Source organism: Anomaloglossus baeobatrachus, chromosome 6 (genome assembly GCF_048569485.1).
Source record: "Anomaloglossus baeobatrachus isolate aAnoBae1 chromosome 6, aAnoBae1.hap1, whole genome shotgun sequence".
NCBI lineage: Eukaryota > Metazoa > Chordata > Amphibia > Anura > Aromobatidae > Anomaloglossus > Anomaloglossus baeobatrachus.
The window spans coordinates 412,608,054-412,752,232 of record NC_134358.1 but is presented as its reverse complement, the minus strand read 5'-3'; the positions used below and the strand labels follow the sequence as shown (position 1 = coordinate 412,752,232).

At 49.3% G+C, this 144,179-nt stretch overlaps 2 protein-coding genes across 2 annotated transcripts; one reads left to right on the top strand and one right to left on the bottom strand.

Moving 5' to 3' along the window:
* Positions 1 to 46,603: 46,603 nt before the first annotated feature.
* MRPL32 (mitochondrial ribosomal protein L32) lies at positions 46,604 to 74,159 on the bottom strand. Its single transcript, XM_075316600.1, has 3 exons — positions 73,996 to 74,159; positions 68,375 to 68,550; positions 46,604 to 47,403 (listed from the first exon to the last, which is right to left on the bottom strand). Exons 1-3 carry the CDS (start codon positions 74,105 to 74,107, stop codon positions 47,152 to 47,154), a joined length of 540 nt encoding a protein of 179 aa, XP_075172715.1. The 5' UTR covers positions 74,108 to 74,159; the 3' UTR covers positions 46,604 to 47,151.
* A 278-nt stretch (positions 74,160 to 74,437) lies between these two features.
* On the top strand, positions 74,438 to 132,333 carry PSMA2 (proteasome 20S subunit alpha 2). The gene is made up of 8 exons (XM_075316599.1): positions 74,438 to 74,545; positions 77,634 to 77,710; positions 88,655 to 88,787; positions 88,894 to 89,016; positions 117,148 to 117,229; positions 122,385 to 122,458; positions 131,922 to 131,979; positions 132,061 to 132,333. The coding sequence occupies exons 1-8, from the start codon at positions 74,505 to 74,507 to the stop codon at positions 132,175 to 132,177; spliced, it is 705 nt and encodes a 234-aa protein (XP_075172714.1). The 5' UTR covers positions 74,438 to 74,504; the 3' UTR covers positions 132,178 to 132,333.
* Positions 132,334 to 144,179: the final 11,846 nt, after the last annotated feature.

The following is a 144,179-nucleotide window of genomic DNA, read 5'->3' as shown; positions in this document are numbered from 1 at the left end:
GTGTGCGATCCTTTAGATCATGTGTTCTGTGACGTATGCATTGGGCACCCTTTTTTTTTTTATTTATTGACTTGCCAAGCGTGTGTAATGTGTAGGGATGCGTTTTAACTATGTCATCTGCCATTCAGCTCTGCTACATGGCCGCTGACAGCAGACACAGACAGCCATGTAGCAGAGCTGAATGGCAGATGACAGCAGACACAGACAGAGCCGCACTGTCAGAATGAACTCGGGTGAACTTCACCCGACTTCATTGTCATGCTGCGGCTCTGTCTGTGTCGCACCCTGATTAGCGGTCACCCCTGAAGGACTCACCGGTGACCGCTAAACTCCTGAGTAACTGAATTGAGCAGCCCTCTCTCATACTCACCGATCCCCGGCGTCCGGCGCTGCACGGCATTCACACTGCTCCGGCGGCTTTTACTATTTTGAAAAAGCCGGCCGCCCATTAAACAATCTCGTATTCCCTGCTTTCCCCGCCCACTGGCGCCTATGATTGGTTACAGTGAGACACGCCCCCACGCTGAGTGACAGGTGTCACACTGCACCCAATCACAGCAGCCGGTGGGCGTGTCTATACTGTGTAGTGAAATAAATAATTAAATAATTTTAAAAAACGGCGTGCGGTCCCCCCCAATTTTAAAACCAGCCAGATAAAGCCATACGACTGAAGGCTGGTATTCTCAGGATGGGGAGCTCCACGTTATGGGGAGCCCCCCAGCCTAACAATATCAGCCAACAGCCGCCCAGAATTGCCGCATACATTATATGCGACAGTTCTGGGACTGTACCCGGCTCTTCCCGATTTGCCCTGGTGCGTTGGCAAATCGGGGTAATAAGGAGTTATTGGCAGCCCATAGCTGCCAATAAGTCCTAGATTAATCATGTCAGGCGTCTATGAGACACCTTCCATGATTAATCTGTAAATTACAGTAAATAAACACACACACGCCCGAAAAAATCCTTTATTATAAATAAAAAACACAAACATATACCCTGGTTAACCACTTTAATCAGCCCAAAAAATCCCTCCATGTCCGGCGGAATCCAGGATGCTCCAGCGTCGCTTCCAGCGCTGCTGCATGGAGGTGACAGGAGCTGCAGAATACACAGCCGCTCCGGTCACTTCCACACAGCAACTGAAGACAGCCGCGCGATCGGCTGAGCTGTCAGTGAGGTTACCCGCTGTCACTGGATCCAGCGGTGGCCGCGGGTAACCTCAGTGACAGCTCAGCTGATCGCGCAACTCACCGCCGCTCCTCTCACCTCCACGCAGCAACTGAGGTGAGTAGCGCGATCAGCTGAGCTGTCACTGAGGTTGGGTGTGTGTGTTTATTTACTGTAATTTACAGATTAATCATGGAGGGTGTCTCATAGACGCCTGACATGATTAATCTAGGACTTATTGTCAGCTATGGGCTGCCAATAACTCCTTATTACCCCGATTTGCCAACGCACCAGGGCAAATCGGGAAGAGCCGGGTACAGTCCCAGAACTGTCGCATATAATGTATGCGGCAATTCTGGGCGGCTGTTGGCTGATATTGTTAGGCTGGGGGGCTCCCCATAACGTGGAGCTCCCCATCCTGAGAATATCAGCCTTCAGCCGTATGGCTTTATCTGGCTGGTTTTAAAATTGGGGGGGACCGCACGCCGTTTTTTTTAATTATTTAATTATTTATTTCACTACACAGTATAGACACGCCCACCGGCTGCTGTGATTGGGTGCAGTGTGACACCTGTCACTCAGCGTGGGGGCGTGTCTCACTGTAACCAATCATAGGCGCCGGTGGGCGGGGATAGCAGGGAATACGAGATTGTTTAATGGGCGGCCGGCTTTTTCAAAACAGTAAAAGCCGCCGGAGCAGTGTGAACGCCGTGCAGCGCCAGGGATCGGGGATCGGTGAGTATATGAGAGAGGGGGATAGACTGACATGGACAGAGAGTGAGGGACAGAGATAGTGACCGACTGACAGAGATTAGTGAATGACAGACATTGTGAGGCGCTTCAGAACGCAGCTTTTCAGCTGCGCTCTGAAGCGGACCTTTTTTAAGCTGCGGTGCAGAGCGCACACCTGCGCACATAGCATCAGACACCAAAATCGTATGAGGGATGTCACACGTTACAATTCACTAGGTTCGTGCAACAAAACGCTCAATTCTAGACAAAGATACGATGTTTTTGCGATCAACGGTTTTGCGTTCAATCCTGATCGCACGTAGATGTCACACGCAGATACCTCACAAACGATGACGGATGTGCATCACTTACAACTTGACCCCAACGACGGATTGTGAGATATATTGAAGCGTGTGTAGCGGGCTTTATATACAGGATGTGAGAATGCTGTATATAGGAGCCCAGTGGTGGTGGCCGCAGCTTATAGTACAAAAAAGTGGTGACAGGTTCCCTTTAAAGACTTGCTTGATGGGTCTAATTTAATTCAATTGTCAGAGATGGAAATAAATTTCTCACTTCCACCGCACTGTTTTTACCAATAACTTCAAATAAGACATTTCTTAAATTCTTTACCTAAACCTGAATGTAAAGGTTAGTCTGGTCCTCTCTATAATTTTGTATCAGAAATTACCTATAACTATTAAAAGTCTATCTCTAATTTATAATTTTTTGAATTCTCCCTTGTCTAATATAAAATGTAAGGATATTTCTAAATGGGAACATGAACTGGCCCTTTCTCTTCCTCTATCATGCTGGCAGTAGGCTGCAAAATGGACACATAGGTCCGTGGCTTGCTTGAAGCATGTGGAACAAATTAAGAAAATACATGTGGGCTGGTATATGTACCCGGTACGAGTAGTCAAATTTGTCCCCAATTATTCTCCTCTTTGTTGGAAGAGTTGTCTTGGTTGAGGGACCCTCTGTAATGTTTGGTGGTCATGTCTAAAGGTGAAAATTTTTTGGAACCAGGTGTTAGATATGATCAGTCTTATCTTGGGGATCCGTGTAAAAACAAAGTCCGCATTATCAATTTTACACATAGGTTTGGATAATCTCCCAGTGGATCTGAAATGGTCTATTTCACATGCTCTGATAGCTGCAAGACAATGCTTGGTGGCCAAATGGGAAGATTCAGAGGTTCCCTCAATTGAAGATGTAACTAAATTAAATACTCAATTTCAATATGAAGTGGTCTTATCCTCTACTTTTTATAAAAAGTCTTGGAAAATGAAGCAATGGAACCTCAGGGCCTCTTCCCCATTGGCACATAAGCTGGTTATTTAGTAAATCTGTATTTGTGTTATCCTTTTACGCCTGTTTCATATACCAGATGCCTCCCTCATAATCCCATCCGGTTTTTCTGCATCCTATGTTGGATGTTATTGAATGTGTTTCCCTCAAAGGCTTACAAGCTAGCCCTGTATTTCACATCCCCTCCCCCCACCTTTCCGCCTTTTTTCTTCTTTTAGGTTTCTCTTTTTTCCTGTGTTACTTTTCGCTGACTTTTGTATTTTCTTAGTTGTTGTGTTATGTGTTTGAATTCATGTAATGTAAATTTGTATACATAATAAAAAATTATTGGGTAAAAAAAAAGAAGGCCAGACTGGGAGGAGCTGCACAGAGACCGCTATGAGTATGTTGATGCCCAAAAGCCATTCGAGTCACAGGCATGACATGTTGTTAATTCAATGACACTGACATGCATAACAGATTTGTTTTCTAAGCTTTTATCTTTTTTTTAAAGCCTGCAAAATGCCATGGCTAATGAAAAGATGTTTCGCCGGCAAGATCAAAATCAAAATGGCAGCCTCTAGAAACTAATCTTGAGTAGATGGAAATCAGCATGTGTCACAATGCAGCCCTTGAGCAGAGTTATGCCTGCTTTACACGCTTCAATAAATCTTTCAATCCGTCGTCGGGGTCAAGTTGTAAGTGACGCACATCCTGCATCGTTCGTGACGTATTTGCGTGTGACACCTACGTGCAATCAAGATTGAACGAAAATACGGTGATCGCATACACGTCGTTTATTCCTCATACATTGGACATTTTGTTGTACGAACCTAGTCAATTGAAACGTGTGACATCCCTCATACGATTTTGATGTCTGATGCTATGTGCGCAGGTGTGCGCTCTGCACCGCAGCTTAAAAAAGGTCCGCTTCAGAGCGCAGCTGAAAAGCTGCGTTCTGAAGCGCCTCACAATGTCTGTCATTCACTAATCTCTGTCAGTCCGTCACTATCTCTGTCCCTCTCTCTCTGTCCATGTCAGTCTATCCCTACCCCCTCTCTCATACTCACCGATCTCCGATCCCCGGCCCGGCTCTGCACGGCATTCACACTGCTCCGGCGGCTTTTGCTGTTTTGAAAAAGCCGGCCGCCCATTAAACAATCTCGTATTCCCTGCTTTCCCCGCCCACCGGCGCCTATGATTGGTTACAGTGAGACACGCCCCCACGCTGAGTGACAGGTGTCACACTGCACCCAATCACAGCAACCGGTGGGCGTGTCTATTCTGTGCAGTGAAATAAATAATTAAATAATTAAAAAAAACGGCGTGCGGTCCCCCCCAATTTTAAAACCAGCCAGATAAAGCCATACGGCTGAAGGCTGGTATTCTCAGGATGGGGAGCTCCACGTTATGGGGAGCCCCCCCAGCCTAACAATATCAGCCAACAGCCGCCCAGAATTGCCGCATACATTATATGCGAAAGTTCTGGGACTGTACCTGGCTCTTCCCGATTTGCCCTGGTGCGTTGGCAAATCGGGGTAATAAGGAGTTATTGGCAGCCCATAGCTGCCAATAAGTCCTAGATTAATCATGTCAGGCGTCTATGAGACACCTTCCATGATTAATCTGTAAATTACAGTAAATAAACACACACACGCCCGAAAAAATCCTTTATTATAAATAAAAAACACAAACATATACCCTGGTTAACCACTTTAATCAGCCCAAAAAAGCCCTCCATGTCCGGCGTAATCCAGGATGGACCAGCGTCGCTTCCAGCGCAGCTGCATGGAGGTGACCGGAGCTGCAGAATACACTGCCGCTCCGGTCACCTCCACACAGCAAATGAAGACAGCCGGCGATCAGCTGAGCTGTCACTGAGGTTACCCCCTGTCACTGGATCCAGCGGTGGATGCAGCGGTGGCCGCGGGTAACCTCAGTGACAGCTCAGCTGATCGCGCTACTCACCTCAGTTGCTGCGTGGAGGTGAGAGGAGCAGGAAGCGACGCTGCATCATCCTGGATTACGCCGAACAAGGAGGGCTTTTTGGGGCTGATTAAAGTGGTGAACCAGGGTATATGTTTGTGTTTTTTATTTATAATAAAGGATTTTTTCGGGTGTGTGTTTATTTACTGTAATTTACAGATTAATCATGGAAGGTATCTCGGGGAGATGCCTGACATGATTAATCTAGGACTTATTGGCAGCTATGGGCTTCCAATAACTCCTTATTACCCCGAGTTGCCAACGCACCAGGGCAAATCGGGAAGAGCCGGGTACAGTCCCAGAACTGTCGCATATAATGTATGCGGCAATTCTGGGCGGCTGCTGGCTGATATTGTTAGGCTGGGGGACTCCCCATAACGTGGAGCTCCCCATCCTGAGAATACCAGCCTTCAGTCGTATGGCTTTATCTGGCTGGTTTTAAAATTGGGGTGGACCGCACGCCGGTTTTTTTAATTATTTAATTATTTATTTCACTACACAGTATAGACACGCTCACCGGCTGCTGTGATTGGGTGCAGTGTGACACCTGTCACTCAGCGTGGGGGCGTGTCTCACTGTAACCAATCATAGGCGCCGGTGGGCGGGGAAAGCAGGGAATACGAGATTGTTTAATGGGCGGCCGGCTTTTTCAAAACAGTAAAAGCCGCCGGAGCAGTGTGAATGCCGTGCAGCGCCGGGGATCGGTGAGTATGAGAGAGGGCTGCTCAATTCAGTTACTCAGGAGTTTAGCGGTCACCGGTGAGTCCTTCACAGGTGACAGACAGAGCCGCAGCATGACAATGAAGTCGGGTGAGGTTCACCCGAGTTCATTCTGACAGTGCGGCTCTGTCTGTGTCTGCTGTCATCTGCCATTCAGCTCTGCTACATGGCTGTCTGTGTCTGCTGTCAGCGGCCATGTAGCAGAGCTGAATGGCAGATGACATAGTAAAAACGCATCCCTACACATTACACACGCTTGGCAAGTCAATAAATAAAAAAAAAAAAGGGTGCCCAATGCATACGTCACAGAACACATGATCTAAAGGATCGCACACAAAATTGATCAATTTAACAGACTACTAACGCTCGTGTGACAGCAAATGAACGACCTACGTGCAATCTCATTCAATCGCATATGCGACCTGGGCGTGTCACATCGCATACGAGATCGCACACCTAATTGTAAGGTGTAAAGCTGGCTTTAGAGATGCTGATAGACAGAACCAGTGGAGTACCGCTATGTGGCCCGTGAGTCAGGGGGCTCAGAGCTAGCGGCGGCACTGGACCCCCCTCGCCCATGGGCCCTTGCCGGTTATCGCACAAAGCAATGTTGAGAGAGGGAGCGGAGCACTCTGCTCCATCCTTCATCATTCTCGCCCTCTGCCTGTGCTCGACATCTAAGCACAGTGGAGAGCGGTGATGTCTCTACTGTGTGTCGCTGTGCTGTGACATGCTGAGCACAGTACGCTCTGACTGTAGCAGTGGGGAATGAGGAGAGGTGAGTAGTTTAATTTTTTTTTTTAATTAGTAGGTACATGGTGGCCAGAGGCCTATGGGAGTGCAATAAATGATATGGGGGCTGCATAATACAATATGAAAGACTATGGGGGATACCTTATACATGGACTATGGGGGTGCGTTATAATACATGGCTGACTATGGGGGTGCATTAAATGGTAAGGGGGCTACATAATACAATATGAAGGATTATGGGGATACCTTATACATGGACTATAGGGGACTATATAATACAATATGAAGGACTATGGGGGCTGCATTATAATACATGCAGAGCAATGGGGTACATTATAATACATGCAGAGCTATGGGGGCTGCATTATATTATATGGAGGACTAATAGGGTTACCTTATCGATGGATTATGGGGGTGCATTATAATATATGAAGAACTATGGGGGCTGCATTATGATATATGTAGGACTATGGGCGATGCATTATAATATATGGAGGGCTATGGGGGTGCATTTTAATACATGGAGGACTATGGGGGGGCTGCATTATAATATAAGCAGGACTATGGAGGCTGTATTGTAGTATATAGAGGACTAAGGGGAGTGCATTATACAGTTATACATGGAGGACTATTGGGGTGCATTATAATACATGCCGGACTATAGGGACTGCATTATAATATATGGAGGACTATGGGGAGTGCTTATACAGTAATACACGGAGGACTATGGGGTGCATTATACTACATGGAGAAATATGGGTGCTTTAAAATACATGCAAGACTATGGGAGCTGCATTACAATATGTGGAGGACTATGGTGGTTACCTTATACATGGACTATGGGGGTGCATTATAAAACATGGAGGACTATGAGGGGTGCATTATAATACATGGAGGGCTATGGGGGCTGCATTATAATACATGCAGGACTATGGGTGCAGTATACTATATGCAGGACTATGGGGTGCATTATAATACATGGAGGACAATACGAGGTGCATTATAATATATGGAAGACTATGAGGTGAATTATAATACATTGAGGACTATAGGAGGTGCATTATAATATATGGAGGACTATGGGGAGTATATTATAATAATTGGAGGACTATGAGTACTACCTTATAAATGGAGAACTATGGGAAGTGCATTAAAATACATGGAGGACTATGGGAAGTGCATTATAATACATGGATGAATATGGGGGTGCATTCTAATATATGAAGGGTAATGTGGAACCCATTATACAATATGGAAGGCTATGTGGGGGCCAATATAGTATTTGGAGAGCTATGAGGGAGCCTTTATACTTTATAGAGGGCCATTATACTGTATGCAAGTAATTATGTCGTGTGAAGGTTTGTATGGGGTCCATCATACTGTGCGGAGGGCTGTGTGAGGGTCATTATTCTATTTGAAGTGTTAGAAGGGGACATTATACTGTATGTAGGCACATTATAATGCATTGAGAGCCGTTTGGGGATCATACAGTGTTTGGGTCTCCACCATTCATTGCCGAGGTAGTTGAAGGGGGGGGGGGGGCTACAGTGGAGGGTACTGTGAGAAGACAATCACTGTGAAAGATCATACAGTGTTTGAGGGGCACTTTTGTTGGCATCATACTTTATGGCTGCAATGAAAAGGGAATTTAGGGGCTTCCATAGGAGGAAAATTACTTTGAAAGGACTGAAAAGCTGTAAGATATGTTGTTATGTGACCAAGCCAAATATTAATTTTATTATTATTATTATTATTATTATTATTATTATTAATAATAATAATAATAATAATAATAATAATAATAATTTGGGGGGGGGCAAATTAGAAACTCTGTTATGGGGCCACCTGATTTCTATGTACACCCCTGGACAGAACACAAACAGGAACTGACAACTACCTATACACATGCAAAGGTGTGGAGGGAGGAGCTGCCTAATATAGCAGACCGGGGATAGGCCAGGAAAGCACAGAGACCGCTATGAGTATGTTGATGCCCACAAGCCATGCGAATCTACAGGCATGACATATTGTTTATTCAATGACACTGACATGCATAAAAGATCTGTTTTCTAAGCTTTTGTCTCCTTTTTAAAGCCTGCAAAATACCATGGCTAATTAAAGCATGTTTCAGCATCAAGGTCAAAATCAAAATGGCAGCCTCCAGAAAATAATCTTGATTAGATGGAACACTGCAAGCGTCACAATGCAGCCCTTCAGCAGTCAGGAGCCATGACTTCATAAAGGGCCCCTAACTGTTTCTCTGGGAGCTGCCATGACAGTTGTTTATTCTGCCATGCATAACAGTTTTGTTTTTAAGCTATCCTCCCTTTTATGGACTTCAAATGGCCACCGTTTATGAGAGCAAGTGTCCCACTCCAGGTTAAAATTAAAATGGTAGTTTCCGGAAAAAAGCTTGTATAGATGGAACATTGAATGTGTCATAATGCAGCCTTTCGGCAGTCAGGAGCAATGAGTTCATAAAGGGCCCCTGACTTGTTCTCTGGGAGCTGCCATGATAGTTATTCAGTGAGACTGCCATGCATAGCAGTTCTGTTTTGTAAGTTAATGTCTACTAACACGCCCACACCGGTGCCTGGGGGTTACTCGTTACCGGGCCGGCTCTGTTCTGCTCGGAGGATTTCACGGCGACAGGGCCCGATTTCGTGACCCCGGCGGTGTTGTTTTAAATAGTGGTGTGATTATTTACAGTGGACGATAGTTTGTGACGCCACCTGTGGTATGAGGCAACATGGATGCCGCCGCTGCTATTCAGTTTCCCCTGGGGACCGATGGTGATGCAGCTGAGTTGGTATAGCTTTCTATAGGTAGAGTTGAGTCCCCAGGGCTGAATAGTATAATGCCTCTGTAGCATGGTCGTTACAGGGTACTGTATAATATCCTTTTCCAGGGCAGGAGGTGGTAAGTTTACACACACATCACATCACCAGGAAGGGGTTAGTAGGTTTTCAGCATGTAGCTCAGGTTTGCATGACTCATCCTGTCTCCTAATGAGTGGGAAGCAGGTGGCTTCACACAGACAGGTCACCATGATGACGTCCTGGTAGGGTGGGGGCCTGAGCTAGGAGTGAGCTGCAGAACAGGCAGGAAATCTAATCAGAACCGTCTGGAATGTGAGAGGAGACAGACCTCCACAGGAGTAGCTCCTGTAGAGGGGAACCAGCCAGACTAGGGCTAGTAACACCTGGAGGAAGGGAACGGGGACAGGTACTGGGGATCATGGAGAATGTCCTGGTAGTGCCCAAGAGGGACCTGATTCTGTCAGGGGGCACTGCCAGAGTAGGGAGAAAGAGAGGCAGAGAGGCGATGAGTCCCCAAGAAGCTTCATGCCACGGGGACGGCACCCAAACGCACACGACAGAGGGACCCTCAGATAACCTTACCGGACTCTGCCTCCGACCTGCCCGAGACCCACTGGAGGTTAAACGGCGAGGACCGGTGTGATGTTGGAAAATACCGGTGAATAAAAAGGAACTGGAACCCACACTCAGTGACTCTTGTGAGTAAATGCCGCCGCCCTGTGCCCCGGTGCTCCCGTGGACTGCCGCCCTCAGTTCTCACCAACCTCCTGGGGCTTCCCCGCTCCACCCGTGGGGAGCGATTCCATCTTAGCTGCCCGTAACACCTGCCCCGGAGAGAGACTGTGCAGCGGTGGCTAAACACCTGGCCGCATACAATGGATGGTGCTGCGTGCAACCCCTGTTCCTGTCCCATACCGTTCCTGGAGGAGAGAAGGGTTGCAGGGAGAGGGGGTCCACGGCAGAGGAGACCGAGACCCCAGTCACTGCTGCAATCGGTGACATGCTCCCAGGAGCCCCATTACCCTCTTCCTGTTACCCCCCTCTTGTGGACTGTCGAACTCTTTAATGAAACCCGCCGGGGTCACGGAAGCCAGTTCGGGCCACTCAAAGCTCGACCCTGAACACCACCGGCCCGGTGACCGTGCGAGCCCTGCAAGCCCCGGCGTTTCAATAGTGTTGTGGAGTAATAGCGGGATGCAGGGCTGGAGGCGCAGGGAATAACTGGACAACACAGGAATGCAGTCACAAGGTCCTTACTCACAGTTCAGAGTTCCAGTTTGCCACGACTTGTCAGAGGCTTTCCTCGGAGTGCTAAGTCCTGCTGTGATGGGCCCCAGCCGATCCTCGGATAGTTCAGAGGCACAACCCGGTACACCCTTCAGTGTCCTTTCCTGGTCGTCTTCCTGCGTTGACCTCTTCCGCCTGTCCTGCGCCTGCACACACAGAGCTCCGATCTGGTGTCCATGGACCCTGTCGGGTGGCTTGAAGCTCTATTCCTTGGCCCTATGTGGTCACTTTTTCACTGGATGTGGCTCTAGTACTTGCAGTAGCCTTAGCCTCAGGTTTTCTAGCTGAGTCTTTAAGTTCTCCACTAGTTGAGGGGCCGGTCCCCTATGCGGCCAAGTCCCTCCACACCAGTATGCCAGTGTGGAAAAGAGTCCACAAGTGTATGGCACACTTCCCGTGGCCCTAGGACCCCTTCTTTCCTATGATCCTGAGATGAGCTGATCTAGCCCTCGTCCCCAGGACAACTTTCCTCCGCGTCCTCTTCCAACTGGCTGCTGACGTTCTACAGTCTGCTCCCACTAACTAGACTCCACCCCCAGGCTGACTTCGGACTGTGCGTTCCTATGGCGACATCAAAGGTTCAACTTGCCCTAACCACGGTCTAGTGGAGTGTTGCTAAATAAGAGTGTCTGTGTTTGTGTATACCGATTTGTGACCTCCTCACCTGGGAATGGAATACCACACCTCTGGCTGAGGTGCAGTACCTCTGTGGTGACGAGAGCCTCAGGGGCGCCACACTACCTCTTGTGGTACGCAAATGGCTACAATTCATGAGAGCAAGTTAGCCACATCAGGTCAAAATTAAAATGGTGCCACTGGGGTAAAAAAAAAAACTTTCTTAGATGGAACACTGCACGTGTAACAATGCAGCCATTCAGCAGTCCGTGACCATGACTTCATATAGGGCCCCTGGCTATTTCTCTGGCAGCTGCCATAACAGTTACATAGTTTATTCAATAGAATTGCTGTAACTCTGGTGTCCCTGCAGTAGGGATGCCGACATACTAACCGCCTCGGCTGGCCTGTACCCTCTCCCTCCTCTGAACAACCGTCCACGTGTGTTCCTCCTGCTCCTGGGGCCTGCACACTCCGCACGGGTTGCCAGGAGTGCACTTAGGGCGCAGGCGCTCCCTACTCTTAAAGGGCCAGCACACTATTGGCGCAGTATTTAAACTGTCCTCCCACTAGTGGAGGGTCCCTGTGTAATGTGGTCAGTTAGTTCTTGTTTAGCTAGCTAGTTGTCTGGTCCCATTTCCCTGTGTCCATTACCTGTCTCTGTGCCCGCCTTCTCTGACCAGTCTGTGCCTGCCATACCCTTCGTACCTGCTTGCACCAGCTGTCCTGTCTGCATCAGTCATCCTGGCTGTACCTGCCTGTTCTAGAGGCTCTGCCTGTCCATACCTGAGCCCATCCCTGCCCTCGGGTCAGCTGACTCAGTTGCGGACACTACCCTGGGAGTGGCACCTGGCGTCTACCGACAGTCAATCTCATCCTCACCATCTGAGGCTCTGTTGTATACTCGGTAGGCATTTAGATAAGCCCCTCCAATGGCAGCGTAAGCCGGATCCCCCCCGTGGTCTTGTGGGTCTACTCCCGCTTTCACCCGTGAGTGTAGCAATTGCTATAAATAGTTTCTGTTTTGTAAGTTATTGTCTCCTTCTAAAAGACTTAAAAAAGCCATGGGTATTGAAAGCATGTTACCCAGTCCAGGTTAAAATTAAGATGGCAGCCTCCAGAAAAAAAATCTTACTAAGTTGCAACACTGCACGTGTCACAATGCAAAATTGCAGCATCCGGAAAAAAAATACTTAAGACACAACATTATTTGTGTCACCAGAAAACCCTTCAGCAGTCAGGATCCATGTCTTTATAAAAGGCCCCTGACTGTTACTCCGGGAGCTGCCATTACAGGTACATTGCTTATTTGATGACTGCCATGCCTGACTGTTTCATCAATAACACTGTCATGCATAACAGTTCTGATCTGCAAGATATGGTCTACAACATGGATCTCCAACCTGTAGCTCGGGAGCCACATGTGGCTCACGTACTCATGATACGTGACTCGTGGCTGTCAGCCAGCTTGGTGAATAAGCACCTGGTCCAACAAACAGTTATAAAGAGGTCTTCAGATGATGACTTTTGTGAGTAGCTCCACAAAGAAGAGCAGATCTGGATAGGGGTAGGCTAAGATCCTCTGGAAGTATCTGAAATATGAACAAACCCTATAAAATGAGTAAAGACCCATCTGCACTTATGAAATGTACTTATAAACAAATATATAACCGCACAGAAAAAAAAGTGAATATAATTCAATAAAATAGTCAGTTGTAGAGCCTAGTAATGACCAGTAAGGTGGTGCTCAAGTACTAAAATAGTTATACATTAGCATACCTCCCAACTTTTAAAGAAGGAAAAGAGGGACAAAGTTTGCGGCGCGCATAGCGCGCCGCGGCAAATTTTTAGGCCACGCCCCCTAACCACACCCATTTCACAGTCACGCCCATATCCACTCCCCATCCACACCCATTCAGCACAAACACGCAGGCAGCCGGCGGGCCTCCAGCACGGACACGCAGGCAGCCAGCGGGCCTCCAGCACGGACACGCAGGCAGCCGGCGGGCCTCCAGCACGGACACGCAGGCAGCCGGCGGGCCTCCAGCACGGACACGCAGGCAGCCAGCGGGCCTCCAGCACGGACACGCAGGCAGCCGGCGGGCCTCCAGCACGGACACGCAGGCAGCCGGCGGGCCTCCAGCACGGACACGCAGGCAGCCGGCGGGCCTCCAGCACGGACACGCAGGCAGCCGGCGGGCCTCCAGCACGGACACGCAGGCAGCCGGCGGGCCTCCAGCACGGACACGCAGGCAGCCGGCGGGCCTCCAGCACGGACACGCAGGCAGCCGGCGGGCCTCCAGCACGGACACGCAGGCAGCCGGCGGGCCTCCAGCACGGACACGCAGGCAGCCGGCGGGCCTCCAGCACGGACACACAGGCAGCCACAGTGAGGCGGCCGGTCGCCTTCACAGACAGGCGGCGGGCCGCCCGCACAGAGAGGCGGCCGGCCGCCCGCACAATGAGGCGGCGGGCCGCCCGCACAGACAGGCGGCGGGGGGCGCCCGCACAGACAGGCGGCAGGGGGGCGCCCGCACAGACAGGCGGCAGCGGGGCGCCCGCACAGACAGGCGGCAGGGGGGCGCCCGCACAGACAGGCGGCGGGGGGCGCCCGCACAGACAGGCGGCGGGGGGCGCCCGCACAGACAGGTGGCGGGCCGACCGCACAGACAGGCGGCCGGCCGACCGCACAGACAGGCTCCGGCCGGGGGTGAGGGGGGAGGGAGGGAAATCAGCGCTGGGGAGATTAGTTTACTGTACCAGCAGCAGCACAGGCAGCGCTCCTCTCTATGCCACGTCTACTAGGATGGTAGGAGGGAAAAGCAGGGAGGCGGAGAGAGAGTGGGTGGGCGGAGCCCGGGAGCCGGCCGTCCCGCCCGTGGCAACGGGACAAACAACGTAAAGCGTGAAAGTCCCGCTGTATCCGGGACGGTTGGGAGGTATGCAGCATGTTAGAATGTGTACATAAGATCCCGCTGGTGGTGGCCGCAGCTTATAGGCCCCAAATCTGGTGACAGGTTCCCTTTAAAGTGAACCTATCAGGTGCAATATGCACTCAGAGCCAGGAGCAGTTCTGGGTGTATATTGCTAATCCCTGCCTAACCGTCCCTGTATACACTAGCATAGATAAAGAGATCAAGAACAAATATTTTTAAAGATCTTATATCTTATGCTAATGAGCGCGGGGACTAGTCACAAGGGCGTTACTTCACTTGGCTAGTCGGCTCGCATAGCATGTTAGCATGTTATTACGCCCCTGTGTGAGTACTAACACGCTATGTGAGCCGACTAGCCAAGTGAAGTAACGCCCTTGGGACTAGTCCCCGCGCTAATTAGCATAAGATATAAGCTCTTTAAAAATACTTTTTCTATAGATGCCTTTATCTATGCTAGTGTATACAGGGACAGTTAGGGAGGGATTAGCAATATACACCCAGAACTGCTCCTGGCTCTGAGTGCAGATTGCACCTGATAGGTTCCCTTTAAAGGGAAACTGTCACCAGAAATTTAGCAAAAAAAATAAAAGATTCCCCTCTGCAGCTCCTGGGATGAATTCTGGAAAGGTTCCTGTTGTTATTGTGCCCCCTTTGAGACCTAAAATAATACTTTATGAAGTCTTACCTTTTTGTATGCAAATCTGTTTTTATGGTCACGGGGGCGGGCTGCCTGGCGTCCGTTATTCCCCCTCCTGCCGTTGTACGCCGTCCCCCATTGCTCATTTCCATACATGAGGACGCCTTCCTCATGTAACTGTCCTCCTTAAGTTTTGTGCATGCCCAGTGCCACTCTCGCGGGAGTAAGCACTGTGCAAAGTGTGAACGCTTTTGAGGTGATTGCGCAGGCGCGAGATTATGGGCGGCGCTGTGATTGTCATCAGCAGCGTTATCCAAGTACCCACCCATAATCTTGTACCCACGCTTCTCACTCTGCCTCCACTGTTATGCGCAAGCACTGTCCATATGAACCATGTTACCTATTACCGTGGGCGCGAGATTATGGGCGGCGCTGTGATTGTCATCAGCAGCGTCATCCAAGTACCCGCCCATAATCTCGTGCCCGCGCTTCTCACTCTGCCTCCACCGTTATGCGCAAGCACTGGCCATATGAACCACGTTACCTATTACCATGGGCGCGAGATTATGGGCGGCGCTGTGATTGTCATCAGCAGCGTCATCCAAGTACCTGCCCATAATCTCGTGCCCGCGCTTCTCACTCTGCCTCCACCGTTATGCGCAAGCACTGGCCATATGAACCACGTTACCTATTACCATGGGCGCGAGATTATGGGCGGCGCTGTGATTGTCATCAGCAAAGTCATCCAAGTACCCGCCCATAATCTCGTGCAAGCAGTAATAGGTAACATGGTTCATATGGCCAGCACTTGCGCATAACGGTGGAGTCAGAGGGAAAAGTGCGGGCACGAGATTATGGGCGGGTACTTGGTTAACGCTGCTGATGACAATCACAGCGCCGCCCATAATCTCGTGCCTGCGCAATCACCTGAAAAAGCGTTCACATGCGCAAAACTTCGGGAGGACAGTTACATGAGGAAGGCGTCCTTGTGTATGTAAATGAGCAATGGGGGACTGCGTAAAGCGGCAGGAGGGGGAATAACGGACGCCAGACAGCCCGCCCCCGTGACCATAAAAACACATTTGCATACAAAAGGTAAGACTTCATAAAGTATTTTTGTAGGTCTCAAAGGGGGCACAATAACAACAGGAACCCTTCTAAAAGCAGCCCAGGAGCTGCAGAGGGGAATCTTTTATTTTTATTGTGAAATTTCTGCTGACATGTTCCCTTTAACTGGTAGGGGAGCCAGGATAAAGCAGAGCTGAAGCTGTTGGGAAGCTAGGACCCAGCAGCTCTGCTCCACAGGCAGGAGACCACTGATCGGTAATAGAAGCCTGCAGATGTCACTCTGCATAGGTTATTGTCACTGCTATCTGCAGGAGATAAGTGCTGATTGCACGGTCTCCTCTGCTTCCTGACTCCCCGCGTGTCTGCAGCAGTGAGAAGCCGCACACGGGGAGTCAGAGAACAGCTGCAGACAAACGCAGGCTCCGGGACTGGGGGGGTCGGCTCTGGTGCAGGGGGGGGGCTCTGCTGCAGGGGGGGGGGTCGCTCTGCTGCAGGGGGTGATTCATACCTCAGCAGCAGTCACAGGAGTAGGTGCGCGCTCGGCTCTGTAATGAATAGTAGAAGGGAGAAACAGCGAGGCGGGGCTACAGTGGGTGGGTGGAGCCGGGACAAACAGCCTCACGGGCGGGACCCGGGATCAAAGGCTCAGAAGAGGGACTGTCCCGCTGTATCCGGGACGGTTGGGAGGTATGCATTAGAAATGTGGGCGCTAAACTTAAGCTATCCAACCATTAAACTAGTACATAAACACAATAGCCACAATATGCATGCACATTGAATACCTTGTTGGTGGTACAACGGTGTTGAAATAGGTTAGTCGTAGCGGTATTTAATGTGCTTGCATATTGTGGCTATTCTGTTTATGTATTATGGGGGAAATCTTAGTTCAGCGCCCAAATTTCGAGTGTACGACTGTATTTTGGTACTTGGGCACCATCTACTGGTTATTCTTAGGCACGACAAGTGACTATTTCATGCCAATCCAAGGGTGTAATATATTGCATACAATGTCCTAGTGGAAAGAAATATATAAGAAATTGAGTTGTTTGCGTTTCATTAAGCTAATAATAATCACCACAGCTGGCTATATAAGGGTTAATGGCAGGAAATTGGGCTATCCCTGAGAAAGGATGCCGTATTGCTTCTGAAACTCTGAAAAGTGTGTTGGATTCAGCCCAGCCTGTCACTGAAGTGCTGTATATACCTCATAGCCTACAGCACATTACAACCCAGTGAAGCTTATTGATAGACATTATATTCACTATACCAACCGTGGAGAAGTCTGCAAAGTGGACATATATATTACCGTTTCCGGTACACTGAAGTACACTGTGTGCACAATTATTAGGCAAATGAGTATTTTGATCACATGATAATTTTTATACATGTTGTCCTACTCCAAGGCTTGAGAGCCAACTACCAATTAAGTAAATCAGGTGATGTGCATCTCTGTAATGAGGAGGGGTGTGGTGTAATGACAGCAACACCCAATATAAGGTGTGCTTAATTATTAGGGAACTTCCTTTCCTTTGGCAAAATGGGTCAGAAGAGAGATTTGACGGGCTCTGAAAAGTCCAAAATTGTGAGATGTCTTGCAGAGGGATGCAGCAGTCCAGAAATTGCCAAACTTAGAAGTGTGATCACAGAACAATCAAGCGATTCATGGCAAATAGCCAACAGGGTCGCAAGAAACGTGATGGGCAAAAAAGGCACAAAATAACTGCCCATGAATTGAGGAAAATCAAGCGTGAAGCTCCCAAGATGCCATTTGCCACCAGTTTGGCCATATTTCAGAGCTGCAACGTTACTGGAGTATCAAAAAGCACAAGGTGTGCCATACTCAGGGACATGACCAAGGTAAGGAAGGCTGAAAAACTACCACCTTTGAACAAGGAACATAATATAAATTGTCAAGACTGATTTTTAAAGGTTTTATGGACTGATGAAATGAGAGTGACTCTTGATGGGCCAGATGGATGGGCCAGAGGCTGGATCAGTAAAGGGCAGAGTTCCACTCCGACTCCAGCAAGGTGGAGGTGGGGTACTGGTATGGGCTGGTATCATCAAAGATGAACTTGTGGGATCTTTTCGGGTTGAGGATGAGTGAAGCTCAACTCCCAGACCTACTGCCAATTTCTGGAAGACAACTTTTTCAAGCAGTGGTACAGGAAGAAGTCGATATCGTTCAAGAAAAACATGATTTTCATGCAGGACAATGCTCTATCACATGCATCCAACTACTCCACAGCGTGGCTGGCCAGTAAAGGTCTAAAAGATGAAAAAATAATGACATGGTTCCCTTGTTCACCTGATCTGAACCCCATAGAGAACCTGTTGTCCCTCATAAAATGTTAGATCTACAGGGAGGGAAAACAGTACACCTCTCGGAACAGTGTCTGGGAGGCTGTGGTGGCTGCTGCACGCAATGTTGATCGTAAACAGATCAAGCAACTGACAGAATCTATGGACGGTAGGCTGTTGAGTGTTATCATAAAGAAAGGTGGCTATATTGGTCACTAATTTTTTGGGGTTTTGTTTTTGCATGTCAGAAATGTTTGTTTCTAAATTTTGTGCAGTTATATTGGTTTACCTGGTGAAAAACAAGTGAGATGGGAATATATTTGGTTTTTATTAAGTTGCCTAATAATTCTGCACAGTAATAGTTATCGGCACAAACTGATATCCTCCTAAGATAGCCAAATCTATAAAAAAAACACTCCAACTTCCAAAAATATTAAGCTTTGATATTTATGAGTCTTTTGGGTTGATTGAGAACATAGTTGTTGATCAATAATAAAAAAAATCCTCTAAAATACAACTTGCCTAATAATTCTGCACACAGTGTATGCTGCAAGAGATATATCGAGAACGCTGACCGACCAGCTGGTTCTCCGCTCACATAACCCTCTCTCTACTGAGCCATCTAAAAAGGAAGATCCTCAACTGAAAGCAGGAAATCGATCTGCACCTCATATTGAAGATTGTCTGTTTGACTATAGGAATTTACACTACATTTAACATTGTTTCAACAAGTGTTTTACACTATTTATCACAGCTATTGCACCAAGTGCACCAATTGCAGCTATTGCACAAAGTGATTTATATATATATATATATATATAATATGTGTGTGTGTGTGTGTGTGTGTGTGTGTTAACACCTTTTTTTGTGTATTGAAGATTGTCTGCCCACTGAGTACATACAAGTGCATGTTTATCTATTTCCAATTTAAAGAAACCTTATATGCTAATACATGTTATATTTTTCAATGGATCATTAATATATTTATCGCATTTATGAGTTTACTGTTCCTATTAATACGTGTTTTACAGTTGTTTTTGCTACAATATAGGGACAGATAGCTACTAGCACTTTGGCTTACCATACCAATATATAGGTCAAAAACAAAATGACAGCCTCTGAAAAATATTGTTTAGATAAAACACCACATGTGTAAAAATGAAGCCATTCAGTGGTCAGATTCTTTATTCAATGACACTACCATGCATAGCAGTTTTGCTTTTTAAGTTATCCTTCGTCTTGTTGGCTGCAAATGGCCATGGTTGATGAAGCAAATCCCCCCAGGTTAAAATAAAAATGTCAGCTTAGAAAAAAAAGCTTTCTTAGACGGAATACTGCACGTGTAACAATGCAGATGTCAGTAGCCATGACTTCATAAAGGGCCCCTGATTGTTTCTCTGAGAGCTGCTGTAAGTAGGTGGATATGTTGAATTCTCTCCTCAAGATACCAATTACTTTATTGTCATGTATGTAAAGTGAACTGTGATTTCTAATGTTATGCACTTTGCTATGATGAAGCCGATTTCTGCCCCACAACAGACAGTAGGGACAGATAGTTAAGTGTTAGGACTAGCCCACAAGGAGAGGAACTAGTGTACAGGGAAAGGCACAGTTTCTCTTAGAACATCAGACAGTGTTTAAGCCTGTGACAGTAACAGATCTAGGATCTGGTCAGTGGCAGTGTGGCATGAAGTGGGTGTCCTGTGGCAAGAGAGAAAGGAGACCGGGACAGAGATAGCGTGATTGTGAGGTACAGATTGAAGAGTTAATTACAGAGACACACAGAGAAGGATAGTGCCAGTTCAGAATACTGAGCAGAGAGCAGAGTGACAAAGTTAGAAATATCTGGAGGATAGGTCTAGCTGCAAGGCCGTGAGTAGCTTACAGCTCTAAATCTAAAGGTATCTGGCCGAGACGGAGTACAATGTGAGATGAACGAGTGCTCTGGGCAGGAGTTCCCTAGAGCGTCAAAAAGCTTGACGCTTGAGTACAGCCATATTGATGAACTCTATCCTTTGCAAGGAGAATCAGATGCAGAACCATGGGAGTCTAAAGGTGCTTTGTGCTGATGAAGCGTATGAGAATTTGTTTACCAGCTATCTTGTATATATATAGTTGTCATAGTAAATCAACTATGTTAATTTTAAAGACCTGGTTGTCTCCTTTTCTGAACAGGTTAACATCTGTTCCTGGCCAGCAGAAGCTAATGGCAGCATGCAGCCTGCACAGATGTTTCGCCCATACCTCCCAAGTTCACATATCCAGCCAAGACTGTATCTTTCATGTAACGGGTGTAAGAGAACTACATCTCACCCACGATTAATGACCTTGCATCATGCTACACTTGTTGTAGTTAGCAGGATCGAGCCTTGCCTCTGGAAGATCTGAATGATGCAGGGAATGTTTGGGTAACAAGAAAATTGGTGAAAATTGTGCATCTCCAAAAGAGAATTCCGCCCATTGGGGGAATTAGAGAAGTAGAAAGGTGTGAAGATCTGTCCAGCCCTCCAGAGGTTACGCCTACTGGAGGGAATGTCATGCCTGGAAGGATCAGTCGATGGTAAGAAGTGCCAGACCACAGAGAATGAATTGGAGAAGGAAGACCCACTCATTGCAGAGTGGCAGTGAATGGGTGGAGACTTGGAAAAAATGTGATATTCAGCCGGAAGAGACCCCACTCAAAGCAAGACAGAGCTATGAAACAGGGCACTGAGGGGGTGAGTGGACTGGTGCAATTTGTTGAGAGTGAGCAGAGCTGCAGGATGGTGGATTGAAATTTACCGGAGTATCAGGCTGAGTCTGCCCCTGCTCCTCAGGAAGTGGAAGGAAATGTGGCTGCTCAGAGATGACCAGGCCCTTGTGGAAGGAGTGGGACTTGGTGTAGGCATGGTAAGGCCCTAGACTAGGATGCGCACAAGTGCGGTGGATGATGGCCTCGATGGTGGAGCAGGTGAGGCCGGGTGGCTTAGTGGAGCGGGTCAGTTGGTTCCCTGAAGAAGACCGTAAGGCAGCGGCTTGTCGCATAACCTAGCCTGGTCCATGGCCCATACAAGGGTAAGTGGCTGAAGGCTCTTCAGGCTCAGTTACTGGTGAGTTTCCCACCAACTACACTGCTAGTCCCAACCACGGTGGAGGCCCCAACCACAACAGAGAATCCAACCCTAGTGAGGCCTAGGTCTTGGAAATGAAGCCCCTTATCACGAAGGCAGAATGGGTTGCGGATGTAATCTAGAGAAGGAAAATGAGGGAAGAGTGAGTGCAAGCACACCTGAGTAGCCCCAGGAGCTGGGAAGATGGCCAAGTGTTCACCCAACACATTGTGTGGTACTTTGTCCAAGCAAATGGCTATGGTTTTCTGATGTAGGAGAGTATCGGGGACCATGTGTACATTAATGCTGGCGCCCTCTGACGAGTACCCAGTCTTCAGGCTGGTTAGTGGGTCCAGTTCATCAAGGAAGTTGGACTATGAGGTTGGTATCTGTGTCACCCTGGCGCCGCCAGGTGGACACTGAGGTAAACTGCACCCCACATAACACCTTCCCACACAAGGGTTCCATCAGCCACAAAATACTAGTCCCCCTCCCACCCCCAGGGTAAGAAGGACACACCAGTGGGCAGGACCAGTCGGCTTGGGAGCGCCCACCTAGGGGTCTTGAGGATCCGGGGGCGGGAACAAGTTAGTCTGACTTTGGAGTTTGAAGTTGAAAGGTGTGACAGTGTCAGACTGTCAGGAGGAAAGCTGAGCCTAGTGAGGGGTGGACAGCATAGTGGCCCTGGTCTACTGGCTAGGTGGCAAGCAGTGGACCATGTCCAAAGGCGACGGGATTACGGTTGCAAGAGATCCAGAGTGGACCGGGACAGGGTTGGAGCCCGCTGGTACCGACAGCGGAGATCCTGTCCGGAAACCATGCACAGGCGGGGTACCTGGACCCTAGTTAGAAGACGGTTGCAAGCCCCTTCTCTAGTTCACCAGGCCGGGAACAGGTTTCAGGCCTAGCTCCAGAAGTTTAGCCCAGATAGAGCGACCGGCAGCTCACCGCAGGGGATAGGGTATCCGAAATCACCCACTGAAATCCCAAGGGTCAGTGTTCGCGGGCAACAGCTCCTCAGGTACACAAAACACGGGAGCGGATTTCTCCCGTTCCACACGGGTTAAATCAACACAAGAAAATTACAGAGGGCCGGAGGAAGGGACTTCGGTACACCAGCCCGGGTGTGGGACACGAATACACCCGGACGCGGCAGCCGGCCACTGACACCTTGGTTTATCAACGGACTTGTGTGCAGTTATTCACCACAGTGAGTACACCAATACTCCCCGGTCCGACCCGGCGCGCTACCTCCGGCCTACATCATTCCCCGTGTTTTGGACACTGAGCCCCGGGGCAACCATCCCTACCCACAGAGGGGTTAACATCCAGCTGCCAACCCATCGCCCCAGGGTGCTACCTAACAGCAACGGTGGTGCTATATCTCACCACACACCGTGGGTGGCGTCACGAAGTACTTGCAACAATCCCGTACATATACGTCCCTTTTTTTTGAGGGTCCACGTGACCCCCGGGTCCGGAAATCCCTCGAGCCACTGCGGATCCGGATCCGAGCAGCCCGGCTGCTACTGACGTGGGGGCAAGAAATCTGTGGAGAGAAAAGCGCATATAGGGTCTTACCCCAGTATATAAGGGGTGGGAGGAGGGTGAAACTACTCACCAGATGTCGTTGTGAGAGTCACAACAACTGTATTCGCATGTAGAATCTGATCCAAGGCTGCAGCCACCCAATTGGCAGATAACAGAGAGCAAAAGAGAAGGGTGTTTGATACTGCGCCAAAGGATCACAGGAACAGATGTTTAGATTAATGCATCTTTATTTCATCCAGGTCTACGCGTTTCCGGAGCCACTGCCCCCTTCCTCAGGACCGTCAGGAAAGACAAAACATCAAATCTGTCTTTTTTCTAAGACTTCAGTCTTTATATTTACATAAATACATAATTCTCCCCATACAGCAAATGATAGGAAGATTTGTAACACAACATAAGAGAAGTACAAAGTTCAGTGCTTGGAGAGTTTCCAGTACCAGTAAGGTTTACAGTAGGATTTCGGAGTGTGGGGCACAGGGGGAATAAAATAATGAGGTAGATAAATTAAAAAAAAAAAAAAAAAAATCCATCATACAGAAATTAAACACAGGATGACTTCAGAAATTATGTAATACTGCTCAGAAAGACAACACTTAAAGCTCATTGAAGAAGCCAATTTTTCCCCAGACACGTGTAAAGTTTTTTGGGTTTTTTTTCCCCACCCGCTCCGCTTTTCAGTGGTCTTATCCTAGAAAGGCCACCAGAAAACCCATTTGAAATACTGGAACAGGTGGTAACGTCAGAGTTACTTTGGAGTAAAATCTACATTCAAATCTTCAAAGAGAAAAAAAAAAAAATATATATATATATGAATAGCAGATATTCCACAAATATGTATCCTCTGTTATTTTGTATACAGAAAATGAGGAATGGTCTCAGTTTTTAATGCAACTTTCAGTATGGAGGTAATTAGTTTTATAGGAGGTGGTGGGGGATTTGATGTTTTGTCTTTCCTGACGGTCCTGAGGAAGGGGGCAGTGGCTCCGGAAACGCGTAGACCTGGATGAAATAAAGATGCATTAATCTAAACATCTGTTCCTGTGATCCTTTGGCGCAGTATCAAACACCCTTCTCTTTTGCTCTCTGTTAACTAACGTGGGGGCGGCACACCTCGAAACCTGGCATCACGAACAGGATTGTAACCCATCCACCTACCTGGTGGAAGTGTGCCTTTTTTTGGACTGTGAGCGGAGATCCGTTTGAGAATTTTTCGACAGCCGCCATTTTTGGGTGCGAAAAACAACAAGCCCGGCGTCTTCTTCCCCGAAAAGGGCGCGAAGTTGAAACTCCGCCCCCTGGGAATGCGGGCGGAAGTTGGTGACTCCCCAGACAGTAAGCGCAAAGGACAGTGTGTCCCGCGAGACTGCTGTCGAAAAACCAAGGGGAGGACCAAAAAAGCAGCATGTGATTCAAGAAGATAAAAGGCAGTGACACCAGGACTTTGCCAAATCCCGTTCCTGGAAGAGCAAGTGGCAGGATGTCTCAGGGGTCCGACAACCAGCAAGTGGAGAGGCCCATTCCCGGGACCGCCGACTGGATTGAAGTGCAGACGGAGAGGATGTGTCGGAGGATCCAGGCCCAGGCGCATTTTCTGATGACGCAGTGGACCACCGAGATGAAGGGCTTGGCTGCCGCCGTCCGGGCACGTGAGATAGAGATGGCCTTGGAGGAGCGGGTAAGCAGTGACCCACGCCCCTATGTTCCCCAGGAACCAGCCGAACCGGCTGAGGGGCCCGGCCTGCTCCCGTCCACCACGTCGCCTCCCTCGCCACCCGTGTCCGCTGCCGGTGCCCCGATCGGCCCGCTACCTCCAACACAGGCAGCGGAACCCGTCATAGCTACCAAAGAGGCCCCAGCCATGGGAACCTCAGGCCCTGTCAGCATCCCCGCTCTGACACCCATCCCGGCTCCGCGCCGGACCGCAGTCAGGAAGACATCCCCTCCGACCCTGATCCCAGCCGCAGAGCTGATGACGTCATTCCTGGCCCCGGCAGTCCGCCCAGCCACAGGTGAGATGGCGACGGCTCCGGCAATCCACCCGGCCACGATGGAGATGACGGCCCCGGCAGTCCGCCCGACCGCACCGGAGGTAGTGCCCACCCAAGAGTCATCCGCGGCAACCGTACAAGTCATTCCCCAGTGCCCAGTCCCGGCTATGGAGCAGCCGGGATGTACCTGCAGGGAAGCAGAGAAGGCCAAAGAGAGATGGAGCCCTTGGCAAAGTGAGGAGCTGGTTGTTGCCGGCACCAAGGGCATCCGTATGGGCCAGGTCCCTGAGCAGGAAGTGGAGCATGGAACCCGTTCCCCGTACTGGGAGCGACAGAAGCGCCAGTTGAAGCAGGAGACGCGTGCCTACCAGGAGAAGGACAATCTTCGGCAGGCTACCTTCCGGGTGCGGGGCCCGACTCACCGAGGGCAAGTGTGCCACTTCAACCCCCAAAAGGGATGGGGGTTCATCTATGGACCGGGACTGGATTCCGAGATTTTCGTGTCCCGGAGGGATGTGGCCCCTCATCTACCTACAGGTCACCTGGACCATGTGTTGGAGGCCGGGGACCTAGTCAGTTATACCCGGCACTGTGGGGAGCGAGGGTGGTTTGCCCTCGATGTGAAAAAATGGGTAGTGGTAAATGAAAAACCCTGCCTAGCTTCCCACAGCTTCCTGTATGAAGACCAGGAGTGAAAGGTAGCAGTTCCCGGCTACCCGTTCAGAGTTGCAGTTTAACCCTGTTTTACTGTTAAATAATCATGGACCATGACCTCAGGACTGGCGAGGTCAACCTAAAACTTTCTGGGTCTTGTAAATACCCCCACCTAACTTCTTGTTATTCCTCATCACGTACGTTGCCTCTGGAGAGGTAGATTGGAGGAAGGGCCTGCGGTAGAGTAGGCCGAGGCCAAGAGACCGGTGTCTAGCCTCCAGGCCAAGGGTCCCCTGGACTTGGGGCCCTTGAGATGGACTGTTGGGTAAGGAACTTTTTACCTGGCTGAGTAGGCGTTACCCGGAACACCTGTGGACTGGGGAAAATTGGTGCCCACCATTCTTAGCGGTGGCACCAAGGAACCAGGTTGTTTGGGTGGCGGGTGAGGAAAAACGTGAATGTAATGTTTAATGTTATGTAATGTTCAAGAATATGTGCCTCCCATAAAGGGAAGAAATGTTTTGCAAATGTTTTATCTTTCCCGCTTCGTAGAAAAATAAAGATCAGTGGTTGGACAGCCCACGGACGGGCTGTATTCAACCAAGGGGGAATGTGTCGCCCTGGCGCCGCCAGGGGGACACAGAGGTAAACTGCACCTCACTAAGGCAGAATGGGTTGCGGATGTAATCTAGAGAAGGAAAATGAGGGAAGAGTGAGAGCTGGGAAGATGGCCAAGCGTTCACCCAACGCATTGTGTGGTACTTTGTCCAAGCAAATGGCTATGGTTTTCTGATGGAGGAGAGTATCGGGGACCATGTGTACATTAATGCTGGCGCCCTCTGACGAGTACCCAGTCTGCAGGCTAGTTAGTGCGTCCAGTTCATCAAGGAAGTTGGACTATGAGGTTGGTATGTGTGCCAGGTGGACACTGAGGTAAACTGCACCCCACATAACACCTTCCCACACAAGGGTTCCATCAGCCACAAAATCCTAGTCACCCCCCCAGGGTAAGAAGGAGACATCAGTGTGCAGGACCAGTCGGATTGGGAGCACCCACCTAGGGGTCTTGAGGATCCGGGGGCGGGAACAAGTTAGTCTGACTTTGGAGTTTGAAGTTGAAAGGTGTGACAGTGTCAGACTGTCAGGAGGAAAGCTGAGCCTAGTGAGGGGTGGACAGGGTAGTGGCTCTGGTCTACTGGCTAGGTGGCAAGCAGTGGACCGTGTCCAAAGGCGACGGAATTACGATCGCGGGAGATCCATAGTGGACCGGGACAGGGTTGGAGCCTGCCGGTACCGACAGCGGAGATCCGGTCCAGAAACCATGCACAGGCAGGGTAACCCAGCTGAGACATGAAACTGAGTTAGCCTACGGTGACACAACCTTGATCAGATGTACCCACACCATAAGTTTTGGCACCCCAAAGCCTGGGAGTTTGTGTAAGGAGGGGCAGTGAAGAGACTGCTTCAGGAATCCAGGATTCCTCGAAGGGAGTGAAGGCATTGAGACTGCTGGAGATAGTAGCCCATCCGGCTGTAGTGTACGTAGCCTGGGCCACAGGCACAAAATGGCTATTACAGACAGTATAGGCACAAGCCACACACTGAGCTGGATCCCAAGGTACCCCGAAACTTTTTAACCCCTGTACAGGGATCTGAATTTACTGCAGGGTCCAGGAGATTGCTGCCTATGGAAAGGCTGCAGTCTAGAAACTGGGATAGGGCAGGGTCAAAAACCAGGTGAAACAAAAAGGGGAAAAATCAGTAGGTAAAAGAGTAGTTGGGTAATCAGGCCAAGGTCCAAACGGAGATGTCAGCAAAGTACTAAACAGCAGACAGTAGAATTGTCAGAAAACAGGCCAAGATCAAATGGGACAAAAACATCAAAGTGTGAACAGCACCAGACAAATGTGTATGACTGAGAAACACTAGGCTGTATGCGGCAGGGACCAGCAGACAACTGAAGGTATAATAATTAATTTTATAATTTTATTCATTTATATAGCGCTATTAATTCCACAGCGCTTTACATACATTGGCAACACTGTCCCCATTGGGGCTCACAATCTAGAGTCCCTATCTGTATGTCTTTGGAGTGTGGGAGGAAACCGGAGAACCCGGAGGAAACCCACGCAAAGACAGGGAGAACATACAAACTCCTTGCAGATGGTGTCCTTGGTGGGATTTGAACCCAGGACCCCAGCGCTGCAAGACTGCACTGCTAACCACTGAGCCACCGTGTATAAAAAGAGTGTGGTGTCTTCTCATAGGCTGGAGCTGGAAGTTGATAACTTCAGCTGGAAATCACATACCACGACAGTCAGCCATTGGTACTGCAAGTCCCAGACATACCAGGCTTGGTGGATGGGTGGAGACTGTGCTCACCAGAGCTACTGGTACTGAGTCATCCCCTATCACCAGCACCGCCTATTGGTTGGCATTGCCAGCGGTATACAAAATCCACAATGTATTCCACAAATATCTTTTAAAGAGATTTGTGGGTCTGGGAACCCTGCTTCCCATCCCTCCTACTCCTATTTTGGTGGATGGCGTGCTGGAGTTTGAGGTTTCTAAAATTATTGATTCTCGGGTGGTGCATCATTCCCTTCAGTATCTGTTGCACTGGCGGGGTTATGGCCCTGAGGAGAGAACTTGGGTGCCAGCATCAGATATTCATGCAGAGCGCCTGGTCAGAGCCCTCTATTGCAGACATCCGTAGATACCATGGTCTGTGGGGCTTGAGGGCCCCTCGTAGAGGGAGGGGTTTTGTCATGTGGTGTTCGGTTCAACACTCACAAGTTGCTGCTACAGTGTTGGAATCTGTTCACATTGTAGCGTCTGACAGGCAACCTGAAGTCTCCTAGTTGCTCAGCCTGAGCCAGCATCGGCTGATTCATTTACATTGCCCCCTAGCCCTGCAGGAGTTAATTCTTGTGGATTTGTGTGCGGCTCCTAGGACCAGGTTGCTAATTACCACCCTGAACCCATAATAGCTTCAGCATAGCTCCAGAGATTCTTAGAGGTGATCCGGTCTTTGGTGATCTGTAGGTGCTATTTTGAGTGGTGTGGAAGTTTCCCTGTCATGTGTTTACTTCTGTCCTTTTTTTCTTTATTCCCCTGTACACATATAGTCTTTCCTTTGTGTTTGAGTGCAGTGTGTACGGGTTTTCATTCTCCCTTGTACGTGTCGTTTCTGTAGGGTTTTTGTTATCGTGTTTCTGGCCAGCCCCATGGATGGGGGAGTAAGATCAGGGATCGGACAAATCAGGATCACCATGGGGGCTCAGACCTTGCTAACATCGAGCTATAAAAGACAGCGCAGGGTCTCAAGTCTGAGGGCCAGCTTGGGAGCCCTGGTTCTGTCATTTCTTACCTTGTGATGAGCACGTTTCGCAGGCAATGTCAAAATTAAAATGGCAGTCTCCAGAGATAATCTTGGTTTGATGGAACACAGCACTTGTCACAATGCAGTCCTTCAGCAGTCAGGAGTCATGACTTCATAATGGAACCCCAACTCATTTTCTGGGAGCTGCCATGACAGTTATATTTATTCAATGACACTGTCATGCATAGCAGATGTTTTGCAAGCTCTCCTTCTTCTGTATTGCAAATGGCTGCGGTAGATGCGGTAATTACCCAGGCGAGGTCAAAATCAAAATGGCAGCCTCCTGAATAAATCATGCTACATACAACACTATACGTTTCACAATGCAGCCCTTCAGCAGTCAGAAGACATGACTCCGTAAAGGACCCCTGACTCTTTATCTAGCAGCTGCCATAATGTTATTTATTCAAGATGCATAGCAGTTCTGTTTTGTAAGCTATTGTCTCCTTCTTAAAGACTGCAAATGTCTAATAAGAACATTATACGAAGACAGGGTCAAAATAAAAATGGCAGCCTCCAGAAAAAATATTACTTAGATGGAACAGGTCACAATGAAGCTCTTCAGCAATCAGGAGCCATGTCTGTATAAAGGGGCCATGACTGTTTGATCAATAACACTGCCGTGCATTGTGACGCCCCTGACTCTATCAGGGTGTCACAGGGAACTGCACTTTTCTTTCTCTTGGTGCAGAACTCACCCTCCATGGTTCTGGGATCCTAACTACTGGTATTGCTTCCATCAGAACTCAAATCCTAACCATACCTCTCATCACAGCCTGTCAGGCACACCAGTGGGTGGTCTAGCTGGAAAAGGGCCACCCGCCTAGGGGTCAGGCAGACTGGTGGGAGGGACATAGTAAGTTCAGAAGTAGCTCCCAAAGAATGAAGAACTGAGTAGCAGCTCCCTGGAGTTAAGCAGTAGCCCTCAGAGAGTAATTGTGACCTTGGTTGGGCCACAGACGGTGATCTGGGACCAGAGGAGTCGGAGACTCGGTCGCAGAGTATTGGAGGAGGTGTAGCAGACTTAGTTTTGGAGAACGGTTGGCACCAGAAGTCCAGTAACCGGACCGGTACCGAACACGGCGGGGTGCAGGACAATAGATCAGGGAGTAGCTTCATGCAACCTAATAATTCACCTGTGGAGGATAGTCTCTTTATGAACTTTCCCCAAGAGCTCAGAGATCGAAGGCATCAACACAACAAGGGGATAGGGTTTTCCAGCTTATGCAGCCCACTGAAATCCCAAGTGTGAGCCATCGAGAGCACAGCTCCACTATTTCACTATAGGGAGCGGGACCCTGACAGCTTCAGGCCGAAGGGTCACTCAGGAACATCTATACAATTGTTCTTGGAGGCAGGCTCCGGACCACTAAGCAATACCAACGGGAACGGACACCTGGATGGGCTCCCCAGAGAGGCAGCGGCACCCAGAGACTTGGTTTACTTCTGTGTCAGGAGTCTGCTTATTAGCCGCACTAACAACTGCACCACCTGAGTGAGTAAACTTGCCTCCCCGGGTCCTGACCTGCCCAAATCACCTCCACCATCCTATTCACCATACCTACGGAGCCCCGGGGCTTTCCCTGCCCATGGAGGGACCACCATCTCGCTGCCCCGCTCCATCCCCCCGGGCACTCCCATCAGCAGTGGCGGTACTCCCTTACCGCACACCAAGGGTGGCGTCACGAACTGTCCCCTTGTAATTATTTTTATTTGAGTGGCCACTGAGCCCCGGGTCCAGGGACTCTCGAGTCACAGCAAAACCCCCGGATCCGAGCAGTCCGACTACTGCAGGGGCAGCACACATAACAGTTCTTATTTTGTAAGCTATGGTCTGTAAAATGCCATGTGTAATAAAAGTTTGTTATTCAGGCCAGGTTAAAATCAAAATGGCACTGTCTCAGGGAAAAAAAATCTTGCTTAGATGGAAACCTGCGTGTGCAACAATGCAGCCCTTCAGCAGTCAGAACTAGTGATGAGCGAGTACTAAAAAGCTCGGGTGCTCGAAGCTCGGGCCGAGCCTCCCAAGATACTCGTGTACTCGGCCCGAGCACCGAGCCCAATGTTATCCTATGGGAGACCCGAGTATTTTTGTGAAATGACCCCCCGGCAGCATGTAGAAACCCTAAAAATGTCACAAAAGTCTCAGAAGAGTGCTCAAATGACATGGCATCAGCATGGGGAAGACCCCTTGAAGCATTTATCACTCAAAAGTCACAGCTGTGAACAATTTTGTCCGAGTTTTACGCCATTTTTACGGACTCACCAGAAAACCTTCCAAAATGACACCAAAATGAATTTTCATGGCGGAAATGTTAAGGGCACATACCCAATAGTGAGATAGAGCTGGTGTATGTTACTTTTTGAGATTAATACATGAAAGATTTTACATGAAAACCTTGTGTGGCACTCCGATGTCCAAAACGCACGTTTTGTGCTTTTTACTAGCGATGTCGGTCATTTTTTTTTTTTTATTCTATCTCCCTCAGTCCGTCGGTCTGTCTCTCTCTGTCTTGTCTGTCCCCCTCTCACAGTCTGTCGGTCAGTTCCCCCCCTCTCTCTTACTTACCGTTCCCCGATCACTGCCGCGGCGCTGCACAGCTGTTCAAACTCCGGTGGCTTTTCCTCTTTTGAAAAAGCCGGCCGCTCATTAATCAATCTCCTATTCCCTGCTTTCCTGCTTTTCGGCGCCTATGATTGGTTGCAGTGAGACACGCTCCCACACTGAGTGACAGCTGTCTCACTGCACCCAATCACAGCAGCCGGTGTGTGTATACTGTGCAGTGAAATAAATAATTAAATAATTAAAAAAAACGGCGTGCGGTCCCCCCAATTTTAATACCAGCCAGATAAAGCCATACGGCTGAAGGCTGGTATTCTCAGGATGGGGAGCTCCACGTTATGGGGAGCCCCCCACCCTAACAATATCAGTCAGCAGCCGCCCAGAATTGCCGCATACATTAGATGCGACAGTTCTGGGGCTGTACCCGGCTCTTCCCGATTTACCCTAGTGCGTTGGCAAATCGGGGTAATAAGGAGTTAATGGCAGCCCATAGCTGCCACTAAATCCTAGATTAATCATGTCAGGCGTCACCCCGAGATACCTTCCATGATTAATCTGTAAATTACAGTTAAAAAACACACACACCCAAAAAATCCTTTATTAGAAATAAAAAACACTAACAAAGTCCCTCATTACCAATTTATTAACCCCGACAAACCCTCCATGTCCGGCGTACTCCACAGTCCTCCAGCGTCGCGTCCAGCTCTGCTGCATGGAAGTGACAGGAGCTGCAGAATACACCGCCGCTCCGGTCACCTCCACGCAGCTAATGAGATGAGTATAGCGATCAGCTGAGCTGTCACTGAGGTTACCTGGATCCAGCGGTGGATGCAGCGGTGGCCGCGGGTAACCTCAGTGACAGCTCAGCTGATCGCGCTACTCACCGCCGCTCCAGTCAGCTCCATGCACCAACTGAGGTGAGTATAGCGATCAGCTGCTGTCACTGAGGTTAATCGCGGCCACCGCTGGATCCAGCGGTGGCCGGGAGTTACCTGACTGACAGCAGCTGATCGCGCTATTCCCTTCATTAGCTGCGTGGAGGTGACCGGAGCGGCGGTGTCTTCTGCAGCTCCTGTCACTTCCATGCAGCAGAGCTGGACGCGACGCCGGAGTCCGTGGAGTACGCCGGACATGGAGGGTTTGTCGGGGTTAATAAATTGGTAATGAGGGACTTTGTTAGTGTTTTTTATTTCTAATAAAGGATTTTTCGGGTGTGTGTGTTTTTTAACTGTAATTTACAGATTAATCATGGAAGGAATCTCGGGGAGACGCCTGACATGATTAATCTAGGATTTAGTGGCAGCTATGGGCTGCCATTAACTCCTTATTACCCCGATTTGCCAACGCACTAGGGTAAATCGGGAAGAGCCGGGTACAGCCCCAGAACTGTCGCATATAATGTATGCGGCAATTCTGGGCAGCTGCTGACTGATATTGTTAGGGTGGGGGGCTCCCCATAACGTGGAGCTCCCCATCCTGAGAATACCAGCCTTCAGCTGTATAGCTTTATCTGGCTGGTATTAAAATTGGGGGGACCGCACGCCGTTTTTTTAAATTATTTATTTATTTATTTTACTGCACAGTATAGACCCGCCCACCGGCTGCTGTGATTGGGTGCAGTGTGACACCTGTCACTCAGCGTGGGGGCGTGTCTCACTGCAACCAATCATAGGCGCCTGTGGGCGTGAAAAGCAGGGAATATGAGATGGCTGTGTACAGAGCACAGCGCGCCGGCCGGTATAAAGGCTCGGTCACGCTGTGCAGGCCGGCCAATCACTGCAATTCCACAACTAACAGGGCTGTGGCATTGCAGTGGTCTGCCAGCCAATCCCTGCATGAGGGCTGGCTCTCAAAAGAGCGCCAACATGCAGGGATGAAGACCACGAGTAAAGCACGAGTATTGCAAAATTACTCGGTACCCGCCGAGTAGCCCGAGTACAGTGATACTCGTGCGAGTACCGAGTAGTAACAAGCATACTCGCTCATCACTAGTCAGAACCAGAAGACATGACTTCATAAAGGGCCCCTGTGACTGTTTCTCTAGGAGCTGCCATGACAGTTGCATTGTTTATTCAATGACACTGCCGTGCATAACAGTTTTGTGTTTAAGATATCCTTTTTATGGACTGCAAATGAACACCATTTATGAGCGCAAGTGTCCCACTCCAAGTTCAAATCAAAATGGCAGCTTACTGAAAAAAGCTTGTACAGATGGAACATTGAATGTGTCATAATGCAGCCTTTCAGCAGTCTGGAGTCATGATGTCATAAAGGGCCCCTGACGTTTTCTCTGGGAGCTGCCATAGCAGTTATTGAATGACACTGCCATGCATAGCAGTTCAGTTTTGTAAGTTAATGTCTACCTCTTGTGGTACGCAAATGGCCACAATTCATGAGAGCAAGTTAGCCACATCAGGTCAAAATTAAAATGATGCCTTTGGGAAAAAAAGCTTGCTTAGATGGAACACTGCACGTGTAAAAATGCAGCCATTCAGCAGTCCGTAGCCATGACTTCATAAAGGGCTGTTGACTATTTCTAATGGAGCTGCCATGACAGTTACATAGCTCATTCAATAAAATTACTGTAACTCCGGTGTCCCTCAGCAGAGGTGCCGACATACTAACTGCCCCAGCTGGCCTGCACCCTATCCCTCCTCTGAGCAACTGTCCACGAGTCCTCCTCCTGCTCCTGCGCACTCCGCACGGGTTGCCGGAAGTGCACTTAGGGTGCATGCGCTTAGAGGGCCAGCACACTATTAGCACAGTATTTAAACCATCCTCCCACTAGTGGAGGGTCCCTGTGCAATGTGGTCAGTTAGTTCTTGTTTAGCTAGCTAGTTGTCTGGTCCCATTTCCTTGTGTCCATTACCTGTCTCTGTGCCCGCCTTTTCTTACCAGTCTTTGAATTCCATACCTGCTTGCACCAGCTGTCCTGTCTGCATCAGTCACCCCGGCTGAACCTGCCTGCTCTAGAGACTGTGCCTGTCCACACCTGAGCCCGTCCCTGCCCTTGGGGTCAGCTGACACAGTCCCAGACACTGCCCTGGGAGTGGCACCTGGCGTCCACCGACAGCCAAGCTCATCCTCACCATCTGAGGCTCTGGCTTATACCCGTTAGGCACTTAATTAAGCCCCTCCAATGTCAGCGTAAGCCGGGTCCCCCCTGTGGTCTTGTGGGTCTACTCCCGCTTGCACCCACGAATATAGCAATTATAAATAGCAGTTCTGTTTTGTAAATTATTGTCTCCTTTTAAAAGACTTAAAAATGCCATGGCTAATGAAAGCATGATACCCAGTCCAGGTCAAAATTAAGATGGCAGTGTTACGCTGCGTCCCTGCACTCCTTACCTTTCTGCAGGGATGCGCTCTGATTCACCACCACGGCCTCCAGCCATCCCGGTAGCCTTTGCCACACCAGAAACGGAGCTTGTCCATCCTGGTTTTGCCTCCAGCCTCAGTTACCTCGGTGGCCCTCACCACACTAGAGACTGCGCCCGTCCAGCCTGGTCGTGCCTGCCTGCCCTGGCCGTGTCTTCTTACTCTGCTACCCTTCCTGTCCCTGTTCACACTTGAGACTCAGCAGTATCTGCTCCTGTGTCTGACGCTGCCCTGGGGTTCAGCTGCCACAGTCCCGGCCTTTAACCCACAAAAGGGTGGGTCCGGGGTTCCCCTGTGGTCCAATGGTCCACTTTTGCTCGCCGCAGTAGAGCGTGACAGGCAGACTTCAGAAAAAAAAACCTACTAAGCTGCAACACTGCATGTGTCACAATGCAAAATTCCAGCCCCCAGAAAAAAACTTAATTAAGACACAACACTACTCGTGTCATATTAAAGCCCTTCAGCAGTCAGGATCCATGTCTTTATAAAGGGCCCCTGACTGTTTGTACAGGAGCTGCCACTAAGCCTAGGACACACGGCGAGAAAAACGGAGCGAGTGGAATGCGATTAAAAAAAAAAAAAAAAAATTGCATTCCACTCAGACCAATATTACTCTATGTGCCCGCTCCCATGAGCGATTATTTTCTCAGCCCTAATCGGACCGAGAAAACAGTCGCACCATGCTACAAGTGGAACAGAATCCTGTTCCACTCACACCCATGCAAGTCTATGGGGCGAGAGAAATATCACATTGCTCTCCGGTGTAACGCGAGAGCAGTGCGATTCTTGCATCAGCCAGCAATGGAGGAGATAAGGAGATAAAGCCCTTCCTTCCTCAGCGGCCCCCCCCCCCTCTGCAGCTGTGATCTGATCGCACAATCAGACCAAAGTCGCATGACCCTCACATAACACTCGGCTCCCGCTGTGCTGCCAGCGTGAGCAGAGTGTCATGCGAGGATCGCACATAACCCCGTGTGGCCCCGGCCTTAGTTACATTCTTTATTTGATGACTGCTATGCATAGCAGATCTGATTTGTAAGCTATTATTTCCTTGATAAAGACTTCAAAATGTCATGTCTAATGAAAGTATGTTTCCCAAGTTAGGAAATAAAATCATTAAAGGATAAAATTGATTTGTTTGCGCTAATATGAACAAAAAACTTATACATGGAATAAATGTATTAATGATCCATTGAAAAATACAACATGCATTAGCATATAAGGTTTCTTTAAAACATAATGAAGAGTCAATGAGAATATTGAAAACAAAACTATTTGGCAATCAAACATGACCCAACTGCAACATACAAAAGGGAACCCTCATTAGACGAGGACTGGATGAGGGTATTGAGTAAGGAAGAAGCTCTATTTATTAACATACCTTATCAAAGAGTGGCAGCTTTTTACCATATACGAAAAATCCATAAGTCCACTTCTCAGCCTCCAGGACATCCTATTATATCTGGTTAACAATGCCTTACGGCTAACCTATCCAGATATACAGATCTTCATCTTCAACGTGTTTCACTTTTACCTGCATATGTGAGGAACAGTAAACACGTCCTGCAGATATTACAAGAAACTCAATGGCGGAAGCATTATATTATGGGCTCACTAGATGTTACATCTCTCTACACAGTCACCAAATATAATAAGGCAGAGGCTGTGATGCCGCTGAATATTTTTTAAACAAATTTAATCAGTATTCTACCAATCAAATTCAATTCATCAGGGACTGTATTTTATTTTAACTCCCAATTATTTTAAACATGGAGCGGACTACTATGCCAACCAGGGCTGTCACTAGGAATTTCAGGGCCGCATACTGGCAACATTTTCGGGCACCCATGAAGTTGTTCCAGAAAATGAAGTATTTCCCCTACAAAATTAATAATACACCCCCTACACTGCCCCGCTCTATAATACACCTTCTACTCCGCTCCTCTCCATAATATCTCTCTCACACTGCCTCTATGTATAAAATCTCCGCAGACACACACTGCCCCTCTGTATAAAATCCCCACACACACTGCCCCGCTATATAATATATCACCCCCACACACTGCCCCTCTGTATAATATATCACCCCCACACACTGCCCCTCTGTATAATAGATCTTCAACACACTGCAACTCTGCATGTCTCCCCAGTAACTGCCGCTCCGTATATCTCTCACACACACTGCCCCTCTGTATATCCCCTCACATATGCTGCCCCTCTGTATAATATCCACCACACAAGCTGCCCCTCTTTAAAATATCCTCCTCCACACATTATCCCTCTGTATACTATCCACCCCACACACTGCGATTGTATATTCCCCCCATACACACACTGCCCCTCCGTATAATATCCCCCCACATACATACACACTGCTCCTTGCAACATTTTGTTAAGAAGTAGTGGGCATCACAGTGGAATAAATAGAAATAAAGGGAGATATGCTAAAAAAAAACCTATGCAAAAAAAAAAAATGAATTGTAACATGAGAGGAAAAAAGCTGTAAATTAAAATTTGCACACCCAGCTACTTATTGTAGCGCTGGTGTCCCTGCGCTCCCCTTCTCTAGCAGGTACGTGCGCTACTCACCGCCGCAGAAAACTCTTACATGTCCAAGCATCTCCTTCCCTCTACATGTGTGCACCCTTTGCTTCTTCCTCCCGGGGCCTGTGCGTGCAGCGCTGGTTCTTTGGGACTGTTGCTGGGGTGCGCGCGCCGCTGCCCTTTTCTTAATGGGCCAGCTCGTCACTCCCAGGAAATGCCTTTTAGCCTACCGATGAGAGGCACTGTGTATATAAGGCTCTCTCTCCCGCTAGGGGAGGTGCCTGATCAACGTGTTTAGCTAGTGTTTGCTCTAGCCAGCTAATTCTCACGCCAGCTAGTTCTCATGCCCCCTTGTCCACTGTGCTTTTTTTTACAGTTTTCTACACCCCTGTCTATTCGTTGCGGCCGTGCCTCCAGCCTGTTATCCCTTGTGGCCTTGCTATACATGAGACTGTGCCTGCCCAACCCGGCTGTGCCTCCAGCCTCTGCTACCCCCAGTGGCCTTGCTATACCAGAGACTGTGCCTACCCAACCCGGCTGTGCCTTCAGCCTCAGCTTGTCTGCTTCTGTATCTGCCCTTGCCCTAGGAGTCAGCTGTCACTTTCCCAGTCACTACCCTGTGATGAGCACCTGATGCCCGCTTCATGGTGGGCTCCTAGTCAAACCCCTCTCACATAAGGGTGTGCCCGGGGTCTTCTTGTGGTCCAGTGGGTCCACCTTTGCTCACCGCAGTACCATTTCTAGCGGTGAGTGTTACAGTTTGATCAGGCAATGGACTCTGCTGACTCCGGTCATCTGCCTGTGTCGGAAATTTACCAAGACGTGTTGCAGATGTGAGAACAGCAAAGTAAGATTCTGGCCCATCTACGGTCTGTGAATGTAACTCTCAACTGGGTCCTAATCAAATTTAAGCCTCTCTTCATGTCCAAACTGACCTTTTATATCAGCTAGAAAATTAGGACACAGTTGAAAGTTACACCTTGGTGTGGTAACGGGCCTGAAGTAAATCTGGCCATTTTTATTTGCAAAGTAACTCATTTTTTCCATGTTTTCTGGGCAGTGATGCATATTCACATTTCAACGTTCACTATTTTTATATCCTTATGTTTTTCCCCCTCCTCTTTACTTGAGTGCAACTGTTATTCTGGATCATATAGGTTATGTTCAGTTTGCACCAGTTCAGACTATAAGATTAGGAAGTCCTTGCAATTCTTCTATTTTTGTATTATGGAGTCATGCCCTTTAGCTGTGCACTCCTCACAGGTACTTCAGGTGTTTAATTTTAATTTTTCTTTTGTGGGTTCTTTTTTACCCCATGTAAGAGGTCAGTTTGGACACAAAGAGAGGCATAAATTAGATTAGGACCCAGTTGAGAGTTTTACTTTGGCGTGGTAAGTGGGCTCAAGTAAATTTGGCCATATTTATTGCAAAGTAACTAATTTTTTCACCAAATTTTTTCCTGTTTTCTGGGCAGTAATGCATATTTATATTTCAATGTTCACTATTTACATCCTTCAGTTTTTATCCCCTCCCCTTTACTTGAGTGCAACTGTTATTTTGGACCTTCTGGTATATATGTCCCCTTCCTGGTAAGTATGTCCTCATCCTGGGCCCTTCCTGGTATGTAATCCCCCCTCCCTGTATATGTCCCCATCCTAATTTATTTGTCCCTTTCCTAGCATATATGTCCTACTTCAGGTATATATGACCCCTTCCTGGCCCCCTCCTGGTATATATGTCCCTATCCTTGTTTTGCTCAAGGAAACACCCTGGGCATATTTCTGTAGAAATCTGCATACTTATGGTCTCAGTACTAAAGCCCCCGTCACATTTAGCGACTTACCAGCAATCCCGAAAATTATGCGACCTGATAAGGATCGCTGGCAAGTCGCTAGGAGGTCGCTGGTGAGATGTCACACAGTCAGACCTTACCAACGACTCAGTAACGATACAGGTCGCAGTAGCGACCTGTATAACGATCTCAGCTGTTATTGGGACCCTGTCACACAGTGTCAAACATAGCGATGCGTCCTGCCCAGCAGGACATCGCCTTTGAAGAAAATGGTCCAGGACATTCGGCAACGACCGGCGCCCTCACAGCAGGGGCCAGGTCGTTGCTGGATGTCACACACAGCTACATCGCTAGCAAGATCTCTGTTACATCACCAAAACTGTGACTCAGCAGCGATGTCGCTAACAATGTCGCTTAGTGAGACATGGCCTTAAAGGGGTTATCCGGCTTCTTTTGACTTTTTTTCATTATTACACTATTGGGCTACATTGGGGCAGGTAAGTAGATAGAGACCACTTACCTGCCCCGCTGTCAGCCCGTCTCCCCCGGCTCAGAGCGGTCATGTGACCGCTCCTGCCGCGATTTTGCTGCTTCCGGCCTTTGCACGTCTACATGGGCAGGGCCATGTTGACATGCAAATCTGGGACAGCATGTCGCCTCCCTGCTGGGCTGTACAGTGTTTGGAGTAAACGCCCCCGTTCCCTGCCCCCTCCCACACATTCCCCCGCACCCCGTACTCTGCCCACAACCTCCCACACACTCCATAGTCTCCCTCCTCCGCCTCCTGTGCCCAGCTACGTGCGCCCTGAATTGCAGCCGAGTCAGTGTCCAGTTCAATAAGGCAAGGAACACTTGTTGTCCGATACACTGCCAGCGCTGTGTCCCCAGCGCTTTATTATGTTTACTGCCTGACGCCCTGGGAACTGTTCCCCCCCCATTTCACCCCCCCCCCCCTGTCAGTGTTTGCCCCCCTCTGCAGTATAAGCTGCCTCTCATTCTCAGCCTGCATTGCGTGCACCCGCGGGGATGACGAGCGCTGCTTCACTGTCCGTGCAGTCTGTGTCCCGCTCCCTGCCAGCCCCGCAGCTGCCCGCACTGCAATGTCAGTGTCTGCCCGCAGTATCTGCAGCTTCTCACGCCGCGGGGCTGGCAGGGAGCGGGACACTGACGCTCTCCCGCTGTGACGCACAGATCGCTGTGTGTGACAGCGAGAGAGCGACGAAATGAAGCCAGCAGGAGCCGCTCTCGCTGCCAGCGCCGGCTCCTGCTCTGTGCACATGTAGCTGCAGTACACATCGGGTTAATTAACCCGATGTGTACTGTAGCTAGGAGAGCAGGGAGCCAGCGCCCAGTGTGCGCGGCTCCCTGCTCTCTGCACATGTAGCTGCAGGTTAGATTAGATGACATAATTACCTGCAGTAACGATCTCCTGCCTCCTGACGTCACCGCGGTCACTGCCTTCTCTGCCCGTCTCGCGGGCGGCCCGAGACTGTCACTAGCAGTGACGTCACGGGCTCTCGCGATACTGCGTAGAACGCGGCGGGCATAGAAGTCAGTGACAGCGCTGACGTCAGGAGAGCAGGAGATCGTTACTGCAGGTAATGAACTCATCTAACCTCCTGACGGCAGCGCTCGGCATCCCCTGCAGTGACCTGGGCTGACCTATTGATGTTAGCTCAGGTCACTGCACGGCTCTCCCAGCCAATGGGGAACATTTTGTTCTTCATTGACTGGGAGTCTCATTGACTATGGTATGGATCGCCGTGCGACACCCTTATTGGATTACGCCGGACCCGGATTTGATTGTTCTTGTCAATAAATTGTTGAAAGAGGGAATGTGGGGAGTGTTTTTTCAAATAAAAATTTTTTGGTTGTCTATTTTTTATTTCTTACTGACTGGGTTGGTGATGTCGGGTATCTGATAGACGCCTGACCTCACCAACCCCAGGGCTTGATGCCAGGTGACATTACACATCTGGCATCAACCCCATATATTACCCCGTTTGCCAACGCACCAGGGCGCGGGATGAGCTGGGGCAAAGCGCCAGGATTGGCACGTCCAATGGATGCGCCACTTCTGGGGCAGCTGTAGCCTGCTATTTTTAGGCTGGGGAGTGTCCAATAACGGTGGACCTCCCTAGTCTGAGAATAACAGACCACAGCTGTCCGCTTTACCTTGGCTGGTGATCCAATTTGGGGGGGACCCCACGTTTTTTGTTTTTAATTATTTATTTAATTTTAAATAACAGCGTGGGGTGCCCTCTGTTTTGGATTACCAGCCAAGGTAAAGCTGCCAGCTGTGGTCTGCAGGCTGCAGCCGTCTGCTTTACCCTAGCTGGCTACAAAAGATAAGGGGGACCTCACGTCGTTTTTTTTTTTTTATTAATTCTTTATTTATTGGCTAAATACAAGGCTAAGCACCCCTTAGTGCCACATGAAAGGCACTAAAGGTGGCTTTACACACTGCAACATCGCAAACGACATCGCTGTAACGTCACCGGTTTTGTGACGTTACAGCGACCTCCCCAGCGACATTGCAGTGTGTGAAACACATCAGCGACCTGGCCTCTGCTGTGAAGTTGTGATCGCTAGAAATCGTTCAGGACCATTCTTTGTTCCTTTTGTTTCCCGCTGTGCAGCAAAGTCTCAGTGTGTAAAGGGGACTTTACAGCGACCACGCGGCTCTGTCTGTGTAGCGTCATGATTAGCGGTCACCTGTGAAGGATTCACCGGTGACCGCTAATCCCCCGAGTGACTGAAGTTTCCCCCCCTCTCTCATACTCAACGATCCCCGGCTCTGCACGGCATTCACACTGCTCCAGCGGCTTTTCCTTTTTTGAAAAAGCCGGCCACTCATTAAACAATCTCGTATTCCCAGCTTTTCCCCGCCCACAGGCGCCTATGATTGGTTGCAGTGAGACACGCCCCCACGCTGAGTGACAGGTGTCTCACTGCACCCAATCACAGCAGCCGGTGGGCGTGTCTATACTGTGCAGTAAAATAAATAAATAAATAATTAAAAAATCCGGCGTGAGGTCCCCCCTATTTTAATACCAGCCAGATAAAGCCATAAGGCTGAAGGCTGGTATTCTCAGGATGGGTAGCCCCACGTTATGGGGAGCCCCCCAGCCTAACAATATCAGCCAGCGCCGCTCAGAATTGCCGCATACATTAGATGCGACAGTTCTGGGACTGTACCCGGCTCTTCCCGATTTGCCCTGTTGCATTGGCAAATCGGGGTAATAAGGACTTATTGGCGTAATCCACGTTCCTCCAGCGTCGCATCCAGCTCTGCTGCATGCAGGTGACAGGAGCTGCATAATACACAGCCGCTCCGGTCACCTCCACGCAGCTAATGAAGACAGCCGCGCGATCGGCTGAGCTGTCACTGAGGTTACCTGGATGCAGCGGTGGCCGCGGGTAACCTCAGTGACAGTCCAGCTGATCGCGCTACTCAGCCGCCGCTCCTGTCAGCTCCACACAGCAAATGAGGTGAGTATCGCGATCAGCTGAGCTGTCACTGAGGTTACCCGCGGCCACCGCTGCATCCACCGTGTGTGTGTGTATGTCCGCTAAAGGAATAAGCTCTCATTTACAATAACGTTTTTTTGCACAGATGACCCATGTGACCCAGGGAACGTCGTAGACTACGGTTTCACATGAAAATTTAACCCTGCGCTTTACAGTCACTCTCCAAAAAACATGACTCCATTAAAGTGAATGGAGCCTGGAACTACAGTTTATTAATCTCAGCTGTGTTTGGTTACTATAGTATCAAAGGACAGTGTTAGTATAAGAGGTAATAAGATGTCAGTGGGGAGACGGATAGAGAGAGACAGACAGGGAAAGAAAAGAGACGGAAAGCTAGAGACAGACAGAGACAGACGGTGAACGAGACAGACGGTGAACGAGACAGACGGTGAACGAGACAGACGGTGAACGAGACAGACGGTTGCAGATGCAGATGCAGCAGACACAGTTGTCGACAGTCAGAATGAATGGTCATGTGACCACTCGTATGCAAGCTGCACACTCCACATTCTGAGCCCAATGTGTCAATTCATATAGTGACACATAGAGGGATAAGCCTGGAGAATCTATGTGTGTGTATATATATATTATATATATATATATATATAATGTATATGTATACACATAACTATATGACACAAACCACGCACACACACATGTACCATACATACATGGCGTATATATCTACTATAGACTCACATTGGGTGCTATATATAGTCTGCCTAACACAGTATTCATTTATCTATAAGGGGTGAGGAACATCTCTTTCTGTTACCATTGTGGATGGGATGTGAGCTGATTCCTGTGTCACAGATGAGAGAAACTGGATCTCTGCTCTGTCACATGCTGAGAGGTCAGGTGCTGGGCAGAATACTGACAGCCATTGAATGTGCAGAGGGAGGGCAGGGGGCGTTCCTGTACACTGAGGTCGGGCAGGGGGCGTTCCTGTACACTGAGGCTGGGCGGTGACAGCTCTAACTGAGGTTTGGCAACCAAGAATACAGGAAATTGTCATGTTTGTTGGAGCTAAATGTAAACAAGAGCTGCAGAGAATAAAGTGTGAATTCAAGAGAAACAAAAGTTAGAAAACAGAAAATAACAATGTAGGGGTGATTTATATGACAATACAGCACAGATTAGCTTACAATTTGTTTTGGAGTGTATGTCGGATAACTCCTTTAAATGACAGCACTCTAAGCTTTTTGAAAAATTTGTCAAGTATCATCTTTTATTGTCTTATATTAACAGTAGAGTTGAGCTATTTGCAGGAGTCCGGTCTATTGGTCAGGTCCGTAGCATCTGTCAGGTTTTCCAGTGCAGCTTATGATTTGGTTATCTCACAAGGGAAGAGATTCACAAGTCTCTCATCCAGTGCATACAGACATGGCCAATGGACCAGAGTTTGTTGAATCAGTGTACCCCAAATCTAATAAGGCTATGTGCGCACGTTGCGTACTAGCCCTGCAGAAATTTCTGCAGCGATCTGAAGAGCACACATGCGCTTCAAATCGCTGCAGAAAATGTCTGTAGAGAAAAAAAAAAAAAGCCGATTCCATACGCTCTGCCTGCAGCTCCTGCCATAGACAGAGCAGGAGCTGCCGGCAAAGCGCACGGAAGAAGTGACATGTCACTTCTTAGAACGCGCGCTTCGGGCAGCAGCCAAAGCGCTGCGCTCTAATACGCCACGTGCGCACGGCTCCTGCATAATCTCCATAGATTATGCAGGGGACGCAGGACACATGCAGTTACGCTGCGCTACAAAGCGCAGTGTAACTGCATGTAATTACGCTACGTGCGCACATAGCCTAACAGGTTTAAATTATTTGGATACATTTCCATTAACAGCAGGAGCCCCAACAACATCAGATAAGGTAATCTGCACTGGACAAAACCTTATTGTGAGAAGATTCCCCAATGACATTTTGGGTGACTGAAAAAAAGGCTATGTTGCCTCTTCATTAAGGCCACGTCTCACTAAGCAACACCGCTAGCGACATCGCTGCTGAGTCACGGGTTTTGTGATGCAACAGCGATCTTGCTAGCGGTGTCGCTGTGTGAGACATCCAGCAACGACCTGGCCCCTGCTGTGATGTCGCCGATCGTTGCTGAATGTCCTGGACCATTTTTTGGTTGTTGCTCTCCCGTTGTGAAGCACACATCGCTGTGTTTGACAGCGAGAGAGCAACGATCTGAATGTGCAGGGAGCAGGGAGCCTGCACACGTAGCCAAGGTACACATTGGGTAACTATAAGCAAAGGGCTTTGCATAGTAACCAGATGTGTACCATGGTTACGAAGCACAGCATCGTTACACGGGTCACTGGTGGCTGATCTCTGATCGCTATGGAGATCTGCCTGTTTGACAGCTCACCAGCGACCATGTAGCAACAATCCAGCGATCCCTGCCAGGTCAGATCGCTGGTGGGATCGCTGGAGCGTCGCTTAGTCCGACGCTACCTTAAGTCTTTATGACAGACATTCATTGTACTGCGCACTTCCATATTTTGAATGATGTAACTTTTTTGCACACAATACTAATTTTTTTTTAATTTCTTTATTTTTGAATTTACATAAAGGGGCGATTTAAGCATTTAATCTTTTATTTCTTCCCTTAGGGACTTAATCACTTAAAACAATATACTGCAATTGTTGTATTGCAGGATGTAGAGTTTCTTCATGAAGCCCAGCATCTGAGTTTGAACAAAGGGCTAACATATCAGATATGGGGCGTTTAGCAGGTCTCCAGCTTCCATGGTAACCCATCTGCTCTTCATGATGAGTAATCAACTGTGACATCTAAATGGTTAACAGCAGTAATCAGTTCTGGCTTCAGTTTATGTTGTTCAAGACAGATGTCGGCTATGTATGGAACAGACTCGAGTATTAAGTAAGCAGACTAAGGGGTGCTTCACACACAGCGAGCTCGCTGCCGAGATCGCTGCTGAGTCACGCTTTTTGTGACGCAGCAGTGACCTCATTAGCGATCTCGCTGTGTGTGACACTGAGCAGCGATCTGGCCCCTGCTGCGAGATCGCTGCTCGTTACACACAGCCCTGGTTCGTTTTCTTCAAAGGCGCTCTCCCACTGTGACACACAGATCGCTGTGTGTGACAGCGAGAGAGCGGCAAATGAAGCGAGCAGGGAGCAGGAGCCGGCGTCTGGCAGCTGCGGTAAGCTGTAACCAAGATAAACATCGGGTAACCAAGGTGGTTACCCGATATTTACCTTAGTTACCAGCCTCCGCCGCTCTCACGCTGCCTGCTCCGGCACATGTAGCTGCTGTACACATCGGGTTAATTAACCCGATGTGTACTGTAGCTAGGAAAGCAAGGAGCCAGCGCTCAGTGTGCGCGGCTCCCTGCTCCCTGCACACACAGCTAAGCGGTGTGCGCTAGTAACTAATGTAAACATCGGGTAACCATACCCGATGTTTACCTTAGTTACCAGTGTCCACAGCTTCCAGACGCCGGCTCCGTGCAAGCGCAGCGTCGCTTGCACGTCGCTGCTGGCTGGGGGCTGGTCACTGGTGAGATCTGCCTGTTTGACAGCTCACCAGCGACCATGTAGCGATGCAGCAGCGATCCTGACCAGGTCAGATCGCTGGTCGGATCGCTGCTGCATCGCTAAAGTGTGAAGGTACCCTTAATATAGCCCTATGCAAACAAAATGCATATCACAGATCAATAAGGGGTTAAAAGCATGCTCCGCTTTGGGAAATGCTAAGTGCTAGATGTGATCTGTAATAATTAACCTATGACGTTTCCACCAGTTGGAATCACTAATGTGTGAATGTAATGCAAGACAGGTCAGGTCAGGAGAGCTGCAATCTTAACTGCTCTTTATTGTGATTGAGAAATGAGGACCACGAAGCAGGAATCAGTTTATTCAACATTTTCTACTAAAATATATTAAAATTGTATGCACAAAAAAAAAAAAAAAAAAAAGGTCCTACCACTTATTAGCAAAATATTTTTGCATGGCGTTAGCAGATCGGAATTTTGTATGCTGTTAAGAACCCTACCTTATTACTGGACAGAGGAAGGCTGTGGTACTACGGTAGTGTTTTTTTATTTTTTGGTTAAAACTAGGGCACCAATAGATATTTATCACTTTCTGTGTAAAAAAAAAATTGAATGAACACATGCTTTGTGCATTACATAATGGTATTAAAGAATGTCACCCAACTGCAGACTTACAAAACAGTCACTGGTGTTGTTTTAATACATATTGCATTAAAGATCCAAAGTTATAAAAACCGCAAAAGTGAAATTATTACATTTTTGGGACTAAGTGACCACAATCTAAGAGTATTCTGATATGTTCATGTTGAAGGCCTGTAGGACACTGTATAATAGAAAAAAATAAAATATCATTTTGGGAACCATGATGGGCGTTTTCGTTTCTGCTCAATAATCCTCTTCCCTTCATCTCCAGGATGCGGCTTTTCACCTTCATAGAGAAGTATGGTTTCCACAGTGGGGGCTTTGAAAGGCCCCCCTTCCACGGCTTCTATCTCCTTCCTGATGAGATGCGTTTCATGCCGAACTTTCTCGTAGCAGAATCCACACAGAACGTGTTTCAGTTTCAGGTGCCCGCATTGTGGACACGTGTCAATGTTATTCTAGAAATTAAGGAAAAAAAAAAAACATATTTCTTTCTATCCAAGCAGAGGCAGTGCCTTTGTCATGTTAACATTACCCAGCAAAAACGTGTGTCTATATGAGAATGTATACATGTTGAATTACAATACCTGTAAATGGTTTCTAGGATAGGCAGTCAGGGTGAACAACTCCCAGTGAACCAGGGAAGCACAAAGGTTACGGTGGATGGTAGATTACATTTTTGTTTGTTTCCACAAATATTACTCAGTGAGAACTTACTTAGATAAGTGATTTTGGGCCTAAAAGTATGCTCATACTGAATATTGTGAGGTGGTTTTGGAGCAAAAACTCTCTACAACCCTCCTCAAAAACTTGGGAGTTTCTGCTCAGCATCTGCTCCCAATACTCAGAGAATGAATACACCTCAAAGTTTGTAGTAATATGATTATCTCAAGAATGTTTGAAACTCCAGGAGGAATCCTGAAGAAGTCGCTTTCTATCTTGAGATCAAATGCCCTAAAAAGTTGCGCTTTGACTTGAGCAATCAAAAATCTCCCCAATGATGACCTTTTCTCTACACTATATGGCCAACGGAACAGTGATGTAAATGCTAGACGATCGCGCATCCTTCTCTGTACATGTGACAAAAACATTCAAAGGAAATTGATTCCTCCTTAATCAATCCAGTATGCCACATAAAATGAAGACACTAGACATTTACCTCCCATAGTGGTGCTGTTCCTGCAGTATCCTACTGTGATGTAATGCTGAAGGGCTGCAGCCGATCAGCAGCTGGTGTTTGGTTGCAGTGGTCACAATGTGTGACAGCCAGGGGACACAGTACAGAACAGCACTGCTCTGGTAGGGAATACATATTCTCATTTCATGTGGAGCATTGGAGCGATTAAGAAGGGTATGTCTGTCGGTTGCAGAATGCGACCAATATTTATTTCAAGAAAACAGATCCATTTTGTGGCCTCTACCAATGAAGAGGTGCCAAGACATAGCACGCTTGCCTGGCTATTGTTAGATGTACCATAGAAGTGAAGGGAAAGAGCCCTCTCTCCATTCAAAGAAGGCAGATAGAAGTATGCTGTGGATAAGAAGCACAAATAGGGTCTTATCTGGTGGGATTTGACAGGACAAACAGGTAATGTATTCAACTGTAGAAGTTGTGCCAGTTACAACTCCTACATAGGCATAAAATGGCGTCTGCTGCAGCCCGGAGTGACGTGTTACAGATGTAGAAGAAGGAAACCGGGATATGCCGCGCTGACATCAAACATCCAGAAGTTGATTCATTTCTCTTTTATTTAAACAGGTTTACGCGTTTCGGAGGACGCAGCCTCCTTCAGGACAATTATTACAGAAAGTAATAGTAAGGTTGATTTTCCTGTAATAATTGTCCTGAATAGGGAGGCTGCGTCCTCAGATACGTGTAGACCTGATTAAATAAAAGAGAAAATAATCAACTTCTGGATGTTTGATGTCAGCGCAGCATATCCCGGTTTCCTTCTTCCGCATCTGCATTCTCAGAAGGCAGAAGAAGAGGGTTGGGGACCATTGTTTTTGAGGTAGATTCGAGCTCCAGAATTAAAAAAGTAACGTAAAGCATCTGAGTAAAGCCAATACTCTCAGTGCTATGTTACCACCAATTAACGCCACTTTGCTAGAACTTCTTGTTTTAGACTCCTGACTAGCATTCAACTCATCCAGAAAGCAAGAAATAGGATACTATGCTTGAGATCCCAGCTTGTTAGAATAGCCGGATTATTTGGATTTTATTTCCTCTGTAAATAAAAGTTACAAAATGCAGTTTGTACAAAAAAAGAAACAGCTTTTCTTAGTGGGGGTACATGGGGTTACCCTACAGCTTCGCTCCACTAAAGGGTATCTACAACCAACTTGGCATTTCCTTGGTTTATGGCAATCATCACATTGTAAAAGAAATTTTATATACCGTACTGTATATATACAGTATATGGTACTAAGAGTTATCTCAGGATTAACAAAAAAAAAAAAAATACCCTGCAGTGTAGATAAATAGTGATTCACTACTCAGCAATAGTGGCCACATCCCTGTAGGCTTTTCCTAAATACCTTGTTCAGACAATTCTGCCTCTGAGCAGTGGTATTGTGGTCCACTCATTCCCATGAAGTGACTCCCGGGCTCTGTGACCTCTGAGATACAGTTAAAAGAAAAAGGTTTTGGTACCGTGTTAGCCAGTTGAAAAATGATTGATTGCTCTCAGTGAGAAACAAAATTAAAATTTTGTAGTTGTGATACCTTTTAATGGCTAACTGAAAATAAAAATAAAATATGATGTTATAAAGCAAGCTTTCGAGACATCTCAGGTCTCTTCCTCAGGCATGGTATGACAAAATATCTGAAGAAACAGACAACTTCAGATCACAGAGCCATCGCAGGGTCTGGGAATACAAATTCATCACAATGTTTAACTCTGTGGACACAGGACTCAACCCTCTCAGGAGGATTTATGACTCATTACAAAATCTGAGAGGTCAGCTCCAGAGACTGCTAGGGCACCATGCCTCTGATCCTACATGAATATTGGGACAATAAGGCTATGTGCGCACAATGCGTTTTTCGCGGCGTTTTTGGCCTCAAAACTGCAGGACTTTGATTCCCCAGCAAAGTCTATGAGTTTTCATTTTTGCTGTCCGCACACATCTGTTTTTTTTCAGCTGCGTTTTTGTGGTGCCACAAAAACGCAGCATGTCAATTATTCCCGAGTTTTTCACTGCGCTTTTCATCCATTGAGTTCAATGGGATGTTGAAAGACGCAATGAGAAACACAAATAGCTGCGTTTTGGTGCGTTTCTAAGACCAAAAACGCAGCTATAAACGCAGGAGGTGGGTAGTAAATTGACGTGTACAGGAAGAGGATTCCTTCTGTCAGTATATACAGAAGCGTGAATCCTCCCGGTACCGTCACCGCCGCTTCCACCTCCCGTCCTGTGCATGTATGCTGCCGTGCGGCGCCATGTACAGGCAGGAGGTGGAAGTGGCTGCGAAAACAAAAGTTAACAGTAGAAAAAAAAAAAAAAGTTATACACACCTGTCTGCAGACTCCCGGTGCCATGCCCGCTCCCATCTCCTCTCACGGTATCGCCACCCCCGCTCCGGCTGTGTGCAGACGGCCGGGAAACCTCCGATGGATGCAGGACCTGGCGATGGATCACCTGATGCAGTCACCTGACGCATCAGCTGATCGTAAGTATCGCGGTGACGCGGGCGCCCGGCCGGTATCAGCGGATGCGTCAGGAGATTTCATCCCTGATTACCGGCAGCTGCTGCAGCGATCAGACGGGATCAGACTCCCGCCCCATCGCTGCAGGAGCTGCCGGTAATCAGCACATAAGTGAGTATTATTTTTTTTTTTTTTGCACCGATGCATCAGCTGATTGTATAATCGGCTTTTATACAATCAGCTGATGTGTGATGGGATTCAGGCACTTGATCCTGACACATCATCTGATCGCTTTGCCTTCCAGCAAACCGATCAGATGATATTGGATCCGGATTGGACGGCGCGGGACCCTGACCCAGGATTACTGCGGAGGGGGGGGTTCTTTATTTCAATAAAGATGGAGTCACTAATTGTGTTGTGTTTTATTTCTAATAAAAATATTTTTCTGTGTGTTGTGGTTTTTTTTTTTATCTTTACTAGAAATTCATGGTGGCCATGTCTAATATTGGCGTGACACCATGAATTTCGGGCTTAGGGCCAGCTATACAGCTAGCCCTAACCCCATTATTACCCAGCGAGCCACCCGGCATCAGGGCAGCTGGAAGAGTTGGATACAGCGCCAGAAGATGGCGCTTCTATGAAAGCGCCATTTTCTGGGGTGGCTGCGGGACTGCAATTCACAGCGGGGGTGCCCAGAAAGCATGGGCACCCTGCACTGTGGATTCCAATCCCCAGCTGCCTAGTTGTACCCGGCTGGACTCAAAAATTGGGCGAAGCTCACGTCATTTTTTTTTTAAAATTATTTCATGAAATTCATGAAATAATTTAAAAAAAAAAAGGCTTCCCTATATTTTTGGTTCCCAGCCGGGTACAAATAGGCAGCTGGGGGTTGGGGGCAGCCCGTACCTGCCTGCTGTACCCGGCTAGCATACAAAAATATGGCGAAGCCCACGTCATTTTTTTTGTTTGGGGGGGCAAAGAAATCCTGCATACAGTCCTGGAAGGAGGATGCTGAGCCTTGTAGTTCGACAGCTGCTGTCTGCTCTCTTGCATACACTATTGGATGGAGGATGCTGAGCCTTGTAGGTCTGCTCCCCCTGACTCTCCCTCAAGCATACAGTCCTGGATGGAGCATGCTGAGCCTTGTAGTTCTGCAGCTGCTGTCTGCTCTCCTGCATACACTATTGGATGGAGTATGCTGAGCCTTGTAGTTCTGCAGCTGTCTGCTCTTCTGCATACACTAGTCGAGAATGAAGAACACATTGAAGAAGGAAATGACAGACCTTTTTTTTTGTTCACTGATAAAAAACGCATAAAGACGCAGTGAGCAAAAACGCAGCAAAAAAAGCACCAAATCGCGGCAAAACGCGTGCGTTTTTGCCACGTTTTTTTGACGCGGGTGCGTTTGTGCGGTTTTAGCGGCCAAAAACGCACAAAAACGCAGCGTCAAAAAAAAAAAAAACGCAGTGTGCGCACATAGCCTAAAACGCACACCACTAAATCAAAGCTAATTAAGGATTCACTTTCCAAGCTCAGTGTTTATTTAAATGTCCTTTTATTATGCATTGCTCTGCCCTGTTTTGTGTATATATTTGTGTTTCTTCAGATATTTTAAGGAATAACGTTTGGAACTCCATTCTATGTCTGAACTGGGTGCAAAAAACCTAAAAAACATCACTATGGGGAGATAAGGTATGCACACCAGTGACTATGGAAGGGGAATACATGGAATAGCAGAAACTGCTGTGTGAATACTGACATGAAAAATTCAATAGCTATTTGTAAGAATGAAATGTGAAAAATGGAACCTGCATTACTGCCATGAATATATGAATAAAGAGAAATTTAGCTACTGAATTGATCAATGCAGAAGAGCCCCAACACTACGCCAAAGTATTTCTCCACGTTGGGGTCCCCAGCCCGTGTGCGCCCTCCCATGCAGTTAAAAAACTTACCGTGCATGGGACGCTGAGACCCAGGCTATATATGCGTATAATGTGGATTGGCAATAGGTGTGTATGGGGAGGGTTCACAAACGAAAAACTACTAACATTAAGGAATAACGTTTGGAACTCCATTCTATGTCTGAACTGGGTGCAAAAAACCTAAAAAACATCACTATGGGGAGATAAGGTATGCACACCAGTGACTATGGAAGGGGAATACATGGAATAGCAGAAACTGCTGTGTGAATACTGACATGAAAAATTCAATAGCTATTTGTAAGAATGAAATGTGAAAAATGGAACCTGCATTACTGCCATGAATATATGAATAAAGAGAAATTTAGCTACTGAATTGATCAATGCAGAAGAGCCCCAACACTACGCCAAAGTATTTCTCCACGTTGGGGTCCCCAGCCCGTGTGCGCCCTCCCATGCAGTTAAAAAACTTACCGTGCATGGGACGCTGAGACCCAGGCTATATATGCGTATAATGTGGATTGGCAATAGGTGTGTATGGGGAGGGTTCACAAACGAAAAACTACTAAATTTCTCTTTATTCATATATTCATGGCAGTAATGCAGGTTCCATTTTTCACATTTCATTCTTACAAATAGCTATTGAATTTTTCATGTCAGTAATCACACAGCAGTTTCTGCTATTCCATGTATTCCCCTTCCATAGTCACTGGTGTGCATACCTTATCTCCCCATAGTGATGTTTTTTAGGTTTTTTGCACCCAGTTCAGACATAGAATGGAGTTCCAAACGTTATTCCTTTATGTTAGTAGTTTTTCGTTTGTGAACCCTCCCCATACACACCTATTGCCAATCCACATTATACGCATATATAGCCTGGGTCTCAGCGTCCCATGCACGGTAAGTTTTTTAACTGCATGGGAGGGCGCACACGGGCTGGGGACCCCAACGTGGAGAAATACTTTGGCGTAGTGTTGGGGCTCTTCTGCATTGATCAATTCAGTAGCTAAATTTCTCTTTATTCATATATTCATGGCAGTAATGCAGGTTCCATTTTTCACATTTCATTCTTACAAATAGCTATTGAATTTTTCATGTCAGTATTCACACAGCAGTTTCTGCTATTCCATGTATTCCCCTTCCATAGTCACTGGTGTGCATACCTTATCTCCCCATAGTGATGTTTTTTAGGTTTTTTGCACCCAGTTCAGACATAGAATGGAGTTCCAAACGTTATTCCTTAATGTTAGTAGTTTTTCGTTTGTGAACCCTCCCCATACACACCTATTGCCAATCCACATTATACGCATATATAGCCTGGGTCTCAGCGTCCCATGCACGGTAAGTTTTTTAACTGCATGGGAGGGCGCACACGGGCTGGGGACCCCAACGTGGAGAAATACTTTGGCGTAGTGTTGGGGCTCTTCTGCATTGATCAATTCAGTAGCTAAATTTCTCTTTATTCATATATTCATGGCAGTAATGCAGGTTCCATTTTTCACATTTCATTCTTACAAATAGCTATTGAATTTTTCATGTCAGTATTCACACAGCAGTTTCTGCTATTCCATGTATTCCCCTTCCATAGTCACTGGTGTGCATACCTTATCTCCCCATAGTGATGTTTTTTAGGTTTTTTGCACCCAGTTCAGACATAGAATGGAGTTCCAAACGTTATTCCTTAATGTTAGTAGTTTTTCGTTTGTGAACCCTCCCCATACACACCTATTGCCAATCCACATTATACGCATATATAGCCTGGGTCTCAGCGTCCCATGCACGGTAAGTTTTTTAACTGCATGGGAGGGCGCACACGGGCTGGGGACCCCAACGTGGAGAAATACTTTGGCGTAGTGTTGGGGCTCTTCTGCATTGATCAATTCAGTAGCTAAATTTCTCTTTATTCATATATTCATGGCAGTAATGCAGGTTCCATTTTTCACATTTCATTCTTACAAATAGCTATTGAATTTTTCATGTCAGTATTCACACAGCAGTTTCTGCTATTCCATGTATTCCCCTTCCATAGTCACTGGTGTGCATACCTTATCTTCAGATATTTTGTCATACCATGCCTGAGGAAGAGACCTGAGATGTCTCGAAAGCTAGCTTTATAACATCATATTTTAGTCTCTGAGATACAGTGATGTCACATCACATCAACTTCCAATTGACCCTACATCACCATGACGGGCCCCAGTCTCCCTGAGTAATTGGGCTGTGGGCGGGGTTTCATCGCTAATCACAGCATGTCTCGCTCTCTCCTTCGCTGCAGAGTGCGGCAAGTAGGAGCGATACTGGGCTGTGAAACACCACCCACAGCTCAGTTTTACAGAGATGTGTCTACTATTGCAGAGTAGTGAACCACCTCTTTAAAAATAAATATAGAATAGATATTTGCACATGGATCATAGAAAATGAATCTCCTAAAACCTAACTAGAACCTACTACCTGTAATCTGACCACAGAAACTTTTTTGGACATCAATGATTGATGACATGACTCCTGGAGTCTCCTGAAGAAGCATATGACATAAGGGAAACGCGTTGAGCCAGTATACAGCAAGCAATTCAGATGAGTTAACTACTATAATTAGGTGGGGGACTATTGCGAACCTCGCGTGACACGATAAATCTGTGCTTATGGTACACTCACTACTCTATACTGAGTCATATCAATTCTATATCAGGGTAAGCCAATGTTGAGTGGGGGCGCCACCAGGGCTGTGGAGTCGGTAAGCCAAACCTTCGACTCCAACTCCTCAATTTCCCTTGCACCGACACCCACATATATTGCTTATAGTGAAGTGAAAAATGTATTGTAGTAGAATGTAAATATCAGACATTTAATCATTTTTATGATACAATAATCAAGATATTTAGATAGAACATAAAATATATTTATTGGAATGCAACTTTAGAACACAAAAAACTGTAATGCATTGTAAATGTTATACAAATATGTAATATACAGTAGATTACATATATATCTTGTGTGCATGTAAATCTATATATATAATTGCCTTATTCTGTCTGTCTGTCTGTCTCCAAAATTGTGTCCTTACGGTGACACAAAGTTGATTGGCCGCTGGGCTCGCCATGGCCCCGCCCCCCCGCACAGATTGGCCGCTCGCCTCGGTTCCGCCCCCCCACCGATTGCCCGCCCGCCTCGGCCCTCCGCACGCATCGCCAGACATAACCTTGCGCTGCTGGGATCGTGACTGAGCCGGTGTACGCTGGTAACCATTATACACATCGGGTAACTAAGGTCCCTTGGTTACCCGTTACCAGTGTACACCAGCTCCTTCACGATCCCAGCAGCGCCAGACATAACCTTGCGATGCTCTGATCGTGACGGAGCCGGTGAACGCTGGTAACCATTATACACATCGGGTAACTAAGGTCCCTTGGTTACCCGATGTGTATCATAGTTACCAGTGTACACTGGCTCCGTCACGATCCCAGCAGCGCCAGACATAACCTTGCGATGCTGGGATCGTGACGGAGCCGGTGAACGCTGGTAACCATTATACACATCGGGTAACTAAGGTCCCTTAGTTACCCGATGTGTATCATAGTTACCAGCGTACACCGGCTCCCGGTACACATGTGCAGGGAGCCGGCATTATACTCCTCTCCCCCCAGGACTACTCCTCCTATTATAGTCCTCCTAATATACTCCTCTCTGAGTATAATAGGAGAACTATTATAGCATGGGGGATGGAGCACAATGGTGTGCACAGCATGGGGGATGTAGCACGATGGGGGGTGCGCAGCATGGGGGATGTAGCACGATGGGGAGTGCACAGCATGGGGGATGGAGCACGATGAGGAGTGTGCAGCATGGGGGATGGAGCACGATGGGGGGTGTGCAGCATGGGGGATGGAGCACGATGGGGGGTGCGCAGCATGGGGGATGGAGCACGATGGGGGGTGCGCAACATGGGGGATGGAGCACGATGGGGGTGCGCAACATGGGGAAAGAAGCACGATGGGGAGTGCGCAGCATGGAGGATGGAGCACGATGGGGGTGCGCAACATGGGGAAAGAAGCACGATGGGGGGTGCGCAGCATGGGGGATGGAGCACGATGGGGAGTGCGCAGCATGGGGGATGGAGCACGATGGGGAGTGCGCAGCATGGGGGATGGAGCACGATGGGGAGTGCGCAGCATGGGGGATGGAGCACGATGGGGAGTGCGCAGCATGGGGGATGGAGCACGATGGGGAGTGCGCAGCATGGGGGATGGAGCACGATGGGGAGTGCGCAGCATGGGGGATGGAGCACGATGGGGAGTGCGCAGCATGGGGGATGGATCACGATGGGGGGTGCGCAGCATCGGGGATGGAGCACGATGGGGAGTGCGCAGCATGGGGGATGGAGCACGATGGGGGGTGCGCAGCATGGGGGATGGAGCACGATGGGGGGTGCGCAGCATGGGGGATGGAGCACGATGGGGGCTGCACAGCATGGGGGATGGAGCACGATGGGGGCTGCACAGCATGGGGGATGGAGCACGATGGGGGGTGCGCAACATGGGGGATGGAGCACGATGGGGGGTGCGCAACATGGGGAAGAAGGGAATTTTGTTTACTTACCGTAAATTCCTTTTCTTCTAGCTCTAATTGGGAGACCCAGACAATTGGGTGTATAGGCTATGCCTCCGGAGGCCGCACAAAGTACTACACTTAAAAGTGTTAGGCCCCTCCCCTTCTGCCTATACACCCCCCGTGCTCCCACGGGCTCCTCAGTTTTGGTGCAAAAGCAAGAAGGAGGAAAAATAATTATAAACTGGTTTAAAGTAACTTCAATCCGAAGGAAACTCGGAGAACTGAAACCATTCAACATGAACAACATGTGTACACAAAAAAACAGGGGCGGGTGCTGGGTCTCCCAATTAGAGCTAGAAGAAAAGGAATTTACGGTAAGTAAACAAAATTCCCTTCTTCTTTTTCGCTCTATTGGGAGACCCAGACAATTGGGACGTCCAAAAGCAGTCCCTGGGTGGGTAAAATAATACCTCGTAAGAGAGCCGTAAAACGGCCCTTTCCTACAGGTGGGCAACCGCCGCCTGAAGGACTCGTCTACCTAGGCTGGCATCCGCCGCAGCATAGGTATGCACCTGATAGTGCTTCGTGAAAGTGTGCAGGCTCGACCAGGTAGCCGCCTGACACACCTGTTGAGCCGTAGCCTGGTGCCTCAAAGCCCAGGACGCTCCCACGGCTCTGGTAGAATGGGCCTTCAGCCCTGAGGGAACCGGAAGCCCAGCCGAACGGTAAGCTTCGATAATTGGCTCCTTGATCCACCGAGCCAGGGTTGATTTGGAAGCCTGTGACCCTTTACGCTGGCCAGCGACAAGGACAAAGAGTGCATCCGAGCGGCGCAGGGGCGCCGTACGAGAAATGTAGAGTCTGAGTGCTCTCACCAGATCTAACAAGTGCAAATCCTTTTCACATTGGTGAACTGGATGAGGATAAAAAGAGGGTAAGGAAATATCCTGATTGAGATGAAAGGGGGATACCACCTTAGGGAGAAATTCCGGAACCGGACGTAGAACCACCTTGTCCTGGTGAAAAACCAGAAAAGGGGCTTTGCACGACAACGCTGCTAGCTCAGACACTCTCCGAAGAGAAGTGACTGCTACTAGAAAAACCACTTTCTGCGAAAGTCGTGAGAGGGAGATATCTCTCATTGGCTCGAATGGTGGTTTCTGAAGAACCATCAGCACCCTGTTTAGATCCCAGGGTTCTAACGGCCGCTTGTAAGGTGGAACGATGTGACAAACTCCCTGCAGGAACGTGCGTACCTGTGGAAGTCTAGCTAGGCGCTTCTGGAAAAACACAGAGAGCGCTGAAACTTGTCCCTTAAGGGAACCGAGCGACAAACCCTATTCCAGTCCAGATTGAAGGAAGGACAGAAAAGTAGGTAATGCAAATGGCCAGGGAGAAAAACCCTGAGCAGAGCACCACGACAGGAAAATTTTCCACGTCCTGTGATAAATCTTGGCGGACGTTGGTTTCCTAGCCTGTCTCATAGTGGCAATGACGTCTTGAGATAACCCTGAAGACGCTAGGATCCAGGACTCAATGGCCACACAGTCAGGTTGAGGGCCGCAGAATTCAGATGGAAAAACGGCCCTTGAGACAGCAAGTCTGGTCGGTCTGGTAGTGCCCACGGTTGGCCGACCGTGAGATGCCACAGATCCGGGTACCACGACCTCCTCGGCCAGTCTGGAGCGACGAGGATGGCGCGGCGGCAGTCGGCCCTGATCTTGCGTAACACTCTGGGCAACAGTGCCAGCGGAGGAAACACATAAGGGAGCTGAAACTGCGACCAATCCTGAACTAAGGCGTCTGCCGCCAGAGCTCTGGGATCTTGAGACCGTGCCATGAACGTTGGTACCTTGTTGTTGTGCCGGGACGCCATGAGGTCGACGTCCGGCACCCCCCAGCGGCAACAGATCTCCTGAAACACGTCCGGGTGAAGGGACCATTCCCCTGCGTCCATGCCCTGGCGACTGAGATAATCTGCTTCCCAGTTTTCCACGCCTGGGATGTGAACTGCGGATATGGTGGAGGCCGTGGCTTCCACCCACATCAAAATCCGCCGGACTTCCTGGAAGGCTTGTCGACTGCGTGTGCCGCCTTGGTGGTTGATGTATGCCACCGCTGTGGAATTGTCCGACTGAATTCGGATCTGCTTGCCTTCCAGCCACTGCTGGAACGCTTTCAGGGCAAGATACACTGCCCGAATTTCCAGAACATTGATCTGAAGCGAGGACTCTTGCCGGGACCACGTACCCCGAGTCCTGTGGTGGAGAAAAACCGCTCCCCACCCTGACAGACTTGCGTCCGTTGTGACTACTTCCCAGGATGGGGGTAGGAAGGATTTCCCCTTCGATAATGAAGTGGGAAGAAGCCACCACCGAAGGGAAGCTTTGGTCGCCTGAGAGAGGGAGACGGTCCCGTCGAGGGACGTCGGCTTCCTGTCCCATTTGCGTAGGATGTCCCATTGAAGAGGACGCAGGTGAAACTGCGCGAAAGGGACTGCTTCCATTGCTGCCACCATCTTCCCCAGGAAGTGCATGAGGCGCCTCAAGGGGTGTGACTGGCCTTGAAGGAGAGATTGTACCCCTGTCTGTAGTGACCGCTGCTGGATCAGCGGAAGCTTCACTATCGCTGAGAGGGTATGAAACTCCATGCCAAGGTATGTGAGCGATTGGGCCGGTGTCAGATTTGACTTTGGAAAATTGATGATCCACCCGAAACTCTGGAGAGTCTCCAGGGTAGCGTCGAGGCTGTGTTGGCATGCCTCTTGAGAGGGTGCCTTGATCAACAGATCGTCCAAGTACGGGATCACCGAGTGACCCTGAGAATGGAGGACCGCTACTACAGTAGCCATAACCTTGGTGAAAACCCGTGGGGCTGTTGCCAGGCCGAATGGCAGTGCCACGAACTGCAGGTGTTCGTTTCCTATGGCGAAGCGCAAGAAGCGCTGGTGCTCTGGGGCAATCGGAACGTGGAGATAAGCATCTTTGATATCGATCGATGCAAGGAAATCTCCTTGGGACATTGAGGCGATGACGGAGCGAAGGGATTCCATCCGGAACCGCCTGGTCTTTACGTGTTTGTTGAGAAGTTTCAGGTCTAGGACAGGACGGAAAGACCCGTCCTTCTTTGGGACCACAAACAAGTTGGAGTAAAAACCGTGGCCCTGTTGATGAAGAGGAACAGGGACCACCACTCCTTCTGCCTTCAGAGTGCCCAGCGCCTGCAGAAGAGCCTCGGCTCTCTCGGGAGGCGGAGAAGACCTGAAGAATCGAGTCGGGGGACGAGAGATGAACTCTATCTTGTAACCGTGAGACAGAATGTCTCTCACCCAGCGGTCTTTTATTTGTGGCAGCCAGGCGTCGCAAAAGCGGGAGAGCCTGCCACCGACCGAGGATGCTACTAGAGGAGGTCGAAAGTCATGAGGAAGCCGCCTTGTTAGCGGTGCCTCCAATGTTCTTTTTAGGACGTGACTTAGACCGCCATGCATCAGAGTTCCTTTGTTCTTTCTGAGACCTTTTGGACGAGGAGAATTGGGACCTGCCCGCGCCCCGAAAGGACCGAAACCTCGCCTGCCCTCTCCTCTGTTGGGGAATGTTCTGTTTGGGCTGGGGTAAGGATGTATCCTTTCCCTTGGATTGTTTGATGATTTCATCCAGACGCTCGCCAAACAGCCTGTCGCCAGAAATTGGCAAACTGGTTAAGCGCTTTTTGGAAGCAGAATCTGCCTTCCATTCCCGTAGCCACAAGGCCCTGCGGAGTACCACCGAATTGGCGGTCGCCCCCGCCGTACGGCTCACAGAGTCCAGGACAGCATTAATAGCGTAAGACGCAATTGCCGAGGTCTGGGTGGTAATGGATGCCACTTGTGGCGCGGCCGTGCAAGTGGCTGCTTCAATTTGCGCTTGACCTGCTGAGATAGCTTGCAGCGCCCATACGGCTGCGAATGCTGGGGCAAAAGAAGCTCCGATAGCTTCGTAGATGGATTTCAACCAGAGCTCCATCTGCCTGTCAGTGGCATCTTTGAGCGAGGCCCCATCTTCCACTGCAAGTATGGATCTAGCCGCCAGTCTGGAGATTGGAGGGTCCACTTTGGGACACTGAGTCCAACCTTTAACCACGTCCGGGGGGAAAGGATAACGTGTATCCTTAAGGCGCTTAGAAAAACGCTTATCTGGACAAGCATGGTGATTCTGGATTGCCTCTCTGAAATCAGAGTGGTCTAGAAACATACTCTGTGTCCGCTTGGGAAACCTGAAACGAAATTTCTCCTGCTGAGAAGCTGACTCCTCCCCTGGAGGGGCTGAGGGAGAAATATCCAGCAACTGATGGATGGACGCAATAAGATCGTTCACTATGGCGTCCCCGTCTGGAGTATTAAGATTGAGAGCGCTCTCAGGATCAGAATCCTGATCAGCTGTCTCCGCATCATCAACCAAAGATTCCCCCCGCTGAGACCCTAAACAATATGATGTCGAGGGAAATTCTAAGCGAGCCCGCTTAGTCAATCTGGGGCTGGGGTCTAAGTCAGAACCCTCAGACTGGGATGTAGGAGATACCCCGGGAGGACATTGTTGGTCCAACTGAGGGGGGCCCGGGAACAACGATTCAACAGGGTCCCGTTGCTGAGATACCGGCCTGGACTGCAAGGCTTCTAGTATCTTAGCCATAGTCTCAGAGAGTTTAGCAAACTCAGTCCCCGTCACCTGGACAGTGTCAACAGGTGTCTCCCCCTGGGCCCCTCTTAGCATAGGCTCCGGCTGAAGAAGTGGCACAGGGGTCGAACACTGCACACAATGAGGGTCAGTGGAACCTGCCGGTAGTGGGGTCTTACAAGCGGCGCAGGCAGCATAATAAGCCTGTGTTTTGGCACCCCTGCCTTTTGTGGGCGCCATGCTATAGTTTTCCTTGAGTTACACAAAAGGGTATATAGCCAGAATGCACTGTGCTCATACAGTGTAAAGTATATATGATACACAAATAATGTACCAATACACTACAGCACCATGGGGCTAGCACCAACAGGTGCTGCTTACCAGCCGCCTAAAGCGGTTGTGAGGCCACCAGAGACCGTGTCTGGGTCTCCCAGGACTTGTCCCTCTTCTGCAGCGTCGGTGGAGCTGACAGGAATGGCTGCGGCGTCCTGACGAGATGAGGGAGCTGTGGGCGTGGCCGAGAAAGAGCGCGAACTGGTGCTCACACCGTGCACAGTGAGGGGGGTGGAGTATGTAAATCATACTCCAGCCCTCAGAGCTGCTCGCTCCGTGCAGCGTCCCGCCCTTCCCCCTGCCTGTCAGGGCTGAGGGCGGGAGAAAAGTAAACTAGGCCGCAAGGAAGCCGGGGACTCTAGTAATAAACGCGGCCGCCGTAAAAGCGCGGCCGGCGTGAAAGTCCCCGGCGAACTACAAGTCCCAGCCGCGCCGCAGTGTCCCATGGCAGCGGCGGTTAGTGCGGTAGCCCTTACATATAAACACACTCAGCGACGCTGAGTGTGTAATGGCACATATAGACCCGGTCAGCGCCGCGGTCCCCGGTGCACTAGCACACCCAGCAAAGCTGAGGTGATGCCGTGCGCGGTCCCCACAGGGATACAGAGTACCTCCAAGATGCAGGGCCATGTCCCTGAACGATACTCAGCTCCTATCCATCAGGCTCCACAGGAGTTGTGGATGGAGCACGGTCTCAGTGCCTGGAGACCGGTAAGATCCCACTTCACCCAGAGCCCAGAGGGGGATGGGGAAGGAAAGCAGCATGTGGGCTCCAGCCTCCGTACCCGCAATGGATACCTCAACCTTAACAACACCGCCGACAAGAGTGGGGTGAGAAGGGAGCATGCTGGGGGCCCTATATGGGCCCACTTTTCTTCCATCCGACATAGTCAGCAGCTGCTGCTGACTAATCTGTGGAGCTGTGCTGTGCGTGTCTGACCTCCTTCGCACAAAGCAAAAAACTGAGGAGCCCGTGGGAGCACGGGGGGTGTATAGGCAGAAGGGGAGGGGCCTAACACTTTTAAGTGTAGTACTTTGTGCGGCCTCCGGAGGCATAGCCTATACACCCAATTGTCTGGGTCTCCCAATAGAGCGAAAAAGAAAGAAGCACGATGGGGAGTGCGCAGCATGGAGGATGGAGCACGATGGGGGGTGCGCAGCATGGGGGATGGAGCACGATGGGGGGTGCGCAGCATGGGGGATGGAGCACGATGGGGGGTGCGCAGCATGGGGGATGGAGCACGATGGGGAGTGCGCAGCATGGAGGATGGAGCACGATGGGGAGTGAGCAGCATGGGGGATGGAGCACGATGGGGAGTGAGCAGCATGGGGGATGGAGCACGATGGGGAGTGCGCAGCATGGGGGATGGAGCACGATGGGGAGTGCGCAGCATCGGGGATGGAGCACGATGGGGAGTGCGCAGCATGGGGGATGGAGCACGATGGGGGTGCGCAGCATGGGGGATGGAGCACGATGGGGGGTGCGCAGCATGGGGGATGGAGCACGATGGGGAATGCGCAGCATGGGGGATGGAGCACGATGGGGAATGCGCAGCATGGGGGATGAGGCAAGATGGGGGATGCGCAGCATGGGGGATGGGGCAAGATGGGGGATGCGCAGCATGGGGGATGGAGTACGATGGGAGGTGCACACCTCCCCCCAACACACACACACACACACACACACACACACACACACCACACACACACACTGGGAACCTCAAACACCGCCCTACACAGACACCCACACACACAGACAATGCCGCACACACACACACAACACCCAAACACCGCGGCATACATAAATATACGCACATACCGCACAACACACACATTGCACAAAACATACCTCCCCCAAAACACACCACAGCCACACAAACCGCGCAACACACACGCACACACACACAACGTGACAGACACACAGCGCTCCACAAACAACGCAACACACAAACAACACCGCTCTCACCCCCCGCCACACCCAGAACATGTACAGCGCCCTACACAAACACTTGGTAACTACACACAACAACATCTATAATAATATATATATATATATATATATATATATATATATATATATATATATATATATATATATATATATATATATATATATATAACAAAAATCATACATGAACTACACAATACGTAAATTCTAGAATACCCGATGTGTAGAATTGGGCCACCTTCTAGTATATATATATATATATATATATATATATAAAAAAAATTACATATTGTATTACATATTTACAATTTATTACAGTTTTTTGTGTTCTAAAGTTGTATTCCAATAAATATATTTTATGTTCTATCTAAATATCTTGATTATTGTATCATACAAATGATTAAATGTCAATGTTCACATTGTACTACAATAAATTTTCACCTAAATATAAGCAATATACTAAATGTTATTATTTAGTATGTTTTTGTTGAAAACTGTTTTTTTGCCACTTACATAGTGTATTACATAGTGTTATATATAACACTATGCAAGGCTGCTTTCACACATCTGGCTTGAGCTCTGCGGCTCAATCCGGCTGTGCAAGCTATGCAACGGATGCAGTGAACACACCGCATCCTTTGCATAAGTTTTTCCTTTGCGGCCAGTCCGGTTTTTGCCGCTTGCGGCATGCTACTGAGCATGCGCAGTGGCAAAAACCACATGCGGCGGCCGGATGCGGTTATTGCCGCATCGCGCCGCATCCGGCCGCCATAGGCATGCATTGAAAAATGCGCCGCATCGGCCGAATGTGGCGCGATACGGTTTTTTTTGCCGCACGAAAAAACGTGCCAGGCAACGTTCCATCCGGCCGCCGCATCGGCTAAATCTGCCGCATGCGGCAAAATCCGGATGGAACGCAAGGCCTTGCGGCACAATACGGCACTAATTAAAGTCTATGCAGAAAAAACGCAACTGGCAGCAAAAAAAAAACGGTTGCGATTTTCCTGCAAAGTGCCGCATTGTGCCGCATTGCAGAAACCAGAGGTGTGAAAGCAGCCTAAGTGGCAAAAAACATTTTTTGACAAAAACATAGTAAATAACATTTGTGCAGTCTGTGAATTTGTTGTAAGAAATAGAATTGTCTCCATCAGATCCTCCTTCGCAGATGACCTCAAATCTGACCTAATAATGTTAAGGCTACAGTAACTTCGGTTGAAGGCAAAGCCGTAACCACATGGGCAACATCTCTAACAATTTCCGGGTATAATGGAATTGTCTCATGCACAGTCAGTTTTGATGAACGGTTGAATTTTTCTATTTCTTTGAGAGCAAGTGAAAAATTTTACTGAAATCTGGTCAATCTGCTTGCTATAGGAGACGGAGTGAAATCTTTTTCCTTGCGTCAACGCTTTGCCTGCTCCATGTCATCCAACTACTTGTCAAAGTTAAACTCCTCATCTGATGAGGATGAAGAAATGGCAGCAGTAGCACTGTCAGGCTCCAAGTCCTCTTCTGCTTGGCAGTCCTGTAGCTGCTCATCCTAACTGCTACCTCACTCAAAGCTTCTTTTCCTTTAGTAAGCTGTTGCTCATCAAGCAGTATATGATGACTTGGGTGCACATAAACAGCTGCCAGAAGAATTTCATTTTCCAATAGCGGTGTCTCTCTCCGTTTCATTGAAGCAGAAATGCCATCTGCGATTAAACCTCCTCTTTGGGACAGGCAAAATAGCAAGTTCTTCCACTCCCTTATAAAAATGCCAGGAGTTAAATCCTCAGCTTGTAATTTTTTAGTCACGGTAAATGGGTGATTAAGCAATTCCTTCAATTCAGCCACCTGTGTCCATTGACCTTCATTTAAGGATACTTGAGGGTTCACCATATCTGTAAGAAACGATTTTAGTTCAAGCAATCGCTCAGTCATTAAATAAGTGCTGTCTCACCGAGAGGCTTGATCAACAATTGACCCTTTCCCAGCACGTCTCTTCAAGATGGAATCAATTTTAGGGGTTCTGGCGGCAATAACCAACTTCCTCACTTTTCCAATCAGATTTCCTGCATGTCTGCCCAGTTTCACACATCCGGCTTTTCGCCGGTTTGGCGGATGTGGAGCACGCCAGTACAGTAAGATACAGTACAGTGGCAGCGCCACAACTTCCAGGTCACATGCTCCGGTCACATGAAAGCATGTGACCTTCGTTTGTCGCGCTGCCACTGTACTGTATACACTGTACTGGAGTGCGCCGCAACCACCAAACCGGCGAAAAGACGGATGTGTAAAACCGGGGTCCCTCTTGCAGACTCTCTCTTATTGCCAGCTGCAGCGTGTGCACAAAACAGCACATGTGATGAATATGAAAGTGTTTTGAAGCAGCTTCAACAAGATCATCTAATCCTAAAGTATCATTTTGCTGCTGTTCTGTTGTAATATCTGTTTGTTCCTCAGTTACATGAACAGCACTGTGGCACCATCTCACACATACTAAATCCTAAATTTTCTTCTAGCTGTTGTTCATTACTCTCATTCATCAGTGTAATTGTACTTATGTTTGAAGCATTGTTCATTACAATGGCAAGAACATGTTCTTTTTTGCGTTCCTAATCTTGCAGAACTTTTTCCACTAAGGCCTGGAGAAACTGGCTGGTGTGATGAGCTTTACTATCGTTCCTGCCAGTGTCTTACTAACAATTTATTTCTGGTCCCAAACATATTGAACATTGATGGCAAAATAATTCAGTGAAATGCAGCGACTCTGGCATCCCAGCAAAGGCAATGGGTGAAAAGATAGAACATTCAGACACATCGTTTTGTGAGGATCCTCACAAAGAATGAGCATGTCAGTTTGTGGTGTTTTTCTAATCTGCTTTTGCTATTGAATGCATTATTTATGAGCTCAAAAACCTTTCAGGTGATGCGGTTTTATAAAAAGCTGATCTGCTTTTGCAGCTGAAAAACGTATCCTCAAAAAACGCAGCAAAAACACTGTGTGAGAATGCAGCCTTAGATCAGGAATAGAACAGACATTTATAGAACATTTCATAAGTTTCCCAAATTCCTATGAAAAAAATTTCATCACACTCTGCATTGCACTATTGTCCCCAATTCATTATATAGTTTAGGAGTCGGTGCATTTTATACCGACTCCACAGCCCTGGGCGCCACTACGCAATTTCTAGGGTGCCAACCTACATAGTTGGGCAGGGTCCTCACTTATAGGGCTAGACAGGCTTGCATTCAGATATATTTTAGGTGGATTCATTTTCTATAATACATGTGGCTATATCTACTCTATATCTATTTTTAATATTTATCTATGCTGCAGTATTCTCATTATTTAACTGATTTTAACAAGGCATAATAAAAGTTAATGTTGATCATCACATTGTACCAAGTCACAGACTGCACACCTATACATCTTCAAAACATGAATGTAGAAAAAAACCCCACATAGGCAAAACTAAGGCCTCATGCGCACGCTGCGGTTTTTGCTATATTTTTCAGGTGCAGTTTTGGTCACCAAACTGCGTGCATTTCCTTCTCCAGCAAAGTGTATGAGATGTCAGTTTTTCTGTTTACACGTTGCAGTTTTTTTTGGCTGCATTTATGTGGCTGATATTTTAGGCTGGGGTGGCCCAATAGGCATGGGTCTGACCAGCCTGAGAATACAAACCCACAGCTGTTGGCTTTATCATGGCTGGGTATCAACATTGTGTGGGGGGAAGAAACGCACGCTGCTTTTTTGCCACATGTAGTTCCTCTTATTTTGATACACAGCCAAAATAAGCGCATGACTGGGGGATGCAGCCTGTAGCTATATGCTTTATCTCTGCTGAGTAGCATAATATGGGGGGACCCTACTTCAATTTTTTAAAATATATTTTTACTGTACGATATAGACCCTCAGACCAAGTTTGCGATTGACAGCGTCAGACATGCTGTCACTCGGTGTGGGGGTGTATCTGGCTGCAGCAAATCAGACGTCAATGGGCGGGGGAAGCAGTGAACATGTATGAGGCTATTGAGCGGCCCAGGGAGTGAATGAGACGTCACAGGAGCAGTTACAGTAGTGTCGGTGACACTAAGAATAGCGCGCTCGCCTTATTATTTTTACATTACCTGAATGATGGGCCCAGCACTCTGGTACCTTTGAACCTGCGGAGGTCAGACTTTACAGTCTGAGTCCGCCCATCACTATTTCTCACCAATGAATAAAAAAAAAAAAAAAACGCATTGAGAAAAACGTATCGAAAACGAATGCATTTTATGGATGGGTTTTGAGTTCCAGGCTGCGTTTCTGTGACCACAGGATGAAATTCTTTGGTCACCACAAAGATGCAGTGTGCACACATAGCCTTAGGCTGCAAGTTTTACAATACCTTCTCTTTCACCAGTTTGTTAGGATTTCTTCTTCGGCAGCGATTTACTTCTATTGTTCGTCTGGATTTAGGGGCAGCCATCCAAAAGATACTATCAAGAAAACTGGGCCCATTATCAGAGGCATCTTCATCAAACTTCTCAGGGGGACAGGATAATGGCGCCTGCACCGCTAAAGCTGCAGCAAAGGAAAAACACACCCATGGGGAAAAGGCAAAATAAATAGCAAGTTCTGAGCTCTGAACGTACAAGACAATGTTTAGGAGAACAGGGGCAGCCATAGATAAAATCCTGTACATGTTACGGAAGGTGGAGGATAAAGAAGAGAAAAAGTCTAGAGAATCTTTCGTTACTGGTAGAGATGCAGTAATGTTGGGGTCTCCATTGGATTTCAACCTAACAGAGAGGGATCAATGGAAAGTGGTGGAGGGATAGGTAAACCTATTGATAGCATTAATTGAAAATTAAAGTTGACAGAAACTAGTAAGAGGGCGATTAGAGAGAAGAGAGTTTCAGTAGTCAGGCTGGTAAAAGAACTGCGATGCTTTAGAAAGATCATTAAGAGATTTCTTTAGAAGGGACATTTATGACTTGATTAGGCATGTGAAGTGTTAGCAATGACAGACACTGAAATCATGTTTCACACATTCTTTATAGTCTTAGGATAGATAATCAACATCATATCATGGGGGGAGGGCAGACACCATCACTGATCAGCTCCGGCCACATGTAAACAGTATGGAGTAGACCACGGCTGTGTACACTGCAGTGGCCAATCTCCGGCATTACAGCTTCCATACAAATGAATAGGATCTAGTCAGCGACTACAGAGCTGTGCTGTTAGAAAGCCATACACATCTGGCCAGAGGGGATAGCAGCTGATCGGCGAGGTGCCAGGCCCCAGTATAACAGTGGCGGACAAGCCCTTTAGATTTGAGAGTGTTAGATACAGAGGCAGAACCTGTGATTCCCTTGAAGACATTATATCTAATTTTGGCACTCAAGGTGTATAATATGCCCATATTAATAAACCCCGAGATAGGCGTGTAGTAAAAAAAAGGAGTAGAGCTGTTAGGATAAAAGACTGGCAAAATTTGAGAAAAAGGTCTAGCTATCTAGAAACAGTGCATAGACAAAAGTAATAGAAGCAAATCATTTCTTCTGATCTTGGACAACTCATTTCCATTATCTAGGCTCTGGTTACATGCAGCAGACCCTAGGCTGCACGTACGAGGCGGGGTGGGAAAAGAAGTCCAAATGGAGGCAATGGGGAACAGGCCAGGCATGAGCTGTGCACATTAGCATAGGTTGCATCATGTTTACTGCCTGTACCCAGTCACTGAAATGCCCCATATGCCCATGTGTGCATTGATGTGCCCACTGTGTACAGCAATACACCCCACAGCATGCCCGCTGTATACAGGCGTGTGCCAGCTTTGTACAACGATACACCCCCCATGTGCCAGTTGTGTATGTGCCCATTGTGTATGGTGATACGCCCCCACCACTCTGTGTGCCCTTTGTGTATAGAGATACGCCCCCTTATTTGCCCGTTGAGTGAGGCGATACGCCCTACCTCGTGTGCCCGTTGCATATGGGGATACGCCCTCCCCCGAGTGTCCAATGTATATGGGGATACGCCCTTCCCCGAGTGCCCATTGTATATGGGGATACGCCCTCCCCCGAGTGCCCAATGTATATGGGGATACGCCCTCCCCCGAGTGCCCAATGTATATGGGGATACGCCCTCCCCCGTGTGCCCATTGTATATGGGGATACGCCCTCCCCCGAGTGCCCATTGTATATGGGGATACGCCCTCCCCCGAGTGCCCATTGTATATGGGGATACGCCCTCCCCCGAGTGCCCATTGTATATGGGGATACGCCCTCACCGTGTGCCCACTGTATATGGGGATACGCCCTCCCCCGTGTGCCCACTGGATATGGGGATACGCCCTCCCCCGAGTGCCCACTGGATATGGGGATACGCCCTCCCCCGAGTGCCCGTTGTATATGGGGATACGCCCTCCCCCGAGTGCCCGTTGTATATGGGGATACGCCCTCCCCCGAGTGCCCGTTGTATATGGGGATACGCCCTCCCCCGAGTGCCCGTTGTATATGGGGATACTCCCTCCCCGTGTGCCCGTTGTATATGGGGATACGCCCTCCCCGTGTGCCCGTTGTATATGGGGATACGCCCTCCCCGTGTGCCCGTTGTATATGGGGATACGCCCTCCCCGTGTGCCCGTTGTATATGGGGATACGCCCTCCCCGTGTGCCCGTTGTATATGGGGATACGCCCTCCCCGTGTGCCCGTTGTATATGGGGATACGCCCTCCCCGTGTGCCCGTTGTATATGGGGATACGCCCTCCCCGTGTGCCCGTTGTATATGGGGATACGCCCTCCCCGTGTGCCCGTTGTATATGGGGATACGCCCTCCCCGTGTGCCCGTTGTATATGGGGATACGCCCTCCCCGTGTGCCCGTTGTATATGGGGATACGCCCTCCCCGTGTGCCCGTTGTATATGGGGATACGCCCTCCCCGTGTGCCCGTTGTATATAGGGATACGCCCTCCCCGTGTGCCCGTTGTATATAGGGATACGCCCTCCCCGTGTGCCCGTTGTATATAGGGATACGCCCTCCCCGTGTGCCCGTTGTATATAGGGATACGCCCTCCGCGTGTGCCCGTTGTATATAGGGATACGCCCTCCGCGTGTGCCCGTTGTATATAGGGATACGCCCTCCCCGTGTGCCCGTTGTATATAGGGATACGCCCTCCCCGTGTGCCCGTTGTATATAGGGATACGCCCTCCCCGTGTGCCCGTTGTATATAGGGATACGCCCTCCCCGTGTGCCCGTTGTATATAGGGATACGCCCTCCCCGTGTGCCCGTTGTATATAGGGATACGCCCTCCCCGTGTGCCCGTTGTATATAGGGATACGCCCTCCCCGTGTGCCCGTTGTATATAGGGATACGCCCTCCCCGTGTGCCCGTTGTATATAGGGATACGCCCTCCCCGTGTGCCCGTTGTATATAGGGATACGCCCTCCCCGTGTGCCCGTTGTATATAGGGATACGCCCTCCCCGTGTGCCCGTTGTATATAGGGATACGCCCTCCCCGTGTGCCCGTTGTATATAGGGATACGCCCTCCCCGTGTGCCCGTTGTATATAGGGATACGCCCTCCCCGTGTGCCCGTTGTATATAGGGATACGCCCTCCCCGTGTGCCCGTTGTATATAGGGATACGCCCTCCCCGTGTGCCCGTTGTATATAGGGATACGCCCTCCCCGTGTGCCCGTTGTATATAGGGATACGCCCTCCCCGTGTGCCCGTTGTATATAGGGATACGCCCTCCCCGTGTGCCCGTTGTATATAGGGATACGCCCTCCCCGTGTGCCCGTTGTATATAGGGATACGCCCTCCCCGTGTGCCCGTTGTATATAGGGATACGCCCTCCCCGTGTGCCCGTTGTATATAGGGATACGCCCTCCCCGTGTGCCCGTTGTATATAGGGATACGCCCTCCCCGTGTGCCCGTTGTATATAGGGATACGCCCTCCCCGTGTGCCCGTTGTATATAGGGATACGCCCTCCCCGTGTGCCCGTTGTATATAGGGATACGCCCTCCCCGTGTGCCCGTTGTATATAGGGATACGCCCTCCCCGTGTGCCCGTTGTATATAGGGATACGCCCTCCCCGTGTGCCCGTTGTATATAGGGATACGCCCTCCCCGTGTGCCCGTTGTATATAGGGATACGCCCTCCCCGTGTGCCCGTTGTATATAGGGATACGCCCTCCCCGTGTGCCCGTTGTATATAGGGATACGCCCTCCCCGTGTGCCCGTTGTATATAGGGATACGCCCTCCCCGTGTGCCCGTTGTATATAGGGATACGCCCTCCCCGTGTGCCCGTTGTATATAGGGATACGCCCTCCCCGTGTGCCCGTTGTATATAGGGATACGCCCTCCCCGTGTGCCCGTTGTATATAGGGATACGCCCTCCCCGTGTGCCCGTTGTATATAGGGATACGCCCTCCCCGTGTGCCCGTTGTATATAGGGATACGCCCTCCCCGTGTGCCCGTTGTATATAGGGATACGCCCTCCCCGTGTGCCCATTGTAAATAGGGATACGCCCTCCCCGTGTGCCCGTTGTATATAGGGATACGCCCTCCCCGTGTGCCCGTTGTATATAGGGATACGCCCTCCCCGTGTGCCCGTTGTATATAGGGATACGCCCTCCCCGTGTGCCCGTTGTATATAGGGATACGCCCTCCCCGTGTGCCCGTTGTATATAGGGATACGCCCTCCCCGTGTGCCCGTTGTATATAGGGATACGCCCTCCCCGTGTGCCCGTTGTATATAGGGATACGCCCTCCCCGTGTGCCCGTTGTATATAGGGATACGCCCTCCCCGTGTGCCCGTTGTATATAGGGATACGCCCTCCCCGTGTGCCCGTTGTATATAGGGATACGCCCTCCCCGTGTGCCCGTTGTATATAGGGATACGCCCTCCCCGTGTGCCCGTTGTATATAGGGATACGCCCTCCCCGTGTGCCCGTTGTATATAGGGATACGCCCTCCCCGTGTGCCCGTTGTATATAGGGATACGCCCTCCCCGTGTGCCCGTTGTATATAGGGATACGCCCTCCCCGTGTGCCCGTTGTATATAGGGATACGCCCTCCCCGTGTGCCCGTTGTATATAGGGATACGCCCTCCCCGTGTGCCCGTTGTATATAGGGATACGCCCTCCCCGTGTGCCCGTTGTATATAGGGATACGCCCTCCCCGTGTGCCCGTTGAGTCCGGCGATACGCCCTATGCTCGTTGTGTAAAGCTATACGCCCCCTGTGGCTGTTGTCTACAGCGATATGCCCCTATGCACTAAGGTTAGTTTCACACTTGTGTTTAACGGCATCTGTTGCATAAAATGGCACAACGGATCGTAAAAAACAACGGAAAGATTTTTTTTTTTCCTTTACACTTTTACCGGCAGCAGACTATTGTGAACGCTCAGCTGATCGCTCTCCGATTCCGGCTGCCGGGCGCTAAGCTGATCGCTCTCCCATGCCGTCTGCCGGGCGCTCAGCTGGTCGCTCTCCCATGCCGTCTGCCGGGCGCTCAGCTGATCGCTCTCCCATGCCGGCTGATCACTCTCACATGCCGGCTGATCAGCTGATCGCTTTCAATAGCTGGCTGCCGGGTGCTCAGCTGAGAGCTCTCACATGTCGGCGGCCGGGCGCTCAGCTGAACGTTCGGCCACCGAGGGACAAAATAAAGTTTCTGTGATAAAAAAAAAAAAAAAAGAAGTATGAGCATGCGCAGTGAAAATTAGAGGATTCCGCCGCTCAAAAAACGTTTAATGCTGCGTTCCTTCCACCAGGCGGACGCAATGCAGCGTCGGCCAGCGGAAGCAACGCAGGTACTTTTGGCACAATCCGTCATCCATACAAGTCTATTGGAAACAGACGACTCCGTTAACGGATTCCGCAGTTTTCCAAAAGGGCGGATTGTGACGGAAGGAAAAAAAAATGCAAGTGTGAAAGTACCCTTAATTATACACGGTTTCCCATCTCATTCCCTCAAAAGACAGTTCACCTGTCATGAAATATGGTCTTTCTTACCTGGATGAAAAGGCTGCACTCCTAGAGCCCGCAGAAGACTTTGTTCTGCTTGCAGACTCCATCTTACCAGAAGCCTAACAACGCCTGCAACCGGCGCCCAGGACAGCGCCATATTTCTGGTGACCTCCCGTCTGTCACCCAGTATTCTGTTATGCGCATGTGCTTTAGCTAACCACGTGACGACGCCAACCACAACAGGGAAGCCGCCGTCAACCTTGAAGTGCGCGTGCGCCGCACACAGATTATTTTCGGTACGCAATGATGTCTACTGTTTATTCTACAGTTATAAATGACATTGAAATATCTCTCGCTCTATACAATTTGTGGATGTATATGTTAGGAATAGAAGCAAACGACAATATGTAACACACAAAGACAGTTTATAGAAGGCGTGCTGTCTCGTGTACGGACTACAGTCGCCATCATGCAGTGCGCACCCGGCCAGGAAGTGACGCGATGACGTAGTGACGTTCTCCGTGCTGCTCACATAGAGGAGGAGCAGACAGAAGATGGCGGAGCGCGGTTATAGTTTCTCTCTGACCACTTTCAGGTGAGTGCGGTTCTGTGTGCGGCTTTTTGGTGACCGTGCGGTGTCAGAGCCAGGCCCGGCAGCCTCACCCCCGGCCCCCGTGTGTCTGAGCCCCGCGGCTGGCTGTGGGCTCACTCAGACACACTCTGCACCGTCACCCTGCTGCCTGCCGGCCTGAGCCCAGCGTGAGAGGGATGTGAAGTGCGGCTGATAATCGCAGTGTGTGACTGGTGCCATGCCTCGTGCTGTTATCTGCCTGCTGTGCCCATCATCACATGGCACCACTGAGTGGGGGAAGCCTGTGATCAGGAGGGTACAGACTCCGACACTGCAGGCAACCTCCGCCCACACCTTTGTCACATGGCTGATAACACCGAGTAATAGCGACAGAACCCGAGCAGTGGAAGGATGGGGATGCCCTGCATGTTCCTTCCTCCGGGGGCTGTGCACAGGGTAGGTCAGCAGTGGAGGGTCCCCAGCAATGGAAGGACTGGGGTGTCCTGTGTGTCCTTCTTCTGGGGGCAGAGCACAAGCTAGATCTGCAGTGGAGGGTCACCAGCAATGGAGGGAGTGGGGGTGTCCTGTGTGTCCCCCTTGTGGGGGCTGTGCACAGGCTTGGTCAGCAGTGGAGGGTCTCTGGCAGTGGAGGGTCTCTGGCAGTGGGGTGGGGGGGTGACCTCCATGTTCTCCTTCACTTTTGTTACACAAAACCATGAGTGCTGTGGCTCCTGGATATAATGGTAAATGTCCACCAGGGATCGTGGTGTGGGTCAGGGAGGTGGGGATACATTTATTTTGTGTTCTGTTGGTCTCTGAAGCAGTAAAGAGTTTGTCTCAACAACATACATGGTTAAAATTGCAAAGTACTTTTTTTTTTTTTTTTTTTTTGCAATTTTAATCTTAACCCTTTAAATTTTTTAAGAGTGGAGGGATTTTTAAAGGGAATCTGTCACCAGGTTTTTGCTCCCCCCATCTGAGAGCAGTATGATGTAGAGACAGATGCTGATTCCAGCGATGTGTCACTTACTGAGCCATTTGTTGTCATTTTGATGAAATCAATGTTTTCTCTGCTGCAGATCTAGCAGTTATACAGAGCTCATGAATATGCTGGACTACCTGCAGCACACAAAGTAGTCCTGTAATGATCATCTGCTGCTGATTTAAAGTATGATTTTATCAAAACTACACTAAGCAGCTCAGTAGGTGACATCGCTGGAATCAGGATCATTGCCCCTACATTATGCTCCTCTCAGATTAGGTGGCAAAAACCTGGTGACGATTCCCTTTAATTTATTTTGATGCCCGCTCTCAAAACTACCAGACACTACTACAGTCTATCCCTGTGGCTGAGCATGGGATCAGTCCTTACAGGCTATTTCTATACAGCCCTGTACGCACTGATCTAAGGCTGGCTGGATGCCTGGAGGGCACGATGAAGCCACCTTTAGTGTAGGAGCGCACAGTTCGGTCCAGTGGCACCAGTATACTGACGTAAGCTGTCCTCTTCAGAAGGACACTGGCCAGCAGGAGTTGGGAGGGCGGCTGGTGAGGGGAGAGCTCCCCCTTAAGGCTATGTGCTCACGTTGCGTTTTAAACTGCAGTCATTGGTAAACTCCATGCTTTTGCTTCCCCAGCAAAGTCTGAGAAATCTGACTTTCCATCCGCATGTTGCAGTTTTTTGCCAGTGTTTTCTTTGACAGATATTTGTCACAAACGTTTACAAAAAAAGCAGCATGTTCATTCTTCATTGTGTTTTGTCAACATTTTCTATCCATTGACTTCTCAATCTGAAAACGCACTGTCCAAAATGCAACAAACATGCAGGGAAAACACGGTCAAAACACAACTTTACTGCTTTTTTTTTTTCTTTTTCTTTGTAAAACGCACTGTTTTTAATTTTTTCAAAATTCTGCCAGTGTGCAGTGTTATCAAACCAAAATGCAGCGTGTGCACATACCCTTAAGTAACAATTACAAATGGATGTGGTTTTGATAAAATTGCCTCCATAACTCTGTCTGGATCTGCACCCGGATAACGTCATTCTCTGTACACCAATGTGCAGCTTTCCATCACTGCATTTGTATTAAAAATGTGGATTTTTTTTTTTTTTTTTTTTTTTTTTTTTTGTGTGGGCATATAAAAGGCATCGAAATTTCTACTGCTACTCGCTACATCAGGGTCTTGACCTGAAATATGTGACACTGTGCCTTCAGTGACTACAGTCCAGCACCTTCCACCGCTCCTAAGCTGTAGCTGAATGACTTGGGGAATTGCCCGGACAGGCATGACACAGCGTTCCAGCTTTCACTTTCACTCCAGCAGGAAGGCGGAGGATGGGCGCAGCCTCCCAGAGCTGTGCTGTGACTGCTGTAGTTATAGGCTGGAGCTAACAACATGTCCGATGACACAATTTGGAAATGTGTTGGATTTTCTGTTGTGCACAGCCTGACTTTCAGTAATTCACTTTTTTCTTTCTATATAGGGTGCTTTACACGCTGCGACATCGCTAGCGATCTCGTTAGCGATATGACACCCCAGATCGCAGATAAGATTTGCCGAGATCGCACATAGGGGTTTGTTTGTTTTTTTTTACGCCGGTCACATGTGCGATCTCGGCAAATCGTATGTGCGATCTGGTGTGTTACATCGCTAACAAGATCGCTAGCGATGTTGCAGCGTGTAAAGCACCCTTATGTTTCCAGTGTGCAGTTGACGTTTCTTCCATTTTTCAGTCTTTACAGTGTATGTAATGTTATTCATAAAGTTGTGGGGACTGTTGTACGTTCTTCAGGTGAAGTGAATAGTGACGCTGGATGCACAAGCCTTTTATCATTGCAAGTCTGCCCCCCAAAAAGCACATAAAACATGCAGATCATTAAGTTCTACTTATTCCCTCCAGTATTCTGCTGTGGATTTTATTTGCAGATAAAAACGTTTTTGAAATTATTCACAAATTACTCAGAAACTGATGGGGGGGGGGGGTATGGGATGACCCTCCAACAAAGCTGTTTCCTTATTTGCTTGACATATCTGTATTTTTGGTAATGACTGGTCATTGTATTGCATTGTGCAGCTCCTCGTCTCCACTAACAGCCTTTTCTTTCCTTAGTCCTTCAGGTAAACTTGTACAGATTGAGTATGCATTGGCTGCGGTAGCTGCGGGAGCGCCATCTGTTGGGATCAAAGGTATGTGGTATAATGCAGATCTTATCCTGCAGGGCAGGCTAAATACAACCTTGTAGATGAACCCTGATCATATGTGGCATTCTGCGATAGAATCATCAAAAAACAGACTTTACACAAGTCTCTTCTCATTAAAAAACAGGTTTAACACCACCATCACCCAGCAATTTTTGTTTTGTTTTTTTCCTCCCTTTCTTCAAAGAATGATACATTTTATTTATTTATTTTTTTTCCTTTTTTCACATCATCATAGCCTAATGAGGGCTAGTGTTTTTACAGAATGAGTTGTACTTTTGAATTCCATTTATTCTGCCACATATTGTACTGGAATATGGGGGGAAAAAAACTCCCAAGTGTGGTGAAATCGTGAAAAAAAATAAAATAAAATAATATGCGGTTTTGTAGTTATTTTCCGAGATCCATAACGGTCCCATTTTTCGGTATTTGGGACTGCTTTTGTGTCCTGAGCTGATGTAAATAATACCATTTGTGGGGTAGGTGCACACTGTTTTGTTCACCTGTTCTTGCATTGCAATGTTGAGGTGACTTGTTAATGTCATCTGTGTGGGTGCTGTTTTGAAGCTCCTTCTGGTGGCCAGGAATGGTAGTAGAGCTGAATCTGAGCCTGTGACTCAGACAGGTGTCGGCGTTAACTGGAAATTAGGGAAGTCCTATTGCAGACAAGTCTGGTCTATATAGAGAGCACTTTTTACCTTGCTGGCGCCGGTTATAAGGTTGGAAACACATTTATGCGTGTAAAATCGGTCCGACTTGCCTGAAAAAAAAGTCGGCCGATTTTAGTTCACGTTAGGTCAGTGTGCAATGCAAGTGTGATGCTTTTTTTTAATTATTTAATGACTAGCAGAGCGTGTGTAATGCGTGTTTGATGCGTATGGGGGATCCCTTTTTTCTATGTCACTGACAGCAGACACAGAGCCACACGATCAGAATGAAGTCGGATGTACTTCACTCGATTTCATTGTCATACCGCGGCTCTGTCTGTGTGTCGCGTTCTGATTAGCGGTCACCTGTGAAGGACTCACCGGTGACCGCTAATCCCCCTGAGTGACTGAATTGAGCAGCGCGATTAGCGCTGCTGTCACTCAGGCTACCCGCGGCTAGCTGGATCCTCCACCTGTGACCGCAACTCACCTGTGACTTCATCGCTGTTACTCTGGCGACTTGCAGTCACAGTTGGAGGATCCAGCGGTGGCCACGAGTAACCTGAGTGACAGCACAGCTGATCGCGATACCTCAGTTGCTGCGTGAAGCTGTCAGGAGCGGCGGTGTTGTTCTGCCGCTCCTGTCACCTTCATGTACCAGAGCTGGAAGCGACGCGGGACCTCCGTGGATTACGCCGGACATGGATGGGTTTTTGGGGCTTAATAAAGTGGTGAACGAGGGTATTTGTTCGTGTTATTGCAAATAAAGGATTTTTTCACTGTGTGTTCACTTTAAACTACAGGTTAAGCATTGGGGGTGTCTCATAGACTCCTGCAATGATTAATCTAGGACTTATTGGCAGCTATGGGCTGCCATTAACTCCTTTATTACCCCGTTTGCCAACGCACCAGGGCAAAACGGGAAGAGCGGTTGTGTGTGTGGTGGTGTTGTGTTTTTTTTTTGTTTTTTTTTGTTTTAACTACATTATATAGACCCGCCCACCGGCAGCTGTGATTGGTTGCATTGACAGCTGTCACTCATCATGGGGGCGTGTCTGACTGCAACCAATCATAGACGCTGGTGGGCGGGGAAAGCAGGGAATACGAGATTGAGTAATGAGCGGCTGGCTTTTTCAAAAGAGAAGCCGCCGGAGCAGTGTGAACGCTGTGCAGCACCGCGCCGGGGATCGGTGAGTATGCGATGGGAGGGGAGGGGGAAGGAATAGACCGACATGGACAGAGAGAGAGACCGACTGACATCGCATGTTTCTCAAAACACTGGAAATGAGTGAGGTCTCACAATGTCGGTCAATCTCTGACCGACATTGTGAGACCTCACTTGTTTCCAGTGTTTTGAGAAACATGCGATTAATGTATTTAGAAAAACGATGTCACTAGGATGGTGTGAGTGCCGGTCCGTGTGATATTTTTTTTTTTTTTTTTTTCTCTTCGCCACGCTCCCATAGAGTTGCATTGGAGAGACTAGCGCGAGAAACTCTTCAAATAGCAGCTCAGTCCGATTTTGGAGTGAGAAAAAAATAGCAGATGGGAGCTGATTCATTGAATAACATGTGTCCGAGTGCAATGCGAGATTTTCTCGCATTGCATTACTGCGAGAAACTCGCAAGTGAGAAGCCGGCCTAATTGTATATTCCTCAGTCTCTGTTCCTGGCTTGGCGTTCTTTCCGTCCCGGTTTCCCTGAGCAAGACTACTCTAGATAAGTTCTAAGTTTTTTTTTTTTTTTTTCCTTGCTTCCTGGTTTACACCTTAGGGTGTTGTTTTTCTTTGTATCTGTTTTCTTGCAGGTGTAGTTCTGTTTCTCTTGTGTTGTGAGCATGGGGATTCCCCCTGTGCTAGTTCTCCTGTAGGAAAAGTGATTTTATCCCTTTCTAATTTGATTATTTGCTCTTCTGTATTGTGTGTTTTTGGTATTTTGTTCTCCCATTATTTACAGGAGTACCTGATACAGTGGGGGTGAGGTTGTATGACCCCCAGGGTCATTTTTTTTTTTTTTTTACTATCAGGAGTTTGGTATTTTTCTGTAGGGATTTTGCACTGACCACAATCAGTTTCCTTTCCTTTTCTTTGTATCAAGTTAGTCGGGCCTCGCCTTTGCTAAATCTATTTTTCCTATCTGTGTTTTCCTTCATCACCGTAATCTTTAAATGTAGGGCGCTATCTACTCCTTTGGGGACTTCTCTGACGCAAGGTCGATTTCCTGGTTTTATTCTGTGAGGCTTAGCTAGTTTCTCAGGCTGTGATGAGGCGTCTAGGTGTTTAGGAATGCTCCACGGCTACTTCTAGTGTGGTCTGATACTCAGGGGATTGCGGTCAGCCCTGGTTCCAACTACTCTTGTTTTCTTCGTGGTTTTTTACCAGTGGGTGGTTTTTTTTGCTATCCTCCAGTTACCGGATCATAACAGGTGACCAAAGAAAAGAAATCCCCCCCCCCCCCCTCCTTCTTCTCGTTACACCCTTTACTGATCAGATTATTTTATTTCATATTTTGATAGGTCAGGCATTTCTGAATGTGGTGATTCCAAATATGTGTTGGTTTTTTTTCTATTGTATTTATCAGTCCTCTTAGGGAACTTGAAGTTGCGATCTTCTGATCTCTGGTGCTGTACATAGTGCTTCAGCACCGCTCTATACAGCAGAAGTGCTGATTTCCTGTCAATACTGGTGCTCAGCTGGCGTTCACAGGAACCACGTCATGACACACGGGGGCATCAGATGACCCCTGGCTGTCATAACAATCCAAGCGCGCCCCATGACACGTCACAGGGCCTCCGATGGAAGTGGGGAATGACGCGCTCGCTGACGGCTCGTGTTAAATCCTGTTTTCTTTGTCGCTCCATTGGGAGACCCAGACAATTGGGTGTATAGCTTCTGCCTCCGGAGGCCACACAAAGTATTACACTTAAAAGTGTAAAGCCCCTCCCCTTCTGCCTATACACCCCCCCCCCCGTGCATCACGGGCTCCTCAGTTTTTATGCTTTGTGCGAAGGAGGCACACATGCACGCATAGCTCCACAATTTAGTCAGCAGCAGCTGCTGACTATATCGGATGGAAGAAAAGAGGGCCCATAACAGGGCCCCCGGCATGCTCCCTTCTCACCCCACTCTGGTCGGCGGTGCTGTTAAGGTTGAGGTACCCATTGTGGGTACATAGGCAGGAGCCACATGCTGTTTTCCTTCCCCCATCCCTTAAGGGCTCTGGGTGAAGTGGGATCCTAATCGGTCTCCAGGCACTGGGACCGTGCTCCCTCCGCAGCCCCTGGGGAATCTGCTGGACAGGAGCTGGGTATCATCAGGGACAAGGCCCTGCTACTGTGAGGTACTGTGTCCCCGTGGGGACGGCGCATGGAGCGCTTGTGTCATACACGCTGCAGCACTGCTGGGTGTGTTAGTGCGCCGGGACTACCGCGCTGACCGCGCTTGTTTGCCGGCCGCGCTTATAACTTTAGTCCCCGGCTTCTGCGGCCTAGTGCCGCATATTCCCGCCCCCAGGCCTGCCAGTCAGGGGAAGGGAGGGACGCTGCACTGGACGTCAGCGCTGAGGGCTGGAGCATACTTTGTATCATCCTCCCCCCTCACTGAGCACCGTGTGGCACCAGATGCCCGCACTTTCTAGGGCACGCCCACGGCCTCCTTCTCACAGAACGCCGGCAGCCATTCCTGTCAGCACTTCTGAAGCTGGAGAGGAGAGACAACACGGCTCTGGGAGGCCCAGGCAGGGAATCTGGTGGTCACACAACCGCTTTGGGCGGTCGGTAAGCCGCACCTTTTTCTAGGTGCTGGCCCCCCTGGGTGCCGAAGTGTGTGTGTGTATATGTATGTATGTATGTATGTATGTATGTGTGTATATATATATATATATATATATATATATAATATGCTATACATTTACTCTGTACGGTCGCACTGTTGGTTTTTGGCTATATACCCTCCCGGATTGTACTCAGAGGAGACAACAGCATGTCGTCCGCAAAAAGCAAGGGTGCCAAAGCACAGGCTTACTTTGCAACCTGTACCTCATGTGCGGCTATACTACCGGCAGGTTCCACCTACCCTCATTGTGTGCAATGCTCGGCCCCTGTGGCACTTACTCAGCCGGAGCCTCTGCCACTGGTGGCCCAAGTGGAACCACCTGCTACCACTGTCCAGGTGACAGGGACGGAGTTTGCAGTATTCGCTGACAAACTTTCTGAGACTATGGATAAATGGTCTGCTAAGATACTAGAAGCCTTGCAGTCCAGGCCGGTAACACAGGCCCCGGGCACTGTTGAATCATTGACCCCAGGCCCCCCTCGGTTGGAGCAGCAAAGTGCTCCTGGGGTGACTCATAGGTCCCAAGGTGAGGTCTCTGACACGGACCGCAGTCCCAGACCGCTTCCCTCGACTTCATCACACTGCTCAGGGTCTCAGCAGGAGGACTCTCTAGAGGATGAAGCGGAGGTGGCAGATCAGGATTCTGATCCTGAAGCCGCTCTCAACCTAGATACACCAGAAGGAGACGCCATAGTGAATGACCTTATAGCGTCCATCAATCAGGTGTTGGATCTTTCTCCCCCAGCTCCTCCAATTGAGGAGTCAGCTTCTCAGCAGGAGAAATTCCGTTTTAGGTTTCCCAAGCGTACAATGAGTACGTTTCTGGATCACTCCGACTTCAGAGAGGCAGTCCAGAAACACCGAGCTTGTCCAGATAAGCGCTTTTCTAAGCGCCTTAAGGACACACATTATCCCTTCCCCCCCTGACGTTGTCAAGAGTTGGGCTCAATGGCCCAAGGTGGATCCTCCAGACTGGCGGCTAGATCCATAGTTGCAGTGGAAGATGGGGCTTCACTCAAAGATGCCACTGACAGACAGATGGAGCTCTGGTTGAAATCCATCTATGAGGCTATCGGCGCGTCCTTTGCTCCGGCATTCGCAGCCGTATGGGCACTCCAAGCTATCTCAGCTTGTCACTCGCAGATTAATGCAGTCACACGTGCCTCTGCTCCGCAGGTGGTGTCCTTAACCTCTCAGGCGTCGGCGTTTGCGTCCTACGCCATTAATGCTGTCCTGGACTCTGCGAGCCGTACGGCGGTAGCATCCGCCAATTCGGTGGCAGTCCGCAGGTCCATGTGGCTACGTGAATGGAAGGCAGACTCTGCTTCCAAAAAGTTCTTAAACGGGTTGCCATTTTCTGACGACCGCCTGTTTGGTGAGCGATTGGATGAAATCATTAAACAATCCAAGGGAAAGGACTCTTCCTTACCCCAGTCCAAACCAAATAGACCTCAACAACGGAAGGTACAATCGAGGTTTCGGTCCTTTCGGCCCGCGGGCAGGTCTCAATTCTCCTCGTCCAACAGGCCACAGAAGGGTCAGACGAACTCCGATTTATGGCGGTCTAAGTCACGTCCTAAAAAGACCGCCGGAGGAACCGCTCCCAAAGCGGCCTCCTCATGACTTTCGGCCTCTTCACACCGCATCCTCGGTCGGTGGCAGGCTCTCCCGCTTTTGCGACGCCTGGCTGCCACAGGTACAAGACCGTTGGGTGAGAGACATTCTGTCTCACGGTTACAGGATAGAGTTCAGCTCTCGTCCTCTGACTCGATTCTTCAGAACATCTCCGCCCCCCGAGCGAGCCGATGCTCTTCTTCAGGCGGTGTGCACTCTGAAGGCAGAAGGAGTGGTGATCCCTGTTCCTCTTCAGCAACAGGGTCACGGTTTTTACTCCAACTTGTTTGTGGTGCCAAAAAAGGACGGATCTTTCCGTCCTGTTCTGGACCTAAAACTGCTCAACAAACACTTAAAAACCAGGCGGTTCCGGATGGAATCGCTCCGCTCCGTCATCGCCTCAATGTCCCAAGGAGATTTCCTAGCATCAATCGACATCAAAGATGCTTATCTCCACGTACCGATTGCACCAGAGCATCAGCGCTTCCTGCGTTTCGCCATAGGGGACGAACACCTTCAGTTCGTGGCACTGCCTTTCGGCCTGGCGACAGCACCACGGGTCTTCACTAAGGTCATGGCAACAGTGGTAGCAGTCCTACACTCTCAGGGACACTCGGTGATCCCTTACTTAAACGATCTGCTTGTCAAGGCACCCTCTCGAGTGGCATGCCAACACAGCCTGGACATTGCTCTGGAGACTCTCCAGAGATTCGGGTGGATCATCAATTTTCCAAAGTCAAATCTGACACCAGCCCAATCACTGACATATCTCGGCATGGAGTTTCATACTCTCTCAGCGATAGTGAAGCTTCCGCTGGACAAACAGCGTTCACTACAGACAGGGGTGCAATCTCTCCTTCAAGGCCAGTCACACCCCTTGAGGCGCCTCATGCACTTCCTAGGGAAGATGGTGGCAGCAATGGAGGCAGTTCCTTTTGCGCAGTTTCATCTGCGTCCACTTCAATGGGACATTCTCCGCAAGTGGGACAGGAAGTCGACGTCCCTCGACAGGAACGTCTCCCTTTCTCAGGCAGCCGAAGCCTCCCTTCGGTGGTGGCTTCTTCCCACTTCATTGTCGAAGGGGAAATCCTTCCTACCCCCATCCTGGGCGGTGGTCACGATGGACGCGAGTTTGTCAGGGTGGGGAGCGGTCTTTCTCCACCACAGGGCCCAGGGTACCTGGACTCAGCCAGAGTCCTCCCTTCAGATCAATGTTCTGGAGATAAGGGCAGTGTATCTTGCCCTAAAGGCGTTCCAGCCGTGGCTGGAAGGCAAACGGATCCGAATTCAGTCGGACAACTCCACAGCGGTGGCATACATCAACCACCAAGGCGGAACACGCAGTCGGCAAGCCTTCCAGGAAGTCCGGCGGATTCTGCTGTGGGTGGAAGCCACAGCATCCACCATATCCGCAGTTCACATCCCGGGCGTAGAAAACTGGGAAGCAGACTTTCTCAGTCGCCAGGGCATGGACGCAGGGGAATGGTCCCTTCACCCGGACGTGTTTCAAGAGATCTGTTGCCGCTGGGGGATGCCGGACGTCGACCTAATGGCGTCCCGGCACAACAACAAGGTCCCGGCATTCATGGCACGGTCTCAAGATCACAGAGCTCTGGCGGCAGACGCATTAGTTCAGGATTGGTCGCAGTTTCAACTGCCTTATGTATTTCCTCCTCTGGCACTGTTGCCCAGAGTGTTACGCAAGATCAGGTCCGACTGCCGCCGCGCCATCCTCGTCGCTCCAGACTGGCCGAGGAGGTCGTGGTACCCGGATCTGTGGCATCTCACGCTGGGCCAACCGTGGGCACTACCAGACCGACCAGACTTGCTGTCTCAAGGGCCGTTTTTCCATCTGAATTCTGCGGCCCTCAACCTGACTGTGTGGCCATTGAGTCCTGGATCCTAGCGTCTTCAGGGTTATCTCAAGAGGTCATTGCCACTATGAGACAGGCCAGGAAACCAACGTCCGCCAAGATCTACCACAGGACGTGGAGGATATTCTTATCCTGGTGCTCTGATCAGGGTTTTACTCCCTGGCCATTTGCCTTGCCCACTTTTCTTTCCTTCCTTCAATCCGGATTGGAAAAGGGTTTGTCGCTCGGCTCCCTTAAGGGACAAGTCTCAGCGCTCTGTGTTTTTTCAGAAGCGCCTAGCCAGACTTCCAAAGGTACGCACGTTCCTGCTGGGGGTTTGTCACATAGTCCCTCCTTACAAGCGTCCGTTAGAACCCTGGGATCTGAACAGGGTGCTGATGGCTCTTCAGAAACCACCCTTCGAGCCAATGAAGGATATTTCTCTTTCACGCCTTTCGCAGAAAGTGGTCTTCCTAGTAGCAGTCACATCACTTCGGAGAGTGTCTGAGCTAGCAGCGCTGTCATGCAAAGCTCCTTTCCTGTTGTTTCACCAGGACAAGGTGGTTCTGCGTCCGGTTCCGGAATTTCTCCCTAAGGTGGTATCCCCCTTTCATCTCAATCAGGATATCTCCTTACCTTCTTTTTGTCCACATCCAGTTCACCAATGTGAAAAGGATTTGCACTTGTTGGATCTGGTGAGAGCACTCAGACTCTACATTTCTCGTACGGCGCCCCTGCGCCGCTCGGATGCACTCTTTGTCCTTGTCGCTGGCCAGCGTAAAGGGTCACAGGCTTCCAAATCAACCCTGGCTCGGTGGATCAAGGAACCAATTCTCGAAGCCTACCGTTCTTCTGGGCTTCCGGTTCCCTCAGGGCTGAAGGGCCATTCTACCAGAGCCGTGGGTGCGTCCTGGGCTTTGCGGCACCAGGCTACGGCTCAGCAGGTGTGTCAGGCGGCTACCTGGTCGAGCCTGCACACTTTCACGAAACACTATCAGGTGCATACCTATGCTTCGGCAGATGCCAGCCTAGGTAGGCGAGTCCTTCAGGCGGCGGTTGCCCACCTGTAGGAAGGGGCCGTTTTACGGCTCTATTACGAGGTATTATTTTACCCACCCAGGGACTGCTTTTGGACGTCCCAATTGTCTGGGTCTCCCAATGGAGCGACAAAGAAGAAGGGAATTTTGTTTACTTACCGTAAATTCCTTTTCTTCTAGCTCCAATTGGGAGACCCAGCACCCGCCCCTGTTCCCTTCGGGCTGTTGTTCTTTGTGTACACATGTTGTTCATGTTGAATGGTTTTCAGTTTTCCGAACTTCCTTCGGATTGAATTTACTTTAGACCAATTTATAAGTTTCCTCCTTCCTGCTTTTGCACCAAAACTGAGGAGCCCGTGATGCACGGGGGGGTGTATAGGCAGAAGGGGAGGGGCTTTACACTTTTAAGTGTAATACTTTGTGTGGCCTCCGGAGGCAGAAGCTATACACCCAATTGTCTGGGTCTCCCAATTGGAGCTAGAAGAAAAGGAATTTACGGTAAGTAAACAAAATTCCCTTCGTCTGAGATTGTGAGACTTAACTGGCGTCGGTGGGTCAGAGAAGCACCCGGACCTTTTTGAGGCACTTGTTTGCTGATCAGATGTGCGGAATGTGCTGGGAAACATGCGGCCTCGTGGCGAGCATCAAAGGGACGGACATGACCGTATATGTACCAGTACATCCAAGGTTGTGAAGGGGTTAGAGAGAGCCTGTTATCTGACTTATGATGCCCAAACCATGGGCAGCATGAATTGGGCAGCCAGGTACATCGGTCTCTGAAACATCTCAGCGTTTCAGATATATTCTAGTTTAAAGGTCTGGCTGGATACTGGACTAGTCCAGTGCTGGCTTCTCCCAGTACTGCTGCAGGTGACTGACAATAGCGTAGCATGAGACCTGTAATTCCCCTGTAGCAGTGCTGGGGTGAACCTGCCTGACGAGGTTCATTTTAAGGGCTCTGTTGCACTTATGTTTTGCCCAGACGAGTGCAGTCCGATTAAAACATTGGATTGCTTTCACTCTAGTGCAAAACTATGGGGCAGTGTCCATCTATGATTTATTTCTCATGCCACGTCGGCATGAGAAATGAATCGTAGCATGCTGCGTTTTGGCAGTGAGTCTCTGCTCACATTAACCCATACAAGTCTATGGGTACTTGTGAAACATCGCACTGCACTCGCATGTCAACAGAGTACAGTGCGATGTATGCAGAGACAGGCCGGGGAGGAAATGGGGAGAGGGTGATTTAACAACCTTCTCTCTCCCCCCCCCCCCCCCACCCCCCCCCCCACCCCTTCTCGGCAGTCGTGACCCGATCGCACGGCCCTTGGCTCACACCTGCAGCAGAGGGCCATTAACAGATCGCTTCTGATGCTCCTGCATTGGAAGTTATGCGCAAGTGCAACTGAGGCCTAACCCTAACATACATGGTCATGAAAATACCCAATAACCCCAGTAGTCATATCATTATCAGTATGGACTCACTCATGAAAACTCAATGACAGTTTTTGGCACGGCAGCGAATCACGGGGCAGCTTTAATTTCTTCTGAAACTGTCCATGCTTCTATCATTTTTATCATGTGCTGAAATGCAGAGCGGGAAGACTGGGGAAAGAAAAACAGTCATTAAGGAAATAAAAGCTGCATAGATGGGGGGGATGCCCAGGTCTCCCCGTGTGTGATACACAGGCAGCTTACCAACCTGTCAATTCTTCTGTTGTAGCAAAAGTAGCTGTACATATCTACATAACTACTGGCCAAACAGTAGGGGAATTAGCTGCTGAGTAAACCAACGCCAAAGTATATGTACATGGCAGCCGGGTAAGGGCGAGGAATGTCATATTGCCACCAGAATGTAGCATCACTGTGAGATAGGATTACCGCTTTTATGTGAACTCATCTGTGTACTTTACTGAAGTGTTAACATTTCTATTTTTTTTTTTTTTTAGCTGCAAATGGGGTCGTTTTGGCAACTGAGAAAAAACAGAAATCCATATTGTATGATGAGCAGAGTGTACACAAAGTGGAACCCATCACCAAACACATAGGCATGGTTTACAGCGGCATGGGCCCAGATTACAGGTAACACATTACCCAGTTTACAGTGATCACCGCTCATTGACGAGACATATCGGCCCGTACTCTGATTCTTGTCATGCACTAAAGTCTGTTTTCATTTCCTTGTTAGAGTCCTTGTCCGGAGGGCCCGAAAGCTCGCCCAGCAGTATTACCTCGTGTATCAGGAACCTATCCCAACAGCACAGTTAGTTCAGAGAGTGGCGTCTGTCATGCAGGAATATACACAGTCTGGGTAAGAGATTTCTTTTGGAGGGGTTTATTAAAGGGAATCTGAGTAAAGAGGGCAGATCACCTCTACCATGGAAGTTATGACTGCTGGAAAAGCAAGCTGGCACTGCACACAAAGGTGACATTACTCCTTTCCTTTTCGTCGTTGGCAAAAGAAAGTGGGAGGAAAACCTTTTAATCACATTGTAGCACCATTTTGTTGGTGACTGCAGTGTGATTAAAGTGTTTGAGATCCTCACAACGCTGTTAGTGCTGTGGGGGTGAACACATCAAAGCTCAGCGCTGTGACCCTTGGCTGTACTTTCAGAGCACTACATGTACTCACTGCCAGGGCCCACAAGTGCTAAATGCAGGAAAAGACATTGCTGGCATCTATACTTAAAAACAAAAAAGAGTGGGCACAAAGTACAGGCAGGGGCCACAGCGGTCAGCATTGATGTGCTCATGGCCTCTTGCTATACTTTGTTTGGATGTGCCCACTCTTCCGGTTTTAGTTCTAGGTTGCATGGAACGCTGCTCATTGTGCCGGGCTTCAGAAACATGGCAACTAGCAATACCCACCCCCAACTGAACTGCGCAACGTAAGAGATGAGACCCTTTAACTCTCCCTCTTACCTAATACAAGCGCAATGTAGGAGATGGGGGACTAGGGTTGGTCTCCAACCTTTTTGTCAGTTGAATACTGAGCTTAACACGGACAAGCCAATTCAAGTGTCAGCCTCCTGTGCTATAATCAAAGGGAATTTGTCACCAGATTTTTCCCTCCTAATCTGAGAGCAGCAGAGGTCCTGATTCCAGCGCTGTGTCACTTACTGAGTTGCTTAGTGTAGTTTTGATAAAATCACTGATTAAGTAGCAGGACATTATCATTTGAGGACTACCTTATTTTCCTGCGTATAAGATGACTTTTTCTCTAGTCCCTTCCACGACAGCATAGGAGGTTGTCTCTCCACGCCCTAATTGGGACAGGAAGTTCAAGAGGTTTAAAAGGACCCTCCCACAGCCAGTGTCTTTCCTGTCCCCATGGGGCATGGAGAGGTTTTGTTTTTCTCCTATGCTGTGGTGGCCGGCGAACTACAGTGTATATATATTTTTTTTTTTTGTTTCCTTCTTCCCCTGTTACCTTAAGCCGGACAGCATCGGTCGGGCCTTCACCGCTCCTCCCTTGCTGTTCCCTCACGCTGTGGGGGACCGCTGCTCCAGCCTTCCGGATCCTCCTAAGGGGTGATGCAGGCTGTTGAGCTCCCCGGCCGGCGTCCTCCCTGAGCCGCCGGCCGCTTCCCGCATGCACGCTGCCGGAGCGCTCCGGAAGTGCTCCCGGGGGCGGGTCTTGCGGACTTCCGGTCGAGCGCTTCCGGTTTGCGGAGGCAGCGTGGAGGCACGCCGACGGTGACACGGCCTGCCCAGGACCGGATGCGGGAGGCGGGGAACGTGCACCGTCACTGGGGGGGCAGGCCCTTTTGCATAAGGGCTGCCACGAAGACATCAGATCATGGTAAGCAACCGTGCTCCCTGTCATGTCTTCCGCTGCAGCTGCATCTGCAGAACCCAGTGTGCCCCCTGCTACTGTGAGTATGGAGGGGAATGGTCCCTCGGACATAGGTCTCATCAGGTGATTTATGGCTCTATGGTCTGTTTTTTAGGAGGACAAGGCCACCAAGAAAACTGACAGAAATGAAAAATCAGAGAAGCCTGAGAAGTCAGAAAAAGCTGACAAGTCCGATAAGCTTGATAGACCTGACAGAGTGGAAAAAATTAAAAAATGTCCTATCTGTATAAAGAAGCTCCCTGCAATATGGGATAAAAAGCTTTGCCAGCAATGTACGGACCAGATTATTAGGGCCGAACAACCATCTCTGATAGATGAGTTGCGGTCCATGATGAAACAGGAGATTAGGGCCTCTCTGGCCTCCCTTCCTGCTCCTGGCCCTGCTCCTGGCCCTGCTCCTGGACCCTCTCCTCCAAAAAAGAGGAGACTCCAGTCGACCCCATCTGATCAGGAGGACGCTGATTCCACCTCTGAGGGTCCTGATGAAGGATTTCCATCTGGGGGGTCTGACCAGTCCTTTCTATTTCACTCAGAAGAGTTGGGGGATCTTATTGGGGCAGTTCGGAGTACGATGGGTTTAGAGGAAGTGCAGTCTCTTCCTTCAATCCAGGACGAAATGTTTGCTGGCCTGAAGTCAGTCAAACAGTTGGGATTCCCAGTTCATGCCAATGTCTTGGATATTGTCTCTCAGGAATGGGAATTTCCTGAGAGGCGGGTACGGAGTGACCTTAGACGCCGGTTTCCTCTGGAACCTTCGGGACTACATTGGGAGGTCCCAAGAGTAGACGTTCAGGTGGCTAGGGTAGCTAAGCAAACGGCTCTTCCCTTTGAGGATACTTCCCAACTGAAAGATCAGATGGATAGGAAGGTAGAGGGCCTGATGAAGCGGTCCTGGGAGGCATCGTCTTCCTCCATTCAAGCCAACATTGCCTCCACCTGCGTATCCAGGTCCCTAATTAGGTGGTTAGACCAGTTGGAGGCTCATATTTCCCAAGGGACCCCTAGGGAGGAATTACTGGAATCCCTTCCCTTGCTTAGGAAGGCTACCTGTTTTATGGCAGATACCTCGGTGGAATCTGTCCGCCTGGCAGCCAGGACCTCGGTGCTTTCTAACTCTGCCCGACGTGCCCTCTGGCTTAAGGCCTGGAGCGGAGACTCCACCTCCAAAATGAGGCTTTGTTCACTTCCATTTAAAGGGGATTTAGTGTTTGGGCCTGCCCTGGATGATATCCTGGACAAGGCGACCGATCGTAAGGCCTTGCCCGATCCTAGACCTAACAGGAAGCGGTCCTTTCGTCCCTCGATGCCTCAGGACTCCCAGCCCAGAGGGAAAAGGAAGGCTGGCAGGTGGAGCTATCCCAAAGGTAGAGGGAAAAACATCCTCATCCCTCCCCATCAGCAACGTCCTCAGCAGGACAAACAGTGACTCGGCCCGGGTGGGGGGAAGACTCTCAGCGTTTCTTCCCCAGTGGCAGTCCATAACCACTTGCCAATGGGTTCTGAAGATCATCTCGGACGGTCTTCTCATAGAATTCCTTTCCCCCCCTCTTCCGGGTCTCCGAGTCACTGCGCTGGCGTCACCGGGTTCACAGGCTCTGTTGTACACAAAGATTATAGAGCTAGTGCACTCGGGGGTCGTTTCCCCAGTCCCGAGTCAGGAAGAAGGGGTAGGACACTACTCCCGTCTCTTCCTGGTCAAGAAGCCATCCGGCGACGTCCGTATAATTATCAATTTAAAACGTCTAAACCGTCAGGTCAGGTACCGGCGGTTCAAGATGGAGTCGGTGAAATCAGCTATTCCCCTGATAGGTCTACACCATCAGATGGCCTCTATAGATCTGAAAGACGCCTACTTCCATGTACCCGTCCATCCGGGACACAGGCAATACCTCAGGTTTGCGGTACTTCACGGGGAGGAAGTACTTCATTTCCAATTCAATGTACTTCCCTTCGGGATCTCCTCAGCTCCAAGGATCTTTTCCAAGATCATGGCAGAGGTGGTCGCCTTCATAAGATTGCAGGGTATCTGTCTGGTTCCATATTTGGACGACTTTCTTCTCATGGCTCCATCTGCTCCAACCCTCCGGAGCCATGTGGAAAGGTCTTTGGGAATCCTTCGGTCTCTGGGATGGATTCCCAATCTCAAAAAATCACAGTTAACCCCCTCCTCCACTCGGCAGTTTCTCGGAGTGCTGCTGGACTCCGACAGACAGGCATCTTTTCTCCCAGAGGGCCACAGGATAGCTCTGTTAGCCAAAATATCAAAGCTTCGCAGGCAGGCTCGCCCGACGCTTCGAGCGGCTATGTCAGCTCTGGGTTCCATGACGTCCTGCATTCCTTCAGTCAGGTGGGCTCAGGCCCATTCTCGGTGTCTCCAGGATCATATCCTGGCACATTGGGACAGACTCCCGTCATCCCTAAACAGACGGTTTCGCCTCTCGGAGTCCGTCTCCTCATCCCTTCTCTGGTGGCTGAGTCCCGCCAACCTGCAGGTGGGGGTTGCCTGGACTCAGAAACCCCTGGTTACACTGACCACAGATGCCAGCCTACGAGGATGGGGGGCAATGGTGGCAAATTCCCCATTTCAAGGGGTCTGGAGTCCTTACGTCAGCTCCCAATCCTCCAACTACAGGGAGCTCAGGGCGGTCAGGGAAGCCCTCCTTGCGGCTCAGGACCTCGTCCGGGACTCTCACGTCCTGGTATATTCAGACAATGTCACAACAGTGGCACATCTCCGCCATCAGGGCAGTACACGCTCAGGCGCCCTGAAGTCAGTATCCTCCCGAATCTTTCAATGGGCAGAACAATCTCTGCTCTCCCTTTCTGCGGTCCATCTGAAGGGCTCCCTCAATCTTCAGGCGGATTTCCTGAGTCGTCGGGATGTTCATCCGGGGGAATGGAGTCTGGATCAGGCGGTGTTCTGCTCTCTGGTGGCAAGGTGGGGTGCACCAGAGGTGGACCTCTTTGCCTCGGCAGGGAATCGCAAGGTCGCAACATATTTCTCCCTGAACCCAAGGGACGAGGCGTTAGGGGTAGACGCTTTCTGCCACAGATGGTCCTTTCGCCTCGCTTACGCGTTCCCCCCCCCTCTTCCTCTTCTCGCACGGGTCCTGAGGAAGATCAGAGACGAGGGGGTCCCAACCATACTGGTAGCCCCTCTGTGGCCCCGGAGGAGTTGGTACAGCCTGGTCATGACGCTAGGAATCGACGGCCCAGTCCTCTTAGGTTCGGACCCCAGCTTACTGTCACAGCGTCCGATTTTCCATCCGGCTCCCCAGAAACTCAACTTGGCTGCCTGGCTTCTGAGGCCCGGGCACTGAATGCCCAAGGGCTTTCTGACAAAGTTGTGGCTACACTTCAGAAGAACCGTAAACCTGTGACTAATAGTATATACAACAAAATCTGGAAGAGATTTTCCTCCTGGTGTGGTTCTCGGCCTCCTGACCCTCTTCGGCCTAATATTGCGCAGATTCTGGACTTTCTCCAGAGTGGGTTAGACTTAGGTCTTCGGCCTAGCACCCTGAAAGTTCAGGTGTCAGCACTCAGTGCAGTCTTTGACACGGCTCTGGCAGATCATCGTTGGATCCGTCGGTTCTTTGTGTCCGCTAGTAGACTCTGTCCGCGTCAGAGGGTCCTGACGCCTCGCTGGGATCTCAATGCGGTCCTTACAGGACTATCTCAGTCTCCGTTTGAACCTCTGTGCTCTTGTAACATTCGTTCCCTTTCTCACAAGACTGCTTTTCTTGTGGCTATTACATCTGCTCGCAGAGTCGGCGAACTTCAGGCTTTGTCTGTTAGGGAACCTTACCTGACCATCAGAGATGACAGCATTGTTTTTCAGCTGGACCCTTCCTTCCTTCCCAAGGTGGTTTCGGATTTTCACCGTTCGCAGTCCATCGTCCTGCCTTCCTTCTGTCAGAATCCTCGGACTCCGGGTGAGGAAGTGTTTCATTCTTTGGATGTCCGTCGGATAGTGTTGCACTACCTAGAGGTTACTGCTCCTTGGCGTCTTGATTCTAACCTATTCATCCAGCCCTTTGGCCGCAATAAGGGCAAGAAGGTGGCTAAGAGTACCGTCGCCAACTGGATTGTGCGGGCAATTAGAGATGCATACCTTGCTCAGCATCTCTCTCCACCTACTGGATTCACGGCGCACTCCACCAGGGCTACCTCTGCCTCCTGGGCCGAACGGGCAGGGGCCTCCCCTGAGCAGATCTGCAAGGCGGCTACGTGGTCTTCGCTCCATACTTTCACGAAGCATTATCATCTGGATCTGGATTCCAACAGGGATTTGGCCTTTGGCAGGAAAGTCCTGCAGGCTGTGGTCCCCCCCTAGGTATCAATTCTTTGGTATTCCTCCTATGCTGTCGTGGAAGGGACTAGAGAAATAAGAATTATTCTTACCGATAATTCGGTTTCTAGGACCTTCCACGACAGCAGGTAATTCCCTCCCCTATGTATTCATATATTTCTGAATGTGTAGTACTTCTCATATGCTATGGATTCTTTGTAAGACACTGGCTGTGGGAGGTGGGAGGGTCCTTTTTAAACCTCTTGAACTTCCTGTCCCAATTAGGGCGTGGAGAGACAACCTCCTATGCTGTCGTGGAAGGTCCTAGAAACCGAATTATCGGTAAGAATAATTCTTATTTTAACCCCTGAAAATCTCAAAAGTCAGGGGTTGTCTTGTAGGGCGTATAATTAGGTAATTTATAAGCCCTCCCTGTCTCGACTCTGCCTCCTACATTTCGCAGTGAGGTTCCCACAAAAAAAAACATTCTCACCTGTCCTCTGTTCACGCAGTGTCCTCAGCTGCATTTTGCAGACCACAGGCACAAAGACCTCTCGGTGTTCTCGACTGGTGCACGGAGTCACCGCTTCAGGCTGCCATCATGGCTTTACTGCAGTTGAATGCTTTACGACTGCGCAAAGCATTCAACTGCAGTAAAGCGCTGACCGCAGCGACTGCCTTGTGTATTGGACGCGATCATGGAGGGGTCTATGTTTCGCAAAAAGCACCCCTTGATCACGTCCGGTGCATGGAGCTGCTGCTGTTGTCAGCGCTTAACAGCAGTTAAATGTTTTGCAGCACCACCGCCGTAAAACCTTCAACTGCAGTAAAGCCATGATGGCAGCCTGCAGATCACCGAGAGGTCTAAGTGCCTGTGGTCTGCAAGAAGCAGCTGAGGACACCGCAAGAACAGAGGACAAGTGAGAATAATTTGTGTAAACCGCGGAATAATAGGGGACCAGTAGAAAGACATTACTAAACAATGGGCGCATTACTAGGGGGCACAAGGATGGGCACGTTAAATTTAAAAAATTAAAAACAGATTCAATAAAATGTAACAGTGGCTTCTGCATTTCCCACCCTAGGCTTATACTTGAGTATATATGGTATATCCCAAACTCTATTTTAACTGGAAAAAGCTGGGGGTCGTCTTATACGCCGGAAATACGGTGCTTGGCTTTCTTGCCGGTAGTCCAGCATATTCATGAGCTCTGTATAACTGCTAGATCTGCAGCAGAGAAAACATTGATTTTATCAAAATGACAGCAAACAGCTCAGTAAGTGACACATCACAGGAATCAGGAACTCTGTCGCTACATTATGCTGCCCTCAGATGGGGGAGAAAAAAACCTGCTGACAGATTGCCTTTAAAACGATGATAATTTTTATTCTTTCCAAGCCTCATTCAGATGTCAGGTTTTTTTTTTTTTTTTTTTTTTTTTTTTCTTCGGCGCTCCATTGGGAGACCCAGACGATTGGGTGTATAGTACTGCCTCCGGAGGCCACACAAAGCATTACACTAAAAAGTGTAAGGCCCCTCCCCTTCTGGCTATACACCCCCAGTGGGATCACTGGCTCACCAGTTTTCTGCTTTGTGCGAAGGAGGTCAGACATCCACGCATAGCTCCACTGTTTAGTCAGCAGCAGCTGCTGACTATGTCGGATGGAAGAAAAGAGGGCCCATACTAGGGCCCCCAGCATGCTCCCTTCTCACCCCACTTTATGTCGGCGGTGTTTGTTAAGGTTGAGGTACCCACTGTGGGTACGGAGGCTGGAGCCCACATGCTGTTTTCCTTCCCCATCCCCTGAGGGGCTCTGAGGAAGTGGGATCTTACCGGCCCCCAAGCCCTGAGGCCGGGCTCCATCCACAGACCCATGGAACCTGCTGGATACGGAGCTGGGTACCGTTCAGGGACAAGGCCCTGCGACATTCAGGTACTCTGTGTCCCAAACAGGCCGCGCACATTCCAGACTTGCTGGGTGTGCTAGTGCGCCGGGGACAGTAGCGCTGCGCGCTGGGGTTACAGTCACTACAGTTTTTCTGAGTGACTTTATGTGTTGGGGACTGCCGCGCCGACCGCCCCTGGAGCGGCGGCGCGGCTGTGACTTGTAGTGCGCCGGGGACTTAGCGCCGACCGTGCTTTTACGACGGCGTCGCTTATAAATTTAGTCCCCGGCTTCTGCGGCCTAGCTCCGCTTCGTTCCCGCCCCCACCCTGTCAATCAGGGCAAGGGAGAGACGCTGTACGATTAATCAGCGCCGAGGGCTGGAGTCTTATTTACATGCTCCAGCCCTCTCACTGAGCACAGGGGGACGCTGGTTTCCCGCTCTTTGTCTGCACACGCCCAGGGCCCGCCCCTCTCCATAGGACGCCGGCAGCCATTCCTACATGCAGTCTGGCTGGAGAACGGACACAGGCTCTGGGAGACCCAGACAAGGGATTTCTGGCGACCACACGCCCGCGCTAAGCGGGCGGTAAGCAGCACTTTTAGTGCTGGCCCCACTAGTGCCACAGTGTTATATTGGTGTACCTTTTTTCTCTATACCATATATATATATAATATATATATATATATATATATATATATATATATATATATATATATATAATATATATTGCACTGTAAGGTCGCTTCTTGGCTGTATACCCTATCTTGCTCTGAGGAGACGACAACATGTCATCCGCAAAACGCAAGGGTGCCAAGACACAGGCTGTAAGCGCTGCTTGTGCCGCTTGTGGGGCTGATCTACCGGCAGGTTACAATGACCCCCATTGTGTGCAATGTTCGGTCCCTGTGCCACTTCGTCAGCCGGAGTCTATGGTGGTAGTGGCCCAGGCAGAGTCGCCGGTGAACCCTGTCCCGGTGACGGGGACAGAGTTTGCAGTTTTTGCTGACAAGATGTCTGTCACTATGACAAAGATACTAGAGACCTTGCAGGCCAGGCCAGTTACTCAGACCATGGACACTGCTGCGGCAACGTTCCCCGGTCCCCCTCAGTTGGAGTTAATCCGTGATTCAAGGGGGTCCCAGGCATCTCAGCCTGACGGCTCTGATTCAGATGACAGTCCCAGGCAGCCTAAGCGTGCTCGCTGGGAGAGACCCTCCACGTCATCACGCGGATCAGGGTCTCAGCGAGAAGAGTCTCTACATGATGAGACAGAGGAGGGTGATCAGTAGTCTAATCCTGAAACCGCTCTCAATCTGGATACTCCTGATGGTGACGCCATGGTAAATGACCTTATAGCGGCCATCAATAGTCTATTGGAAATTTCTCCCCCTGCCCCTTCTGCAGAGGAGGCAGCTGCACAGCAGGAGAAGTTCCATTTCAGGTATCCCAAGCGTAAACTGAGTACTTTTCTGGACCACGCTGACTTCAGAGAATCAGTCCAGAAACACCATGCTTACCCAGACAAGCGTTTCTCCAAACGTCTTAAGGATACACGTTATCCCTTTCCCCCTGACGTGGTCAAACGCTGGACCCAGTGTCCAAAGGTGGACCCCCCAATCTCCAGGCTTGCGGCTAGATCCATAGTTGCAGTGGAGGATGGGGCTTCACTTAAAGATGCCAATGACAGACAGATGGACCTTTGGTTAAAGTCTGTCTATGAAGCTATCGGCGCGTCGTTTGCTCCAGCATTCGTGGCCGTGTGGGCACTCCAAGCTATTTCAGCTGGTCTGGCACAGGTGGACTCTATCATACGTCCAGCAGTGCCGCGAGTAGCGTCCCTAACCTCGCAAATGTCTGCGTTTGCGACTTACGCTATCAACGCTGTCCTGGACTCTACAAGCCGTACCTCAATGGCGTCTGCCAACTCTGTGGTTTTGCGCAGAGCCTTGTGGTTAAAGGAATGGAAAGCGGATTCTGCTTCCAAAAAAAAATGTTTAACCAGCTTGCCACTATCTGTAGATAGACTGTTTGGTGAACAATTGGCTGAAATCATTAAACAATCCAAGGGTAAAGACTCCTCCTTACCCCAGCCCAGATCAAGCAAACCTCAACAGAGGAAGTGGCAGTCGAGGTTTCGGTCCTTTCGAGGCTCCGGCAAGACCCAATTCTCCTCGTCCAAAGGGACTCAGAAGGAGCAAAGGAGCTCAGATTCCTGGCGGGCTCACTCACGCCCCAAGAAAGCAACCGGAGGAACCGCTTCCAAGGCGGCTGCCTCATGACTTTCGGCCTCATCCCTCCGCATCCTCGGTCGGTGGCAGGCTCTCCCGCTTTTGCGACATTTGGCTGCCACAGGTCAAAGACCGGTGGGTAACAGACATTTTGTCTCACGGGTACAGGATAGAGTTCAGTTCTCGTCCTCCGCCTCGGTTCTTCAGAACCTCCCCACATCCCGACCGAGCAGATGCCCTTCTGCAGGCGGTGTGCTCACTAAAAGCAGAAGGAGTGGTGATCCCTGTTCCTCAGCAGGAACAAGGGCAAGGTTTTTACTCCAATCTCTTTGTGGTTCCAAAAAAGGACGGCTCGTTTCGTCCTGTTCTGGACCTAAAGCTGCTCAACAAGCATGTGAACAAGGAGATTTCCTTGCATCAATAGACATCAAAGATGCTTATCTCCACGTGCCGATTGCTACAGAGCACCAACGTTTTCTACGTTTCGTGATAGGAGACGACCATCTCCAGTTCGTAGCTCTGCCATTTGGTCTGGCGACAGCCCCACGGGTTTTCACCAAGGTCATGGCGGCAGTGGTAGCAGTCTTGCATTCTCAGGGACATTCCGTGATCCCTTATTTAGACGATCTACTTGTCAAAGCACCCTCTCAAGAGGCATGCCAACACAGCCTGAATGTTGCGCTGGAGACTCTCCAGACTTTCGGGTGGATCATCAACTTTTCAAAGTCAAACCTGGCACCGACTCGATCACTAACGTATCTTGGCATGGAGTTTCATACTCTCTCAGCGATAGTGAAGCTTCCGCTGAACAAGCAGCGGTCACTACAGACAGGGGTGCAGTCTCTCCTTCAGGGTCAGTCGCACCCCTTAAGGCGCCTCATGCACTTCCTAGGGAAGATGGTGGCAGCAATGGAGGCAGTCCCGTTTGCGCAGTTTCATCTGCGCCCACTTCAATGGGACATTCTCCGCCAATGGGACGGGAAGACAACTTCCCTAGACAGGAAAGTCTCCCTTTCTCAGACGGCCAAGGACTCTCTGCAATGGTGGCTTCTTCCCACCTCATTATCACAGGGAAGATCATTCCTGCCCCCATCCTGGGCAGTGGTCACGACAGACGCGAGTCTGTCAGGGTGGGGAGCAGTTTTTCTCCACCACAGGGCTCAAGGGACGTGGACTCAGCAGGAGTCCACCCTTCAGATCAATGTTCTGGAAATCAGGGCAGTGTATCTTGCCCTATTAGCCTTCCAGCAGTGGCTGGAAGGAAAGCAGATCCGAATTCAGTCGGACAACTCCACAGCGGTGGCATACATCAACCACCAAGGAGGAACACGCAGTCGGCAAGCCTTCCAGGAAGTCAGGCGGATTTTGATGTGGGTGGAGGAAAGAGCATCCACCATATCAGCAGTTCACATCCCGGGCGTAGAAAACTGGGAAGCAGACTTCCTCAGTCGCCAGGGCATGGACGCAGGGGAATGGTCCCTTCACCCGGACGTGTTTCAGGAAATCTGCCGCCGCTGGGGGGTGCCGGACGTCGACCTAATGGCGTCTCGGCACAACAACAAGGTCCCGACCTTCATAGCGCGGTCTCGCGATCAAAGAGCTCTGGCGGCAGACGCCTTAGTGCAAGATTGGTCACAGTTCCGGCTCCCTTATGTGTTTCCACCTCTGGCACTCTTGCCCAGAGTGTTACGCAAGATCAGATCCGATTGCGGCCGCGTCATACTCGTCGCCCCAGACTGGCCGAGGAGGTTGTGGTACCCGGATCTGTGGCATCTCACGGTCGGCCAACCGTGGGCACTACCAGACCGTCCAGACTTACTGTCCCAAGGGCCGTTTTTCCATCGGAATTCTGCGGCCCTGAACCTGACTGTGTGGCCATTGAGTCCTGGATCCTAGCGTCTTCAGGATTACCCCAAGGGGTCGTGGCCACCATGAGACAGGCTAGGAAGTCCACTTCTGCTAAGATCTACCACAGAACGTGGAAGATTTTCTTATCCTGGTGCTCTGCACAAGGAGTATCCCCCTGGCCATTCGCGTTACCTGTCGTTCTTTCCTTCCTGCAATCTGGGTTGGAAAAGGGCTTGTCGCTCGGCTCCCTTAAAGGGCAAGTCTCGGCACTATCCGTGTTTTTTCAGAAGCGTCTAGCACGACTTTCTCAGGTGCGCACGTTCCTGCAGGGGGTTTGTCATATCGTACCTCCGTACAGGCGGCCGTTAGATCCGTGGGATCTAAACAAGGTCCTTGTTGCTCTCCAGAAGCCGCCCTTCGAGCCTCTGAGGGATGTGTCACTTTCTCGACTCTCACAGAAAGTGGCCTTTCTGGTAGCGGTCACGTCTCTTCGGAGAGTGTCTGAGCTAGCAGCGCTGTCATCCAAAGCTCCTTTCCTGGTGTTCCACCAGGACAAGGTTTCTGCGCCCCATTCAGGAGTTTCTCCCTAAGGTGGTATCCTCTTTTCATCTTAATCAGGATATCTCCTTGCCTTCCTTTTATCCGCATGCAGTTCATCGGTATGAAAAGGATTTACATTTGTTGGATCTGGTGAGAGCACTCAGAATCTACATTTCCCGCACGGCGCCCCTGCGCCGCTCGGATGCACTCTTTGTCCTTGTCGCTGGTAAGCGCAAAGGGTCGCAGGCTTCCAAAGCCACCCTGGCTCGATGGATCAAAGAACCAATTCTTGAAGCCTACCGTTCTGCTGGGCTTCCGGTTCCATCAGGGCTGAAGGCCCATTCTACCAGAGCCGTGGGTGCGTCCTGGGCATTACGACACCAGGCTACGGCTCAACAGGTGTGCCAGGCAGCTACCTGGTCGAGTCTGCACACTTTCACCAAACATTATCAGGTGCATACCTATGCTTCGGCGGACGCCAGCCTAGGTAGAAGAGTCCTGCAGGCGGCAGTTGCCTCCCCGTAGGGGAGGGCTGTCTTTGCAGCTCTAACATGAGGTATTTCTTTACCCACCCAGGGACAGCTTTTGGACGTCCCAATCGTCTGGGTCTCCCAATGGAGCGCCGAAGAAGAAGGGAATTTTGTTACTTACCGTAAATTCCTTTTCTTCTAGCTCCTATTGGGAGACCCAGCACCCGCCCTGTTGTCCTTCGGGATTTTCGGTTGTTTTTCGGGTACACATGTTGTTCATGTTGAATGGTTTTCAGTTCTCCGATGTTACTTCGGAGTGAATTTGTTTAAACCAGTTATTGGCTTTCCTCCTTCTTGCTTTTGCACTAAAACTGGTGAGCCAGTGATCCCACTGGGGGTGTATAGCCAGAAGGGGAGGGGCCTTACACTTTTTAGTGTAATGCTTTGTGTGGCCTCCGGAGGCAGTACTATACACCCAATCGTCTGGGTCTCCCAATAGGAGCTAGAAGAAAAGGAATTTACGGTAAGTAACAAAATTCCCTTCTTTTTTTTTTTTTTTTTTTTTTTTTTTTGTTTTCTTCCCTCCCATAAATAGGCCGAATTTCATCAGTTTTTCACTGGTGAGAAAATAAGTTTCTCCAGCTCCTCCTATATCAGAGCATTCATATGCCACATATGCCATCCTGTGTGCAGTCAGGTTTGTTTTTTTTTTTTTCTTCGTCGCTCCATTGGGAGACCCAGACGATTGGGTGTATAGCTACTGCCTCCGGAGGCCACACAAAGCATTACACTAAAAAGTGTAAGGCCCCTCCCCTTCTGGCTATACACCCCCAGTGGGATCACTGGCTCACCAGTTTTCAAGCTTTGTGCGAAGGAGGCACACATCCACGCATAGCTCCACTGTTTAGTCAGCAGTAGCTGCTGACTATATCGGATGGAAGAAAAGAGGGCCCATACTAGGGCCCCCAGCATGCTCCCTTCTCACCCCACTTGCGGTTTGTAAGGTTGAGGTACCTATTGCTGGTACGGAGGCTGGAGCCCACATGCTGTTTTCCTTCCCCATCCCCCTGAGGGGCTCTGAGGAAGTGGGATCTTTCCGGCCACCAAGCCCTGAGGCCGGGCTCCATCCACAGACCCATAGAACCTGCTGGATGTGGAGCGGGAGTGCCGTTCAGGGACAAGGCCCTGCAACTTTCAGGTACTCTGTGTCCCCGTATGGCAGGCCACGCACACTCCAGGCTTGCTGGGTGTGCTAGTGCGCCGGGGACTGTAGCGCTGTGCGCTGGGCTTATAGTCCCTGCAGATTACTGGGGGACTTTACGTGTGGGGACCGCCGCGCTGACCGTCCCTGGAGCGGCGGCGCAGCTGCGACTTGTAGTGCGCCGGGGACGCGCCGACCGCGCTTTTACGGCGGCGGCGCTTCTAACTTTAGTCCCCGGCTTTTGCGGCCTAGCGCCGCTTCGTTCCCGCCCCCACCCTGTCACTCAGGGAAAGGGAGAGACGCTGCTCTATAGCAGCGCCGAGGGCTGGAGCCTTATTTGCATTCTCCAGCCCCCTTCACTAGACACAGTGGGCGCCGGGTTCCCGCTCTTGTCTCGGGCACGCCCTCGGCCCGCCCCTCTCCTCTGGACGCCGGCAGCCATTCCGGCACGCAGAGCGGGAAAACTGAGACAAGCGCTGAGCTACCAGCACAGGATTCCGGCGCCACACACCCGCTTTTGTGCGGGCGGTAAGCGGCAACTAAAGTGCTGACCCACTAATGCCGAAGTGTCCTGTTGTACGTTTGTACGGTCGCTATTCAGGATGCAGACCTAGAAACAGCAGCAAAAGATCAGGGGTGCTAAAGCACAGACTCTATATGCTGCTTGTCTTGCATGTGCTGCAGTGTCATGTGTCCTTTATGCTTGTATGCTTTACATTGCACTGTAAGGGCTATTCTTGGCTGTCTACCCGCCTAGATGGCTAGACAGCGGCAGCAAACAGCAATGGTGCTAAGGCACAAGCTTTCAATGCTGCTTGGATTGCATGTACTGCAGAGTTTATTTTCATGCTTGTACATTCACTGTATGTCGCTATTCTTGGCTAATGCTCCTTGATGACTAGACAACAGCAGCAGAAAAGCAAGGGTGCTAAGGCACAAGCTTTCAATGCTGCTTGGATTGCATGTGCTGCAGTGGTTATTTTCATGCTTGTATGCTATACATTCACTGTATGTCGCTTTTCTTGGCTAATGCTCATGAATAACTAGACAACGGCAGCAGAAAAGCAAAGGTGCCAAGGCACAGGCTTTCTATGCTCCTTGTACTGCATGTGCTGAAGTGTTTATTGTACTTCACGCTTTTATGCTATACATTGCACTGTACGGTCGCTATTCTTGGCTAATGCTCCTAGATGGCTAGACAGCAACAGCAAAAAAAAAAAAAAGGGCATGGCTTTCTATGCTGCTTGTACTGCATGCGATACTGTTCCAGGACCCCCAGTGTGTGCAATTACTCAACGGGGGTCTCCGCTACAGGTGGCCAAAAGAACCACCTGTGATCCCTGTCCAGGGACAGGGACGGAGTTGCAGTTTCCGCTGATATATTGTCTGTGACTATGACTAACATCTTACAGACTTTGCAGTCCAGACAGACCTTGGGCAATATTGATTCAATGCCCCTGGCCACCCTGATTTCAAAACAAATCATGGCTCCAGGAGGGTCCCATGCGTCCCAGGGTGCAGGCTCTGAAACGGACGACAGTCCCAGACGGCCTAAGCGAGCTCCCTGAGAACGGCCCTCGACTTCATCACAGTACTCTCTGTATGATGATGCAGACGTAGCTGTTCAGGACTCTGATCCTGAGACCGCTCTCAATCCGGATACACCGGATGGTGACGCTATAGTGAATAATCTTATAGCGTCCATCAATGGAAGGTTGGGTATTTCTCCCTCAACTCCTCCAGTGGAGGGGTCAGCTTCACAGCAGAAGAAATCCCTATTTCGGTATCTCAAGCGTATATTGAGTACTTTTCTGGTCACTCTGACTCCAGAGAAGCAGTCCAGGAACACCACGCTTATCCCGATAAGCGTTTCTCCAACCGTATTGAGGATACGCGTTGTCTCTTCCCCCCTGACGTGCTCAAGCGCTCCAAGGGTGGATCCCCCAATCTCCAGTCTTGCGGCTAGATCTTTAGTTGCAGTGGAAGATGGGACTTCACTTAAAGATGCCATTGACAGACAGATAGCCCTCTGGTTGCAATCTGTCTATGAAGCTATCGGCGGGTCGGTTGCCCCGGCATTCGCAGCCATAGAGGCACTCCAAGCTATTTCAGCTAGTATTGCGCAGAGGGACGCGGTCACATGTACATCTTGGCCGCAGTAGCGTCCTTCACCTCGCAATGTCGGCATTGCGACTCAAGCTGTTTATGCTGTCCTGGACTCTACGAGCCGTACGTCAGTGGCGTCCGCCAACTCCGTGTTGTTACGCTCCTAGTGTTAAGGGATTGGAGCAGATGCTGCTTCCACAAAAGTGCTTAACCAGATTGCCTTTATCTAGTGACACACTGTTTCGTGAGCGGTTGGATTAAATCATTCAACTGTCCAAGGGTACGGATTCTTCCTTACCCCAGCTATCAAACAAGACCCATCAGGAGAAGGGACAGTCGAGGTTTCGGTCCTTCCCAGGCTCGGGCACGTCCCAATTGCCCTCGTCCAACAGGACTCAAAAGGCTCAGAGGGGCGCAGGTTCCTGGCGGGCTCAATCACGCCCGGAGAAGGCAGCCGGAGGAACCGCTACCGAGGCGGTTTTCCTCATGACTTTCAGCCCTCTCTCTCCGCATCCGCGGTCGGTGGCAGACTCCCCCGCTTTAGCGACATTTAACTGCCACAGGTCAATGGCCGGTGGGTGAGAGACAGTTTGTCGCAAAAACTTCCTCACCGGCCGAGCCGAGGCTCTTCCGCAGGCAGTAGGAGTCGTAATCCCGGTTCCTCCTCAGGAACAAGAGACTCTTTTTACTCCGTTCTGGTCGGGGTGACAAAATAGGACGACTCCTTCCGTTCCATTCTAGACCTTAAACTGCTCAACAAGCACGTGAAAACCAGGCGGTTCCGGATGGAATCCCTCCGCTCCGGCATTGCCTCAATGTCTCAAGGAGATTTCCTAGCATCAATAGACATCAGGATGCTTATCTCCACGTGCCGATTGCTCCAGAGCACCGGCGTTTGCTACGATTCGTTATTGAAGACGAGCATCTTCGGTTCGTAGCCCTACCCTTCGGTCTGGCGACAGCACCACGGGTTTTCACCAAGTTCATGGCAGCAGTGGGACCACTCCCGCACTCTCAGGGTCACCCTGTGATCCCTTACTTAGACCATCTACTTGTCAAGGCACTCTTTTAAGAGGCATGCCAACACAGCCTGAACATGGCGCTGGAGACTTCCCAGAGTTTCGGGTGGGTCCTCAACTTTTCAAAGTTAAACCCAATCGCTGGCATATCTTAGCTTGGGGTTTCACACTCTCTCAGCGATGGTGAAGCTTCCACTGGACAAACAGCGGTCACTACAGACGGGGGTGCAGTCTCTCCTTCAAGGAGACACCTCATCCAGAGGCAGTCCCTTTCACGCAGTTTCATCTGCGTCCACTTCAATAGAACATTCTTCGCTAATGGGAGGGGAAGTCGATGTCCCTACACAGGAACGTTCCCCTTTTCTCAGACGATCAAGGACTCTCTTCAGAGGAGTCCACTCTTCAGATCAATTGTCTGGAGCTCTGGGCAGTGTATATTGCCCTGCAAGACTTCCTGCAGTGGCTGGAAGGCAAACAGATCCGAATTCAGTCGGACAATCCACAGCGGTGGCATACATCAACCACCAAGGCGGACTACGCAGTCGGCGAGCCTCCCAGGAAGTCCGCCGGATTCTGCTAGGGGTGGAAGACAGAGCATACACCATATCCGCAGTTCACATCCCGAGCGTAGAAAACTGGGAAGCAGACTTCCTCAGTCACCAGGGCGTGGACGCAGGAGAATGGTCTCTGCACCCGGACGGGTTTCACAAATCGGCACAACGGCAAGGTCCCGGTTTTCATGACGATCAAAGAGCTCTGGCGACAGGCATCTCACGGTCAGTCAACCGTGGGCACTACCAGACCGGCCAGACTTACTGTCCTAAGGGCCGTTTTTCCATCTGAATTCTACGGCCCTGAACCTACTGTGTGGCCATTGCGTCCTAGATCCTAGTGTCCTCAGGATTATCCCTAGGGGTCGTTGCCACCATGAGACAGGCTATGAAGCCCACGTCTGCTAAGATCTACCACGGAAGTGGAAGATTTTCTTTTACTGGTGCTCTGTACAAGGAGTGTCCCCCTGGCCATTGGCATTGCCTACTTTTCTTTCCTTCCTGCAATCTGGGTTGGAAAAGGGCTTGTCGCTCGGCTCCCTTAAAGGGCAAGTCTCGGCGCTATTGGTGTTTTTTCAGAAGCGTCTAGCACGACGTCCGCAGGTACGCACGTTCCTGCAGGGGGTTTGTCATATCGTCCCCCCGTACGAGCGGCCGTTAGATCCATGGGATCTGAACAGGGTACTAGTTGCTCTCCAGAAGCCGCCTTTCGAGTCTCTGACGTATGTTTCACTCTCTCGACTATCACAGAAAGTGGCCTTTCTGGTAGCGATCACGTCTCTTCGGAGAGTGTCTGAGCTAGCAGCGCTGTCATCCAAGGCTCCCTTCCTGGTGGTCCACCAGGACAAGGTAGTGCTGCGCCCCATTCAGGAGTTTCTCCATAAGGTAGTATCCTCGTTTCATATTAATCAGGATATCTCCTTACCTTCCTTTTGTCCTCATCCGGTTCACCGGTATGAAAAGGATTTACATTTGTTAGATCTGATGAGAGCACTCAGAATCTACATTTCCCGCACGGCGCCCCTGCGCCGCTCTGATGCACTCTTTGTCCTTGTCGCTGGCCAACGCAAGGGGTCGCAGGCTTCTAAAGCCACCCTGGCTCGATGGATCAAAGAACCAATTCTGGAAGCCTACCGTTCTGCGGGGCTTCCGGTTCCTTCAGGGCTGAAGGCCCAGTCAACCAGAGCCGTGGGTGCGTCCTGGGCATTACGACACCAGGCTTCGGCTCAACGAGTGTACCAGGCAGCTACCTGGTCGAGTTTGCACACTTTCACCAAACATTATCAGGTGCATACCTATGCTTCGGCGGACGCCAGCCTAGGTAGAAGAGTCCTGCAGGCGGCAGTGGCCTCCTCATAGAGGAGGGCTGTCTTGCAGCTCTAACTTGAGGTATTTTGTTACCCACCCAGGGACAGCTTTTGGACGTCCCAATCGTCTGGGTCTCCCAATGGAGCGACGAAGAAGAAGGGAATTTTGTTACTTACCGTAAATTCCTTTTCTTCTAGCTCCTATTGGGAGACCCAGCACCCGCCCTGTTGTCCTTCGGGATTTTTGGTTGGTTTTTCGGGTCCACATGTTGTTCATGTTGAATGGTTTTCAGTTCTCCGATGTTTCTTCGGAGTGAATTTGTTTAAACCAGTTATTGGCTTTCCTCCTTCTTGCTTTTGCACTAAAACTGGTGAGCCAGTGATCCCACTGGGGGTGTATAGCCAGAAGGGGAGGGGCCTTACACTTTTTAGTGTAATGCTTTGTGTGGCCTCCGGAGGCAGTAGCTATACACCCAATCGTCTGGGTCTCCCAATAGGAGCTAGAAGAAAAGGAATTTACGGTAAGTAACAAAATTCCCTTCTTTTTAAGTACTTGACCTATAGGCTTGCAGTGCCAATTTTAATCCAACAGTTGGATAAACATCAAACCCGTCTCCCTGTCAGTATACACAGACCACTTGGTCTGAGGAAAAAAAAAATCTTGATGTTAATGGCCCCATAGACTGTCATAGGTTCAAGGGCTGTCTGTGGGGGAAAAAAATAGCTGCATCCTTATGTGTCAAACTGTGATTGAGGCCTTAAAAATGAAATCATAACTTTTTATATCCATGTGTTTGGCAGAAAAAATATCAGGATTAGGTCCACGTGTTATGGAAACAAAGAGTATATCTTATTGGAAAGCAGCACATTCTACAGTCCAGCAAGTATGAATGGGCATTCACTTTTCTGGTGCAAAGATGCAACAAGATTTTTAAGAACCCTGTGCTTGTCACACTAAAGCGGGCTTTACACGCTATAACAAATCTAACGATGTGTCGGTGGGGTCACATCGTAAGTGACGTACATCCGGCATCGTTAGTGGTGTTGTAGCATGTAACAGCTACGTGCGATTGAACGTAAAACCGTTCATCGCATACACGTCGTTCGTTTCCATAAAATTGCACGTCTGGTTGCTCAATGTTCCCGAGGTACCACACATCGCAATCGAGGTCGTATGGACGGGTAAGTACGTGTGACAGCAATTTTGTGCGACACGGTCAACAAATTGAACGTGCCGCACATACGATGGGGGGCGTGTTACATCGCATACGATATCGTATGCTTAATTGTAAGGTGTAAAGCAGGCTTAAGGCTATGTGCCCACGGGGACATTGTTCTGCGGATATATCCGCAAGACATTCCGCAGGTGCTCCCAGAAATCCGCAACAGAACTTTCTCTGTTTCAATGCTGCGGATATACAGCGGAATGTCGTGTGGGTATGGTGCGTGCATTCTGCATTGAGGATACAGTACCATGGCTTCGGCACTGCATCCTCAATGCAGAACAAGTGGCTGCAGTGATCGGGGTGCTCATACTTGCCTCCATCATGCAGCACCTCGCTTTCCGGCGGCCGGGTCACTGTCAGGCAGCGTCTGATTCACTGTGCTGGAGGTGGGCGGGCCTGAACTAGCTCCGGCTGTCACATGACCAGAGCTCGTGCAGGCTCCGCCCACCTCTTCCTTCCTGTACCTTGCTGGATCCACCGCGCTGCTGTCGCTACACCGGACGGAGAAAGTGACTCGGGTCTCTATCAAGGCAGGTAAGTATATGGGACCCTGCGGAGAAATCTGCAACAATAATTGACATGCTGCAGATTTTTCCGCACGAAAATCCACACGATTTCTGCTGCGGAAAAATCCGCAGCGTGGGCACAGCATTTCCCAAATGCCATAGAAATGGCTGGGGAGTAGCTGTGCTGCAGATTTCTGGAAAATCCGTGTTTTTTCCGCAAGAAATCCGCACATTTTCCGCAGCGTGGGCACATAGCCTTAGGCTATATTCACACACTGCAACGTTTCTTAACCACAAAGAGACAGCGTTTTTCGCCCCAAAAAAAACACACCCGTGGCAAACGCATGCATTTTTGACGTATTTTGTCCGGAGCGTTAAATCAAATCTATTGATTGGAAGGGCTCAAAAACACAAAAAGAGTTGACATGCTGCATCTTCAAAAACACAGCCCACAAAAGATGCCCAGTGTGGTTACAAAATAGAAATCTCATCGACTTTGCTGGGGGAAGGGAATGCATGCATTTAGGTGCATCTTTGTGACCTCAAAAAACGCAGTAAAAGATGCCCTGTGTGAACGTAGCTTTACTACTGTGGAGGTGTTCTTTTCATTAGGACTGACATAAATACCAGACTTGTGTAAATGTCCCAATTTTGTTTATAAGTCTGGTAAGTCCTAGATATATGAATTAAAAAAACAAAACAAAAAACCCAAACACATTTTATTAACCCTTGCATTGCAAAGCTTATCAAGTAAATACAGAGAAATGCCCCAAGTGCATGACCACCTTTAAGAAGACCACCAATGATCTTAACAGTTTTTCCTATGACAGCTGCTTTCTCTAAATTGGACTTGAGTTTTCTCTAACGAGGTCATGTTAACGAAATATAACTTTTTACTTACATTTTAGGTGTTTGTCTAAGAGGTTTCACTGCATAACGTGTCAACATTAGAAAGGCAGATGAAAATCATTGTAATGTCAGCTATGGAAGTCCCTATCTTCCCCCCCCCCCCCCCCCTCCCCTGGGACCCTGCGGAGAAATCCGCTACAATAATTGACATGCTGCAGATTTCTTCATCGTTCCTTATGGGAGACCCAGACCATGGGTGTATAGCTTCTGCCTCCGGAGGACACACAAAGTACTCCACTAAAAAGTGTAGCTCCTCCCTCCGAGCATATACACCCCCTGGATAACCAAATCTAGCCAGTTCAATGCTTTGTGTTCAGGAGGCACACATCCACACATGCATTCTCATATGATTTTTGAGTTTAAAGAGTTGGAAGAAAAGCGGGTCCAAGCTGGACTCCCGGCATGTCCCTTCTCACCCCACTGTGTCGGCGGTGTTGTTAAGGTTGATTTCAAGGCTGGAGCCTTTCATGCCGCGCTCCTTCACCATCCCTCGGGCTCTGGCTTGAAGTGGGAGCCAGCACGGTTCTCACTGCTTTGCAGGAGACCGGTCTCCATCCGCAGCCCTTTCAGGACCCTGCCGGACGGAGCACTCATCCCTCAGGGACCTGGCCCTGCGTCTCATAAGCTAAGTATTGAGACGTTATTGAGGGGTCCCTTGTACATTTATTGTGGGGAGAGTGTGTTATTTAACTTTGCTGTGATTTCCGGCCGGTTCTCTGGTTTTCACCTGAGAACCGCGCCGAGGGTGCCTGCTCGTCGGCCGCATGGTAAAATTTAGGCCCCGGCTTCGGCTGCGGCCTACTTTCGTTTTCACTGCCCCTGCATGTCAGTCATACAGAGGGACAGTGCGGCGCCGCCCACCGGCCGTTCAGCTCAGGGGAGGACACTCCTCTCTGAGGAGATGTTTCCCTCCCCTGGATATCTCCTTGGCCCTCCGGTTCCCGCTCTTGGACTAGGCCCCGCCCCCCCTCCTCCCTCCGGCGCCATTTTATCAGCGTTCTCACACTGATCGGCGCTGGCTGCTGCATCTCTGCAACTTGTCTGGGGGTCCGAGCTGTGGAATCCGGAGGGCACACAAAATGGTCTGGTAAGCCATAACTTCTGGTTGTGGACTTTCTTATACACTCTCTGGGGGTCATTCTGAAAGAGTGTGTTCTTTCTGCAGAGCCTCCACCTCAGCAGCATGTCTCACACTAGGAGCAAGGCTGCAAGGCTGTACTCAATATGCACTGCATGTAAGCTCGTACTGCATGAACCGAGCACATATCCACATTGTGATGCCTGCTCTAACATGGTGGTGCCTCAGCCTGGAGTCTCCCCAGTGGTCCCTCCGGCTGCTCCGGCTCCGGTGGCTGAACCCCCGGCTTGGGTAGAATAGTTTTCTAAGGCTATCTCCCAGTCCTTTGCCGACTCCATGGGACAGCTGTCACGGACTCTGCTGAGCATGCATCAGCCCCCTTCTCAGGGCGCCTCTGCTGCTTCGGCTCGCTCTGCAGAGCTCACAGAGGATTCTTCATCTGCTCCCAGACCCCGTCCTCCTAAAAGGAGACGCAGGGTCCCCTCTCCTTCCTCGTCCCGCGGCTCCGATTCATGAGCCGACTCGCAGGACGAGGAGGATGTCTTTACTGGGGGTTCGGACGCTACCTCCATGTGCCCCATTGATCTGACCGAGGGTGATGCGGATGTTAGTGATTTGATTGCGTCCATTAATTCCGTACTGGACCTCAATCCGCCAGTATCAGAGGAGCAACCCTCTCTGGCAGAAAAGCACCAGTTTACCTTGCCTAAGAGAACAAGGAGTGTGTTCTTTAACCACTCCAGTTTTCAAGCCACTGTGTCCAAGCCCAGGGCCTGTCCTGACAAACGCTTCCCAAAGCGTGGTTCTGATGACCGTTATCCTTTTCCACCAGAGGTGGTCAAGGAGTGGGCTCTCTCACCAAAAGTAGACCCTCCGGTGTCTAGACTCTCAGCCCGGACAGTTGTATCTGTAGCTGATGGCACCTCCCTTAAGGATCCCACTGACCGCCAGGTTGACCTCCTGGCCAAGTCTGTCTATGAGGCGGCAGGGGCCTCGTTCTCTCCATCCTTTGCAGCAGTGTGGGCTCTCAAAGCCATCTCTGCTTCCCTAGAGGAGATGCATTCCCTCACTAGTGACTCTCTGCCTGAATTGGTTGCCCTAACTTCCCAGGCTTCAGCCTTTTCAGCCTACGCCATGTCTGCCATGCTGGAGGCTTCTCACCGCACTGCGGTGGCCTCCGCTAATTCCCTCGCTATCCGCAGGATTTTGTGGCTGCGAGAGTGGAAGGCAGATGCTTCTTCAAAGAAGTACCTTGCTGGGCTCCCATTTGCCGGGTCCAGGCTGTTCGGTGAACAACTGGATGAAATTATTAAGGAGGCTACTGGCGGGAAAAGTACTTCCTTGCCATAGACTAAACCCAGGAAACCTGTACAGGGCAGGAACCAGTACAGGTTTCATTCCTTTCGTTCCTCTAACTGGGCGGCCTCTAAGCCCTCGGCCTCGTCCACTAACTCAGCCAAGGACCAGAAGCCCACCTGGCGCAAGAAGCCGCGTCCACAAAGATCCGCAGGAGCTGCTGCCACCAAGGCAGCCTCCTCTTGACTATCTGGCCGAGCCAGCAACGTCCTTGGTCGGTGGCAGGCTCTCCCACTTTGGCGACGTGTGGTGTCAACACGTCTCCGATCAGTGGGTGCGGGATATCATCTCCCACGGCTACAGGATAGAGTTCTCTTCCAGCCCGCCAAACAGATTTTTTCTGTCAACTCCCCCCTGCTCCAAGGCCGCCGCCTTCTCTCAGGCCGTGGCATCCTTACAGGCCAACGGAGTAATTGTACCGGTTCCCGCCAGGGAACGGTTCAGAGGTTTTTACTCAAATCTCTTCCTAGTCCCCAAAAAGGACGGTTCCTTCCGGCCCATCCTGGATCTCCAGCTTCTCAACAAGCATGTTCAGGTGCGGCATTTTCGCATGGAGTCTCTGCGATCGGTCATTGCCTCAATGACCCAAGGAGATTTCCTGGCATCCATCGACATCAGAGATGCCTATCTGCATGTGCCAATTGCAGTTTCACACCAGCGTTGGCTACGTTTTGCAATCGGAGACGAACATTTCCAATTCGTGGCTCTCCCCTTCGGGTTAGCCACGGCCCCTCGAGTATTTACCAAGGTCATGGCAGCAGTGGTTGCGGTTCTGCACCTCCAGGGGTTGGCAGTGATTCCTCACCTGGACGACCTTCTTGTCAAGGCTTCATCCAGTGCAGACTGTCAGCGGAGTGTCTCGCTCACTCTCGCCACTCTTGTTCAATTCGGGTGGCTTGTCAATCTGCCCAAGTCCACTCTGACCCCGACCCAAAAACTTATGTACCTAGGGATGCAATTCGAGACTCTGCCGGCACTTGTGAAGCTGCCCTTAGTCAAACAGCAGTCCCTCCAGCTGGCGGTGCGCTCTCTGTTGAGGCCCCGCCGTCATTCCATCAGGCACCTCATGCAGGTGCTGGGTCAGATGGTGGCGTCAATGGAAGCGGTTCCCTTTGCCCAGTTCCATCTGCGCCCTCTGCAGCTGGACCTTCTCCGCTGTTGGGACAAGCGGACTTCTTCCTTGCACAAGTTGGTGGCTCTGTCGCCACAGACCAAGAGCTCTCTTCAGTGGTGGCTTCGGCCCCTCTCTCTGTCTCAGGGACGCTCCTTCCTGATCCCGTCCTGGGTGATTCTCACCACGGATGCCAGTCTATCCGGCTGGGGAGCAGTATTTCTCCACCACCGAGCACAGGGCACTTGGACTCTGTCCGAATCAGCCCTCTCGATCAATGTGCTGGAGATCAAAGCTGTGCTTCTAGCTCTCGTAGCCTTTCACCACCTGTTGGTGGGCAAGCACATTCGAGTCCAGTCAGACAACGCGACAGCAGTTGCCTACATCAATCACCAGGGCGGGACTCGCAGCCGCCTGGCAATGTTGGAGGTTCAACGCATCCTTCAGTGGACGGAGGACTCCAAGTCCACCATATCTGCAGTCCACATCCCAGGCGTAGAAAACTGGGAGGCAGATTATCTCAGCCGTCAAACAGTGGACAGCGGCGAGTGGGCCCTGCATCCGGCAGTGTTCCGGTCAATCTGCCGCAAGTGGGGCACTCCGGAAGTGGATCTCATGGCATCCCGGCACAACAACAAGGTCCCGGTTTACGTGGCCCGCTCCCACGATCCTCAGGCCTTTGCAGCGGACGCGCTGGTTCAGGATTGGTCCCAGTTCCGTCTGTCTTACGTGTTTCCCCCTCTAGCTCTCTTGCCCAGAGTCCTGCGCAAGATCAGAATGGAGGGCCGTCGGGTCATACTCATTGCTCCAGACTGGCCCAGACGAGCTTGGTACCCAGACCTGCTCCGTCTGTCCGTAGAGGTGCCGTGGCATCTCCCGGACCGCCCAGACCTTCTCTCACAAGGTCCGTTTTCCCGCCAGAATTCTGCGGCTCTCAGATTGACGGCGTGGCTCTTGAGTCCTGGATCCTGACGGCTTCCGGCATTCCTCCCGAAGTCATCTCCACTATGACTCAGGCTCGGAAGTCTTCCTCGGCCAAGATTTACCACAGGACTTGGAGAATTTTCCTGTCCTGGTGTCGTTCTTCCGGGCATGCCCCTTGGCCTTTTTCCTTACCGACCATCCTGTCCTTTCTACAGTCCGGTCTGCAGCTAGGACTATCCCTCAATTCCCTTAAGGGACAGGTCTCGGCGCTGTCAGTGTTGTTCCAGCGGCGTATCGCCCGACTGGCCCAGGTGCGCACCTTCATGCAGGGCGCATCTCACATCATTCCGCCTTACCGGCGGCCTTTGGATCCCTGGGACCTTAATCTGGTTCTCACGGTCTTACAGAAACCCCCCTTTGAGCCTCTTAGGGAGGTTTCTTTGTTTCGACTTTCACAGAAGGTCGTTTTTCTGGTGGCCATAACTTCTCTCAGGAGAGTCTCTGATTTGGCTGCGCTCTCTTCGGAGTCACCTTTTTTGGTTTTTCACCAAGACAAGGTGGTTCTCTGTCCGACTCCGGACTTTCTCCCTAAGGTGGTGTCTCCTTTCCACCTTAACCAGGACATTTCATTGCCTTCCTTTTGTCCGGCTCCTGTGCATCGCTTTGAGAAAGTGTTGCATACTTTACATCTGGTGCGGGCGCTCCGGATCTATGTGTCACGCACCGCTGTTCTTAGGCGGTGCACCTCTCTTTTTGTGCTGACCACAGGTCAGCGCAAGGGTCTCTCGGCTTCTAAACCGACCCTAGCTCGTTGGATTAGGTCGGCCATATCCGATGCCTACCAGTGCACTCGGGTGCCTTCCCCACCGGGGATCAAGGCGCATTCGACCAGAGCTGTCGGTGCCTCTTGGGCTTTCAGGCACCAGGCTACGGCTCAGCAGGTCTGTCAGGCTGCCACTTGGTCTAGTCTGCACACCTTTTCAAAGCACTACCAAGTGCATGCTCATGCTTCGGCAGATGCGAGCTTGGGCAGACGCATCCTTCAGGCGGCTGTCACCCATTTGTGAAGTTAGGTTTTGCCTACTTCTCAGTTTTCTGTTTATTTCCCACCCATGGACTGCTTTGAGACGTCCCATGGTCTGGGTCTCCCATAAGGAACGATGAAGAAAAAGAGAATTTTGTTTACTTACCGTAAATTCTTTTTCTTATAGTTCCGACATGGGAGACCCAGCACCCTCCCTGTTGCCTGTTGGCAGTTTTCTTGTTCCGTGTGTTTTCACCGGCTGTTGTTGTAGACAGAGGTTCCGGTTGTTCCGGGTTTTGCTCTGTCTCTACTTGTGGGTGGATGTCCTCCTTCAGCTTTTGCACTAAACTGGCTAGATTTGGTTATCCAGGGGGTGTGTATGCTCGGAGGGAGGAGCTACACTTTTTAGTGTAGTACTTTGTGTGTCCTCCGGAGGCAGAAGCTATACACCCATGGTCTGGGTCTCCCATGTCGGAACTATAAGAAAAAGAATTTACGGTAAGTAAACAAAATTCTCTTTTTTTTCCGCACGGAAATACGCACGATTTCCCCTGCGGAAAAATCCGCAGCGTGGGCACATCATTTCCCAAATGCCATAGAAATTGCTGGGGAGTAGCTGTGCTGCAGATTTTCGGAAAATCCGTGGCTTTTCCGCGAGAAATCCGTGGCAAAATCCGCGCATTTTCCGCAGCGTGGGCACATAGCCTTAGTGTTTTGTCTAGATTTAAAAAAAAAAAAAAGAGAAAGTAGATTAAACCATTGTAATCTAGTGTTTTTTGTTGAAGTGTTGTGTGTTTTTTTTTTTTTTTTTTGTCGTCAACCCCTTTCCCTCCTTCCATCCCCGCCTCCTTCTATTTCCATGCCTTTTTCTCCCCAGACAATGAGCTTCTTAATACTTTGAACACACTGGTACTTAGGATGTTATACAATCTTTCTTGCACATCAGATGCTAAGGTTGTAGTTTGGTGCACTATTAGTAACCTGCTCTTTCTAATCTTTAGAGGTGTACGTCCATTTGGAGTCTCATTATTAATTGCCGGTTGGGATGAAGAGCGACCATATTTATTTCAGTCTGATCCTTCTGTAAGTAATGTTGGTGTGTGTGTATAAAACATAAGGAAATGTACATGACTGAATTTTCTATCTTTTATATCTTTAAGGGAACTTCATATTTTGGCTCAGGATTAATGTATAGATTGTAGGCTTGTGAGCAGGGCCCTCATTGCTCTTTGGTATTTGTTGAGTTGCTACTCTAGAATTCAAAAGGGACATATACAGATATTACAAAGTGCTACGGCATATTTTGGCACTTTATGAATTTAAATTATTTTGGCCTATAAGCTGCGGCCACCACCACCGGGCTCTTATATACAGCATTCTAACATGCTGTATATAAGAGCCCAGCCGCTGTGTAAAACTTAAAAAACACTTCATAATACCTAAACCGGTCGCTGTGGCTCAGATGGGCGTCTTCGTTCTCCGGTGCCGGCTCCTCCTCTTTCGGCCATCTTCGTCCTCTTTCTGAAGCCTGTGTGCTTGACGCGTCTACGTCATACACACTGGCCGGTCCCGCACATGTGCACTACAATACTTTGATCTGCCCTGCTCAGGACTAGAATGCCGGCGAGTGTGTATGATGTAGACGTGTCATGCACCGTGTCTTCAGAAGATGGCCGAAAGAGGTAGCATCGGAGGATGAAGATGCCCATCTGAGCCACGTCCACCGCAGCAACCGGTTTAGGTGAGTATTATAAAGTGTGGTTTATGTTCTATACAGCGGCTGGGCTCTTATATACAGCATGTTAGAATGCTGTATATAAGAGCCCACTGGTGCTGGCCGCAGCTTATAGGGCAAAAAAGTGGTGACAGGTTCCCTTTAATCAAAACCGGCGATTTGTCCTGCCAGTCTTTGAGGGGGCGTGGTGGAGTTACATGCACCTCTTCATGAATCAGGAGCATCTAAGACTTCTAGAAAAGAAAAAGGGAGACTAGAGCATATAGGGTAATAATGTATCTTGAAAGTGAAATGGGGGAGGGGGGTGGACTGAAGGTGTGGGGGGTTGCTCACCTGATTAGGTTGTGTATGTCAGAACTCCAATAAATGCCCATAGATTATTTAGCTACTGCAGTCACGTCTGCAGATAAGGATCTTCTGCACATAGATTAAAGGGAACCTGTCAGGAGCAATATGCACCCAGATCCACGAGCAGTTCTGGGTGCGTATTGCTAACCCCTGCCTAACTGTCCCTGTATACACTAGCATAGTATTTCTAAAGCTCCTTTATGATATGTTAATGAGTACAGGGACTAGTCACAAGGGCGTTAGTTCCTGCTCTGATTCCGCCCTCTTAGCATGGTGGCACACCCACTTTTTCTGACTCACGCCCACCAAACCCCTGCCTCCCCCTTCCGTCCACACTTCGTTTTGGCTTGTCCAGGGCTATACAAATGTTGGCCTGTCCTGCAGATCGGTGGGCGTCTCACATGTTGATTCTATACGATTCAATGGGTTTTTGTCCAGCACCGTCCAACATATTTTTTTTTAATCCACAAAATATTTCTTAGATAAAATTATATTTTTTTTATTGTGCATATTTAAAAAAACATTTTATCCTTTAAAAACACGTCTATAATAGTCATTATAATGACTTGTATTGGGTGACCTGAATCCTTCTTTTCATCTCACGTTCATCCCCACTGATCAGCCTCTCTGCTCCAGCAGAGGCCAGATGTACCGTATTTTTCGGACTATAAGACGCACCGGACTATAAGACGCACCCTGGTTTTAGAGGAGGAAAATGGGAAAATAAAACTTTAAGCAAAAAATGTGGTCATGACACACTGTTATGGGGCGAGGATCTGCTGCTGACACTGTTATGGGGGTAATGTCCCCAAATTCTCTACTAAGGTACCCCATCCTGGTAATGATCCTCTTGCCTTGTATATGATCCTGCTATAAAACCCCATCCAGCCTGTTCACATACCCCCCCCCATCCAGCCTGTTCACATACCCCCCCCATCCAGCCTGTTCACATACCCCCCCCATCCAGCCTGTTCACATACCCCCCCCATCCAGCCTGTTCACATACCCCCCCCATCCAGCCTGTTCACATACCCCCCCCCCATCCAGCCTGTTCACATACCCCCCCCATCCAGCCTGTTCACATACCCCCCCCATCCAGCCTGTTCACATACCCCCCCCCCATCCAGCCTGTTCACATACCCCCCCCCATCCAGCCTGTTCACATACCCCCCCCCCATCCAGCCTGTTCACATACCCCCCCCCTTATCCAGCCTGTTCACATACCCCCCCCCCATCCAGCCTGTTCACATACCCCCCCCCCCCATCCAGCCTGTTCACATACCCCCCCCCCCATCCAGCCTGTTCACATACCCCCCCCCCCATCCAGCCTGTTCACATACCCCCCCCCCATCCAGCCTGTTCACATACCCACCCCCCCATCCAGCCTGTTCACATACCCCCCCCCATCCAGCCTGTTCACATACCCCCCCCCCCATCCAGCCTGTTCACATACCCCCCCCCATCCAGCCTGTTCACATACCCCCCCCCCATCCAGCCTGTTCACATACCCACCCCCCCATCCAGCCTGTTCACATACCCACCCCCCCCATCCAGCCTGTTCACATACCCACCCCCCCCATCCAGCCTGTTCACATACCCACCCCCCCCATCCAGCCTGTTCACATACCCCCCCCCCCCATCCAGCCTGTTCACATACCCCCCCCCCCATCCAGCCTGTTCACATACCCACCCCCCCCCATCCAGCCTGTTCACATACCCACCCCCCCCCATCCAGCCTGTTCACATACCCACCCCCCCATCCAGCCTGTTCACATACCCCCCCCCCCCCCCATATCCAGCCTGTTCACATACCCCCCCCCCCCCCCCCCATCCCTCCTGCTCATATACGGTACTCCCATCCTGCTATATGCCCCCATCGTGCTCATATACCATCCTGGTATATGGCCTGCATCCTATAGCACAGAGAAAAAAAATAAACGTTTATACTCACCTTTTCCTCACTCCCTGCAGCACCGATCACATCTTCCTTTCTGGCACGCTGATCTGTGTGTGTGGAGCCGTTCCCCTGCTGCACGCGATGTCTTCCTGTCTGTGCCGATCAGCTGACCGGCTCAGCACAGATCAGCTGACCGGCTCAGCACAGATCAGCTGACCGGCTCAGCACAGATCAGGTGACCGGCACAGACAGGAAGACGCGATGCTGCAGGGGGCCGGCTCCACACACGGGGACGGGGTGAGTGCACTGATTCACTGCACCCCGCGCTAATGATGACGCGCGGGGGGCAGTGAATACAGCCGCACATGATCACTCCAGGCTGTAATTGCCAGGGGTGATCATGCGGCCGGCTCTTTACTATCCGCGCATCCCCGCTCGTCCCCGCTCGTCCTCCCGTCCACCTGTCAGTGCCGGCTTCAGCGCTGAGAGATGGGCGGGAGGATGGGCGTGCATATGTAATGAGCGGGCCCACGTGGTCACGAGCAGGCGCTGCTGCTGCCTGCTCGTGCCCCCGATGACCTGCAGCACCCTCATTCCCAGCCGCAGCCCTATAGTCAGACCATAAGACGCACCCCCAACTTTCCCCCAACATTTGGGGGGAAAAAAGTGCGTCTTATGGTCCGAAAAATACGGTAAGCGAGCGATGCTCAGAGCATTGAGTGTGTACTGCGCCTTATTTCCTATGCAAGTGAATACCTAGCAGCAGCTTCTACATGGTGTCTGGAGCTGCAGGGTTTACAGTGCCTGGAGCAGATTTTGACTGTTGAAAGGGGGATGTCATGTGTCTGCCCCCATTGATGATTTAATGGCCTACCTTCTGGATAGTTTGTCAGATGCTTATTCCTAGACAAACCATTTAGAGGGAACCTGTCGGGTCCCATATGCGTTCTGACCTACAAGCAGGGTGATGTGTGGCCTAGATGCCCCTTCCTACCCATTGCTGTGTTGTAATATGAATGGATAAAAAATGTTTTATTACTTACGTGCTCCCTATGTAAATGATCAAGCACCCGGATAACAAGGCTGCGGGAATGGTAAGCATGCACGTGAGGGATCTCAAGGAGCTGACGGTGACGTCGCTCATGGAAATCCACGGTATCACGCCCACAGGGGCGCGATACCATGGAAACCATGCAAATGCCCACTGGGTGATGAAACGCCCGGGGGACTAAGTAATAATAAAAAAAAAAAACCCACACATTTTATATACATTCATATTACACAATATTACAATACAGTCTGGTAGGAAGGGGTTTCTAGCAGGGCTGTGGAGTCGGTAAGCCAAACCTTCGACTCCGACTCCTCAAATTCTCTTGCACCGACTCCGACTCCGGCTCCGACTCCGACTCCTACATATATTGCTTATAGTTAGGTGAAAAATTTATTGTAGTACATGAATATGTGTATGTGAACATCAGACATTTAATAATTTTTATGATACAATAATCAAGATATTTGGATAGAACATAAAATATATTTATTGGAATACAACTTTAGAACACAAAAAACTGTAATAAATTGTAAATATGTAATACACTATGTAATATACAGTAGATTACATATATATCTTGTGTGTGTATATACACTGTGTGTGTGTGTATATATATATATATATATATATATATATATATATATATATATATATATATATATATATATATATATATATATATTTTACATATTTACAATTTATTAGTTTTTTGTGTTCTAAAGTTGTATTCCAATAAATATTTTATGTTCTATCCAAATATCTTGATTATTGTATCATAAAAACAATTAAATGTCTGATGTTCACATTGTACTACAATAAATTTTTCACTTAAATATAAGCATTATACTAAATGTTATTATTTAGTAAAATATTCAGCACATTCTGCATTGCACTCCTGTCCCCAATTTATTATATATTTTAGGAGTCGGAGTCGGTGCATTTTATACCGACTCCGACTCCACCAAAATGAGCTCTGACTCCGACTCCGACTCCACGACTCCGACTCCACAGCCCTGGTTTCTAGGCCACACATCACCCTGCTTGTAGGTCAGAACGCATAATGCACCTGACAGGTTACCTTTAAGCTGAATTTTATTTTTGTACATCAAATAATGTAGATTGTGATTGTACAGTGTCAAAAACTAAAAGAGGAAAAATCTGCAATTAGTGCTTATTCTTTACTGACTTTTTTTTTTTTTCTTTTCAGGGGGCTTATTTTGCATGGAAGGCTACAGCAATGGGAAAAAACTATGTAAATGGAAAGACTTTCCTTGAAAAAAGGTACAAATCTTTCTTCATGTTACATCTTTTCACAGCAAAGTGTTACAATCTTTCTTTTTCTTTTTCTTTTTTTCTTTTTCTTCTCCCCTGTCCATATAACAGTATGAGGACTTTGTTGGGCAAATTGTACCTTTTTCGATGATACCATTGTCTTATGTGATGTACTGGAAAAAAAAATGATACAATTTGTTTGGTGCATGTTAAATGCTGCTAACAGCCATGGGCGGAGCTATTAGCGGCAGATGATGGCTTAATAATGCAGCCATCATTTGCTGGGAAAGATGCAGGCTGGCATTCATAGTAAACAATCATTTTACTATACATAGCAGTGCTAATACACTTTTATGTACAACACAACTGAACGGATGTTAGTGTGCATCAAAGGAAGGGATATGACGTGACTGTACTTCATATGTTTTTGGAAGTGTTGGATTTGTGGAAGTCCCAGCGCTGCACCCCACAGTTCAGGAGAAGGGAGAGTTTGCATGCAGTGGCAATTGTGCATGCTCCAGGCTATTACATAGAAAATGATTGTAGTGAAGTGCATATGCACAACCACTTTTCAGTTCAAATTGGGGTGGACACAAGGGCTCCTGTTCTCATGATCTCTGTTGTAAAAGCCATTGTTTCACTATCTACAATTCATTTTGAAGATCAAATAAGAATTTGAGCCACCATATTGTAACTCTGTAAGGCACCATATTGGAGAAGTATTTGGGGGTTGATACCTTTTCAGTAAGGCATTCAATCAGAGGCAGGGGGGCTTTCTTCATCGTTCCCAGACCATGGGTGTATACCTTCTGCCTCCGGAGGACACACAAAGTACTACACTAAAAAGTGTAGCTCCTCACTCCGAGCATATACACCCCCTGGATGACCAAATCTAGCCAGTTCAATGCTTTGTGTTCAGGAGGTCACACACACATGCATTCTCATCTCATTTTTGATTTTTGATTTCAAAGAGTAGGAAGAAAAGCGGGTCCAAGCTGGACTCCCGGCATGTCCCTTCTCACCCCACTGTGTCGGCGGTGCTGTTAAGGTTGATTTTACAAGGCTGGAGCCTTACATGCCGCGCTCATTCACCATCCCTCGGGCTCTGGCTTGAAGTGGGAGCCATCACGGTTCTCACTGCTTTGCAGGAGACCGGTCTCCATCCGCAGCCCTTTCAGGACCCTGCCGGACGGAGCGCTCACCCCTCAGGGACCTGGCCCTGCGTCTCATAAGCTAAGTATTGAGACGTTATTGAGGGGTCCCTTGTACATTTATTGTGGGGAGAGTGTGTTATTTAACTTTGCTGTGATTTCCGGCCGGTTCTCTGGTTTTCTCCTGAGAACCGCGCCGAGGGTGCCTGCTCGTCGGCCGCATGGAAAAATTTAGGCCCCGGCTTCGGCTGCGGCCTACTTTCGGTTTCACTGCCCCTGCATGTCAGTCTTGCAGAGGGACAGTGCGGCGCCGCCCACCGGCCATTCAGCTCAGGGGAGGACACTCCTCTCTGAGGAGATGTTTCCCTCCCCTGTATTTCTCCTTGGCCCTCCGGTTCCCGCTCTTGGACTAAACCCCGCCCCCCCTCCTCACTCCGGCGCCATTTTATCAGCGTTCACACACTGATCGGCGCTGGCTGCTGCAGCTCTGCATCTGTCTGGGGGTCCAAGCTGTGGAATCCGGAGGGCACACAAAACGGTCTGGTAAGCCACAACCTCTGGTTGTGGACTTTCTTGTACACTCTCTGGGGGTCATTCTGAAGGAGTGTGTTCTTTACTGCAGAACCTCCACCTCAGCAGCATGTCTCTCACTAGGAGCAAGGCTGCAAGGCTTTACTCTATATATGCACTGCATGTAAGCTCGTACTGCATGAACCGAGCACATATCCACATTGTGATGCCTGCTCTAACATGGTGGTGCCTCAGCCTGGAGTCTCCCCAGGGGTCCCTCCGGCTGCTCCAGCCCCGGTGGCTGAACCCCCGGCTTGGGTAACTTCGTTTTCTAAAGCTATCTCCCAGTCCTTTGCCGACTCCATGGGACAGCTGTCCCGGACTCTGCTGAGCATGCATCAGCCCCCTTCTCAGGGCGCCTCTGCTGCTCCGACTCGCTCTGCAGAGCTCACAGAGGATTTTTCATCTGTTCCCAGACCCCGTCCTCCTAAACGGAGACGCAGGGACTCTTCTCCTTCCTCGTCCCACGGCTCTGATTCACGAGCTGAATCGCAGGGCGAGGAGGATGCCTTTACTGTGGGCTCGGACGCTACCACTATGTACCCCATTGATCTAACTGAAGGTGATGCGGATGTTAGTGACTTGATTGCGTCCATTAATGCCGTACTGGACCTCAATCCACCAGTGTCAGAGGAACAAGCCTCTCTGGTAGAAAAACACCAGTTTACCTCACCTAAGAGAGCAAGGAGTATGTTTTTTAACCACTCCAGTTTTCAGGCCACTGTGACCAAGCCCAGGGCCTGTCCTGACAAACGCTTCCCAAAGCGTAGTTCTGATGACCGTTTTCCCTTTCCACCAGAGGTGGTCAAGGAGTGGGCTCATTCACCAAAGGTAGATCCTCCGGTGTCTAGAATCTCAGCCCGGACAGTTGTATCTGTGGCCGATGGCACCTCACTTAAGGATCCCACTGACCGCCAGGTTGACCTTCTGGCCAAATCTGTATATGAAGCGGCAGGGGCCTCGTTCTCCCCGTCTTTTGCAGCAGTGTGGGCTCTTAAGGCAGTCTCTGCTTCTCTGGTGGAGATGCATTCCCTCACCAGGGACTCTATGCCCGAAATGGTTGCCTTAACTTCCCAGGCTTCGGCTTTTTCATCCTATGCCATGTCTGCCATTCTGGAGGCTTCTCACCGCACGGCGGTGGCTTCTGCTAATTCCCTCGCGATCCGCAGGATCTTGTGGCTTCGAGAGTGGAAAGCAGACGCTTCTTCTAAGAAGTACCTTGCTGGGCTCCCCTTTGCTGGGTCCCTGCTGTTCGGTGAACAACTGGGTGAAATTATTAAGGAAGCTACTGGCGGGAAGAGTACTTCCTTGCCACAAACTAAAACCAGCCCAGCTGGCGCACGAAGCCGCGTCCTCAGAAGAACGGAGGAGCCGCTGCCACTAAGGCAGCCTCCTCTTGACTATCTGGCTGCGCCAGCAACGTCCTTGGTCGGTGGCAGGCTCTCCCACTTTGGCGACGTGTGGTTTCAACACGTCTCCGATCAGTGGGTGCGGGATATCATCTCCCACGGCTACAGGATAGAATTTTCTTCCAGCCCGCCAAACAGATTTTTTCTGTCCACTCCCCCCTGCTCCAAAGCCGCCGCCTTCTCTCAGGCCGTGGCATCCTTGCAGGCCAACGGAGTAATTGTACCGGTTCCCGCCCGGGAACGGTTCAGAGGTTTCTACTCAAACCTCTTCCTAGTCCCCAAGAAGGACGGTTCCTTCCGGCCCATCCTGGATCTCAAGCTTCTCAACAAGCATGTTCAGGTGCGGCACTTTCGCATGGAATCTCTGCGATCAGTCATTGCCTCAATGACCCAAGGAGATTTTCTAGCATCCATCGACATCAGAGATGCCTATCTGCATGTGCCAATTGCAGTTTCACACCAGCGTTGGCTACGTTTTGCAATCGGAGAGGAACATTTCCAATTCGTGGCTCTCCCCTTCGGGTTAGCCACGGCCCCTCGTGTATTCACCAAGGTCATGGCAGCAGTGGTTGCGGTTCTGCACCTCCAGGGGTTGGCAGTGATTCCTTACCTGGACGACCTTCTAGTCAAGGCTTCATCCAGTGCAGACTGTCAGCGGAGTGTCTCGCTCACTCTCGCCACTCTTGTTCAATTCGGGTGGCTTGTCAATCTGCCCAAGTCCACTCTGACCCCGACCCAGAAACTTACGTACCTAGGGATGCAATTCGAGACTCTGCCGGCACTTGTGAAGTTGCCCTTAGTCAAACAGCAGTCCCTTCATCTGGCGGTGCGCTCTCTGTTGAAGCCCCGCCGTCATTCCATCAGGCACCTCATGCAGGTGCTGGGTCAGATGGTGGCGTCAATGGAAGCGGTTCCCTTTGCCCAGTTCCATCTGCGTCCCCTGCAGCTGGACATTCTCCGCTGTTGGGACAAGCTGACCTCTTCCTTGCACAGGCTAGTGGCTCTGTCGCCACAGACCAGGAGCTCTCTTCAGTGGTGGCTTCAGCCCCTCTCTCTGTCCCAGGGACGCTCCTTTCTGGCCCCGTCCTGGGTGATTCTCACCACGGATGCCAGTCTATCCGGCTGGGGAGCAGTGTTTCTCCACCACCGAGCACAGGGCACTTGGACTCCGTCCGAATCAGCCCTCTCGATCAATGTGCTGGAAATCAGAGCTGTGCTCCTAGCTCTCGTAGCCTTTCACCACCTGTTGGCGGGCAAGCACATTCGAGTCCAGTCAGACAACGCGACAGCAGTTGCCTACATCAATCACCAGGGCGGGACTCGCAGCCGCCTAGCAATGTTGGAAGTTCAACGTATCCTTCAGTGGACGGGAGGACTCCCAGTCCACCATATCCGCAGTCCACATTCCAGGCGTAGAAAACTGGGAGGCAGATTATCTCAGCCGTCAAACCGTGGACAGCGGCGAGTGGGCCCTGCATCCGGCAGTGTTCCGGTCAATCTGCCGCAAGTGGGGCACTCCGGAAGTGGATCTAATGGCATCCCGGCACAACAAGGTCCCGGTTTACGTGGCTCGCTCCCACGATCCTCAGGCCTTGGCGGCGGACGCGCTGGTTCAGGATTGGTCCCAGTTCCGTCTGGCCTACGTGTTTTCCCCCTCTAGCTCTCTTGCCCAGAGTCCTGCGCAAGATCAGAATGGAGGGCCGTCGGGTCATACTCATTGCTCCAGACTGGCCCAGGCGAGCTTGGTACCCAGACCTGCTCCGTCTGTCCGTAGAGGTGCCGTGGCATCTCCCGGACCGCCCAGACCTTCTCTCACAAGGTCCGTTTTTCCGCCAGAATTCTGCGGCTCTCAGATTGACGGCGTGGCTCTTGAGTCCTGGATCCTGACGGCTTCCGGCATTCCTTCCGAGGTCATCTCCACTATGACTCAGGCTCGGAAGTTTTCCTCGGCCAGGATTTACCACAGGACTTGGAGAATTTTCCTGTCCTGGTGTCGCTCTTCCGGCCATGCTCCTTGGCCATTTTCCTTGCCGACCATCCTGTCCTTTCTACAGTCCGGTCTGCAGCTAGGATTATCCCTCAATTCCCTCAAGGGACAGGTCTCGGCTCTGTCAGTGTTGTTCCAGCGGCGTATCGCCCGACTGGCCCAGGTGCGCACCTTCATGCAGGGCGCATCTCACATCATTCCGCCTTACCGGCGGCCTCTGGATCCCTGGGACCTTAATCTGGTCCTCACGGCCTTACAGAAACCCCCCTTTGAGCCTCTTAGGGAGGTTTCTTTGTTTCGACTTTCACAGAAAGTGGTCTTTCTGGTGGCCATAACTTCTCTCAGGAGAGTCTCTGATTTGGCTGCGCTCTCTTCGGAGTCACCCTTTTTGGTTTTTCACCAAGACAAGGTGGTTCTCCGTCCGACTCCGGACTTTCTCCCTAAGGTGGTGTCTCCTTTCCACCGTAACCAGGACATTTCATTGCCTTCCCTTTGTCCGGCCCCTGTGCATCGCTTTGAGAAAGCGTTGCATACTTTAGATTTGGTGCGGGCGCTCCGGATCTATGTGTCACGCACCGCTGCTCTTAGGTGGTGCACCTCTCTTTTTGTGCTGACCACAGGTCAGCGCAAGGGTCTCTCGGCTTCTAAACCGACCCTAGCTCGTTGGATTAGGTCGTCCATATCCGATGCCTACCAATGTTCTCAGGTGCCTCCCCCGCCGGGGATTAAGGCGCACTCGACCAGAGCTGTCGGTGCCTCTTGGGCTTTCAGGCACCAGGCTACGGCTCAGCAGGTCTGTCAGGCTGCCACTTGGTCTAGTCTGCACACCTTTTCAAAGCACTACCAAGTGCATGCTCATGCTTCGGCAGATGCGAGCTTGGGCAGACGCATCCTTCAGGCGGCTGTCACCCATTTGTGAAGTTAGGTTTTGCCTACTTCTCAGTTTTCTGTTTATTTCCCACCCATGGACTGCTTTGAGACGTCCCATGGTCTGGGTCTCCCATAAGGAACGATGAAGAAAAAGAGAATTTTGTTTACTTACCGTAAATTCTTTTTCTTATAGTTCCGACATGGGAGACCCAGCACCCTCCCTGTTGCCTGTTGGCAGTTCTTGTTCCGTGTGTTTTCACCGGCTGTTGTTGTAGACAGAGGTTCCGGTTATTCCGGGTTTTACTCTCTCTACTTGTGGGTGGATGTCCTCCTTCAGCTTTTGCACTAAACTGGCTAGATTTGGTCATCCAGGGGGTGTATATGCTCGGAGGGAGGAGCTACACTTTTTAGTGTAGTACTTTGTGTGTCCTCCGGAGGCGGAAGCTATACACCCATGGTCTGGGTCTCCCATGTCGGAACTATAAGAAAAAGAATTTACGGTAAGTAAACAAAATTCTCTTTTTTTTTGCGCCTTTGTATAAATTTAGAGGTGCAGGTCCGTAGACTAAATTGCAATTATAGGTCCACCTACCTGAGTTTTTAAAGGGTTATTCTCATTGTCTCTCAGGCCTCTTTCACACGTCCGTGAAAAACATTGCACGTTTTGCACAGATGTGTAAAATGTACGTATGGCCTTCAGTTTGTCGTGATTTTGGCACACTAAGGCCTAAGCCACACGGCGAGAAAATCGGTGCGAGTGGAGTGCGATAAAACATCGCATTCCCCTCAGACCAATTCTAGCCTGTGTCAGCACACATGAGCGATTATTTTCTTAGCCCTAATCGGACTGAGAAAACAATCACAGCATTCTGCGATTTTAAGCTAAGACTCTTTTTTTTTTTTTTTTTTTTTTCTCTCGCACCCATTCAAGTGAATGGGTCGAGAGAAAAATCGCACTGCACTTGCGGTACACCGGTGTACTGCCAGTGCAGTGCGAGAATGGCAATAGCCGACTACGGAGGAGAGAGGGAGAGAAATCCCTCCCTCCCCTCCTGAGTGCCGGCCCGCCCCCCGCAGCTGAGGTCTGCTCACATGATTGGACATCAGATGCAGGCACACTCGTATGACACTCGGCTCTGCTGTGCTGCCAGCACGAGCAGAGTGTCATGCGAGCATCGCAGTAGTGCCCCGTGTGGCCCCAGCCTAATGCTCTCCGTGTGCTATCTGTGATCATACACGGAGAGCAGGAACTTTCTACTCACCTGTTGGTCGCTGCTGTCCGTGGTGCTGTTGTCTTCCGCTCTTGTCTTTGGCCCTGCTGACTCCCGACCGCTTCCGGCCCGAAGGGCAGTGAATATGCGATGAGCATAATGAGCGAGGGTCAGAAGCAGGTGACAGCAGCGGCAGAGACATCAGCACTAGAGAATGTGTGTAGAAATTAATTTTTTCCACAGAAAACATGGGTTTCCCTGGTATGTGTCACACTGATGTAACACAGAGCACATGCGTGAGGTCTGTGTGACACCCATGCTGTCGGAGATAAATGGAAATGTCTACCTGTGGGGGCGCACTGACACATGTACAGTGGGTATGGAAAGTATTCAGACTCATTTACATTTTTCACTGTTTCATTGCAGCCATTTGGTAAATTCAAAAAAAAGTTCATTGTTTTTCTCATTATTGTACACTCTTCACCCCATCTTGACAGAAGCCCCCCCCCGCCCAGAAATCTAGAAATTTTTGCAAATTTATTAAACAAGAAAAACTGAAATATCACATGGCCAGAAGTATTCAGACCCTTTGCTCAGACGCTCATATTTAAGTCACATGCTGTCCATTTCCTTGTGATGCTTGAGATGGTTCCACTCCTTCATTGGAGTCCAGCTGTGTTTATTAAACTGATGGGACTTGATTTGGAAAGAGATGAATGAACCAAATGAGAATCATGAGGTCAAAGGAACTGCCCAAGGAGCTCAGCCAGATTTGTTCCTTGCCACATTTCTGTCTAAGGTTACAAAAAATGTCTGCAGTACTCAAGGTTCCTAAGAGCACAGTGGCCTCCATAATCCTTAAATGGAAGAAGTTTGGGAGCACCAGAACTCCTCCTAGACCTGGTCGTCCAGCCAAACTGAGCAATCGTGTGAGAAGAGCCTTGGTGAGAGAGGTAAAGAAGCTTAAGATCACTGTGGCCGAGCTCCAGAGATGCAGTAGGGAGATGGAAAAAAGTTCCACAAAGTGAACTATCACTGCAGCCCTCCAGCAGTCGGGCCTTTATGGCAGAGTGGTCCGACGGAAGCTTCTCCTCAGTGCAAGACATATGAAAGCCCGCATAGCGTTTAAAAAAAAAAACACATGAAGGACTCTGACTATGAGAAATAAGATTCTCTGGTCTGATGAGACAAAGAGGACTTTTTGGTGATCATTCTAAGTGGTATGTGTGGAGAAAACCAGGCACTGCTCATCACGCAATTGAAGGAAAGATGAATGCGGCCAAGTACAGAGATATCGTGGAAGAAACCTCTTTTAGAGTGCTCTGGACCTCTGACTTGGTCGAAGGTTCACCTTCCAACAAGACAATGACCCTAAGCACACAGCTAAAATAACAAAGGAGTGGCTTCAGAACAACTGTGACCATTCTTGACTGGCCCAGCCAGAGCCCTGACCTAAACCCAATTGAGCATCTCTGGAGAGACCTGAAAATGGCTGTCCACCAACGTTCTTATCCAACCTGACGGAACTGGAGAGGATCTGCAAGGAAGAATAGCAGAGGATCCCCAAATCCAGGGGTAAAAAACTTGTTGCATCATTCCCAAGAAGACTCATGGCTGTACTAGTTCAAAATGTGCTTCTACGCAATACTGAGTAAAGGGTCTGAATACTTATGACCATGTGATATTTCAGTTTTTCTTGTTAAATAAATTTGCAAAAAATGTCTACATTTCTGGGTTTTTTTGTTTTTTTTTTTTCCCTGTCAAGATGGTGTGTAGTGTGTACATTAATGAGAAAAAAAATGAACTTTTTTGAATTTACCAAATGACTGCAACGAAACAGTGAAATTTTAGAGGGGTCTGAATAGTTACCGTACCAACTGTATATCCTCCACACGGTCCATGGGAAAACACGCATTTGTGCACAGCCCTGTTAATTTTAATAGGTCTACGTGTGCCCGTGTCTCCAATACAAGTGAAAATGGACCTCACAAGTACAGGAGACACGGATGCGTGAAGGGGGCCTAAAGAGTGCAGTATTGAGAATTCAGGCTGGCGGCATGTCTGACCAGACTACCCATTCTTTGTTTTATATTAATTGGGGCCCTCATTTGAATTAGTTGGGGATGCCCACATTTTAACCATACATTTGTTAAATGGGGGGGGGGGGATTTATTTCTAATTACTTAATCCAAACACTATTGAACATGCTACGCGGTACACTTAAAAATGACAAAATTGAATTTCACCAACTTTTTTTTTTTTTTTTTTTAATAGATATAATGAAGATCTGGAACTTGAAGATGCCATTCACACGGCAATATTAACACTAAAGGTAGTGTTATGCAAAATGTAAGAAATGCGAGTTGTTGAAATGATCATAGTATAGTTGATACTACTGTATGTATTCCAACAGGAAAGCTTTGAGGGTCAGATGACAGAAGATAACATTGAAGTGGGTATCTGCAATGAAGCTGGATTTAAGCGACTCACTCCTGCAGAAGTCAAGGATTACTTGGCAGCTATAGCATAAATGGCTTCCACTTGGGGAGGTCGATTTGATGTAGTTTTTTTTTGTTGTTTTTTTCCAGCCACTAAAGGATACAATGATTTTTTTTTGCATACTTTCTTATTTCTACCTGTCCAACAGATCTTTTTAAAAATGATATGGATCTAACCACAATAAAAGGTATGAAACAGACTGTCTACTATCTTTTCTTGCTGTCCAGTGAACAGTTGTGTTGTGACGCTCAGTGTAGTGCTGTTTTTACTCTACATGATGATTTTTATTTATTTTTTTTTTTTTTCCCTCTTACCATTTTAACCCCTTCAGCCCCCAGCCTATTTTGACCTTACTGACCTCGCCATTTTGCGCAATTCTGACCTGTCCCTTTATGAGGTTATAACTCTGGAACGCTTCAACGGATCCTGGCGATTCTGACATTGTTTTTTTGTGATATATTGTACTTCATGAAAGTGGTAGATTTAGGTCGATATTTTTTGCGTTCATTTTTGAAAATTTCAGAAATTTGTCAAATTTAGAAAATTGCGCAATGTTCAAAATTTTATGCCCGTAAATCTGAGAAGTGTCACACAAAATAGTTACTAAATAAAATTTACCACGTGTCTACTTTACACCAGCGCAATTTTCAAAACAAAATTTTTTTTTTTGTTAGGAAGTTAGAAGGGGTCAAAGTTCATCAGCAATTTCTCAATTTTCCAACAAAATTTACAAAAACTTTTTTTTAGGGACCACATTTGAAGCGACTTTGAGAGGCCTAGGTGACAGAAAATACCCAAAAGTGACCCCATTCTAAAAACTGTACCGCTCAGGCTACTCAAAACCACATCCAAGAAGGTTATTACCCCTTTAGGTGCTTCACAAGAATCAAAGCAATGTGGAAGGAAAAAATGAAAATTACTTTAGCCATAAAATGTAGCATTTCACAAGGGTATCAGGAAAAATTACACCATAAAATTTATTGTGCAATTTCTCCTGAGTACGCAGATACCTCATATGTGGTGGAAATCAAATGTTTGGGTGCTCGGAAGGCAAGAAGCGCCATTTAACTTTTCAAACGCAAAATTGTCTGGAATCGTAAGGGGATGCCATGTTGCGTTTGGAGATTCCCTGAAGTACCTAAACATTGGAACTCCTGCACAAGTGACCCCATTTTGGAAACTAGACCCATCATGGAATTTTTTTTTTTTTTAGAGGTTTAGTGAGCCCTTTGAACCCCTGGGGGCTTCACAGAAGTTTATAACGTTGAGCCGTGAAAATATTTATTATTTTTTTTACCACAAAATTGTTACTTCAACCAGGTAGCTTTTTTTCACGAGGGTATCAGGAAAAATTACACCATAAAATTTATTGTGCAATTTCTCGTGAGTACACAGATACCTCATATGTGGTGGAAATCTAGTGTTTGGGTGTACGGCAAGGCTCGGAAGGCAAGGAGCGCTATTTGACTTTTGGAGCTAATTTTCCATTCAAAAAGTCAAATGGCGCTCCTTCCCTGCCGTGCACCCAAACAGTGGTTTATGACCACATATGAGGTATCTATGTACTCAGGAGAAATTGCCCAACAAATTTTAGGATCCATTTTATCCTGTTGCCCATGTGAAAATGAAAAAAATTGAGGCTAAAAGACAATCTGTGAAGAGAAAAAAAAAAAAATACTTTTTCATTTTTACGGATCAATTTGTGAAGCACCTGGAGGTTCAAAGTACTCACTATGCATCTAGATAAGTTCCTTGGGAGGTCTAGTTTCCAAAATGGGGGTCACGTTTGGGGGAGCACCAATGTGTAGGCACACAGGGGCTCTCCATACGCGACATGGTGTCTGCTAACAATTTGAATGGAAAATTAGCTCCAATTATTTACGGACACCGTGTGTGTGTGTGTGTGTGTGTGTGTGTGTGTGTGTGTGTGTGTGTGGTGTAGTAGTATACATCAGGTTGGTGTGTGTGGTGTTTACCACACACACATCAACCTGACGTACACTACACCCCACACATCAACCTGACTTAGTTTGTTAGGTTGGTGTATGTCAGTATGGTGTGTGTGGTGTATACTACACTGCACATACCAACCTGACGTACACTACAACACACACACACATACACACACACACACACGTGTATATCAACCTGACCTACACTACACCACATACCAACTTGACATACACTACGTCAGGTTGGTATGTGGTGTAGTGTAGGTCAGGTTGGGATGTGTGGTGTAGTATACACCATACTGACATACACCACACACCAACCTAACATACACTAAGTAAGATTGGTGTGCAGTGTGGTATAGGGTAGTGTACCTCAGGTTGATGTGTGGTGTAGTATACACCACACACACTATAACACACACACCAACCTGACGTACACTATACCACACCGCATACCAACCTGACGTAGTGTATTTCAGGTTAGTGTGGTGTAATGTACTTCAGTTTGGTGTGTGTGGTTTAGTGCACTAGCGCTAGGTTGGGGGTTACTCACATTTTACTGTAGGTCTTCCTCTATGGCCTCCGGCTCTTCTCCTCCCGGCCTCCGGCTCTTCTCCTCCCGGCCTCCGGCTCTTCTCCTCCCGGCCTCCGGCTCTTCTCCTCCCGGCCTCCGGCTCTTCTCCTCCCGGCCTCCGGCTCTTCTCCTCCCGGCCTCCGGCTCTTCTCCTCCCGGCCTCCGGACGATTTCTTGTCCTGTGACGTCAAGTCTGTGTCACTGGAGGAGGAAGAGTGGGAGAAATAGTGAGGGAGAGGGTCCCACTTTTCTCTATCAGCTATGGAGGGACGAGCAGGACATTTGTGTGCGCGTGTGCAAAAAAAACCCCAAACCCTAAACTTTATTTTAGTGTGCAAGTGTTTGGTGAAACTTTCTACTGCAGGAGGGGGATGAGGAGATGCAGGAGCCGTAATCACTGGGGCGCAATCACAGGGGGATGGAATCACAGGGACGCAATCGCAGGGGTGTAATTACCGGGGCACAGGGTGTGCATAATCACAGAGGCGCATTCGCAGGGATGCATAATCACCGGGGCGCCGGTGGGACGCGATCGCAGGGGCGCCGGTGGGACGCGATCGCAGGGGCGACGGTGGGACGCGATCGCAGGGGCGCAGATCGCAGGGGTGCAGGTGGGGTCCGGGTGATCAGCCCCCTGCTGCCCGGTGATCAGCCCCCTGCTGCCCGGTGATCAGCCCCCTGCTGCCCGGTGATCAGCCCCCTGCTGCCCGGTGATCAGCCCCCTGCTGCCCGGTGATCAGCCCCCTGCTGCCCGGTGATCAGCCCCCTGCTGCCCGGTGATCAGCCCCCTGCTGCCCGGTGATCAGCCCCCTGCTGCCCGGTGATCAGCCCCCTGCTGCCCGGTGATCAGCCCCCTGCTGCCCGGTGATCAGCCCCCTGCTGCCCGGTGATCAGCCCCCTGCTGCCCGGTGATCAGCCCCCTGCTGCCCGGTGATCAGCCCCCTGCTGCCCGGTGATCAGCCCCCTGCTGCCCGGTGATCAGCCCCCTGCTGCCCGGTGATCAGCCCCCTGCTGCCCGGTGATCAGCCCCCTGCTGCCCGGTGATCAGCCCCCTGCTGCCCGGTGATCAGCCCCCTGCTGCCCGGTGATCAGCCCCCTGCTGCCCGGTGATCAGCCCCCTGCTGCCCGGTGATCAGCCCCCTGCTGCCCGGTGATCAGCCCCCTGCTGCCCGGTGATCAGCCCCCTGCTGCCCGGTGATCAGCCCCCTGCTGCCCGGTGATCACTGGCGGCAGCAGCAGCAGTCACTCACACCAGCCGGGTGTCAGAAGCAGAACACTGGCGGAGAGTGATCACAGGCAGTGGTGGAGGTCAGTGTGGGTTGGGGGGGGTAGAATCGGACGGTGGAGGTCGGGGAGGGGGGGGGGAAGACAGCAGAGGGGAGCGCGGCACAGCACAGAAGGGAGGGGAAGACAGCACAGAAACTAAGGGAAATACAACAAAGAGGGGAGAAAAACTTACCGGATGGTGATCGGTGACAGCGGCAGCAGGTGACCCTCCTCTTCAGCGTCGCAGTCCACGGTCAGGATGAAGCTATCTCCAATCAGATAGGGGGCATTACACGGAGCTCTCCCTGCTCCAGCCAATGGCTGATGATATTGCAACATCAGCCATGGCTGGAGTGTAGTATTTCACCAAGTTTCATTGGTGAAATTTTACAATCACTCTGATTGGCTTTTGAAAGTGACACTTTCAAAAGCCAAAGCCAATCAGAGCGATCATAGCCACAGGGGGGCAAAGCCACCCCCCCGGGCTCAACTACAAGTCCTTATGTACCTGCAGCGCTGGTGACATTTCAGTAAATCCGGTCACCAGTGCTGCAGGAACGGAAACCCGCCATGACTCATACGGTGCGTCAAAGGTCGGGAAGGCACAAGGTTTCATGATGCATATGGTGCGTCAAAGGTCGGGAAGGGGTTAAGAAAATTAATGGCGTTGTTTCCCATACCATATAGGATCTTTCATTTATTACTTGGAGCAGACAATGGCTACATTGTTTTTGTACATTATCTCCCCCCCCCCCCCCCCATATCTTTGCCAAATGTGTTTTTTGCTGACACTACACTCCAATCAGTGACAAGTTGCCGGTCATCATTTGCGCTTAATTTCTGGCACAGGGTGACGCTTTTTTTTTTTTTTTTTGTATAGTAATTATACGAATGATGGTGCTTACAAATCTGATCCAGGAAGGGTTAAAGAAAACAACTATTTTAAAATGCTGGCTGTAGCTAGAATGCAATAAAAGGCATTTTGGTCTCTTCAAGTGGGCCAGTAGATATACAATGCATTAACAACAAAGAGGGGGAGTCAGCACTGCTTGAGAATGGCATGCAAACAATTAAAGTGAAAATTCACATATTCAAACTATACTATAACGCAAAACGAGATTTTTAGCAAATAAATGATCAATTTTGTTTAGCCACCCCTGCCACGTCAAGGCAAATCTTATAGGGGGGTCCTTCTCTATTTAATATTTACATTGTGCCTAATAAATTTAAAAGCAGAACCATATTGAAGCAACACATATATACCTGTAACATTTCAGAAACCGCTTCCATGTTTTCAAGGAAAGGCAACTGCGAATGAAGGGAATCCAGGTCCCAGCATGTGCAGCGAACGCCACACACGCCGGGACAATGTCAGATCTGGCCCTCACGGTGCCAGACCAGGGTCCATGAATGAAGGCGGAACAGGTCCAAGTATAAGGTGCTTTAATTAACAAGGCCTGTGGTGGCTGTTCACATTCAACCACCTCCCCCTTGTCCACAGGCTTTGTTGGTAAGGGGTTAAAAATGTACTGACATGTTCTTCAGCAGCATGATAACATTTTTAATCAAGCTTGCACACATCTGGTGCTAATTCCTCTAAAGCAGGGGTCCCCAACCTCTGTCTCATGGGCTTTTGATGTATGTGTTGTCTGTCTATAAGCTCGGTGCATTAGCACTTGGTTTAGCAAACCTGTATGAAGAGCAGGTTGCCAACTGGTAAATTTTGTGAGTAGTCCTGCACAGAAGGGCAGATTAGGATCGGTTCTGTCCAAAAATATTTGGACAGTGACACAAGGTTTGGCATTTTAGCTGTTTACCAAAACATATTCATGATAATTGTTTTGTTTTTTGTTTTTTCCTTAGCAAGTGATTTTTATTGAATAGCTTTTGCTCACACAAAAAGTGTGAAACTGAGAACAGTAAATAAAGAAAATTCCCATGTAGCATGCAGGAATAAAGAAAAAGAAACATTCATATGGTGCACAATCTCGATAGCATTACAAGTTATGTGTAATAGCAGGCAAAGGATAAAGTTAATAAAAATAAATACCGTAATATGTCGCGCCATTAATTATAGCTTACTCTTCCTCAGGTACATTATGCATCCGTGTGAGCAATTGAACTCAGCATATCCAATACCACGTAGCTCTCATACTGAAAAAAGATTGCTGCATCAGTCCCAGCCTAAATCTAGCAAGCTTTCTGGATGCCAACCCTGAGTGATCGATCCAAGGCGCCCAGATCTTATTAAATTTACTGATGCAATTCCTTTTTAACATTTGCTTTTCCATATTAACCCCTTCACGGCCCATGACTGATATATCCGTCATGGCGAAATCGCGGCACCGTAGCCCCGGTGACTGATCGGTTCACACAAACCTCAGATTTGGGAAGGAGGGGACCTGTGCCTGACCTCAGGAGAGACTGTGCCTCCTCCCTGGACCTTCGGAGGCTGTGATTGGCTGAGCGCCGTTCGCCAACCAATCACAGCTACTGTAATGTTTCAGCCATTGAAAATGGTTGAAACATTGAAATCCAGCCATGATCAGTGCAGCTACAGCACTGATCATTGGCTTGAGTTGGGTGACCTCAGCTGGATCACCCTCCCCAAGCTCCAGCAGCTCTGATTGGAGAGACCGGTCTTGTGACCGATCTCTCCAATCACCGTGGACCTGGGTCGGTGACCGCCCCCCTCAGCTTCACTTGTTGGCCCTGGAGCACGCCAGTACAGTGTATACAGTACAATGGCAGGGCGACAAGCTCCGGTCCAATGCTGTCATGAGACCGGAGCATGGGACCCAGAAGTTGCCGTGCTGCCAGTGTGCTGTATCTAACCGGCGAAAAGCCTCCCAATCCGCTGCCGCCCTCCTCCATCTGCCACCGCTCTCCCCCCACCTCACACACCTGTGATCGGCTGCCCGCTTCCCCCCCACCTCTCACCCTCCCCGATCTGCTGCCTCCTTCATCTCCTGTGATCCTGCTGTCTAGATCCATCCTGTAAGGTAACTATCCCCAATCTCACCTCCTGCATCCACTGCGCCCTCTCCCAGCCGCAGCCGTCTCACATCCACCGAAGCTACCTTTTATCTGCCGCTGCCTCCCCATCTGCCTCAATCTCTCCTGTGATTCTGCGGCTGTTATGATCCATCCTGTAAGTATTGTTCATGGCTCTTTTCTAACTATCCCCAATCACCTCTCCCACTACCTCTCCAACTAACCCGCCCCCACCCCCGCTTGCCTCCAAATGCTGATCAGGTACGTAATTGTTGCTCGAGTTTTTGCTATTTTTTGGCAGCGTGAGAGCGGCGGCCACTGGTAACGAAGGTAAATATCGGGTAACCAAGGACAGGGCTTCTTGGTTACCCGATGTTTACATTGGTTACCAGCGTTCGCAGAAGCCGACTCCTGCTCACTGCAAATTCAGTTGTTGCTGTCACACACAGCGATGTGTGCTTCACAACGGGAGAGCAACAACTAAAAAATGGTCCAGGACATTCAGCAACAACCAACGACCTCACAGCAGGGGCCAGGTTGTTGCTGGATGTCACACACAGCAACATCGCTAGCAACATCGCTGTTACGTCACAAAAGTCGTGCCTCAGCAGCGATGTTGCTAGCGATATTGCTTAGTGAGACGTGGCATTTAGAAGTTATTGTCTGACACCCACAGAATTAGATGTAAAACTTCTATGTACAAAGTCAAGATCCGTCCCCTTGATACTCTAAATTGCGCTATCCTGCAGACAAGATTTTTGGGGACTGCGTCATCAAGGGGAAGCTACTCAGCCTGAAATGCATGTCTCAGCTGCAGATATTTAAAAAATTAACTAAGGGAGGTTAAAATCTATCTACAATTGAGAAAATTTCTTCAGCTGACTACCTATCAATATATGAGAAAGGGTTAGACAGGCTTTCTGTTTCCAAGCATTAAAGCTCAGTAGACCATGCATGTGAGGAAGCCATACAGTCTCCAACAGCGAAGTATATTGTGACCCCACATAGATTTACTGCAAAGCTCTCACCTTCCACCTTCTCCCTACACCACCAGGCTACTGTAGGGAGATCATCAGGCAAAGTCATAGTCCTGTGCGCTTCAAATACCGTGTATAAGTCCGGTGTTTTAACATAGTTCTGAAGTCGCAAACACTAGACACCACCTCTCACTGGATCATACCCTGATGTGCTGAAGCTGGGCCGCTACAAAATATAACCTGGGTTTAGGACTGCCAACCCACCAGATCTCTTGTCCCTTTCCACTGTTTCTAACAGTATTCTAGGAGCCATTTTACTCCATATTAATTCACTAAAGAGGCCATCTACTCTGTGGAAATATCTTTTTGGTATCCAGACTGGGTCATTATGCAGGACATTCAGCAGTTCCAGCATCCAGATAATTTTTATCAGGGTTGAGCGTCCAACTACCGACGAATGGCAACTTGAGACATACACAATCAGCTTACAAAAGGATTAGCTCGGGCACACATAAAAAAAGAAAGTCTGAGACAAAATGATGCTGGTGAATCAATCTACTTATTTTTTATTGGTGCAAAGGTCAAAAAGAGTTCAATTCAATTTTTTCTAACGTTTCGGCCTCTGTATATAGGCCTTCGTCAGAGACATCTATAATGGAAGTATACAGAAAAGAAAAAAACATGTTGATAAAGACAATCTTAATATCGCACATCTGCGTCACATGAAAAACCGGTAAATAATGTACAAGACATGCACCAAAAAATGAATTAGATACTTGAACAAGTCATGCAATAAAGAGTTACATATTCCATATAAGACATGAAAATCATGTAAAGCGAACATTTCATATACAGAGGAGAAATCGACTACAAATAGATAGTTGAAACTATACAGAAACGTACCTATATGATCAAAGAAGATAAACACGCATAATTCCCATATAAAGGAGATCCAGATATAGCTTTATTTAATTGCCTAAAAAATAGATATGAATGTAAAAAAATTGGAAGCGGACATGTATTTCAAAACTGAATTTTTAAAGAGAGGAATTGTCTCTGTAGAGGCGGGGGAAGGTCAGAGGTATGGTAACAGGGATACAGAGGCGGAGTCAAAGAATTGATGTTTATGAAAGCATGAAAAAAAGGAAGAAGAGATAGAAAAAAAGAAAAGAAGAAGGACAAAGGAAAAGAGAAAGAGATGAAATAGAAGTAGACCGATGAAAAAGAGAGCCAAGACAGATCTGAACAGAAATACCTTTGCTGTTGATCAATATTGGTATGTCAAGAAGAGTGCTACAAAGGTGTTTGTAAGAGTTATGATATCCACTAAAAAGTGCTGTGATAAAAAATGTAAATAGTAAGTTGTATGGTAACATTCTGCTGTACAAACCATGAATCATAATATGAGAGGATATACATACCCTCTGGGTATCCTATAGTGCAAAGTAGATAATCTCCTCACAATATAGAGGAAATGTGATGACCACGTATAGAAACCTACAGGTGTAAATATATATCAATATACGATTGTATGCTCACTAAAAAGACCACAATATGATAATGCAAAAACTACAAACCGCTCAGGTGTGGATTGGAACAGATCTACGTGGGTATATTGGTAGTACTGCAATCCTTACAACGGATAAGGCAGTAAAAGCTTGATGTAATGACTGATGATATCCTATGGGTAAGCTATAGACAAAAGGTATATCAATGTGTGCACACAATTGCCTCAAGTGAGGAATCCCAGGCATAAAACGGCAATACATACCGCCCAAAAGTGAGCCGGCTTCACATAGGCCCCACAGAGAATAGTCACACTGAAGGTTGGAGTACTAAAATGCACCTGCATGTAAAACGTATGCATAAATCTCTATCAAAGGTCAACAGCATAAGGAAAGGAGAAATAAAAAGTCATATAACACACCTGATACGCTGATAAAGAGCAAAGATGAAAAAGTTAAGGAGAGCTCATCACATGCCTAGAAGTAGACGATACATAAGAAATAGAAGGCAAACAGCATTAAGAGAAAGGCAGTGATAGCTATGGAAGTAACTATACCTGGGGAAAGAGAAAATCTCAGAAGCGTAGGTTGTGGAAGCAGTCCCCCTGTGAATCTCTGTGGTGCACATGGTGATGGGAGAACCGCCTTTATATACAAACTGAATCAGCTGTGAGCAGAAAGTTGTGACGCTGGGACTGGCCGTGGCGCATGTTGCCCATGCGCGGAGAGGCCAGAAGGGCTAATTGGCGCATGCGCCTACTGCGTCCACAGGCAGCCCATATGCGTGACGAGCGGCGTGAAGGTGATGATGGGGCGGGACATCCGGTCTGTGAACCGCACCGTGGAACGCTCGATCGCCCATGCGCAGAAGGGCCCACCAGGCCGATCGGCGCATGCGCAAGTGGCAATCATCGGAGACATGCAAGGAAAAGGAGGAACGAGCCGGGCGCAAGCGCAGACTGGCCGGAGTTAGGGACATGACCGCGCATGAGCGGGCTCACTTCTCCCCTGATCGTGAGACCGATAAGGCATTCCGTGTGATCAATACTGCGTCTGTGTTGTGAGGTTGTGCGGAAATCACTGCGCCTGAAAAAAGGGGAGATAATCAAATTAATCCAAAATGGAAAGTAATAAGATGATCCGAATATAATAACGTGGATAAAAGTAGCTATCATGAGAGAAAGAAAACAAATGAGTGAGGTAGAAAATGAAAAATAGAAGTAAGAAATAGAAACAAAAACAATAGATAAAAAATAACTAAATTGATAAAAAAAATTGTGAAAAAGTTGAAAAAATAAATAAAATTATGTAAATAAATATAAAAAAAATATATAGAAATAGCAAATAAAATAAAATAAAAAAGACTGAAAAAGTGACACTCGACACACTGTATAAGATAGAGACCAAAAAGTGAAATTACGAGATATAGAAGGATATAAAAAGACAAGAAAAGATACGCCATCGGGGACAAATCCCACGAAAGAAGAACTATTCATTCTAAAAAGAGACCTCATATTCGCGATTAAGACCAAATGGTTCTAATGTTTGTAAGGTATATATCCAAAAGGCCTCCCGTTCTTTCAGTTTCTGTACCCTGTTACCACCTCTCCTAGGTTGTGATACATGTTCCAGAACTTGGTATCTAAGTTGTGCTACCGTGTGACCCATCTGGTGGAAGTGTGCTGGAATAGGTAGGAGTGTCTGCTTACACCTGATGGTAGATTTATGTTTACTTATTCGGTCTCGGATATGTTGGGTAGTCTCCCCAACATATCCGAGACCGCATGGACATTTGATTAAGTACACAACGTATGATGAATCGCATGTAAAGAAGTTCTTAATGTGAAAGATCCTGCCCGTTCGGAGATGGGTGAAGGTGTTCCCTTTGGTAATATTGGAGCATTGGATACAATGCAAACACGGGTAATTACCAGTGCGAGTCGTCTGTAAGGTAGTTTGTCGTGCTACTCTAATCTGTGATCCAATGTCCGCTCGTACCAATGCGTCTCTCAAATTCTTAGGGCGTTTATTACAAAAAAGGGGTTTATTTTGGAATTCAGAGATATTAGGATAGGTCCTTGTCAGTAGTGACCAATGTTTAAGAATAGCACCCCGAATGTGTGCTTGAAAAGGATGGTATGTCGCAACAAAAGTCGCTCGTGGGCCTTGTACTAGATTCGTTCGTCTATGTGAAGTCCTAGCACCAGCAATCTGCTGCGGGTACCCTCTTGCCATGAATTTCTCACCCATCTCCGTACGGCGTCTCTGACGGATATCAGGATCAGATACTATGCGATCAACCCGCATCTTTTGTGAAAGTGGCAACGCCTTTTTGATGTGGGCAGGATGTGCACTAGTATAATGCAGCAAACTGTTCCTATCCGTAGGCTTAGTGTAAAGGTCCGTAGAGATGACACCTGTGGCAGATTTCAAAATGAGAACATCCAGGAAATTCATTTTATGCTGGTCAAAGTTCAGGGTAAATTTTAGTTTCGGTAAACATTCATTCAGATCAGAATGAAATGTCTCTAACTGGGATCTATCACCATGCCATATCATAAAAATGTCGTCAATGTATCTGCGCCATGTGACCACATGCGCAGAATACATTGGATGAGTGTAGACAAAGGTCTCTTCAAAGTGGGACATAAATATGTTAGCGTATGGTGGTGCCACGTTCGATCCCATAGCAGTCCCCTGTACCTGTACATAAAATTGATCCTGAAAAAGGAAAAAGTTATTATGCAACACTATTGTCAGGAGGT

Bases quoted from the DNA above. Each gene is read 5' to 3' on its own strand.
- MRPL32 (XM_075316600.1), bottom strand. From the start codon at position 74,107: ATGGCGCTGTCCTGGGCGCCGGTTGCAGGCGTTGTTAGGCTTCTGGTA. The intron at 68,551-73,995 runs GTAAGAAAGACC...CCTTTGCTGCAG, and splicing joins AGTGCAGCCTTTTCATCCAG to CTTTAGCGGTGCAGGCGCCA. The intron at 47,404-68,374 runs GTATTGTAAAAC...CTTAATTTCTAG, and splicing joins ACAAACTGGTGAAAGAGAAG to AATAACATTGACACGTGTCC.
- PSMA2 (XM_075316599.1), top strand. From the start codon at position 74,505: ATGGCGGAGCGCGGTTATAGTTTCTCTCTGACCACTTTCAG. The intron at 88,788-88,893 runs GTAACACATTAC...TTTCCTTGTTAG, and splicing joins GGCATGGGCCCAGATTACAG to AGTCCTTGTCCGGAGGGCCC. The intron at 117,230-122,384 runs GTAAGTAATGTT...TTTTCTTTTCAG, and splicing joins TATTTCAGTCTGATCCTTCT to GGGGCTTATTTTGCATGGAA.